Genomic DNA, 133855 nt, shown 5'->3' on the forward strand with positions numbered 1-133855 from the left:
CCCATGCCTGTCCTCATCCCCATCATCTCTATCCCATCCCTGTCCCCATTCTCAACCCCATTCCTCTCTTCTTCCCCAATTCTCCATCTCATCTCAGCCCAGCCCTCATCCCTGTCCTATCCCATCCCTATCTCCATCCCCATCCCATGTCAGCCCCAGCTCCACCTACACTCCCAGCCCCATCCCGCTCTCACCCCCACCCCTGGCGGCACAGCCCCACACTGCCCATTCCACCCCAAAGTCCTGACCCCATCCCACAGCCCCACCCACTGCCCCTTGGACAGAGGGGACCCCCCTGCCCTGGGCCCCCCCCGAGGGGCACTCCTGGGTGTCACAGCCCCAGCCAGCAGGGAGCCCCGCACCCCCCACTAGTGGCTCTGATTCCCGGTAGTATTTTTAGATCCAAACATTCGTGCCGGATTTTGGGTCCAAAATTAGAGGGAAAAGAGCTGGAACAAACCATGCTGGGATGATGCAGCTTTTTATTGTGAGGGGGGGCAAGGATTAAAAGAAACCCCTGGAACACAGAACAGGGTGTCCTCATGTCCTCGGGGTGCCCCTCACCCTGTTCCCTGCACCCTAACCTCCCCCTGGGCTGGGTGCCCCCCTCAATCAGACAGGGAATTTTGTCCTTGGATCGTCCTTATTTTCCCAGTTTTAATCCGGGAGTTAATCCCTGCCCAGATCCCACGGCCCAGCACCCCTGCCAACAGCCAGCCCCACCCTCACCCTGACACCCCCAGCCCAATGCTGGGCTTTGGGTGGCCTTGGGGGACCCTGGGTGTCCCAGGGGGCAGCGGGATTGGTCCCGGGTGCGTGTGGTACGTGACAGCATACGTGTGTGAGCACACACACACACAGACAGACACAGACAGACAGACACTGACACGTGTGTGAGCACACAGACAGGGACACAGACACACGCGTGTGAGCACACACAGACACACACACAGACACGTGTGTGAGCACGAGCACACACACAGGGACACAGACACGCGTGTGAGCACACACACACACAGACGTGTGAGCACACAGACACAGACACACAGATACACATGTGTGAACACACAGACAGGGACACAGACTGAGCACACAGACACGGACACACAGACACGTGTCAGCACACAGACAGACACACAGACACAGATGTGTGTGAGCACACACACACAGACATGTCAGCGCACACACAGACACAGACAGCACACAGACACACGTGTGAGCACACACACAGACACGTGTGAGCACACACACAGACACAGACACGTCAGCACAGACAGGCAGACGTGTGAGCACACACACACAGACGTGTCAGCACACAGACACACACACACACAGACACGTCAGCATACACACAGACACACAGACACACAGATGTGTGTGAGCATACACACACAGACACACAGATACACGTGTGAGCACACAGGGACACAGACATGGACACAGACGTGTCAGCACACAGACAGACACACACACACACAGACATGTCAGCAGACACACAGACAGACACACACACACAGGTGTGTAAGCACACACACACAGATGTCAGCGCACACAGACACAGACACGTGTCAGCACACAGACACACAGACACGTGTGAGCACACACAGACACAGACAGACACGTGTCAGCACACAGACAGACACACACACAGACAGACACAGACACAGATGTGTGTGAGCACACACACACAGACACGTCAGCACACAGACAGACATGTCAGCACACAGACACACACACAGAGACGTCAGCACACACACAGACACACACAGACAGATGTGTGTGAGCACACACACAGACATGTCAGCGCACACAGACTCAGACGTGTCAGCACACAGACAGACACACGTGTGAGCACACACACAGACACAGACAGACACGTGTCAGCACACAGACACACACACAGAGACACACAGACACAGATGTGTGTGAGCACACACACACACAGACGTGTCAGCGCACAGACACGTGTAAGCACACACACACAGACATGTGAGCACAGGCACAGACACGTGTCAGCACACAGACAGACACACAGACAGACACACAGACAGATGTGTGTGAGCACACACACACAGACACATGTCAGCACACAGACAGATGTGTCAGCACAGACACACACAGACACGTCAGCACACACACAGACACACATGCAGCCACACAGACGTCTGTGAGCACACACACACACACAGACTCAGACGTGTCAGCACACAGACAGACACACGTGTAAGCACACACACACAGACACGTGTGAGCACACACACAGACACAGACAGACACGTGTCAGCACACAGACACACACACACAGACACACAAAGATGTGTGTGAGCACACACACACACAGACGTGTGAGCACACACACAGACGTGTCAGCACACACACAGACACACATATACAGCCACACAGACGTGTGTGAGCACACACACACACACACACAGACACACGTGTGCACCACCCACATACATGTGTGTGCCCCCTCACACACGTGTGCACACACAGATGTATCCCCCAGACTTGTGTGACCCCCCCAGGTAGCCACACATGACACAAGGGTGTACCCAGGTGTGCAAACACACACCCACACCCCCACATGTGAACGTGCTTAACCTGTGTGTCCGGCAAGGGCTCTGCAGATGGGACAGGGACAGGGGTACTGGGGTGCCCGGGGCTGGGGTACTGGGACACAGGTACCCTGGGGTGCTGGAGTACTGGTACCCTGGGGTGTTGGGGTGCTAAGGTGTCTGGGTACTGGGGTTTCACAATATTGGGTACTGGGGTGCCAGGGTACTGAAGTATTTGGCTACTGAGGTATTGGGGTTCTGGGGTACAGGGGTGCTGGGGGATGAGCATCTCAGGGTATTGGGGTACTGGGGTGCCAGGGGCTGGGGGGCAGGGGTGTAGGAGGATGGCTAGCTTGGAGTATTGGGGTACTGGGGTGCCAGAATGTCGAGATACTGGGGGGCCAGAGTACTGGACGACTGGGGTGCCAGGATGGTGTGGTGGTGGGGTGACAGGACACTGAGGTACTGGGTACCACTGTCCTGAGGCACTGGATTGCTGGGGTGCCAGGGTGCTGGGATAGTGGGGTGCTTGCAGACTGGGGCACTGGGGTAGCAGGATGTTGGGGTGTCAGTAGTCTTGGGGTGCCAGGGTACTGCTATCCTGGAGGGCCAGTGTGCTGGGGTACTGGGGTGCCAAGGTATTGAGCACTGGGATGCCAGGATGTTGAGGTACTGGGGTCCCGAGGTGCTGGGATAGGGGGGTGCTTGGGGACTGGAGTGCTGGGGTGCCAGGATGCTGGGATAGTGGGGTGACAGGACACTGAGGTACTGGGGTTCCACTGCCCAGGGGCGCTGGGATGTTCAGTTGCTGGGGTGCCAGGGTGCTGAGGCACTGGGGTGCCAGGGCACTGGGATGCTGGGGTGCCAGGGTGACGGGGTGTGGGGCGCTGGGATGCCAGGGTGCTGAGGTGTTGAGGTACTGGTGGGCCAGTGTGCTGGGGTACTGGGGCTCCAAGGTATCGAGTACTGGGACGCCAGGATGTTGAGGTACTGGGGTCCCAAGGTGCTGGCATAGGGGGTGCCAAGATAATGGGCACTGGGATGCCAGGGGCTGCGACAGTGCAGTGCTCGGGGACTGGGGTGCTGTGGTGCCAGGGGTCTGGGGTACCAGAGCGGGGTGTCCTCAGGTATTTGCTGCCCACACGAGTTCCCAGGAAAAGGGGGTTCCGCGCGTTCCCCCATTCTATGGACCAGGACCCACTCCCGTGCTCTGGTTCCGACACAGGGGCCGGACCCCGGGCAGGATGGATCCCCGCGGATCCGCCCTGTTCCTGCTCACCGGGAGCCCGCGTGCCGCTATTCCCGGTGTTCCCGGTGCCCGGGGTCCCACCGGGAGCCGCCCGCGGGCCCCAGAATGCCAGGGCTGGTTCATCCGAGGTCGGGCGTTTCTAATCTGGTTTGGGTGGATTTATTTTTGGGAGCCCGTAGCCTGGCAATGGACACGTGACGCGCAGGGACACACGTCACCCACGGCTCACTTGTCAGCCCCCATCCCGGGAATGGGATCCTGGTGGCCGCGCATCCCACCCGGGCACCCTTGGGATGGGGGCCAGGGCACTGCAGGGGGAAAGTTCGCAGCCCGAGCAGGATTTGGGGGGGATGGAAAAGATGGGCCCCCCCTTCCTGCAAGGGAATGGCGATGTCCTGGGAAAACTGAGGCACGGGGCGTGGCGGGGAGGGGCACCGACCCCATCCCACTTGCTCCGTTGCTGAACTCGGACCAAGGGAGGGGGCGCTGGGGTGGGGGTAGGCAGAGCTGGTGGGGGGGGCTCTGCGGCCCCTCTGAGCGCCCCCCCCGGCACCCCCCGCACCCCCATCCCCACCCCCTGCCCCCCACCGTGAATCTGCACCCCATCGCCCCCTTCCCACCCCTGCCCCCCCGAGCTCACCTCCGCGCTGCACCCCCCGACCTCCCCCTTTCCCTCCCCCGAGGGGCTTCTCCCCCCGAGCCACGGCCCCGTCCCCTCCCCATCGCTTTTGGGAGCCAAATGGGGAAACTGAGGCACGAAGCAACACGCGGGGCAGCACCCGGGGGCGTCCCACCCTCCGTCCTCCACTGGGGGGGGGGGGGCAAAGCCAGGCTTCGGGAGGCAGCGACTGCCCGATTCCGGGGCCCGCAGCTCCGGGGCCCGAGGGGGCCGTTCCCGGGGTACCGAGGCGAGGCGGGCGGCGCTAGGACCCGGCAGCCGGGCGGTGCGGAGCAGCCCTCGCCGCAGTGGCTCCGGCCCCGAGCATCCCCCGCCACCCCGGGGACACCCCCCAGCCCCGACCCCTCCCCCAGCCGGACCGGGGACCCGCGCCCTCAGGCCGGCTCCATGCAGACCCCCAGGGTAGGTGCCGCGGCCGAGCAGCCCCGCGGGGGCGATGGCCTGGGGAGGTGGGGAGATACTGGGGAGGTGGGGGAGACTCCCCCGGGGATGGGAGGGGGGGGTCCCCAACCGGTGACATCGCTCCGGGGCGCTGGGCGAGGGAAGCGGGCAGTGAGGAGGGGAGGGGGGGACCCGCGGCTGCACCCCCATATTCCATCAGCATCCTTCCCTCGGGGTGCAGCGGGTGCAGGGGTGGGGACCCCCGCCCCGCTGGGGAACACCCGGGGGGGGGTCGGGGTAGCCCCCGCATCCCCCTCATATCCCCATGGAGGGGGTGTGAGCTCGGGGTGGGGGGGTCACACAAGGCCCTCGAAGCACAAGGGGTGAACCCAGGACTTGGGGGTGCTTGGCCCTCCCCGTTCCTCGTTCTCAGGACCCCCCCCCCCCCCGTGTGGTCCCCACACTCTGGGCAAAGGGCTCCACTGGGGTGGTTTGGGTTGAAACGTTGGAATTTGGGGGGTTTACCCCAGAATTGCACATTTTGGGGGGGAATGAGGCTTTTGGTTGGGAAAGGGCTCCGATGTAGGGGGTTGTGGAGACGGAGAGGGGGTGATGGGGACTGTGGTGGGGGGGGGTCACAGCTGAACCCTCCCTGGGATCTCAGGTGTCCCTCAGAGCTCTCTGTCCCCTCTGGCAGCTCTACCTACCCCCCAGGTGCCTGGGGGCTGTGGATGGGTGTCACACCTGAGCTGAGACCCACCCCGTGTCTCTCAAGGGTCAGCTGTGATCCCACCATGGCTCTCAGGGGTCCCCTCAGTGTCTCCCCCCTCTTCTGACAGCTCCACCTGCCCCAGGTACCTGTGGGATGCAGGTGGAGGTCCAGCTCAGCTCTCAGGGGTCCCCCCAGGGTTGTGCCCCCCATGACAATTCCACCTTCCCCCCAGCACTGCTGTGACCCCTGCCATGGCTCAGAAGTCACCTGTGAGCCCCCCCCAAGCTCTCAGGGTTCCCCCCAGGGTCTCTCCCCATGACAGCTCCACCTTCCCCCAGGTACTGGGGGTGCTGCAATTGGGGTTCCAGCTTGGCTCTCAGGGGTCCCTTCAGAGTCTCTCCCCCTTTCCTGACAGCTCCACCTCCCCCCAGATACCTGGGGGCTGCAACTGGGGGTCCAGCTTAGTGCTCAGGGGTCCTCCCGGGGTCCTGTCCCTCCCAGTGACAGCTCCACCTCCCCCAGGTACCCCCTCGCTGAGCAGCGGGGAGATGAGTGGGGCTGGGGGGCACCTTTGGGTACTCTGAGTGCCACCCCCACAGCGACCCATCCCTCCATCCCCACCCCCGGACCACCAAGGATGTGACCCTCTGGCGATGCCCGGCTGCGCCGTACTTGCCGCCAGGCCGGCGGCACAGGATGGAGCCCTTCCTGCCCTCCCCGTGGGGCTGGAATGGCTCTAGAGGGGGGTCCCGGCCCCCCAACAGCACGGCCGAGGCCAAGCCCAAGGACGTGGCCTCCAAATCTGTGGGGCTGTTCTTCATGGTGCTGCTGGACCTCACGGCCATTGTGGGCAACGCCGCCGTCATGACGGTCATCGCAAAGACGCCGGCGCTCCGCAAGTTCGTCTTCGTGTTCCACCTGTGCCTGGTGGATTTCCTGGCTGCCCTCACGCTGATGCCGCTGGAGATGCTGTCGGGCTCGGCGGTGTTCGAGAGCCCCGGGCTGGGCGAGGCCGTGTGCCGCGTGTACCTGTTCCTCAGTGTGTGCCTCACCTCCATGTGCATCCTCTCCATCTCCACCGTCAACGTGGAGCGCTACTACTACGTGGTGCACCCGCTGCGCTACGAGGTGCGGATGACCGCGGGGCTGGTGGCCGGAGTGCTGGCTGGTGTGTGGCTCAAGGCTGTGGCCACCTCGCTGGTGCCCGTGCTGGGCTGGTTGTCCCCCGACCGCCCACCAGCGCCTGGCGCTCACGGCTGCTCCTTGCAGTGGAGCCGGGGGCCGTCCTGCAAGGTCTTTGTGGTCTTCTTCGCCGCCTTCTACTTCGTCCTGCCCCTCCTCATCATCGTCGTGGTCTACTGCGGCATGTTCAAGGTGGCACGGGTGGCAGCCATGCACCACGGCCCGCCGCCCACCTGGATGGAGACGCCGCGCCGGCGCTCGGCATCACTCAGCAGCCGCTCCACCATGGTCACCACCTCAGGGGCTCCTCGGACCACCCCGCAGAGGATGTTTGGCGGGGGCAAGGCGGCCGCCGTGCTGCTGGCCGTGGGCGGCCAGTTCCTCTTCTGCTGGTTGCCCTACTTCTCCTTCCAGCTGTACACAGCGCTGAGCGCTCGGCCCTTAGCCGGGCCGGCGGCCGAGACTGTGGTCACCTGGCTGGGGTTCTGCTGCTTCACCTCCAACCCTTTCTTCTACGGCTGCCTCAACCGGCAGATCCGCGGGGAGCTTGGCCGGCTCCTCACCTGCTTCTTCAAGCAGCCCCCCGAGGAGGACCTGCGGCTGCCGAGCCGCGAGGGCTCCATCGAGGAGAACTTTCTACAGTTCCTCCAGAGCACCGGGCGCCCGCCAGAGCCCCCCAGCCCCGAGCGGGACCTGCCCCCCGTGGATTTCCGCATCCCGGGGCAGATCGAGGAGGAGGCGGCGGCGGAGGGGATGGAGTGGGGTGGTGGGAGCGGGGTGTTCGTGCCCGTGGCGGGCTCTGCCAAAGCGGGGCTGTAGCGTTTGGGGGGGTTGGGGTAAATGTGGCTGTGAGGGGAGAGATGGTCATAGTGACTTGTTGAGAGGGGGCTTCGTCACCGCCATGGAGGGTTGGGGGTCCCACAGTGCTTACTGGGCTGGGGGTGCCACACTGCCATGGAGGGTTGGGGGTCCCACAACGCTTGTTGGAGTGTGGGGGGTCCTCACTGCAGCCACAGGGAATTGGGGGGTCCCGCAGTGCCCACTGGGGTGATGGGGTGGGGGCTCCTCGCTGCAGCCGTGGAGAGGTGGGGGTCCCATGGCACTTGCTGGAGTGGGAGTGATTCTCACTGCTGGGGGGGGGGATTGGGGGTCCCACGGCTCTCGTTGAGATTTGGGGGGGTCTCTGTCACCACAGCGGGGGATTGGGGGTCCTACAACTCTTGCTGATGTGTGTGGGGTCCTTATTGCCGTGGGGGGTTGCAGGTCCCACGATGCTCACGGGGTGTGGGAGGGTCCTCATTGCTGCCATCACAGGTGACTGGGGAGGTCCCACGACCCTCGTTGGGTGGGTGCGGGGGGGGGGTCAGCACTGCCCCCACTGCGGGGTTCGGGGGTCCCGTGGCACCAGCGGGGTTGGGGGGCAGCAGTTGGGGGGCACAAGCCCAGTGATGGGCAAGGGATGAGTGGGGGGCTCGTGTTTGGGGGCTCCCCAGGAGAAGTGGCTCCGTGCCCACCACCCCTGTGTGGCCGCTCCACAGCCGGGGAGGGGCGGGGAGGGGAGGTTCCTGCGGAGGGGGTTCCCTCCATTCCCCCATTGCCCTGAGACCCCTCCTCAGTCCCGGAGACAGGCTCCCATTCCCCCGAGCCCGCCTGGCAGCCACGGGGCCGAGGCCCGGCCCTCTGGGGGTGCGGAGCCTGAGCCCCCATCATGAGGGCGGGCTGGGGAGGGCAGGCAGGGCCTGGGGGGTCTGCGGCCACCACGGACCCCAGCGAGGACTACAACTCCCATCATGCCCACCAAACCGAGCCGGAAGTCGATCATTTCCCATCATGTCTCGCTCTATCGAGGCGGAAGTAAAGCGCTTTTTTCCCCCCCCATCCTACTCCGCTCTAACGTGGCGGAAGGTGAGGTTTCCTCCCATCATGCCCCGCTCTACCGAGGCGGAAGCAGCGCCCTCCTCACGCTCTCAGCCCGCGGGACTTTATTTCCCGGCGTGCCCTGCGGCCCAGGACCGGAAATCCGGCGCCGCCTCAGGAGCCGCCCGGGCCGAGGCAGCTCCGGCCCCGATCCCGATCCCGATCCCGGTCCCGGTCCCAGTCCCGGCCCCACCGCCCCCGGCCGCCCGGCCGCCCCCGCCGCCGCCATGGGGTGCACGCTGAGCGCCGAGGATAAGGCGGCGGTGGAGAGGAGTAAAATGATCGACCGCAACCTGCGGGAAGACGGCGAGAAGGCGGCCAAGGAGGTGAAGCTGCTGCTGCTCGGTGAGGAGGGGCCGGGGGGGGAGAGGGGAACGGGGGTTTCCGGTCTCAGGAGGGACTTTGGGGGGGCCAAGGGGGCCTCCACCCTCAGGAAGGAGTTTGGGAATGGAGAAGTAGGGATCCTTAGGGGGGGCTGAGGAGGGTCCCAGGGGATCCCTGGGAGGGATGAGGAGGGTCCCGAGGGATCCCTGGGAGGGATGAGGAGGGTCCCGAGGATCCCTGGGAGGGCTGAGGAGGGTCCTGAGGGATCCCTGAGGGGGCTGAGGAGGGTCCCGAGGGATCCCTGAGGGGGCTGAGGAGGGTCCCGAGGGATCCCTGGGAGGGCTGAGGAGGGTCCCAGGGGATCCCTGGGAGGGCTGAGGAGGATCGTGAGGGATCCCTGGGAGGGCTGAGGAGGGTCCCAGGGGATCCCTGAGGGGGCTGAGGAGGGTCCCGAGGGATCCCTGAGGGGGCTGAGGAGGGTCCCGAGGGATCCCTGGGAGGGCTGAGGAGGGTCTCGAGGGGTCCCTGGGGGCTGAGTAGGATCCCTGGGAGGGTTGAGGTGGTTCCCGAGGGATCCGCGGGGGCTGAGAAGGGTCCTGAGGGACCCCTGGTCTCCCCTTCCGAGGGGGAGGGCATGGCTTATCCCATCCTTGTGGGAGGCTCGGGTGTTCTGAGCTGTCCTGGGATGCGGCTCTCGGGCTTTTCCCGATGGAATGTCTCCTCCGTGTCCCGATGGAATTTCCCCGTGCTCCCTCCTGGCTGCCCGGGGGGAGGGCGGTCCCTCCCCGGTGGGATTGGGCCAAGGCTGGGAGAGGCAGGTCTCATCCCGCGGGTCCGGCAGGGAAGGGAGGGAATGCTGAGGCTGGAATTAAGTTCCCAGTCCGTGCATTTGGGACCAGCGGAGGTGGGAGATCCTGGGGGGATTCAGTGCATGGGAACAGGAGGTGTCAATTCTCTGCCTCTTGGCTTTTTCTCAGGATCTGGGAAGAGCTGGATGGAGCATTTCCCTTTAGGAAGGGTGGCAGATTCCCTTTAGTGGAGTTTTGCTGGGTTTGATCTGTGTTCTGGAGTTCTTGGAAGTGATGATGGGAGCTCAGAGGAGGCACAGACTGCCCTCCCTGAAGGCTGGGGAAGCAGCTTGAGATGAGATACTGGGGAGAAATTGGATACTGGGGAGAAATCCCTCCCTGTGAGGCCCTGGCACAGGGTGCCCAGAGAAGCTGTGGCTGCCCCAACCCTGGCAGTGTCCAAGGCCAGGCTGGACAGGGCTTGGAGCAGCCTGGGATAGTGGAAGGTGTCCCTGTCCATGGCAGGGGATGGACTGGGATGAGTTTCCAACCCAAACCAGTCTGGGATTCTGGAATTCTGTTCAAATCCTCACATTTTATAAGCACCACTCGGGGCCGATGAACCATCTGCTCACGCTGGTCTCTCTTTTCAAGGTCTGGGTGTATATTTTTGATTATCCTGATTTTGCCATCTCGGAGGAGACAGATGGAGTCTGTGAGGATCCGAACAGCAGCTCTGAGTGGGTCCTGTTAGAGCAGGATGTGTTAAGGAACCACCCTGCTCCAGGAATCCTTTTTCTTTCTCATTTAGCCCTTTTTCATCGCTCCCTGCCAGAGCTGCTCCGAGCTTTGTACTTGGTGTGTCCATGGAAAAGCTCTTGGCTGTGTGTCAGGAGAGTCCTTTGTTCTCCAGGTGTTTGTTTTGGTGTTAATAAGCAACACTTGCACATTCCCTGGAATAATTCTTTCCTCGTGTTTCTGTATGACTTTTTTTTCCGAAGGCTTTGAGGATGAGATTGGTCTTATCAGCAAGCATGGAATGGGGGGAGTATCCCAAAAATTGTACAATAATCAGTTGGAATGTGTTAAAAACCAGGTGAGGCTTTAGAACTCAGAGCAGCAGCTGATTTTGGGTCACTCTTGTTTTTTGGGTGGCAGGAAAATTCCTGCAGTTCCTGGTGTGTCTTCAGGTGAGGAGCTTTTTAGGAGTAATTGGAATGTTCATCTGGACCGGCCTCTGGATCTACCTGATCCCAGGTCAGGTTTGCACCTGGTTGTCACTTGCAAATCTCTCTCAGATATTTTCTGGTTTTACAACTGAGTGTGGTGATTCCTGGGAATACCAGGGAATTCTGGAATCTCCCCACACACATCGTTGTTGATGTGCAGGTAAAGCAGAACAGGGAATTCCCAGGAGAAATTATCTGCAGTGGGAACATCCTTTCCATGAAGCCGATGGAAAAGTCCATGAGGATTTTTCCATTGTTTGAGGAAGGGTTTTTTATCCCACATAAAATTGTCTGGATCTGCAGGGTCTCGTGTCATTCCCTGGGTGGTTTCTGCCCCTCTCAGAGAGGATTGGTGAAAAAAGAACGGATTTCTCCTGAAGTTTGGAGTCCACCCACCCTTCCCAGCTCTGCTAAAAGAGTTGCCCCAGTTTGAGATCTGCAGAGTTGTGATGAGTGAGGAAAGGGCTGTGCCTGTGGAGAGGGAGCTGGATCCTTCCCAGCTGGGCTGTGAGGAGGCTGGGGAGGCACGGATGGACCCAGAATCTGGAGGGTTGGAAGAGGAGAGGGAGAAGAAGGCAAATACAGTGAAATTTGGGAGAGGAGAAGAAGTGAAATACAGCCCAAATCAGGAAATTTGGGAAAGGAATCAAATACACAGGAAAATCAGGAGGGATGTGGGAGAGGAGAGGAAGAGGAAGTAAAATACACCTGAAATCAGGAGGTTTAGGAGGAGAAGAGAGAGGAAAGTAAAGACACTGAAAATTGGGAGATTTGGGAAGAAAAGAGGAAGTAAAATACAGCCAAAATGAGAAGATTAGGGAGAGGAGAGCAAGAGTAAGGCAAATATACCCAAAATCAGGAGGTTTGGTAGAAGAGAGGAAAGCAAATACAGCTAAATTTGGGAGATTCAGGAAAAGAGGGAGAAAGGAGGTAAAATATACCTGAAATCAGGAGATTTGGGAAGAGAAGAGGAAAGCAAATACAGCCAGAATTGGAAGATCTTTGGAGAGGAGAGGAAAGGAAGTCAAATAGCCCAAAAATCAGGAGATCTGGGAGAGGAGAGGAAGACAAAAATCCCCAAATCAGGGTTTGGGTGTGTTTTCCTTTCTCTCCTCCATAACCTTTGTCTCCTCTTGAGTAGGGGAGGAAGGGGAGAGAATTCCAGTTGTGTTTCCTTCTCCTGGGAGCTTTGGCTTGATTTTTTCCAGCACTTGCCACCTGGGAGAGGGTTTGGATGCTGAAGGAAGTGGCCCCAGCACCTGGATAACTGCAGGATTGCTGGGGTAATGTTAATCCTGGAGCTGTTCCTGGCAGCTTCTCCACAGGGATTTCAAGTCCTTTCCTTTCACAACTCCAAAGTTTGTTGAGCAATTCCAAGTTTTGGGGATGTTTTATAAAACAAATGAAACCTGAGGATTGAATAATGACTGACCCTGGTTGTTACGACCCTGTGGGATGTAATTGTTCCATGGAGGAATGCCACTGGCAGCTCCACTGGCATTGGCACTGGCATGGGCAGAGTGCTGGCAACCATGGGTTCACACTCTGGAACAGCAGCCAAAGCTCCTGGGAGGCTGGGAACAAGCTGGGAATGGCCCAGGAGCCCTCACTCCCGTTTCTCTCCTCCCATTTGCCCCCAGGAAAAGGCTCCTCGGCAGGCACATCTGTGGTTCTGCTGATGGGGAAAGCTGGCAGATTTTTCCAGCTGGGATGAGCAGCCAGAGGAAGGAGGGTGCTGGAGCTCTTCCTGGTTGGGTTAGGAGCTAACCCAGACCCTTTGCTCCGCTTCCAGTGCCTTTCCAAGGTCTGGAATGTTGTTCTGGGCCGTGTCTCAGGGGTTTGTGTGACCCCAGGTGGTAAAGCTGGATTCCAGAGTTGTCCCATTCCCAAATCCCTGTGTAAAGGGCATTTTTGTGGCTCTGGCTCTGTGGATGCACCAACATTGGACTGGTTTTGCCCAAAACACCCAGCCTGGACAGCTTCCCTGGGTTTGGATACTGTGTAATTACATTGAAGTGGTGCTGCTAATTAATGCAAAAACAATTAAAAGCATAAATTTGTTTTAAAATAACCTTAATTTGCATAATTCACCCTCCTCCACTGCTCCAGGAGCCCTTGGCTTTTTCCTGACACTGATTTTTCCAAGCTTTTTTTCTTTCCAGAATTCCCCAAAGCGTCCTCAGCACTGTTTCAGTTGTGCTTTGGTTTAAGGCAGGAAAGTGTTTTCTGGGGATGCAAATCCAGGCTGAGCTGGTGCTGCAGTTAATGATATCGTTAATTGGAGTGGCTTTTCTCGGAGCACAGCAGCTGTGCTTTGGATCCCTATTCCAGAGGATCCATCTGGGGGTTAGACCTGGCTGCTCCTCAGCTCTGGAGCTGCTGAATGCCCTTGGAATGGTGATAGGAAGCTCTGGGATGGGGTGTTGGGTCTCCAGATGTTGTCCCAGCAGTGGCTGCTGCTCCAAGTGTCCTTCCTTGTGGGGTCTGATGGAGGAATCCTGCTGGGAAAGCTGCAGGGAGCTGTTGTTTCTCTGATCTTGGGTCTGCTGGAGGTTCCTGGTGGCTCGTGGCCATGGGAGGGTTCTCCTCACACGGTTCACAAGGACCTGACTCAAGCCAGATGGCACCAGGGAAGGTTTAGGTTATATATCAGGGAAAATTTCTTCATGGCAAAATTGTCCAGCCCTGGCACAGGCTGTCCAGGGCAGTGGTGGAATCTCCACCCCTGGAAATGTTTAAAAAACATGTGGATGTGGCACTTGGGGTGTGGATTAGGGGTGGACACAGCAGTGCTGAGATGTGGTTGGACTCGATCTCGGAGGGCTTTTCCAACCTTACCAATTCCATGATTATAATTAATTTGGTGGCAGGTCAGATCTCTTTGAAGACACAGCTCTTCTGTGGGCTTTGAGCTCTGAGGAGGTCTATCCACAGCTGCACTGGAGGCTGGAATTTCCCTGTCCTCAGGTGTTGGAGCTGCAGCTTCCACCCATGTTTTCCCACCTTTCCATTGGGTCTCTGTGCACCTTCCCCTTGATTTTCTGTTCTGCCCTTTTGCCATCAAAACCACATGCAGGGCAGGCAAAATGCTCCTTATCTCCAGAGTGCCTGAACTCAAGTTTTTCAGGAATCAGCCATGATTTATTTAATCTCCTGGAAAAGAGCTTTTGTTCCACCAAACGCCCTCTTTTCTGCACAATGCCATTTTCCAGCTGTGGGATGGGAATTCTTCTGTCCCCTGTGTTGTGTGGACATCACGTGCTCGTGTCAGGACACACGGGTGAGTGTCCGTGCCCAGCACTGGGATTTGGGGATGGACAATTTCCAGCAGACAGCTTGGTTGAGGAGTTGCCATTCCATCTATCCTCCAAGAGCCCTCTGGATATGGTTCAAGTTTCATTAAATTCTGAGGCAGAGCATTGAAATAACTTTTCTCGGAAGAGCAGAGGGAGCTGTAAAGAGGAATTTTTTAATTAGATCATGGATCTAATCTCCTGGAAGTTTGGAGTGAGCAGAGCTGTGCCCACTCCTCCTGGGATGCAGCAGGCACTTGTTCCCTGCAGAGGTGGGATTGAAAAATGGTCTTTTAATGACTTAAATGGGGTTTGGAGCTGAAATGAGGGACAGATGCCGATTATTTTTCTAGCACGCTCTTTGTGGTGATCCCTGTCCTGTCTCCTTTGTTCCTGGGGATCCGATGCCTGGCTCTTGTTTCATGTTTTCCCAGTTGGTGTTTGGTCACTTCAGCACCTCCTTTAACCTTCTCTGGTTACCGGGGTGGTACTGCCTGGGTCAGCTTTAGAAACAAACACTGGGAATGCTGGCACACAAGCTTGGCCTCCTGGAGCTCGGTGGTTTGGGGTCTCCATCCCCCGCAAGCTCCCCGTGTTTGGGGAATGAGCTTATCCCTCAGCAGGAGCTGCCAGGCAGGGAGAGCCCGGCTGCATGTTTGGAACAGCTCAGGATTGTTGTCCCTGCAGGAAATTCAGAGGATGTTTGGCTTTTAAAAACAGGCCCAGCACAAGATGACACTTGATAATCAGGGAAACTAAGGAGTATCTTTTCCAAGCCCAGCTCTTCCCACTGTTCCCTCTCCTTCCAAGTTATCTGTTGCTTTGTCATTTAACTCCCATTTAACAGGCCTTGCTTGGCTATTTCTCTGCTGTCACCACCCAGACTTGGATCCAAAGACATCAGACCTGGCCTTTTTACCCCGTATCTCCAAGCACATCCATTTATCATGAAAGCCTGGAATGGATTGAGTTGGAAGGGACCTTAAAGCTCATCTCATTCTGTGGGCAGGGACACCTTCCACTATCCCAGGGTGCTCCAAGCTCCGTCCAACCTGGCCTTGGACGCTTCCAGGGATCCAGGGGCAGCCACAGCTGCTCTGGGCACCCTGTGCCAGGGCCTCCCCGCCCTCACAGGGAGAATTCCTTCCCAATATCCCATCCATCCCTGCCCTCTGGCAGTGGAAAGCCATTCCCCCTTGTCCTGTCCCTCCAACCCTTGTCCCAAGTCCCTCTCCAGCTCTCCTGGAGCCCATTTAGGCTCTGGAAGGAGCTCTAAAGTCTCCATCCCTGGAAGTGTTCCAGGCCAGGTTGGATGGGGCTCGGAGCAACCTGGTCTCATGGAACGTGTCCCTGCCCATGGCAGGGGTGGGAAGGGAAGAGCTTTACAGGCCCTCCCAACCCAAACCATTCCATGGTTCTGTAATCCCCTAAGAGTGTGGATGAGGAGCTGTGGGGATCAGGGGGTGCCCAGGAGGCCGGGGATGGTGGTTTGATGTTCAGCCAAGAGCCACACCAGGCCTCTCCATGGGGGTCTCCAAGCACGCTGCTCAACAACAGCCATAATTCTTTCAAAACACTCCTGGGGGAGATCAAAGAGCTGGAAAAACAAATTCAAATCTGACGTCTGGGCTGGATCTGTGCTGATAGAATCCCAGGATGATTTGGGCTGGGAGGGATTTTAAAGCTTATCCTGTTCCATCCCCTGCCTTGGGCACAGGCACCTTCCACTAGACCAGGTTGCTCCAAGCCCCATCCAGCCTGGCCTGCAGCACTTGCAGGGAGGCAGCAGAGGGGGGTTTGCTGCTGGTTTGTGGCTGTTTCAGCAACTCCTTAAGGAATTTCTCAAAACTGTCAATGGTCACTCAGGTCTGGGTGTAGGGGACAGGTGCAGGTTCCTCTAGCCTGATGTTTCCCAGGAACGGTGCAGAATTCCTGGAGATATTTTAACCTTCCAAATGGTCATGGGATGTTTCTAAGCTTTGAAGTAATTGTTAAATGTTTAAAGCCTTTATTAAAAGTGGGTTGGGGTTCCAATACTTTCAAGGTAAAATGGAAAACCCCTTCTGGAGCCAGGCTGGGAGAGCTCGGAATGCTCAGCCTGGAGAAGAGAAGGCTCCAAGGAGATCTTAGAGCACCTTCCAGTGCTTAAAGGAGCTCCAGGAGAGCTGGAGAGGAACTTTGGACAAGGGCTGGAGTGTGAGGATGAGAGGGGATGGCTTCCCACTGCCTGAGGGCGGGGTTAGATGGGATATTGGGAAGATGGGAATCCTTCCCTGTGAGGGTGGGCAGGCCCTGGCACAGGGTGCCCAGAGCAGCTGTGGCTGCTCCTGGATCCCTGGGAGTGTCCAAGGCCAGGCTGGACGGGGCTTGGAACAAACTGGGATAGTGAAAGGTGTCTGTGCCTATGGCGGGGGGGGGGGGGTGGAATGGGATGGGATTTAAGGTCCTTTCCAACCCAAACCATTCCAGGATTCCTTCTATGATTCCAAATCTTCTATCGGGGCTGCTGCTCTCCTGTGCATCTTCCAGGTACCTTTTGGTGGTCAGCCATGTCAGCTTCAGCCCATGTGCTCCAGCAGGCCCAGCAGTGCTTGAAATTTCACTGAAGTGATCCCGGGGCTAGTGTTGCTTCTGTTTCCAGTGTGCCATTCCTTACCCAAGCCTCCATTTCTGTTTCCTCCAGAGGCAGTGACAGCCTCACGTGGTTTATCCTGTGCCACTGGCTCCTGTTCCCTCTGCAGTGAGGCTGAAGCCAGCCCATGTGCCGTGCTTTATTTGAATATATTGTTTTTCCCATCATTCTTATGGAATTAGAAGTGTCAGCCTAATCTCTCCTGGTTCCTGTTGGCTTTTGCAACAATAGCTGGATTTTTCAAGCCTGGTGGTACAACACTGCTGCTCCTTTCTCCAGTGTTTTTCCCTTTCTCCTGATTGCCAGTGCAGTTCTCTTGTTGCACGTGATTCTGTGGTATCCAAGAGTTTTCTAGATGTCCATTGAAATAAAAAACCTCGACAAGGGAATATGGGATCTGTGTTATCAGGGATGGCAGCTCTAGGAAGGTCAGGATGTTGGGATATGCATTCCACACAGTGAGATTGGGAGGAGGGAAGTGGCGAAGAGGATGAGGATTTGATAGTTCAGCTTTCCCCAACTGTGGCTGCACAGGTCCACGGGATGCCAGAGGTTGTTGGGGAGGTATTCCTCATGGAATGCAAATTGGGAATGCAGGAGAGTGTTGGTGGGTAAGGGGAGATGTCTGTGTTCCTTGTGGGGTGTGATGAGTGTTAAATAAAGGAAACATCTGTTTATCAGGGAGATACCCATCGGATTTAGGGTGATTTGAACAGCCCCTGCTCCACGCTTCCAGTGGCTCTAAAGCCATTGGATATTTTTGGACCTGGATTCCTCCCAACTTGGTCGTGCTGTTGTTTTGGCCCCTTTCAGCCTGTCTGAGGGGAGTTGCTTCCATTTGGGATTTGGGAGCTGTAACCACAGCCAGATGAGCCGGCATTGCTTCCAGCCTGCTCCTCCTGTGGAGGGTCCTGTCACATTCCCAGGTCTGTAACTCACCCCTGGAGCTTCACGTGAGCACCTGAGGTTATTCCCGAGCTGTTTAACAGGGGGTGTTGGAACTGCTGAGAAATACCCCTGGATTTGGGAGATCACCAAGGGTTGCAGCACCTCAGGAATGGGCTCGTGGCATTTCTGCCAAATCCCTGTGGAGTTTCTGAACTGTTCCTGGAGGTCCAAGCCACACACCCATGTCAGGCCCTTCAGTTTTATCTTCCTCACTTGTACTTTAATGGATTGTCTGGGTGCATCCCTGTTCTGTCCCTGGAAGAATTTGTTTCAGCAGTGACCTGGTTTCTCTTCAGAAACTTGCTTAATTGTGTGTGTGGAACTCCTTTCCTGAAGTACAGTTTAATGCAGTTTTGATACCACTTCAGGGAAAAAAACACTGAAAGTAGGATTTTTAGGACCTTCTGGAGCAGGAAACTGAATGCTTGAGTCTGGAAGGTGTAGGGAGTCTGACCTACCTCCTTGCAGAATTTTTAAAGCAGAAGTCTAGGGTTGTGTGGAATTCCTCCCTTGGAATTCCCAGTCCAAGCTGTGTTTTGTTGCTCCCTTCCCTGTAATCTCCAGCGTGTGGCCATGCCAAGTTGCTTGGCTTCCCATCTCCTGCTCCAGGAAATCCTCTGGATTCCTTGGGGGAAGTGGTTGGATGATAATTTCCCCCCTTTGTACCCTTTGCTTTCCCAGGCCCAGCGCTGATACAGCTGGAAAGCTGCTCCAATTCCCTCCTGCTCCGGAGGGAGAAGGGGTCTGGCTGTAGGAATTTGTACAGGGATTGCTATCCTTGGAGATGGAATTCCAGCACTTAGGTGCTGAGCTTTTCCCTAAGCACTTGGGGTGTTACTGGAATGGTTTGGGATTTTACTGGGATGGTTTGGGCTGTTATTGGAATGTCACTGGGGCGGTCTGGGGTGTTACTGGGATGCACTGGGTGGGGTGTGGGGGTTTTCAGGAGCTGGGATGCCTCCTGGCTTCATCTGGTTTCCAGAGGGAATAGGTGAACTCTCGTGGAAGGACGTGTTGAGGACACGGACGTTGTGGAATTCTTGTCCCGTGTGTCCATCGGGTGGGACAATGCCTGTAACAGATGAGCTGCTCTTTGTGTCCAGGGTGGGATAAAGAGGTTCCTTGCTGCTATTTTGGGAAGAGAGAAGTTAAGGCTTCTGAAGCAGTTTTTCCATGGGGTTATGCCATTCACGCTGAGGTCAGCCCTGCTTTCTTGTGGCAGGATGTGATCCCTGTCTGGCCATGCTAATGGGAGCAGAAGAGAAGGATTTGCTTTTCCTTTGACAGGCAGAAATGTCCCAGGAACACCCAGATTTCCGTGGGTTCAAATCCACTCTCACATCTCATGATCTTTGAGGTCTTCCTGGCTCCCCATCTAGTCCCTGCCTAAGATCCCAGAACCTGAAGCTTTGCCTGAGGAACCTGTAAGAGTTCCAGTGTAACTCTATCCGTTCTTGATGTGAATTTCTAGTGTGGAGCATCAGTTTGCTCTAGGTTGAAGCAGTGTTTCAGTAGCATTTGAGTTCCCATTTTTTATCACCCTATTGAAGGATTCAGCCACACTGGGTGTAAACACCTCTCATGGGGGTCCCCAGAGCTGAGAACAAAGGGTGCAGGATAAAAGCTGCTGAGTTGGTCCAATATGGATCTCTTCATGCAAACCCTTTCCAGTGGGTTGGAAAAAGGGGAGTCACAGCTTGTCCAGCATGAACATCTGCAAGTGTTTAGAGAAGCATCAAAGGGCAGAAGTGAGACCCAGAGATGTTGAAATTCGGTCCAGAAAGGATGAGTAAAATGGGGAGTTGGCTGGAGTGGAGTGAGAGGACCTTCCAGTCATCCCATTCCACCCCCCTGCCATGGGCAGGGACACCTTCCACTATCCCAGGGTGCTCCAAGCTCTGTCCAACCTGGCCTTGGACACTCCCAGGGATGGGGCAGCCACAGCTGCTCTGGGCACCCTGTGCCAGGGCCTGCCCACCCTCACAGGGAAGGATTCCCATCTTCCCAATATCCCATCTATCCCCGCCCTCTGGCAGTGGGAAGCCATTCCCTCCTGTCCTGTCCTTCCAGGTCCTTGTCCCCAGTCCCTCTCCAGCTCTCCTGGAGCTCCTTTAGGCACTGGAAGGTGCTCTTAGGTCTCCATCCCTGGAGCCTTCTCTTGTCCAGGCTGGATACCACCAGCTCTCCCAGCCTGCCTCCAGAACAGAGGGTCTCCAGAATCATGGAATCCCGGGACTGTTTGGGTGGGAAGGGACCTTAAAGCTCATCTCACCCCCTGCCGTGGGCACACCTTCTAAACCAGGTTGCTTCCAGGGATGGGGCAGCCACTGCATCTCTGGGAAACCTGTGCTAGGGTCTCACCACCCTCATGGAATTTCTTCCCAATTTTCTCATCTAATCCTCCTTTTGTCAGTGGGAAGCTGTTCCTCTGTGTCAGCCTAGACATGGGCAGTGTTAATCCCTTCTTTTCCTGGCATTGCCCATCTCCTGGGCCATCCCAGCAGGAGCTCCAGCCTTCAATTCCAGAGCTGGAGCTGGAGGGGAGATGTTTTTCAGTGAGTGTTAATGAGGTACCTTGTCTGGGTGGCTCTTGCCTGAGAGAGAGGACCTGGAACAACAGGAAAAACCTCTTTTGGAATAACAACTCACTGCTTGGCCATGGCTGGGGAGCCAGTTTGGGGTTGTGTGTTGGTGAGGAGACAGTTCAGAGGATGTGGGTTCCTACTTTCTCCCTCTGCTCATCCTTTTGTAGTAAGGTGAGAGTAACCTTGGAGAGGGGAATTGCTGCTCTACCCAGCAGTGTTTGGGGTTGAGGGTGGAAGGGAAGAGGTTAAAGGAATCTGGTTGGAATTAGTGTTGTATTGGCAGGGTCGGATCTGATGGGGTTGGAGACAGGTAGAACAGCTTGGCTGCAGTGGGAGATTATTTTGGGGTAATCTAAGGAGGAAACGACAGTGAATGTGATGCTGAGAAGGCAAAACCAGAGAGGTCATGTCAAAAGTCCCTTCTCAGTGTGAATTCGGGGCGGTTTGGGGACACGGGAGATTCGAAATCGTAGGGAATGTGGAGAGTGGCCGTGGGAAACAAAAATGAGGATTTGTGTCTTCCCAGGGTGGAAGTGCTGAGTCCACAGAGTGTTAATGTTTTCATACTTGACCACAAACACTGAGCTGCTCTGGGAGAGCTGGGAATGTTCAGTCTGGAGAAGGGAAGGATCCAGGGAGACCTGAGATCTAGAAGGGCTTCAGGAGAGCTGGAGAGGAACTTTGGACAAGGGCCTGAAGTGCCAGGATGAGGGGGAATGGCTTCCCACTGACAAAGAGCAGGCTTAGAGGGGATATTGGGAAGGAATCCTTCCCTATGAGGGTGGGCAGGCCCTGGAACAGGGTGCCTAGAGCAGCTGTGGCTGCCCCTGGATCCCTGGGAGTGTCCAAGGCCAGGTTGGATGGGGCTTGGAGCAACCTGGGATAGTGGAAGGTGTCCCTGCCCATGGCAAGGGGTGGAACAAGATGGGATTTAAGGTCCCTCCCAACCCAAACCAGTCTGGAATTCTACAGGTGTTTTATTGTATCTGCGCTCACCTGAGTCATCTGTCCAAATCCAAGCAGGTCCAGCATCATTCCTTGCCTGCAGCCAGCCCAGCTGTGTAGCTTGGGGAGTCTTGAGGCCGAGGAGCCCTGAGGCAGTGGCAGAGCCAGCTCCTTGGTGCTGAGCTCCTGCTGCCACATGAGGTGAAGTCCTGGAGTTCTGCTGACTTCAGGAGCACCAAGCCTGCCTTAGGCACGCTCCTGGCTGGGACAGGCATGTGGGCAGCTCTGCTTGGCTCCATCAACCAGGATAACTGAGGGTTTGGAATCCCAGGTGTCCACTGCCCTGAGCCATACAGGAGGGACTTGGTTTGGGAGTGCTCTGGGATCTGGGACAAAAAACTACGTAAAACAGGGAACTTGCTGGTTTTTTGCAGTTAGGGATAACTGACCCCCCCCCCCCCCAGGGATAACTGACCCTTCTTCAAGGGATAACTGACCTCCCCAGTATAACTGACCCCCCTCTAGGGATAAGTGACCCTTCTTTAAAGGGTAACTGACCTCTCCAGTATAACTGACCCCCCTCTAGGGATAAGTGACCCTTCTTTAAGGGATAACTGACCTTCCTAGTATAACTGACTCCCCTCTAGGGATAACTGCCCCCACCCCCAGGGATAACTGCCCCCCCAGCTCTGCAGAGGTTTGGAAGCCAGGTATTGCTGACATTCCTTGAAGGAAGGCTGTTGGGATGCAGACATACCTGCAGCTCTGAGATTTTACCTGGAAATCAGCCCGTGCCAGAGGGTCACTTCCCACCTGGTTGTTTAAGTCCTTTCCTGTCCAGCTCAGTAATGGTGAGAGCATCTGGGGATGCTGATGCACTTTGGCTGTCTTGGCCTGGAGTGAGGGATGGGAGCTGCTCTATTGGATAAATCCTCATCCCACTTCTTCAGACCTGTCTCCCTACTGGCTGCCTTTGTTGACCTCTGGAAATTGAGAAATTCCAGGGTTTTTTAGCAGATGAACTCATGGTGACTGTTGGCATCTGTAAATAAAATCCAGGAAGGATCTGCCAGGACAGTATGGTGGAACTCTGCTACCCACAGCAATGCACAAGGAATATCCTACTCCAGACCCCATCAACTTCTCTGTGGGAACTGGAAAAAGCACATCCTGCTTTTCCTTTCAGTTTCATTTGGTTAACTGGATGTTTTTTGTGCTTTTCAGGTGCTGGAGAGTCTGGGAAAAGCACCATCGTGAAGCAGATGAAGTAAGTGAGTGCAGGCTGGAACCTCTGTTTTTGTGTGAGATGGGATAAGAAATGTGTGGTGCCCTTCTGGTTTGGCTTGGGAATAATAACCTGGTGTTCTTCCAGGATTATCCATGAGGATGGCTACTCAGAGGAGGAATGCAAACAGTATAAAGTGGTTGTGTACAGCAACACCATCCAATCCATCATAGCCATCATCAGAGCCATGGGGAGGCTAAAGATAGACTTTGGAGAAGTTGCCAGAGCAGTGAGTATTCCATTTATTTCCTTTGTCTGAATTGTGTTAATGAATCCTGGAATTTCAGTCCGGGGCAGAATACATTTGTTACAAGATAAAGTATCAAAAAACCTGTCATAACTTTAGTGTATTGTCAGTACAAAGCATCAATATTTTACTGAGGTTTTGGGTAAGAACCCTTAGTAGTTTGAATGCTCAAAAAATTTTAAGAAGTCCTAAAATCTTTCTCTAAATTATTTGAATTTTTGGGAATTTTGAGTTTGAAATTTTGGGAGGTTTGAGGCCCTGCTTTTCCTCTCCCATCTAACTCTGCTCATTCCCTGGCCTGCTTCTTGCATTTGTGTCCAGCACTTTGAGCTGGAAGTCAGGAAGCCTTGATCCATGTGGTGGTGGGAAAGGCACAGAGTGGGAACTAGGGACTCCTGGAAATGTGCAGGAGAAAGGAATTGTGTCAGCACAGGGCTGCACTGTGGCTGTTCTGCCTCGTGCTGCAGTTGGTCGAGCCCCGGATAGTTCAAATTTATACTATTTATTTTGGATTTATGATTCCAAGTCCTGGCCAAAGGGCACATCTGCACTCACATGTTCACCCAGGCTGTCATCCAGCTGCTGCTCCAAATCCTCCTGGAGTTCTCTTCCACCTTTCCTGGTGCTTGTCGAAGCCAAGTTGGGATCTTGGAGCTGGAATGGGAAAGATGCTGACTCCAAGTCCTTTCTCAGTTTTCTGCCCATGCTGAGGTGGCTTCACAAGAGCTGAATGCCGTGAATTTTTGCCATCCTGAAGGGCAAAATCCTTGCCATGCTTTCCCAGGAAAATGCCAAGGATAGCCAAATGCATCAAACCATGGAGTGACCTACAGAGATCCAGAGCTGGGGTCCCTCTGCATTTTGGCTGTTAACACCTCAATAAAGTGGATTTGGGATCAGCACCCTGAGCTTGGCACATGCCCAAGGGGGTTTGGGGCTCAGGGGAGAGGAGCTGGTGTTAGCAGGAGAATCCTGGGATAGTGGAAGGTCTCTCACAGCTCCCAGAAGGACCTGACAGGTCTGATCAGGGTAGGAATAAAAGCAGAGGGGGCTTTAGGGCAGTGTGGGGTTCCCTGTCCTAATCCACTGGATAACTTGGACAAGAGCCAGGTCCTGCACTGGCTTCTGAAGGGGATTTTTCATGCTCAGATCCCGATCAGTCCATCCCATGTCCTGATGAGATGTTTTATTAAGGAGTCAGTCTCCCTCACTTCCGACAGCTCTAGCAGCAAAAGGCAAATCCTCAAAGCTTTGATCCCATCATCTCTCAGAACTCACTTTCTTTCCCTTTTCCCTGTGCTGTGCCACGCCAACAGAGGTTTTCCAGGTAAAACCTCCAGTTCAGTTCATTGGTCTGGAGGAGCACATCAGCCTTCCCACCTTTTCTCTGGAACATTGCACCAAATCACTGAAACCCCATGGTTTTGACGGGAATGGTGCCTTCGGAGCTGTGATCCCCATGGAAATGCTGTGGCCATCTCTGATCACCCCACAGCCTGGAGCTTCTTCCCCAAAACTTCCCTTTCTGGCTGCAGGAGGTCAACAACTCCATGACTTTTGGGAGAAAACTGGATGGACTGGACGGTGATTAATTAGAACGGTGATTAATTAGATCCCAAGATGTTGAACCTTGCTGTTGGTGCCATGAAGGGGAAGGTCTCAGTGGATGGACATCCCAAGTGATGTGTTCTCTGTCCTGCAGGACGATGCCCGGCAGCTGTTCGTGCTGGCAGGGAGCGCGGAGGAGGGAATGATGACGGCTGAGCTGGCTGGAGTCATCAAACGGCTCTGGAGAGACCCTGGAGTGCAGGCCTGCTTCAGCAGATCCAGGGAATACCAGCTGAACGATTCTGCATCCTAGTAAGGAACCATTAGCAGCTCCTGGGCTCTTCCCAGCTCCCAGCATGGTGCAGAAGGGGCCGGTGTGGCTGGAGCAGGGTGGGACTGGGTGGGAAGGTCCTGTCTGCGCTGGGCTGGGCTCACAGGGGGATGTGGTGCTGTTTGTTTTCCCTCTATGGAGCGTTGGGGAAAACCCCACATTCCTTGTTTTGTGCCTTGGTGAATTTAATCCTGGATGGTTTGGGTTGGGAGGAACCTTAGAGGTCTCGTTCCACCCCTGCCATGGGTCTGGACACCTCCTACTAGCCCAGGGTGCTCCAAGCCCTGTCCAACCTGGCCTTGGGCACTCCCAGGGATCCAGGGGCAGCCACAGCTGTTCTGGGCACCCTGTGCCAGGGCCTCCCCACCCTCACAGGGAGGGATTTAGTCTAATTTTGAAAAATGTGATTTTTGACAAATGTGCTGGTTTCATGGAAGAAACTTGGCATCTTGTGTGAAGGTGGACATGAGCCCAGGTGTGCCCAGGGGGGCAAGAGGCCAAAGGCACCTGGCTTGGATCAGGAACAGCGTCCAGCAGGACCATCCAGTGCCCGTCCCCTGCACTGGGCACTGCTGAGGCCCCACCTCCAATCTTGGGGTCAGTTTTGGATTTCTCATGACAAGAAGGACACTGAGGGGCTGGAGCGTGTCCAGGGAAGGGAACGGAGCTGGAGAAGGGTCTGGAGCCCCAGGAGTGGCTGAGGGAGCTGAGAAAGGGGCTCAGCCTGGAGCAAAGGAGGCTCAGGGGGGACCTTGTGGCTCTGCACAAGTCCCTGACAGGAGGGGGCAGCCGGGGGGGTCGGGCTCTGCTGCCAGGGAACAGGGACAGGAGGAGAGGGAACGGCCTCAGGCTGGGCCAGGGGAGGCTCAGGGTGGACAGCAGCAGGAATTTCTGCATGGAAAGGGTGCTCAGGCCTTGGCAGGGGCTGCCCAGTGAGGTTTGGAGTGCCCATCCCTGGAGATGTTCATGGAACAACTGGACGTGGCACTCAGTGCTCTGTTCTGGTCTGGTGACAAGGTCAGTGGTTGGACTTGATGATCCTGGAGGTCTTTTCCAAGCTCAGTGTTTCTGGGATTCTGTGGAAGGGGCAGGTTCTCGGCTGTGTCACCTCCATTGTCCCTGCACAGGGGAGCAACACTCCTAAAACTTAAACTGCCACTTTCCTGACATTCAGCAATTTCCAAAATGGGATCTCCTCACCTGGCAGGTCAATATTCCCAGTTTTCTCCTTACAGCTTTCCCTTTCCTCCTGTCCCTGTGCCTGGCACCTCACAGGCAATGCTGCCTCTAAACTGTTCTGATTCTAAAATCTTCTTGTCCTGGTCCTAAAATCAACACAGCTGTAGAACACCTGGAAGGTTCCAAGTAGATAAACAGGCTGCTAATGGAATTTTTGATGAAATGCCTGATCTTTTTCCAAGGGCAGGTTAGTGCAGGAAAGGGAAACTGTTTCTTTAATGAGTAAAACAGTTGTTGGGTTTTTCCCCTCTTTTTTTCTTTTTAAACTCACATTCTTGGTCTCTCTACAACAAATATTTGACACCCTGAAAGGTGATTTTGGGGTTCAGCATTTCTGGCTGAAAACTCATCTCAGTTTAAGCTTTAAACCTTGGAAAAATGAGTTGGGAAGAGCATTGTGGAGAAGCTTTAGCTGTGCCACAGCTCACTGCCTGCAGGGTTTTGCTGTTCAGAGCATATTTGAGCTTGAAAATAAGGCAGAATCCTTCTAAATTTGCAGCACCTTGGCAGGGGTTTGCATCAAGGGAAGGGCTGACAGGAGACTTCTTGGATTTGTGCATGCCTTTGCAGCAGGAAAGGAGGAAGGCCAGGTTCCAAGGGAGGAAAGAGATTGATGAGGAGGGGGAAAGGAAGGAATGATTTAATGGAAAGATGTGAAGAAGAGGAGGAAAGATGAAGGACTTGGGCAGAGAGCAGGAATGGAGCTGAAGGAGGAACCTTGGTGTGCGTCTGGATGGCTTTGGAAGAGGAGGACGATGAAGGCAGCTGGAGAAAAGGAGCAGATGGGGAAAAGAGGGTGTTATCCTGCTTTTGTAGGTACCTGCTTGACCCAACTGCCTTCCAGAGGTGGGATTTTGGAGGGTTCTTCCCGTTTCTGGATATTTGCCACCCACCCATGTCCAGGTGCAGCTGTGGCTGCTGCCAGGAGCTGGCACGGCCTGGGATGGGGACATTGCACCCGGGATGAGCCACCCAGGCATTTCCTGAGAAGTGCCCCAGAAAATTCAGCTTCCTGTCCCAAAACCACAGGAAGTTGCACCAAACCAATGTTGTTGTGCATCTGTAGCTTGGCAACTTTGTGGTTGGGAAATGCTGCCAGTGGGTTCATTTCTTCACAACAAGCTCACGCTGGTAAAGGGCTGGATCTTCCACCGGACTTGCAGAATTCCCCGGATTTTCCTTCCCCTCAGCACATGGCTCCTGACCTGCCTTATCTCTTGTGTTCCCCAATTAATTTCCTTGTCCATGCTTAGAATCATGGAATGTCCTGAGCTGGAAGGGACCCACAAGGATCATCAAGTCCAACTCCTGGCCTTGCACAGGACATCCCAAAATCCCACCCTGTGTTTGGGGGGGATTTTGTCCCATGGATGAGAGCATTGTCCAAATGCTCCTTGAGCTCTGGCAGCCTTGAGGCCTTGACCATTGCCTGGGGAGCTGTTCCAGTGCCTGACCACCAGGGATGGATATCCTGCATCCCTTTTTGTGGTGGGATGATGTAGGCTTTGTCCCACTTCTCTTGGGAATTTCACTTCCCTGTTCCTTTCATTATCTCCTGCAAACAGCACTGAAACCTCAGGGTGAGCAGCCATTAAATCCATGTCCCATTTGCTGGTTTTCCAGCTGAAATCCAGTTTTGTGCTGTGCTTCCAGACCAGTTCTGGCTCCCCATCAGATTCTGGAGCTGAGACACATGGAATGGAGGAAGAGAGGAACAGACAAGTAACTGCTTGTGAAAATCAGGTGGCACCAAGAGCAGGGGTGCTGTGGCAGAGAGCTGAGCATTTCAGCAGGGAATTGTTCCAAAAATTCCCCTTCCTGCTGTTTCCTGCATCACTGGGCACTTTCCCTTGTGCAGGCAGAGATCCTGCCTGTCGGAGCACTGCCCTGGCAGGCTGGAGGTGGTGTGGGAGGAGAGGGGGTGGAGGATAACACTAATCCAAACAATCTCTTCTGGAATCGTAGTGTTTTCCATGTTTTCTTCCTTTTTCTTTTCTTAAAAAGAACACTTGAGTAGCTCCTGGTCCAAGCTGTTGATGTGGAAATGCTCAGTGCCTTTCCCAGCACAGTCTGCTAAAGCCCCCTGGAGCCACCCTGGGTTTTTTGGAATATTGCAAACATTTCTTTTTTTAACTCTCATTTTTGCAACTTCCCATTTGTCTTTCCCTCTGACGTGAGCAGTGGCTCCTTGGCTCCCAGCTCCTGCCTCCAGCCAGGGCCGTGGAGAAGCATTTGGGACCTCTGTGCACAGCTGGGAAAGAGAACTTAAATCCAATCTCATTCCACTGGGCAAGGACACCTTCCACTGTCCCAGGCTGCTCCAAGCCTCGTCCAGCCTGGCCTTGGACACTTCCAGGGATCCAGGGGCAGCCACAGCTGCTCTGGGCACCCTGTGCCAGGGCCTGCCCACCCTCCCAGGGAAGGATTCCTTCCCAATATCCCATCTAACCCTGCCCTCAGGCAGTGGGAACCCATTCCCTGTGTCTTGTCCCTTCAAGTCCTGGTCCCAAGTCCTTCCAGCTCTCCTGGGGCCCCTTTAGGCACTGGAAGGTGCTGTAAGGTCTCCATCCCTGGAGCCTTCTCTTCTCCAGGCTGAGCATTCCCACCTCTCTCAGCCTGGCTCCAGAATCATGGAATCCCAGGATTAAGGGACCTTAAAACCCATCCCATTCCACCCCCTGCCATGGCAGGGACACACCTTCCACTATCCCAGGTTGTTCCAAGCCCTGTCCAGCCTGGCATTGGCCACTTCTGGGGATGTGGCAGTCACAGCTTCTCGGGGCATTCCATTCCAAGGCTTCACCACACTCACAGGGAGGAATTCCTTCCCCATATCCCATCTAAACCCCTGTTCAGGGTGCAGCAGGGTGAATGTGAAGGATATTTCTATTTCACACATCTCCAGATTTTCAAGATACTTGGAAATGTCACCAAGCACATAATGCTTTAAAGTGTTTTCGTTCCTAGTTTTGATACTTTTCCCAGAATTCAGGCAGATCCCAGCCTGTAGGTAATTATCTGCAGTCTCACGGGCAATTAGCACAGTTCCTGATCAGCCTTCATCTACTCCTGCAGGTCTCCTCGTGTTCCCAAATGCCACTTCTGGCCTGAATTCCCTGACATGATGCTGGATAAAACCTAGATTATTTCTAAGTGGGTTTTTTTCCTCCCTTCCTCTTCCCCCCCCTCCTCTTTTTTTTCCCCTCCTTCTCTTTTTCCCCCTCCTCTTTTATCCCTCCCCTCCTCTTCCATCCCCTTTTTTCCTCTCCCCTTTTTTCCTCCCCTCTTTCCCCCCCTTCCTCTTTTTCCCCTCCTCTTCTCCCTCCTGCCTCCCTTAAGGACTTTCAGAGCTATTTGTGCCTTTGAAATCCTTCCTCCTGGCACCAAAATGAGTGCATTATAAGGGAAATCACCATTCCAAGGTTGCTGTGAGCAGGACGATGAGGGGAGGAGCTCTGTTATCTTCCTTGTCCATATCCCAGCATCCCTGTCCTGCCATCAGTGCTTCCTAGAGCTGTCTGGGTGTGGGATGAGACAGGACTGGAGCTGGCACCTTTCCTGATCAGACTGGAATTCTCAATACAGCGTGATCAGAGAGCTGGGAATGTACAGCCTGGAGAAGAGAAGGCTCCAGGGAGATGTTAGAGCTCCTTCAAGTACCTAAAGCTGGAGGGTGGCTTCAGCCAAGGGCCTGGAGTGACTCAACAAGGGGGGATGGCTTCCCACTGCCCGAGGACAGGGATAGATGGGATATTGAGGAGAAATCCCTCCCTGTGAGGGTGGGCAGGCCCTGGCACAGGGTGCCCAGAGCAGCTGTGGCTGCCCCTGGATCCCTGGGAGTGCCCAAGGGCAGGTTGGACGGGGCTTGGAGCAGCCTGGGATAGTGGGAGGTGTCCCTGCCCATGGCAGGGGTGGAAAGAGATGAGCTTTAAGGTCTCTTCCCACCCAAACCATCCTGGAATTCTGGGATTTGATGATCTCTGCACACACAGGTTGTCCCAGGAATGCTTGGAGAGTCAGCAGGACACATGAGTGCCACTGTAGGTTTGATCAGCACTTTTTTGTACTCAGGGCCTCATTTTAAGCATGAAAAAATAAGGAAAACAAACCCAAATTGGCTTTTTGGAAGCTTGTGGTGGTGAAGGATGAGGAATAGCTGGCTCTGTAAACACAGGGATGCAAGGGGGGAAGGAGAGATACAGCCTCAGCATATGGAGGTGAAGGAGGTGGTGGGAAGGGATTGGAAGTGTGTGGGATGAGGAGAGGCACAGCAAGATCTGTGTTTGCTCTCAGAGCTGTTTGTGAGGGGTGTCTCTGACTGGGAGCAGTCTGACTGTGGCAGCCGGGGCCAGGAGTCACTGGGAACAAGGAAATTCAGAGTGTGCTTTTCCAGCTTTTTGGAGTGTCTTTTTCAAGTTCCACTTAATCTGAAATACAAGTGGCACTAGCTGGGCTCTGCAGCCTGGATTTTTGGGAGGGCACAGCTGCTTCCTCTACCCACACTTGGCAGGGCTTCCAGGGTTTCCCAGAAATCCCCTTTGCTGGGTTTTCCAACTGCTTATCTTTCCACGGGATTTGCCCTTTAGATCTCCCTGGAATTAGTCTGGCAAAATTTATTGTTTCAGGCAGCACCACTGAATCTGATACACCTTATTCCCTGATTGAGTTTGTTTGGTGGGAGTTTGCCAGCTCCATTCCCTCCTCCCTGGCTGCTCCAAAAGCCTTAATTAGGAATTACACCCTTTTCAGTGCCCAAACTTCCAACTGACTGTTGGGAGCAGGTGCTTTATAGCTTCATCTTGGGCTTGGCAGTGCTGGGATAAGTTGGACTCTATCTTAAAGGTCTTTTCCAACCTAAATGATTCCATGATTTATCACATCGGTGGTGTGACCTGTACCAAAGCCAGGCTTTGAGGAGCTGCTGGGTCAGTTCTTAGCATTCCCACTGGCTTTTGATCCATTCCATCTCAGCTCAACTTAAGCTGGTAGGAGAGAGAGGAGAAAAAAATCTGTGTGTGTGACTTCCTCAGCAAAAAATATTCCTTGGTAGAAGCTGTGGAAGGTAAATACCTTCCAATTCGTATTTTACTAAACCGAGACTAAAGCCAGGCTCAACCCTGGTCACAGAGCAGCTCACAAACCTGCCGTCCCTTTGGAGCTGAGAGAGGGATGAGAGGACTGGCTCTTCCTGGACTAAATCCACTCTCAGATCCCAGCTCTGTGGGAAAAGCCCCGTGGCACCGGGCAGGTCCTGGCAGATCATTGGGATCTGGGGTTTAGAAACAGGGCAGGGCTCTGCAAATCCTGGCAGTCCTGGCTGGGGGATGTGCTGGAGCTGGTGGAGGAGGGATGTGTTGCTGGGGTTCCTAGCACAGCTTCCAGGCACATGGGAAGAAGCGATTCCTGGCTGACAATGGATCTGTGATAATAATGTGTGTTTTGGGAGGGTTTATTACACCCATCAGAGCCCTCGTGCCCCTGAATCCTCCCAGTGACACAGGGCTGTGCTGATTAAAACCTGCTCTGGAGAAAGAGTAAGGCCTGTGCCATCCCAGCAGAGCTGTAGGATCCCTGTCATCTTTGTGAAAGCACGAGGCTGAGCCTGGAGGGAAGATGAGCTCAGAGGTGTTGCTGGCTGGAGTGGGATTTCTGATCCTGCTGGGAATCATCTATGCCTCGTGCCGGTGTGCCTGAGAGCTGAACTCCAAGAGGAATGTGCTGGGGCTGGAATTAGTTGGGGTCTTGATGGGAAAATTGCTGCAAGGATGTGGCTTCCTTCGGGGCTGTATCCTCAGAGAGTGTTGTGTCAGCTTGTTGGGGAAGGAGGTGACTGGATCTGCCTGGTTTGGGATGGTTTTTAAGGCTTCATCCCTCCCTCCCGGCTCCTTTGACGCATCCCTGCCTTTAACAGCAAACCCTTGGATTTATTGCCTTGTGCTTTGAAGCGAGAGACCTTGACTGTGGATTGCCCTGGGAAATCCAGCCCTGGCACGGCTCTGCATTCCCTCCCTGCCCTCCCCAGCCAGCTCAGCTCCACCAGCACCACCTCCAAGGTCATCCAGGGAGGGGTTAAAATCCCCAAACCCCCAAAACATCCCTCAGGACAGCCCCGGGGGGTTGTTTGCTTCGATGGCTGTGCTGTGTGAGGGAGATAAATAAATTCTGTGCTTTGTTCTGCAGTTTATAAAAGATTCATGGTGAGGCAGCTGACTAAAAAAAGCCTCTTGTGTTGTCTCTTCTGGTTTAGTTACCTAAATGACTTGGATAGAATATCCCAGCCGACCTACATTCCGACTCAGCAGGATGTGCTGCGGACCAGAGTGAAAACTACAGGAATCGTGGAGACTCACTTCACCTTCAAGGACCTGTATTTCAAGTGAGTGAAGGGCTCTGCCCGTGGCCCACGCTGGGGGCACATCCCACACTTGCTCCTGGTTTAACTGTCCTCCTTCCCTCCGTTATCCCTCTCCGCTGGCGTCGCTCACTGGAGAGACCCGTTTGACTTTGATTTGCCTTCTGTTCTTTTCAGCTGCTTTTATGTTGGAATCGCAGACACAGGTACTGACTGCTCGTTTCCAGGATCCAATCCCAAAAATAATACTAAAAGGACACTGACTGGAGTTTGAGTTTGAGTTTAACCCTTTCCTCGGAGCAGAGGAACCGAGGCGTGCCTGCAGCCAGGCTGTGGCTCCGGGATGCATGGTGTGCTCCATGTGTTCCTCTTGGAATTGCCAGCCTGTGCCTGGCACTGCAGGGGCTGGGACTTTCCTGTCCCCTCTGCTGATCCAGTCCCTGCCAGGCTGTGGATCCAGCCTGCTCCTGGCAGTGTCCCTTTACATGTCACTAACGAGCTTCCTCTAACCTCAGAGCGGCTCCCACTGCCTCCATATGCTGAGGCTGCATCCCTCCTTCCTCACCTTGGATCCCTGTAGCTCCCCTTCCTGCTGCTTAGGAATTCCTTGCTTCAGATCCCACCGTGTGCTCCTGACAAACAGCTGGAGCCCCAGGGCATGGAGGGTGGGTGTAGGACAGTGCAGTGCCTGTGGCTCAGCCCCATTCCCTCTGTCTGTGCCAAGGGTTTGGAGCCTTTCCTGCTCATGTTCCTGAAAAGCGTTTGTTGGCTTCTTTATAAATCGGCTGTGAAACACTCTGATGGAGTTGCAACAAAATCCAAGGGTTTTAACAGGATCCCAGACTGGTTTGGATTGGAAAGGATCTTAAATCCCATTCAGTCCCACCCCCCTGCCATGGGCAGGGACACCTTCCACTGTCCCACATTGCTCCAAGCCCCATCCAACCTGGCCTTGGATGCTTCCAGGGATCCAGGGCAGCCACAGCTGCTCTGGGCACCCTGTGCCAAGGTCTCCCCACCCTCACAGGGGAGAATTCCTTCCCAATATCCCATCCATCCCTGCCCTCGGGCAGTGGGACGCCATTCCCTGTGTCTTGTCCCTCCAGGCCCTTGTCCAAAGTTCCTCTCCAGCTCTCCTGGAGCCCCTTTAGGCACTGGACTCTGAGGTTTCTCTGGAGCCTTCTCCTTCCCAGCTCTCTCAGCCTGGCTCCAGAGCAGAGGGGCTCCAGTCCTTGGAGCATCTCCGTGGTCTCCTCTGGAGAAGGAAACTTTTGCACAGTTTTTGGGAGAACAGCATTTTGGCTTCTGAACTGTGCAATTTAAGAACATTTTTAACAAAACTGCCAAAATACTCAGCATCATCGATTTATTTATGCAGCTTCTGGTCCATCCAAGGAATAACTTGTCTTCTCGTGGTGATGGATCAGGATTAGCATCTCCAGGGTGTTCCTTTAATCATCTCCACCCTCCTTCCTGATCCTGCCTGGAGCCATCGATCATGTGCAGGACCAGGTGCTGTCCTGGAGGGATTTGCTCCACAAAGGGAAGCATTAATCCTTGGGAAACCCTGGTGCTGCCAGCTCTGCCTTGATATTCCATCTCAGACATTAATAATGGGATGGGGAAGCTGCAGTGACTGGAATTGGGATGAGTTGTCAGGGATGCTCTTCCTTCATGGATCTCTCTGTGCTAACAGCAAATGATTCCAGCCATGTAAATATCCTGGATCCTCACAGAGATTTCCATCTTTCCTTCTAGATCAGAGGGTTAAATAGGAGATGGGAGTTAGTTCAGTATCATTAAATTCCCCCTTGGACAGCTCCTTGTCTGCTCTGGGAACAAATCAATATCTATGACTTAATAACTCAGATATTAACTTGATTTAATTAAATCCCAATCCTGGGCTCTCATCAAAATATTTGGATGAGCAGGGGGCTGGAACTACCTGTGACACAAATTCCTATTTAATTAGAAATTAATTTAATTTTTACAGAAATTCCGTAAGCAGCTGCACAGCCTTTAACCTCCAGTACCTCCGAATATTTTTTAATACACGAAATTTTTTCTTAACCCCATTAATTTCTTCCTGGGTCCCAGCAGGAGCTTGCAGGTGTAGCATGTTCCTGATAATCCATTTCCCTGGAAGCGCTGTGAGAAGGTGTTTGGAGTCCAGTCAAGCAAATGGGCTGTTGCTAAGGAAATAGGAGAGAGAACAAAATCAGCAGAGCTCTGGATGGTGGCTTCCAGATCTTCCTGCTGAAAACCAGAGTCGTGGAATGGTTTGGCTTGGAAGGGATGTTAAATCTCATCCAGGGACACCTGGAACCAGACAGGCAGGGACACCTTCCACTAGCCCAGGTTGCTGCAAGCTCTATCCACCCTGGCTTGAAAGAAAATAGAGAATTCTGATTTAAAATCCCCTCTCCCAAGATGGGAATTTTAAAACCCCCTCTCCCGAGGGAAGCTCCTGAAACCCTGCGTGTTCCCAACCTGCTGCTCAGCCTTCCCCATCCTTGGGAACGCCACGGGGGCCAGGCAGGAGGGGTGTGCACAGCTCCTGAGCCGCTTCTCCCACCTCTGCCAGGATGTTCGACGTGGGAGGGCAGCGCTCAGAGCGGAAGAAGTGGATCCACTGCTTCGAGGGAGTGACAGCCATCATTTTCTGCGTGGCCCTGAGTGACTACGACCTCGTGCTGGCTGAGGACGAGGAGATGGTGCGTGATGTGGGGTTTATGGCTGCATGGAAGGGAGCTGGGAGCATCCTAGCTCCATCCTGCACCAGGCTGGAATGTTCCTGGCATATTCCTCCTGTTAAATTGTCTGAGAGCTGCAAGGACGAGCACTCCTTGGATCAGCCGGTGGAATCTTGCCCCACAAAGTGATAAACACAACCCATCAATGAGGTTTTCCACCGTCCTGGTTGCTGGGAGGTGCCTGGAGTTGTTCTCATGGCTTGTTCCCTGTGTGTGAGTCACTCCAGGAAGGAACAGGAGGAGGTGACCTGTCCCCCTGTGCTCCTCCTCGGGCAATGGCAGTGAGGATGTGGCGGTGACACCCCAATTTTGAGTCTGGGCTTGGCAGCAGATCCTCTGTCCCCCATCCCACCCTTCCCTAACGTCTCTCCCGTTGGATTTCCTTTTCCAGAACCGGATGCATGAGAGTATGAAACTCTTTGACAGCATTTGTAACAACAAATGGTTCACAGACACCTCCATCATCCTCTTCCTGAACAAGAAAGACCTGTTTGAGGAGAAGATTAAGAAGAGCCCACTAACGATCTGCTACCCAGAGTACACAGGTAGGCCGGGAATGAGTGAGTCAGAGCCTTACACAACCCAGAATCAGTTACAAACTTTTCCCCCAGTTCCTTGCCTGTGTCTCCTGGACAGTGTCTCTGGCCTGTTCAGTGGGCTGGTAGCTTGTTTTCTTGGAAGAGCTGTGCTTGGAAACAACCTTTGTCCTTCCCTGGAATATGAACTCCAAAGTGTTGCACTCCAGCAAATCGAGGTCACTCCTCCTTTTCCACACTTTACTAGGACAATAATTCCATTTAAATTCAGTTTTGGAGGATGTGGAACTTAACTACGTCCTGCTCTGGTTCCTGTCCACCATGGAGTGTCCATGTTTGGTGTGGATTCTTCTGGAGCCCATGGGAAGGCTTTACCTGGGCACTGCTCGAGGCATTTACATGTTTAAAAAACCCTTCCAATCTCTTCAAACCTGTTGATTTCTTTGATTCCCAGAGAAGATGTGGATTCCCTGTCCTTGCAAGTGCTCCAGGCCAGGCTGGACAAGGCTTGGAGCAACCTGATGTAGTGCAGGGTGTCCCTATTCATGGCAGGGGGTGGAATGAGATGGGCTTGAAGGTCCCTTCCAGCCCATGATTCCCATGATTTGTCACTTTCGTGGAGCGTGGCTGTCCCAGCACACAGCAATCCCTGGACCCCATGTCTCAGGTCACTGCCCAGGAGCTGGGAATAGATCTCAGGTCTCCTAGAAGGAGTTAATGGTGGATTTGGATTTGTAGCTGGATAAGGCAGATGGTTGCAAGCAGCTTAAGACGGACTTAAAAGCTCCGGTGAACTGGTGGGCAAAGCCAGGGATCTTTTCCTTTCCAGGCTCCAACACGTACGAGGAGGCAGCCGCCTACATCCAGTGCCAGTTCGAGGATCTGAACCGGAGGAAGGACACCAAGGAGATCTACACCCACTTCACCTGCGCCACCGACACCAAGAACGTCCAGTTCGTCTTCGACGCCGTCACCGACGTCATCATCAAAAACAACCTCAAGGAGTGTGGGCTCTACTGAGAGGTAAATCCAGCTCCGGGTGTCCCGCTGGGAACGGCTCTCTCTGCTCCCTTCTACATTCCTGGTTTCCTTCCCAGTGTTTCTGCCTGGTGAGCCCCAGCCTCCTGCTGCCTCGTGGGGACAGCGACGAGCATGACCCAGGAGCAGGGAACACGTGGAATCCTGGAATTCTTTAGCACAATCTTCTGTCTTAGGGACCTTCTGTTGCTGTGGGATGTGGAATTAGGGCACAGTGAAGCCACGTAGTGGGAGTAGATCCTCCTGGCATCGTTGGACGGCGTGATCTCCGGGGTGTGTGGTGGATTCCAGCTGGATTCCAGACCTTGGATATGTAGCTTTCTCTCTTCCTTTGGTTAACAAGCCACCACTAGTCTGTTTTTAAGGTTATTTTTTTTTTCCATCGAGAAAACTATAACTTTACTAAACTTTATTTCTTTATTTGCAAACCTTGTTTTAAAAATAATAATAATTAAAAAAAGCAACAAAAAAAAAATCACTTAACTATGCACATGTGAGCAGATCCTGCAGAAAATATTCCTCTTAGCAGGAATTCCTTGTTTTTAACACTTGCTATGGCCAGGATTTAATATTTCTGCAGCTACTAAGGGATCCTTAGAGCTTCGGCTTTTTTTCCATGTGTGATTTGTTACCATCCTGCTCCCCCCAGGCTTTGGGAAAGGCTCCTTGCAGCAGAAGGAGGGTTTAGGTTCTGTTTGAGGGTTTGAGCCCAGTTTTATGCCAGTATTGGAAGGGATTTGTGCTCAGCATAATCCTGGCTCGGTGGGAAGAGGAGCTGAGCCCTCGCTGGGGGGAAAACTGCTGCTCCCAAGCTCCCAAACCACTGATTCCTGTGCATTTTTTGGGATGAAAACGGTGGATTATTCTGTGCTGCCTTTCCCGTGGCTCTCCCTGCCCAGCCCTGTCCTGAGCATGCCTTTACTTTGTCTGTGTGGTGCCAAATCCCTGTTTCCCTATAGTGCCATCCCTAACCAGTCCTACATTCCTTTGCTGATCCATGATTGCATCCAGACTCTTCCCAGTTTGTCATGTGTACAGTTGGATCTGTTAGACTTGTTGGCAGTATTAAAATGGTGAGTAAAGATTGTAGCCTTTTCTCCACTTTATTCTTCCTTTTTCCAGGAGCGTTCCCAGCTTTTGTGCTTTGCTGGAGAAGGAAAGGAGGAGCTTTGATGGGAATTGGGAATTACCTGGACAGGGAGGTTCCTTGTGCTTTATCACCCACCACTGTTGGTGTTGTGCTGCTCCCAAAGACTTGGGTCGTGCTGGCACAATTGGAACATGCCAGGAATCCCATTGCCCATGGGGTTATTGGCAGATGGATAATTACTGTTTATTTGTAGCCCAAACCTCACTGGCTGCTGTGAACCTGATGGGAATTCTGCTCTGGGTGCTTCTGCAGGATGGAGGTGGGACTGTTCTGAGAACACTTGGTTAGAAATCCAGGATGAATTCCCCAGGGAGGCTTGTGGGTGCTGGCAAGTAGAGCCCTGAGGGAGATTCCCTGTTCTAGAATCTTTTCCAAGCTCTCTGGTGCTGTGTCTGGTTAACAATTCCCTTCCAGCCAGTTATGGGATAACTCATCTTTTCAACTCATCCAGGAGCTTCATCTCATCCAGGCGCTCTGGCCAGGAAGATTTTTGGGATGGTGACCCCCATCCCACCCCCCAGGAGCCCAGCAGTGGCCATGGGGTGTTCCAGGTGAGATCCAGAGATCCATACACCCCCAGAATTGCTGCAAAGCAGGTGAAATATCCCTTGATCCAAGCTCTGGGACGCAGGGATGGAGCGAAGTGGAAGTGGGAGAAAGGAAGAACATCCATGTCATGCGTATTCTTTTATTGTGTTTTCCTACAGTTAAATGAAGCTGGATGGGAGATCTGTGCAGGAAACAGGGAGAGGATGGATACAGGGCTCATCTATGGATTATTTACAAACAGACAGAGCAAATGCAGCTCTAAGTAGCAGAACAAAAATCTTTCAAGTAACCATTTCCTCTTTATCCAGCCCATTCCCGGGCTGGAGTTGGGATTCCCTTCCCCAGCCCCTCCTGCCTGAGAAATTCCCTCCATGTAGGGCCCAAAACAACCCCAGAAACCCCTGATTTCTCCTGCCCAAGGGTTGAGGTTTGTTCCCAAGAAAGACTGAAGTTGGTTCCCAGGAGCGACTTGGAGGTAACTCAGCCTCCACTTTCCCCAGAAATTCCAGCCTGGATTAATCCAGCTTCGATCCAAGGGCAGGAATGGGCTGCAGAGGGATGGGCAAGGGGACAACATCTATCCTACCTCCCAAACTCCCTCATTATTCCTATTCCTGGCTGTGCTCTATGGTGTCAAACCTCCTGTAAAACACCGAGAACAGGGGTTCTTCCTTGGAAAAAAAAAGAGGAAATGGCCATGAAAGGGAGCAGGAAGTTGAGCTTCAGCCCCTTCCTCGTTTGGGTTTGGAAGGAGGCGGATTTGGGCAGGTCATAGAAAAAGTGGGAGTGAGTGACGTGTGGCGGGGGTTGGTTCTTCCTTTGGCTCTGCTCAGCAGAACGGTGAGACAGGAATGTTTTCTTCTTCTGGGAGGGAGGGAGAGAGAACAGGGAGTTAAACACACCCAGGGAAAGGCTTAGAGGAGCAATTTTATGGAAGCAAGGGGAAAAATCAGGTGGGGTTCAGGGACTTGTGTCACCTCATCCCTGTGCCTTCCTCCATGGGGATGAGGATGGAGCATCCTGCTCCCCCCCTTTCCAGGTGTCACCTTCTGGTGCCTCCTGACTGCAGGGAAACTGCTTGAGGATTTTTTTTTTTAAGCCTTTTCCTGCTTTTCTGTTAATATTCAAGGATAAGGGAAGCACCAGAGGTTCCCTGAAAAGCAAAGTGTCAGAGCCAGTGGCTGGGAGCTGTTTGGAAAGGGGGGAGAGACGATGGAACTCCTGCTGCTGCTCAGACTAGTGCAAGAATTAGGATGATAAACCCTAATTAGGGTGATAAACCCTAATTAAAGTTTTAAGATGAGCTAAAAGGCTGAGAGCAGCAGAGTGTGCCTTGGGATATTCCCATCCACTGAGCCTGGGCAGGTGGAATTGCAACAGGAGAGAAATAAAATGATTCCCTTTAGCTCAGGTGGAGGATTGGGGCTGGAATCTGTTGTTTTCATCACTCCATGTGCAAGGATGGGAATTGTCCATCTGAGCCCACCCCACTGTGGGATGAGACTGAATCCCATGGGAGCTCAGCACAGGAATGTGACCCCATCCCTGGGCTAATGGCACCCCAGACTCCCCCCTCCTCACTGCTCCAGGTCCATCCTCCCCTCCCCTACTCCTAGGATTTCCAGGATTTAATGGCAAAATCAGGTGGACCTACATCCCACCACCCCACAAAGCAGGATGGAGCCAGCTCTGATCATCCTCATCCCCCTCCCAGCCCTTTTTTTGGGATGGAGCCAGCTCTGTTCATCATCATCCTCATCCCCAGCTCTTTTTTGGGGGATGGAGCTGACTCTGCCCATCCTTATCTCCAGCCCCTTCCCCAGCCTTTTTATCAGGGAGGATGGAGCTGGCTCTGCTCTTCTTCATTCCCTTCTCCCTTTCCCAGCCCTTTTTTTTTGGGATGGAGCTGGTTCTGATCATTCCCTTCCTTTTCCTTCTTCCCTATCCCTTTTTTGGGGATGGAGCCAACTCTGCTCTTCCTCATCCCCGTCCTCCTTTCCCACCCCTTTATGAGAGTGATCCAGGTCTGATCACTTTCATATCACTCCTCTTCCCCAGCCCTTTATGGGATGGAGCCAACTCTGCTCTTCCTTTTCCCCTTGCCCAGCTTTTTCTGGGATGGAGCTGGCTCTGCTCTTCCTCATCTCCCTCTCCTTCCCCAGTCTTTTCTGGGATGGAGCCAATTCTGATCATTCTCATCCCAGTCCCCTTCCCCAGCCCTTTATGGGCTGGATCCAGCTCTGATCATCTTTATCCTCCTCCCATTTTTTGTGGGATGGCCCTTTTTGTGATGGAGCTGATACCGATCATCCTCCTCTTCATCCCCTTTCCATTTCCCAGTCCTTTTTCTAGGATGGAGCCAGCTCTGCTCTCCCTCATCCCCTTCCCCAGCCCTTTTTGGGATGGAGCCAGCTCTGACCACCCTCCTCCCCTCTCCTGTCTCTATTTTCTGGCTCCAGCCTCCCTCCCGTACCTGCTGGTGCTCAGAAGAGGCCGCAGTCCTTGAGGTTCTCTTTGATGATCACGTCTGTGACGGCGTCGAAGACGAACTTGACGTTCTGCGTGTCTGTGGCACAGGTCATGTGGCTGTAGATCTCCTTCACGTCCTTCCGCATGTTGAGATCCAGGAATTGGGTCTTGATGTAATTCCCTGCGTCCTCGAACGTGTTGGGACCTGTGGAGGGAGGGAATGCTGCTGAGCTGCTCCCAAGGGGGAGTGTTGGAGGAAGAGAAGGGTTGAGAGCTGACCATGCATAGCACAGAGCTCCTTTTTACCCCATTTCTGTTCTTCCAAACACCTTCCCGAGGCCACATCTGTCCTCTCCTCAGCTCCAGCCTCCAAGGATTTGACTCGCCACCCCAGAGCAGGATGGAGCTGGTTCATCCTCATGCCCTGCCCTTCCCCAGCCTTTTTTTGGGATGGAGCTGACTCTGGTCCTCCTCGTCCTCATCCCTTTCCCCTTTCCGTTTTTTGGGATAAAACCAGCTCTGATCCTCCTCATCCTCATCCCATTCCCCAGCCTTTTTTTAGGATGGAGCCAATTTTCATCATCCTCATCTCCCCCAGCCCCATCACAACATATCCCAAAACCGAGTTGCCACGTCTGTGCTGGGACCACACAACTCCGCAGCCCCTGGTTTGGGGGGGTCTCGAGGAGGAGGGGTAAGGCTGGGAAGCTCTGGGCTCACCATCATACTCCGGGAAGCAGATGCTGAGGTGGACTTTCTTGATCTTTTCCTCAAAAAGGTCCTTCTTGTTGAGGAAGAGGATGATGGAGGTGGCAGCAAAGAACTTGTGGTTGCATATACTGTTGAAAAGGTGCAGGGATTCATGCATCCGGTTCTGCAGGGAAGCAGATTGTCATGGACTGACACCCCCTTTGGGCCGCTGCAGCCCACCCCCAGCCCCCCATTCCCTAGAAAAGAGCTTTTCCCTGGTTGCTGCAGCAGCAGCAGCAGGTCCTGCTGCCTGCCCAGTCCCTCCTGCCCACCCAAAATCATAAATCCAGGTGATGCTCAGGGTAGGGAGTGGCTCCGGTGCCTCCTGGGGTTGTCAGAAATGAAGGATTGTGGTGATTTCACTGGGAAAATTATCCATGGAAACCTCGCAGCCTGCAAGGAAGATACTCAGTGAGCAGCACCATTGCAGTCATCAGGAGCATGCTCTTGTTGGACCACAGCTTCTGGCCATTATCCACAGTTTTGGAAAGGAGCTGGGAAAAGGAAAAGCTCCAGTTTCAGAGCAGATGTTGAGTTCTTTGTTTGCTGCTGGGTCATCCTGAGGGAATGAGGATCCATCCAGGCAGAGCCAAGTCCAGTGGGAGGTTTTTCTTTATATAAGGGGGATTCCTCCATCTGTGGGCAGCAGGTGCGTTCTCCAGGGATTGTTTTCCCTCATCCAGCTTCCCCTCACAGCAGCTTTTCTGTATGCAGAGCACCAGCTCTGCCCAAATCCTGCCCTGTCCTGCAGTGGGTGAGCATTCCAGCCTCTCCCAAGGGCTTCCATGGGAAGGGTGCTCTCCTTCTGCACGTGGTTGAGGAACGGCTGCGAGCTCCTGCCTGGCCATGGCAGGGCCCAGGGATAGCGGATCCTGACCCTGACCCAGCTTCAGGAGAAGGTATTTGGATCCCAAGGAGCAGCCATGGGACCATGGGAGGAGATGCCCGGGAAGAAGCCGCTCCTGCTGTCCTCATCTTCACCCCTTATCTCTTATTTCTTCAAAGAAAAACCCATTAGGGGGCTTCTGTGTTCTTTCTCTCCACATCTGTGCCCTCCAAGCTGCTTTCCCAGGGCTCTGCTGGTGCATCCCTCACTGGACACTCTTTGGTTCATGTCCTTGTGCCTCCACACTGGGAGGGTGGGAGCTGCCCTCCTTACCCCCTCTGCTCACCTCAGAGGGCACAGCAAGGCACGAGGTGCCTCAGGACCAGGTTTTCCTTCATCCCAGCCTGTTCCTGGCTCTTCCTGCCCTTCCCTTTGGCTTTGCTCCAGCTAACTGGCTGTGTGGCCATTCTCTGGTGGCTCTCAGGATGTGCTCAGTAGCACTTAGGGGTTTCCTCGTGGGCAGACCCATGGATTCGTGGCCCAGAGGAAGCGCAAACACCTTTACTGGGCACAGCTGGGTGGGAACCAGCTCCATCCTGCATCTCCCACACCTTTCCTGGATCACCCAGAGCATCTGATAGTGCAGAGTGTTGTTCCTCCCTCCCCATAGCCCCCTCGGAGCTCCCTGTTCCTCTCCCCGTTGGCTCCCAGTGCCTCCAGGACCCCGACCCACCACTTCGTCGTCCTCCACCAGCACCATGTCATAGGCGCTCAGGGCCCCGCAGAAGATGATGCAGGTCACTCCCTCGAAGCAGTGGATCCACTTCTTCCGCTCTGAGCGCTGCCCTCCCACGTCGAACATCCTGGGGAGGGGACAAGGATGAGGGGGACACACACACACACCTGGTCCTGACACCCCCCATGTGACGGTCCCAGTGCCACATCCTCGGGGGGGCAGGAATCACCACCCGTGGGAGAGTGTTGGTGGTCCCTTGAGTGTCAGGGTCACCCCAAAATCCCTCCCTGCCATCAGGGCTGGGGGGATCATGGAGGAGTGGTCATGGAGGTGCAGGAGGCTCCCACCCACCTGAAATTCAGGTCTTTGACAGAGAACTTGGTCTCAATGATCCCCGTGGTCTTCACTCGGGATCGCAACACATCCTGCTCGTTGGGGAGGTAGTTGGGGGCTGTGATCCTGTCCAGCTGGTTCAGGTAACTGGGGGGACAGGAAGGGGCGTGACCTGCTGCCAAGGGGCTGCCCCATGTCTCCCCCTTCCCCCAGATTTTTGGGGATGGTTGTGGGGCTGAGCTCTGCCAAACACTGGGACTCCAGGGCAGTGACATCCCTGGGGGAGCTAGGGGACACCAAGGGTGGTGGGGCTGCAGGCCAGTGGCGCTTTTGGAATGGGGGATGGCACTGGTGGGGTGGACAATGACACCAGTGGGATGGAGGATGGCACTTTTGGGATACAGAATGGCACCAGCTGGATGAAGGATGACACTGGTGGGATGGATGATGGTGCTGGTGTGATGAGGATGTAGGACAGCACTGATGGAATGGAGGACAGCAGCAGTGGGATGGAGAATGGCACTGGTAGGATGGAGAAGAGTACTGGTGGGATTGGGGAATGGTACTGGTGGGATGGGGGATGATATTGGTGGGATGGACAATGACACTGGTGGGATGAAGAATGGCAGGCTCAGGGTATTCCCAGGAGCAGATTTTGCCAGGCTGGGTTGGAACCAGCCATGAGCTGCTGGGAGGTCCCCAGGCTGGTCCCTGTTGTGCCCGCTGTGTCCCCACTCACTACGCGGCTGAGTCGTTGAGCTGATACTCGGCGGCGCGCTCGAAACACGCCTGAATCCCCCCGTCCTTCCACAGCTTCTTGATGCAGGAGACCAGCTCAGGGGGCATCGTGCCCTCCTCAATGGAGTCAGCCAGGTTGAAGAGCAGCCGGCCTTCATCCTGCCAGAGGGACCTTCATCACCAACCCTCCCGTGGCCACTGTCCCCCCAAAGCGCCCTTGGGACTGGGGGGACAACATGGGGCCGCTATGGACCCCGGTTCCAGGGGCAGCCCTGCCCCCACGTCATGGGGTTTGGGGGAACAGGGACACCACCCCAACTGACCGCGCAGGAGGACTCGGCGTAGTCGATGCCCAGCGTGGACATGGCGCGGACGATGGCCAGGATGGACTGGAGGATGTTCCCGTAGATGACGGCCTTGAACTCCATGCACTCCTCCTCCGTGTAACCATCCTGGTGGATGATCCTGGCAGGCACAGCGGCCTCAGCCCCAAACCAGGACCTCCCCTCTGGGGTGGGAATCACCACCCCACACTGGGAATCACAGGTGCCACCACCAGGTGACATGGAGGGGGTGACCGGGGGTCCAGCCACCCCATGTCCAAGAGCTGGTGGCCTCCCCCTCCCCAGGCTGGCTCAGGCCATACTCACTTCATCTGCTTCACGATGGTGCTCTTCCCTGACTCTCCAGCCCCTGGAAAAGGGTGGGAGGGACATCTTAGTGCCCATCAGGGCCTGATGCCACAGTGATGGGCACCCCATGGGGACCAAAGCCACTGTCCCCCACCCGTCCCCTGCCTAGACACCCAGCCTGGCCTCTTCCCACCACCGTCATCCCCACACTCCTGTCACACATTGCACCCTGTGTGGAACCACAGCTTGGGGACCCCCAGGGTGGTGGGAACCTCCTGGGTGCAGGTCGCCCAGGTCCCACACCTCCCGCTCACCGTGGGCAGTGCTGGCGATGCCTTTGGGGCTGTAAGCGGCTTAGGGCAGCACAGGAAGCTGCTTAGAATTAGGGTGTTAATCGCCTTGACCCCAGCCCCCCCACCTGGATAAGGCCCCATTGCTGGCCCCTGCCCTGTGGAGTCACCCCCCTGCCCCACAGGGTCACCCCCCTGCCCTGTGGGGTGCGGAGGGACCCCCAAAGAGCCATCCCCTCCTGCCTGGCACCCAGCAGCAGGTTTTGGGGTGCTGGTGGCAGGAGCTCCCCAGGCTCTCACTGACCCCCCTGAGATGTGGTGCATCCCTGGTGGGACCCACTGTCTTGGTCCCTTCTCCCACCCCCCCACCATCCCCTTCGTGCCTGCCATCCCTAAGAGCCGATGCCACCTCCAGCCCTTCCCAGGGATGACCCTGGAGATGTCTGGGTGGGGGGACAACCTCTCCAGGCTGATGGCAGCTTGTCCGAGGGGTACCAGGGACAGGGCAGGAGGAGCCCAGGGGGACATGGGCTCCCTGTCCCCGTCCCCATCCCCACATCCCCTCAGCCTCAATGAGGTGGAAACACAGGGACATCTCCTGGGGACATCCCCTCCAGCCTTACCAAGCAGCAGCAACTTGACCGTCTTGGCCTCCTTATCTGCATCCTCCTGGAGCTTCTTCTCCAGCTCCTTGGACCTCTTGGCCATCTCCTTGTCCTCGGCACTGGCCCCGCTCCCCATGGCTTCCTTCTCCTCCTCCAATAACTCCACAAGCTCCTCTAGGTCCCCAGGCTTTTCCAGCTCTTCAGGGAGATAACAGGCACACCTCGGGGACGAGGTGGGCACCGAGAATTAACCAGAAATTCCAAAAAAGACAAGCCAGGTACCCCACACCCTGATGTTGGGGTGCCCCAAGCCGGCAGCACTCCTCAGTGGGTCCTTGCTGCTGGCTGCCCCCCGCTCTCTCCCTTAATTCCCCATGGATAACCTGATTTTTTTTGACCGTGGGATTTGGGGACTTTTTATCTTGCCATGTGACCCAGGAAATCCAATTAGCCCAAGATGGCAAAGATTAGGGCTCAGGGAGAAAAAAAAGACGGAGCATCTCAGGGAGGTGGGCAGGGGGCTTTACATAAGGGGCGGCATCAGCGTGACACCCTCTGCCTGTGGGGATTCATCCCCTGGGGTGACTTGGGAAGTGGGGATCACTTTGGGGCTCCCTCATGTCTGTGGGACTGTGATCCCACTTTTGGGGGGCATCGAGGATGGGATCAGCCCCTGGCTGTGTATGTCCCCCGCCCCTGGGTGCTCTGGAGTGGTGGCAGGGGACTGGGTGGTGACAGAGGGACAGCATGGTGGCAGGGGGGTGATGGCAGGGGGACGGTGGCACTGGGGGATTCCTCCTGCAGGGAAAAGGGAGCTAATTACCCCCGGGGGTGGCGAACGAGGCCCCCTAATCCTGCCTCGCTGGGTGCCGCCCTCCCGCTGCCTAAGCTCTTTAATGGGATCGTGGCTCAGCCCTCCTTCTCCTCCTCCTCCTCCTCCCCCTCCTCCCGGGCTCAGCACCCCCCTCCCAGCCCATCCCCCAGTCCAGCAGGCCCCCCCAAACCCCGGGACACGGGTGGGTGCCTCCCCCTTTCTCCTACGAGGCTGGTTTCAGGTGGGCACCGCAGGGGGAGCCCCCCGCCTCGGGGTGGGCTTTGGGACCCCCGAAAGTCCTGCAGGTCCCCGATGTTTGGGTTTAAGGTGCCCATAATCCCTGCACTTCACAGGGCCACTGGGGGCTCCATGTCCCCGCACCGGTGTCCCCACGTCCCACCGGGCGCAAATTCCCTGCCAGCGCCGTTGCTTGGGGACACTCTGTTCCCGCTGTCCCCGCGGACACAAAGCCCCTTCTGAGCCTCTAATGAACTCGGCGCTAATGAGGGGGGTCCAATTAAAATACCAGACACCAACCCCCCCCCCCCTCCCCACCGTGTGCGGACAGTGCTGGGCAGGGGACACGACTCAGGCTGGGGGTCCCCACTGTCCCCCTTGGCTGTTGTGCCCTCCCAGCCTGGCACAGCGGTGGCCCCGGTGGGTGGTGTCACATCGCTGTCCCTTCACCTCCTCGACAAGGGGTGGGGGGCACAGAGGGGGGTGGGTGACATTCCCTCCGCTCTGACAGAGGCTAAAAATACCCCCCCGCGCCGGTGGCAGCTTAGGGGACACTCGGGGCGCTCGGAGGGGACACAGCCCGACAGCCTGCCAGAGCCACCCCGGCACCGGGAGCCCCGGCCCAGGTAGGGACGCGCGGAGACCGAGGCAAGGGCAAAGGTGGCACCCCCGGCACCCCCACAGCCGGGCTCTGCTTCTGGGGTGGCCCCCACTTTGGCTGGGGGGTGAGTTGGGGGATTTGGAGGGGCAGGGGCTCCCTGGGGACATTCCTAGGGGGGCTCAGGGCAACCCCCCCAGCAAGGTCTGAGCCGGGGGAGCGCTGGTGACAGTGTGAGTCCTTCTTTTGGGGTGCGGTACCATATCTGGGGGGGCAAGGGGAGGGGGATCATCGTGGAGGAAGCGATGCCCCGTTTTGGGGGGTATTCGCTGATTTTGGAGGTACGTACTGTCTTTGGGGGTCAATGTTAAACGGGGGGTGACGGTCTGTGCTGGGGGTGCCCATCCTGGGGGTGCCCATCCTGCGGGTGCCTGCTGGGGGGCACACGGATTCCCACTGGGATGGGGGCAGTCTCTGCATGGGGAAGAGTGACACCCTGTCTTTTTGGGGAGCAATGCCTGTCGGATGGGGGAGCAATGACTCTATTGGGGGGGCATAATGCCCACCTCGGAGGGGGTTACCCTATTTCGGAAGCGTCGCTGTCACTTTGGGGGGGTCCAACCCCATCTCTCGCGGGAGTACGATGCGTACTTGGGGGGGGGAGGTTAGGGCTGAACCCGGGGGGTAACGACTGCCCCCGAGGAGGGGCTGAGGGCTGTCCCGGGGGGGGGTCCTCACTGTCTGTGGGGGGCACGGGTGTTCCCACAGAGGGACAGAGCTGCCTGGGGGTTGTCACGGCTGTCCTGGGGAGCACAGGGCTGTCCGGGCCGGGGGGGTGTCCCGGCTGACCCCACACGGGTACAGGGCGGTCCTCCGGGGGGTGTCGCGTTTGTCCGGGGGGGTACAGGGCTGTCCCCACGGGGGTACACGACAGTCCCCTGGGGGGAGTCAGGGCTGTCTCGGAGCGGTCACGGCTGTCCGGGGGGGGGTAAAAGGGCTGTCCGTGAGGGGGTCACGTCTGTCCCGGGGGTGTCTCAGCCCCGCATCCCCGGTAGCTCACAGCCCCATGCCGGGTCCTGCCCCCCCCACCCTCCAGCGCCGCAGCCGCCTCCTTCCTCCTCCTCCTCCTCCTCGCCACATCCTCCGCCCGCCCCATCCTCTTCCTCGTCCCGGTTTCCGGCCGGGCCCCGCCGGGGACTTTGGTCCATTCTCGGGTTCCTGCATCAATCATCAACCAGGGGAGGGAGCGGCCGCTGCGGCCCCGCCGCCGTAAGAGTCCCCCGGGCCCCCCCACCGCCCCCCGCCCCCATCACCATCATCACCACCATCATCATCAACCCCTCCGCCCCTCCCCGACCCCCCCGGAGCCGCCATGTCCTCTGCCCCCCCGGCCAAGTGTCCCTTCAAGAAGCGGGGTAGCCTGCAGACCCCCAGCCCCGCAGGTGAGACCTCCCCCCCCAAATACCCCCCATCCTCCCGGCAGCCCACGGGGACACCCAGGTCGCGCCCAGCGCGGGGGGGGGACACGATGCTGCGAGTAGGGGGGGATCAGTTTGGGGGGAGGGAAGTGCCGGGTTGCTGCTTGGAGGGTTTTTGGTGGGGTGGGAGCCCACGGCCGTGTCCCGGCACCGGGAGGGTGGCAGCGGGCCTGGGGGGGTCCTGTGTGTGTCCCCTCCCGGCAGCGCCTCGGTGGCGCAGTGAGAGCGGAGGAAGAGGAGGAGGAGGAGGAAGGAGGGGGAGCGCAGGGGGATGCGGGGGGGCGGACCCCGCAGGGGAAGCGGGGCCGGTTTGGGGGGGGGGGGGCGGGGGGCACCGCGGGGGTGGTCTCGGGTGGCATGTGGGGGGGCTGCTGGCACGGGGTGGACGGGGTGGCACTTTGGGGTTCGCAGTGGTTGGCACCACTGATGGGGGTCTCAGGGTGTCACCGGGGCTGTTCCCAGACGTCACTGTTCCGGGTCAGTGGCACGGGGTGGTTGTGGCACGGAGTGGGTGAGGTGGCACTTAGGGGCTGTCACCTGGCTGGCAGTGCTGCGGGGTGTGGTCTCGGGGTGTCAGCGGGGCCCTCGTGTGCCCCGGGTGGGTGGCACAGGGTGATGATGGTGACACGGGGTGGGCAAGGTGGCACTTTGGGGTTGGCACCTGGCTGGCACTGTTGAGAGAGGGTCTCAGGGTGTCAGTGGGGCTCTTCCCACACACACGTGGGTGGCACATGCGTGTTCTGGGGGGTGGCACATGGTGGTGGTGAAACAGGGTGATAGTGGTGACACAGGGTGATGGTGGCACTTTGGGGTGATGGTGGTGACATGGGTGGGTGATGTGGCACTTTGGGGTTGTCACCTGGCTGGTACTTCTGGGGGCTCTCAGGGTGTCACTGGGGCTGCTCCTGACTCTGGGGGACCCACATGTGTCCTGGGTGGGTGGCACAGGGTGATGGTGGGGACACGGTGTGATGATGGTGGCACAGGGTGATGGTGGCACAGGGTGAGGTGGCACCTTGGGGTTGTCATCTGTCTGGCACCCGTGTTGGCGGCGGGTCCCGGAGTGCCACCAGGGCTGCCACCTGTCACACACGTGGGTGGTACAGGACATGTCCCAGGGGCACAGGGCACGTCCCAGGGGCACAGGGCACCCAGGGTGTCACCGTGCCCCAGGTGAGGCACTACCAGCACATCCCGATGACACCAGTGCCATCCCTGCCCTGGGTGACAGCAACCCAGCACCCCCATTCCCACTGGGGTGATGCAGGGAGCACATGGGGAGGAGGCTCCTCAGGAGACCTGGATCTTCCCCCCAGGCTGTGCTGGGTGGGGGGGCTCTTACTGGTGCCCCCAGTTTAACCAGTAGGACCTGATTTCCAGTGCCCCCCCAGCCAGGTCTGTGGTGGGTTCGGGGCTGCAGAGGGGGGTGTTGGCATCGGGGGGGTGGCTCTGGGCATCCCCCAGCCCGGTGGCCCCAGTGCCGATGGGAGCAGGGGGTGCTCTGGGGGGGTGGGACAGTGGGGGGTGTTTGGAGGGGGGGGTGTTTCCTCCCCTCCCCCCCAGTCTGAGGATGTGCCCCCTGTGGTGGAAGGGATGGGATGGGGGGCAGGGAAGCAGCATTGGTAGGGGGATGGACCCCAGTGTTGTTCCCCCCATGCCATGGGGGTCCTGCCCCCCAGCCCTGAGCCCCTCATTCACCGTTGGCTTCTGACACCCCCCCAATGGAGCCAGCAGCCTTCCCAGTGCCCCAGGGGGATTTGGGGGTGTCCCTCTTGCCCTTGAGCTGCCTCAGTTTCCCCATCACTCCCATTGGGAAGAGCATCCCAGTTCCATGGTGGGGAGGGGGAGCTGTGGAGGGGCTGATTAACCCCTTCCTGCCCGGGCAGGGGTCCAGACGCCCCCAGCTGATGTTGTTCCACTCCCTGCAGAGCTGCGGGGGGGGCCAGGGGCCCGACCCCTGCAGTCGGCCTGGTCCCTGCCCGGGACCCCCCATTGCCTGAAGCATTTCCCAGTGGATCTGCGCACTTCCATGGATGGCAAATACAAGGAGATTGCTGAGGTGGGTCCCGGGCACCGAGTTCACCAGGTCTGGGAGGGTGAGTGTATGTTAGGGGTGGGGGGTCTCCCTTCCATCCTTCCCACTCCTATCCTCCCCAAATCCTCCTTCCTTCCCACTTTTTGAGTGTGGGAATCCCTGTGAGCCTTTCTTTCCCAGCCCAGTGGGTTGAGGCCAGGCACAGCTCATGGCAGGGCTGCTCCGGGCACAGCTCATGGCACAGCTGAGGCCGGGCACAGCTCATGGCAGGGCTGCTCCGGGCACAGCTCATGGCACAGCTGAGGCCGGGCACAGCTCATGGCAGGGCTGAGGCTGGGCACAGCTCATGGCAGAGGTGTTCCAGGCAGGAGCTCTTCTGGCACTGGCAGGGCTGAAACTGGCCCCAGCTCATGGCACAGCTGAGGCCGGGCACAGCTCATGGCAGGGCTTCTCTGGGCACAGCTCATGGCAGGGCTGAGGCTGGGCACAGCTCATGGCACAGCTGAGGCCGGGCACAGCTCATGGCAGGGCTGCTCCGGGCACAGCTCATGGCAGGGCTGAGGCCGGGCACAGCTCATGGCAGGGCTGCTCTGGGCACAGCTCATGGCAGGGCTGAGGCCGGGCACAGCTCATGGCAGGGCTGCTCTGGGCAGGAGCTGTTTTGCCGCTCGCTGGCCGAGAACGAGATGCGGACGGCTCCGTACGAATTCCCGGAGGAGAGCCCCATCGAGCAGCTGGAGGAACGGCGCCAGCGCCTCGAGCGCCAGATCAGCCAGGACGTCAAGTAAGCCTGGGGGGTTCCCCCAAATCCCCCCAAATCGCTGGAAGGGAGCCCTGCATGGGGCCAGGCCACCTCCCCGCCCCAAGAGGCTGTCGGTCCTCTGTGCCAGCTCTGTGTCCCCTCTCCCGTGGGTGTCGCACTTGGTGTCCCCTTTGCAGTGAGTTTTTTGGCTGGTTTCTGTCTGGTTTCTGTTGTTTCGGCATTAACGGGGTGTTTTCTCTCCCCGGCCCCCCCATTTCTCTCCCCCTCGTCCCCCCCTGGCTGTCCCCCCCCCCTCCACCGCCGCCTCCTTGTCCCCAGACTTGAGCCCGACATTTTGCTCAGAGCCAAACAGGACTTCCTGAAAATTGACAGTGCTGCGGACTTACAGTGAGTGTCCGGCTCGGTGTCACCGGCCGGGGCCACGGGGGGGATCGGGGACCCACCTGGCCCCGCTCTGACCCAGCACATCCAAGCATGGAGCCAAGAGGTCCCTCCCAGCCACTCTTGCTGCCACTGAAGGAGTCAATGCACCTGGGGAGGGGGGTTGGGGTGGGCTGGGGGTCCCAGCTCTGCTGTTGCCACAGGACCCCTGTCCTGGCCCTGTCTTCCCCCGGATGGGGGGTCTGATGCTGTGTGTCCCTCTCCCTCCTGTCTCCGCTTGGGAGTTGTCTCTGTCATGAGTTTTTTTTGTGCTTTGTGCCCCCCACCCCCTGACTTTTCATTGTGCTCGTGTGGGGCTGGGGGATGTGTTTTGGGAAGGGGGACAATGCCACCACCAAAGAGGACACAAGTGGCACAGCTGCCACAACCTGGTGGTGGCATCCCTGGGGACAGCGTCACCCTCCTGCCACCCCAGGACCGGACACAGTCCCTGGGGTGGGGCTCTTGCTGCTGTTGAGGGACACGAGGATGGGGACAGACCTGTCATTGTCCCACTGGCCACGTCTGTCCCCACAGGCTCTTCAAGGAGCAGAACGACAGCCTGGTGGACCATGTCCCCAAGGAGCGGGAGGCGCTGCTGGAGCGGGAATTCCAGCGGGTCACCATCTCCGGGGAGGAGAAATGTGGGGTGAGCCTCTCCCTGACCCCCCCCAGAACCCAGGCAATGGTCTCCAGGCTGCCAACCCCAGCTTGGGGGTGGTTTTTGTTTGGTTTCTCCTCTCCAGGTGCCCTTCACTGACCTGCTGGATGCGGCCAAGAGCGTGGTGAAGGCGCTGTTCGTGCGGGAGAAGTACATGGGGCTGTCGCTCCAGAGCTTCTGCAAGACCACGGCCCGGTACCTGCAGGAGCTCTCCGAGAAGCCCCTGGAGACCCGTGGCTACGAGGAGGTGCCTGAGACCCCCGTGGCTGCCGGTGAGCACGGTGTGGGGGGGTCTCTGTGCTGGGCTGGGGTGCTGGAGGAGCTTTTGGGGTGATGTTGGTGTCTCCTGGCTGCAGATGCCCCCGTGCACCCCCCATTTGCCGAGCAGCACCCCTATGAGACGTGGGACCCCCAGAACATGCCGGCGGACCTGGGCTTCGGGCTGAAGATGGTGGACGGTGTTGTGCATGTCTACACCAAGCAGGACATCACCGACAAGTGAGTTTTGTGAGGGGGAGGGTCCTACTCACTGGGGTGATGAGATTTTTGGGGGGCTGTGTGACCCCCATGTGTGTCCCCCCCCACAGGAGCACGGAGCTGGACCTGCCGTACCCCGACCTGCAGGAGTTTATTGCCGACATGAATTTCCTCATGGCTTTGATCATCAACGGGCCCATGTAAGGGGGAGGGTCCCACCCTGGGGGGGATCCCATGGCAAGGGTGTGACAGAACCCTGGGGACAGCCCCGAGGACATGGCAGTGGCTCTGGCACACGGTGCTGGTGCAGCTCCCACGTCCACCCTCGCCCGTGTCCAAGAGTCCACATTCCCATATCCATGTGGGCACCAGCCTTTCGGGGCTGGATGTTCTCCCTCCTCACCCCCAAACTGAGCCCCTCTTCCCCGTTTTGGGCAGTAAATCCTTCTGCTACCGCCGGCTGCAGTACCTGAGCAACAAGTTCCAGATGCACGTGCTGCTCAATGAGATGAAGGAGCTGGCAGCCCAGAAGAAGGTGCCTCACCGCGACTTCTACAACATCCGCAAGGTACCTGCGGATCCTGAGCTAGTCCCGGATCCTGGGGGGGTTCCTGGCTTCGCTGGGGAGCTCTTGGAGGGTCTCAGGGCTGAGCATCACCTCACTGGTGCAGGTGGACACCCACATCCATGCCTCGTCCTGCATGAACCAGAAGCATCTCTTGCGCTTCATCAAGCGGGCAATGAAGAAGCACCTGGATGAAATCGTCCACGTGGAGAAGGGGAAGGAGCAGACGCTCAAGGAGGTGTTTGAGACGATGAACCTCACAGCCTACGACCTGAGCGTGGACACGCTGGATGTCCATGCGGTACGGGAGGCACCCAAACCCTGGGGATGAGTGGACCCCCAGCCCATCCTTGGTTGGGCTGCGGGATCTTCTCCAGGGGGTTTTCCCAGGGCACGGGGGGTTGCAGGGGGCTGGGGATGGGGGTGTGGTGGGTGATGAGGAGTCTCAAGTCACACCTGTCCCACGTTCAGGACCGCAACACCTTCCACCGCTTCGACAAGTTCAACGCCAAGTACAACCCCATCGGGGAGTCCATCCTGCGGGAGATCTTCATCAAGACGGACAACCGTGTCTCAGGGAAGTACTTCGCCCACATCATCAAGGTGGGTCACCTCCCCTCCTCGTGGTGGCGGTGTGACCCTCGTCCCCTTCCCGGTGGTCGAGCAGTGACAGCTGTCACTTGTCCCTTCCCATCAGGAGGTGATGGCAGACCTGGAGGAGAGCAAGTACCAGAACGCGGAGCTGCGGCTCTCGATCTACGGCCGCTCCCGGGACGAGTGGGACAAGCTGGCCCGCTGGGCCGTCAGCCACCGCGTCCACTCCAACAACGTCCGCTGGCTCGTGCAGGTGCCCCGGCTCTTGTGAGTAAAGAGGGGACAGGAACCCTCAGCTGGGCTGGGGAGACCCAGGACATCCCACTGCTGCCTGGGGTGGGGAGGAGAGGGGGGAAAGCCGGCTCTGAGTGGGGTCCATTCCCCACAGTGACGTCTACCGGACGAAGAAGCAGTTGGCCAACTTCCAGGAGATGCTGGAGAACATCTTCCTGCCGCTCTACGAGGCCACCATCCACCCTGCCCAGCACCCAGAGCTGCACCTCTTCCTGGAGCATGTGAGTGCTGCGTCCTGCTCCTGGGGACACCCAACCTGAGCCCAGCTGGAGCGAGGGGTGATGTCCCACCTGGGGGCTGTCTCTGCTGCAGGTGGACGGCTTCGACAGCGTGGATGATGAATCCAAACCGGAGCATCACATCTTCAACCTGGATAGCCCTTTGCCGGGCAACTGGGTGGAGGAGGACAACCCGCCCTACTCCTACTACCTGTACTACATGTATGCCAACATGACAGTGCTCAACCACCTGCGGCGGTAAGGACAGCCCTGGCCCAGAACCTGCGCCCCTCAGGGGGTTCTGGGGAGGTCAGAGGGCGATGGTGACAGTCAAACCCCCGTTGCAGGAAGAGGGGCTTCCACACCTTCGTCCTGCGCCCACACTGCGGCGAGGCCGGTCCCATCCACCACCTCGTGTCAGGGTTCATGGTCTCGGAGAACATCTCCCACGGGTTGTTGCTGCGCAAGGTGGGTGGGGAGGAGGTGCCTGGAGGGGCATCCACCACACCTGGAGGGGTGTGGTGGGACCCCCCTCACCCCTCTGTGCCCCCCAGGCCCCTGTGCTGCAGTACCTGTACTACCTGGCGCAGATTGGCATTGCCATGTCCCCACTGAGCAACAACAGCCTCTTCCTGAGCTACCACCGCAACCCCCTGCCCGAGTACCTCTCGCGGGGGCTCATGGTGTCCCTCTCCACTGATGATCCCCTCCAGTTCCACTTCACCAAGGTGAGCATTTGGGGGGGGCACCAGCCAGTGACACCCCAAGAACAGCTGTGGGGTGGATGCGGGCTGGGTGACGGGATGGGGTCGGTGGTGGGGTGGGATTGGTGGTGCAGCGTGGCTGGTGGTGAGATGGGACCAGTGGCAGCACCGATGGACTCTGGAGGGTGCTGATGATGGTGTGGAGGGGCTGGGAGGAGGTGGGGACCCCTGTCCTGCCTGAGGGGTCTCTGTGGGGGAGCTGAGGGGTGTCGGTCCCCCCTCAGGAGCCGCTGATGGAGGAGTACAGCATCGCCACCCAGGTGTGGAAGCTCAGCTCCTGCGACATGTGTGAGCTGGCCCGGAACAGCGTCCTCATGAGCGGCTTCTCCCACAAGGTGAGGCCCATTCCCTCATTCCCAATCCTGCAGTTTGCCCATTCCTAATTCCATGTACCCCCATTTCCCAGTTCCTATTCCCAATTCCCCCATTTGCCCATTCCCTCATTCCCAATCCTGCAGTTTGCAGTTGCATTCCTAATTCCCATTTGCCCATTCCTATTCCCAATTCCGCCATTCCCCAATTCCCCCATTCCTCCATTTGCCCAAACCCCTTCCCAATTCCCATTCACCTCCATTCCCCCATTCCCATCCCCAACGCCCACATTTTCCCACTCCCATCCCCAATTCCCCCATTCCCAATTCCCATTCACCCCCATTTGCCCATTCCTATTCCCAGTTCCCATTTGCCGATTCCCAATTCCCATTCACCCCCATTTGCCCATTCCCATTCCCAGTTCTCTCGTTCCCATTTTCCCATTCCCATTCCCAGTTCCCATTTGCCCATTCCCAGTTCCCTCGTTCCCATTTGCCCATTCCCATTCCCAGTTCCCATTTGCCCATTCCCAGTTCCCTCATTCCCATTTGCCCATTCCCATTCCCAGTTCCCATTTGCCCATTCCCATTCCCAGTTCCCATTTGCCCATTCCCATTCCCATTTGCCCAGTCCCAGTTCCCTCATTCCCATTTGCCCATTCCCAATTCCCATTCACCCCCATTTGCCCACTCCCATCCCCAATTCCCCCATTCCCAATTCCCATTCACCCCCATTTGCCCATTCCCAGTTCCCATTTGCCCAGTCCCAGTCCCAGTTCCCTCGTTCCCATTTGCCCATTCCCCGTTCCCCCTCCGTGGGTCCTGGCAGCACTCAGGAGCGCCGGGCACCCACGAGGCCCTGTCCCAATGCCCACAGGTGAAGAGCTACTGGCTGGGTCCCAACTACCTGAAGGAGGGTCCGGAGGGGAACGACATCCGCCGGACCAACGTTCCCGACATCCGCGTGAGCTACCGCTTCGAGACGCTGTGCCAGGAGCTGACGCTCATCACGCAGGCGGTGCAGAGCGCCGAGCTGGAGCCCATCCAGGAGGAGGACGTGCTCACCATCTCCCTCGGCACCCACTGACCTCCCAGATCCCCCCCGAGCCCCCCCGGGGCTCCGCTGCCGTTCCCCCACCCGCTACCTCCTGCCCTAGGAAGGGGCCGCTCCTGCTGCTGCGCTGGTGCCACCGGTGCCGCTGCAGGGGACGGAGTTTGTTGAGTCCTCCCTGTTTCATCTTGGTTTGGTCATTTTATGGGTGGTTTTTTGGGTCTTTTTTCTGTTGTTTTTAACTGGTGTCTCCTTGCTGGGCCCTGCTGGGCTTGATGGCACCAGGAGGTGACGTGGGGGAGGGCACGGCCAGGGGGGTCCTGGATTTACCTCTCAGGTTGGGGACGCAGTGACATGTCGGGGGTCCTGGGTGCTGGTGGGGTGACAGTGTGGGAGGCCCAGCCCAGCCCCCCCTGGGTCCTGATGCTCTTTAACCCCAGCTGCTCTCAGCCTGCTCTTCTGCCCCACGGGGACAACCCAAGGAACCCAGAGCTGAGGTCTGTGGTGTCGGTGGGGACACGGTGGCCCAGAGGACAGGGGGGATGGTGCTTGGTGGGGGATGCTCCATCCTCATCACCACAGGGAAGAAGGCAAGGTGTGGGATGGGGAATGTTTCATCCTTACCACCGCAGGGATGAAGGGAAAGGGGACCAGGTGACGTGTGTCCCTGTCCCCAACACTCCCAGGAGATGTTTGTTTGTGGCCCAGATCGGGCTGGACCAGGCTTCTCCCATTCCAGTGGGGCATTACCCCCTCTATCCCTGCAGCCCCCATCCCAGTCCTGCTCGCCTGCATCCGGAGCCGGCATTCCCAGGAAAACCTTATGGCGACTATAAAAACAACAAAGTTTTAAAAAACCCTTAACCGAGCATGAAAAATAAAAGTATTTAAGTAAAACACTGGAACTGAAGTGTGGGGAGGGAGGGAGCACGGCCCCAGAGGGAAACTGAGGCACAGAGGGGGGTTGTGTGTCCGTTCATGGCTTGGGTTTGGGGTCCCCAAGGTGATGTGGGAGGGTCAGGGGATGGATCCCGAGCGGTGGTGGCAGCGCCAGCGCTGGCGGGACGCCCTTGGCACCCTGCCTGCACCCGCTGACGCCAGAGGGAGGGGAGGGGAGGGTCCTGTCCCAGTCCGTCCCAGTCTGTCTCAGTCCGTCCCAGTCCGTGCTCCCGCCGAGCCTCAGCCGGGTGTCACCATGGTGGTCACACTGGGGTACTGGGACATCCGTGGGGTGAGTGGGGTCGAGGGGTGACAGTGCCTCTCTGGGGACGGGGGGGGGGGCACGGGTGTGGGCGTGCTGGAGGTCCCAGGGCGATGTGGGGGTGCTGGAGGTCCCAGGGTGTGGGGGAGAGGTCCGGGGGGGCTTTGGGGTGTCAAAAGCGGGTGCTGTCCCCCCAGCTGGCCCACGCTATCCGCCTGCTGCTGGAGTACACCGAGACCCCCTACCAGGAGCGCCAGTACCGCCCTGGCCCAGGTGAGCGGGGGCAAGCGGGGCGTGACCCCCCCCAGGTCCCTCCACCCCCTCCCCCCGGCACCCTCGATCCTGCTGTGTCAGGAACCAGCGGGGGGAACGCCTCCATTTCGCCCCTGTCCCTCTCCCGCCCCCCCCACCCCTCCAGCCAGCTCGGGGGGGGTCACCTTTGTCCCCCCCATTCTCCTCCCCCCCCCAAATAAAAGGACCTTGACCCCCTCTCAGGGACAAAGTCCTCCCTTATCTGCCCAGGGTGCCCCGGGGGGGTCACCGGCTGCCCCGGGGCAGAGCGGGGACTCCCCTCAATGCCCGCACCCCCCATTGCTGTCGGTACCCCGAGTGGGGCAGAGGGTCTGGGGGAGCCCTCCCCTCCAATCTCTGTGCCCCCCCAGCCCCTGACTATGACCCGAGCGACTGGACCAACGAGAAGGAGAAACTGGGGCTCGACTTCCCCAATGTAGGTGATGGGCGGGGGGTGTGGGGTGGGGGGTGTGGGGGTCACCGGGGCTGACCCGCCCCCCCCGACACCCCCAGCTCCCGTATCTCATCGACGGCCCCACCAAGCTGACGCAGAGCAACGCGATCCTGCGCTACATCGCCCGCAAGCACAACATGTGTGAGTGCGGGGGGGTCCCAGCACCCGGGGGTGGGGTCCCTGGGGTTTTTGGGGCGGGGGGGTTGACACCTCCCCACCCCGCAGGTGGTGAGACGGAGGAGGAGAAGCAGCGCGTGGACCTGCTGGAAAACCAGCTCATGGATTTGAGGATGAACTTTGCCCGGCTCTGCTACAACCCCGATTTTGTGAGTGCCCCTTGGGGGTTATGGGGGGCCGGATCCCCCCCCCCAGACCCCGGCGCTGTCCCCCCGCACGGGAGTGTGCGTTGGGGCACATGCCGGTCAGGGGGTGATGGTGATGGTTTGGGGAGGCTGGGGGGAGCAGCCCCCCCGAACTGTGTCCCCCCGTGCCGTGCAGGAGAAGCTGAAGCCGGCGTACCTGGAGCAGCTGCCCAAGAAGCTGCAGGAGCTGTCGCGGTTCCTGGGCTCCCGGCCCTGGTTTGCAGGGCAGAAGGTGGGTGGGGGATGCTGGGGAGGGTTGGGGAGTCCCTGTGGGGGCTGACCCCCCCTGCCCCTCCACTAGCTCACCTTCGTGGACTTCCTGGCGTACGACGTGCTGGACCAGCACCGTATGTTCGTGCCCGAGTGTCCGGAGCTGAAGGGAAACCTGGCCCAGTTCCTGCAGCGCTTCGAGGTGAGCAGGGACACGGGACACCCCGAGAGCACCATCCCCATCCCTGACACCCCGGTGTCCCCATCCCCGGCCCCTCCACGCTGTGCCCATTGCCATTCCTGACACCTCAGTGCCTGTGTCCTTCTCCTATCCCAAGCCTCATCCTCAAATCCCCGGTGTTTGTCTCCATCCCCATTCCTGTCATCCCTGTGACCCCATCCCTGACCCACTGGTGTCCCAGTCCCTGTCCCTAACACCCCGGTGTCCCCATCACTGACATCCCAATGTCCCCATCCCATCCCTGACACACCAATGTCCCTGTCCCAATTCCTGACACCCCAGGGTCCATCTCTGTCCCAATCCCTGACCCCGTGGTGGTCCCATCCCTGACCCCAATACCCTGGTGTCCCTGTCCCCATCCCAGACACTCCCAGGGCCCCATCCCTGACCCCGCGGTGTCCCCATTCATGTCCCCACGTGTCCCTGTTCCCCCAGGCCCTGGACAAGGTCTCTGCCTACATGCGCTCAGGGCGCTTCATGAAAACCCCGATTTTCTGGCGCACGGCGAAGTGGTGCAACACCAAGGAGTGAGGGGGTGACCCCCCCTGCCCCCCAACTCCCCCCCAGACCTCCCCAATAAATCATGGGGGCCTCCCCCTTGTCCAGCCACTGTGTGGGGTGCACTGAACTGCCAAGGGACTGTGGTGGGAGCTGTGGGAACCCCTCATTTGTGGGGTGACCCTGGGGAGAATGTGGGGCCCTCCTGGATCCCGAGATGGGGGAGGCCATTCCCCGCTGCATCCCCAGGATAAGGGGGACCCCCCCCATGGAGACTGTGGGGATCAAGGTGGGGTCCCTATCGTCCCCAGGATAATGAGACCCCCCTGCAGCTTAGGGGATTGAAAGGGGGGACCCTGATGAAGCTTGAGGAGGGGTCACAGAGGGACCCATGACCCCCAGGATAAGGGGCTTCCCGTGGAGTTTGGGGGGAGTCACAGGGCTCCCAGGAAAAGGGGGAACCCATGGAATTTAAGGGACGGCAGGGCCCCAGAATGAGGGGGCCCCATGGAGTTTGTGGGGTTGCAGTGCCCCCAGGATGACGTGGTCCCATGGGGATGGGTGGGGTGTGTCGCAGAACCCCCAGGATAAGGGGGACCCCACGGAATTTAGGGTGTCGCAGAGCCACGGGGATGGGGAGGGTCAGAGAGCCCCCTGTTCAAGGGCACTCCACGGAACTTGGGGTGGCCGCAGACACCCCAGGATAAGGGGAACCCCATGGAGTTTGGGGTGGTCACAGAGCCCTCAAGACAAGGGCGTTCCCATGGGGCTGCGAGGGTCGGAGAACTCCCGGGATACGGGGAACGCCGTGGAGTTTGGGGGGTCGCAGGGCCCTGCGGGGGCGGTGGGGGGCTTGAGGCATCCCCGGGATAAGGGGGTTCCATGGGAACGTGAGGGGGGGGTCACAGAGCCGCCTACTAAGGGGGACCCTATGGAGCTCGGGGGGGGTCGCAGACCCTCGAGATACGGGGGACCCCCGTGGAGCTGCCGTCTCTCCGAGCCCCGCCCCGTTAAGCCCTGGTCCCATTAAACCCCGGTTCCGTTAAGCCCCGCCCCGCTATGCCCTTGTCCCGCTAAGCCCCGCCCCCTAAGCCCCGCCCTCTAAGCCCCGCCCCCTAAGCCCTGGTCCCGCTAAGCCCCGCCCCGCTAAGCCCCGCCCCGTTAAGCCCTTGTCTCGCTAAACCCGCCCCGCTAAGCCCCGCCCCTCTAAGCCCCGGTCCCGCTAAGCCCCGCCCCGCTAAGCCCCGCCCCTCTAAGCCCCGGTCCCGCTAAGCCCCGCCCCGCTAAGCCCCGCCCCGCTAAGCCCCGCCCCGGGCAGGGCGTGGCCGGAGTCACGCGGGGGGCGGGGCGGCGGCGGCGCGGCCATGGCGGTGTTGGGGTACTGGGACATCCGCGGCGTGAGTGGGGGGAGAGCGACCCCCGTGGGGCACCCGTGGGCGGGGGAGGGGCTGCGGGGACAGCAGCGTCCCCTGAGGGGGTTGGGGGGGCCCCCCTGCGCTTTTTGGGGGGGACTGAAGGGGTCTTTGGGGTTTCCCCCGGTCCTTGGGGGGGCTGCGGGGGGTCTTCGGGAGTCCCTTTGGTGTTTTGGGGGGCTGCGGGGGGTCTTCGGGGGTCCCTTTGGTGTTTTGGGGGGGTTTCGGGGGGTCTTCGGGAGTCCCTTTGGTGTTTTGGGGGGCTGCGGGGGGTCTTCGGGGGTCCCTTTGGTGTTTTGGGGGGCTGCGGGGGGTCTTCGGGAGTCCCTTTGGTGTTTTGGGGGGGTTTCGGGGGGTCTTCGGGAGTCCCTTTGGTGTTTTGGGGGGCTGCGGGGGGTCTTCGGGAGTCCCTTTGGTGTTTTGGGGGGGTTTCGGGGGGTCTTCGGGAGTCCCTTTGGTGTTTTGGGGGGCTGCGGGGGGTCTTCGGGGGTCCCTTTGGTGTTTTGGGGGGGTTTCGGGGGGTCTTCGGGAGTCCCTTTGGTGTTTTGGGGGGGTTGCGGGGGGTCTTCGGGAGTCCCTTTGGTGTTTTGGGGGGGTTTCGGGGGGTCTTCGGGAGTCCCTTTGGTGTTCTGGGGGGCTGCGGGGGGGTCTTCGGGAGTCCCTTTGGTGTTCTGGGGGGCTGCGGGGGGTCTTCGGGGGTCCCTTTGGTGTTTTGGGGGGGTTTCGGGGGGTCTTCGGGAGTCCCTTTGGTGTTCTGGGGGGCTGCGGGGGGTCTTCGGGGGTCCCTTTGGTGTTTTGGGGGGGTTTCGGGGGGTCTTCGGGAGTCCCTTTGGTGTTTTGGGGGGCTGCGGGGGGTCTTCGGGGGTCCCTTTGGTGTTTTGGGGGGGTTTCGGGGGGTCTTCGGGAGTCCCTTTGGTGTTTTGGGGGGCTGCGGGGGGTCTTCGGGAGTCCCTTTGGTGTTTTGGGGGGCTGCGGGGGGTCTTCGGGAGTCCCTTTGGTGTTTTGGGGGGGTTTCGGGGGGTCTTCGGGAGTCCCTTTGGTGTTCTGGGGGGCTGCGGGGGGTCTTCGGGGGTCCCTTTGGTGTTTTGGGGGGGTTTCGGGGGGTCTTTGGGAGTCCCTTTGGTGTTTTGGGGGGGTTTCGGGGGGTCTTCGGGAGTCCCTTTGGTGTTCTGGGGGGCTGCGGGGGGTCTTCGGGGGTCCCTTTGGTGTTTTGGGGGGGTTTCGGGGGGTCTTCGGGAGTCCCTTTGGTGTTTTGGGGGGCTGCGGGGGGTCTTCGGGAGTCCCTTTGGTGTTTTGGGGGGCTGCGGGGGGTCTTCGGGAGTCCCTTTGGTGTTCTGGGGGGCTGCGGGGGGTCTTCGGGGGTCCCTTTGGTGTTTTGGGGGGGTTTCGGGGGGTCTTTGGGAGTCCCTTTGGTGTTTTGGGGGGGTTTCGGGGGGTCTTCGGGAGTCCCTTTGGTGTTCTGGGGGGCTGCGGGGGGTCTTCGGGGGTCCCTTTGGTGTTTTGGGGGGGTTTCGGGGGGTCTTTGGGAGTCCCTTTGGTGTTTTGGGGGGCTGCGGGGGGTCTTCGGGAGTCCCTTTGGTGTTTTGGGGGGGTCTTTGTGAGTCCCTTTGGTGTTTTGGGGAGTCTTCGGGAGTCCCTTTGGTGTTTTGGGGGGTTTCGGGGGATCTTCAGAAGTCCCTTTGGTGTTTTGGGGGGGTTTTGGGGGGTCTTCGGGGGTCCCTTTGGTGTTTTGGGGGGGTTTTGGGGGGTCTTCGGGAGTCCCTTTGGTGTTTTGGGGGCTGCGGGGGCGTCTTCGGGGGTTTTGTGGGGTCCCTTCTGCGTTTTTTGCGTGATGTGGGGACCCTTCTGGTTCTGGGGGTGGGGGCTGTGGTGGTCTCCCAGCGCTTTGGTGGGGGCTGCAGGGGTCTGTGGGGTTCCCTTTTGTCTTGGGGGGACTGTGGGGGTCCCTCTGAACTTTCAGGGGGCAGCGAGGGTTCGTCTGGGGTCCCACCGATCTTGTGGAGGTCCATTTGGGCTTGTGGGACGGCTGTGGGGCATTTTCAGGGGTCCCCCCTGTCTTCTGGGGGGTCTTCGGGCGTCTCCTGTGTCTTTTGGGCCGTGTTGTGGGAGTCCCTCTGCTCTTGGGGGAGGCGGCTGTGGTGGACCATTAGTCTTGGGGGGGACTGGAGGGGGTCACTCTTGAGGGTCTGTGGGGTCCCTCTGGTCTTTTGGGAGGTCTAGGGGTGTCTTCCTGATCTTGGGAGGAACTGCAGGAGCCCCTCTGATCTCTTGGGGGTCTGCGGGGACCCTCAGGTCTTTTGGGGAAGCTGTTGGAGCTCTTCTGGATCTTTTGGGGGTAGCCTGGGGTGTCCTGTGGGGGTCCTGCTGCTCTTGGGGGTGGGAGGATGTTGCTTTTGAGGGTAGCCAGTGTGTTGTGGGGTTGCGGTTTGGCCTTCCCTGTGCCTCAGTTTCCCCGTGGCACGTGCGGGGGATGTTTTTGGGGGTCTCACTGGTCCCACTCCCCAGCTTGCCCACGCCATCCGCCTGCTCCTGGAGTACACGGAGACGCCCTACGAGGACAAGCTCTACAGCTGTGGGGAGGGTAAGGGGGGGGGTCAGGGGGTCCCCACACCACCCCCAGCTTCTCTGGCTTTCGGGGTGGGGGGGGGACACACGACATCACCCAACTCCCCCTTCCCTTCCAGCTCCCGACTACGATAAGAGCCAATGGATCAACGAGAAGGAGAAGCTGGGGCTTGACTTCCCCAATGTAGGTGGTCTGGAGCTGGGGGGGGGGGGTTACAATTGGGGGTGTCCTGATGTCCCAGTGTCCCCATGCCCCGCTGTCCCCTTCAGCTGCCCTACTTCATCGACGGCCCCACCAAGCTGACGCAGAGCAACGCGATCCTGCGCTACATCGCCCGCAAGCACAACATGTGTGAGTGCAGGGGGGGCTTGGCTGGAGTGGGGCTGGAGCTGGGCTTGGAATTAGATTGGGGTTCGGTTGGGTCGGGGTTGGGTTAAAGTTGGGGTTGGAATTGGGTTGGGCGTTGGAATTGGAGCAGGCTTGGTGTTGGATTGGGGTTGGGGTTACAGAAGGGTTGGAACTGAACTGGGATTCAGTTGGGGTTGGGTTGGGGTTGGAGTAGGGGTGGAGTTGGATTGGGGTACAGGCTGGAGTAGGGTTGAGCATGGGGTTGGAGCTGGAGTTAAATGGACCCACAGCCAGCAACAGGGCTGGGTCAGGGTGGGTTTGGGGCAGCAGGGCTGGGTCAGGGTGGGTTTGGGGCAGCAGGGCTGGGTTAGGGTGGGTTTGGGGCAGCAGGGCTGGGTCAGGGTGGGTTTGGGGCAGCAGGGCTGGGTCAGGGTGGGTTTGGGGCAGCAAGGCTGGGTCAGGGCGGGTTTGGGGCAGCAGGGCTGGGTCAGGGCGGGTTTGGGGCAGCAGGGCTGGGTCAGGGTGGGTTTGGGGCAGCAAGGCTGGGTCAGGGCGGGTTTGGGGCAGCAGGGCTGGGTCAGGGCGGGTTTGGGGCAGCAGGGCTGGGTCAGGGCGGGTTTGGGGCAGCAGGGCTGGGTCAGGGCGGGTTTGGGGCAGCAAGGCTGGGTCAGGGCGGGTTTGGGGCAGCAGGGCTGGGTCAGGGCGGGTTTGGGGCAGCAGAGCTGAGCTGGGTCAGGGTGGGTTTGGGGCAGCAGGGCTGGGTCAGGGCGGGTTTGGGGCAGCAGGGCTGGGTCAGGGTGGGTTTGGGCCCCCAGTGCTGACATCGCCCGTGCAGGTGGTGAGACAGAGGAGGAGATCCTGCGCGTGGACATGCTGGAGAACCAGATCATGGACTTCCGCATGAGCCTGGTCATGGTCTGCTACAATCCTGACTTTGTGAGTGTCCTGCAGGCTGGGGGACCCCACACCAGCACTGGGGACCCCATATGGGGAGGGTGCTCCCTGGGGTGGCCAGCTGGGGCTGCCCATCCTCGCCCCTTTCCTCCCTCAGGAGAAGCTCAAGCCGGGCTACCTGGAACAGCTCCCGGGGAAGCTGAAGCTCTTCTCCAACTTCCTGGGGGACAGAAAGTGGTTTGCGGGGGAGAAGGTACTGCCAGGACCCCCGAGGGGGATGAGGGGGCTGGGGAGGGGGTTTGTCCTCACTGTGTCCCCCCCCAATGTCCCCAGCTGACCTTCGTAGACTTCCTCATGTTCGACGTGCTGGAGCAGAACCGCATCTTTGAGCCCAAGTGCCTGGAGCCCTTCAAGAACCTCAAGGACTTCATGGACCGCTTTGGGGTGAGCAAGGGCACCCCGAGGTCACCCCTGGGTGGGGGCTGGCGCGGTGGGGGGGTCCCTGACGCTCCCTGTGTGTCCCCAGGCTCTGGAGAAGGTGGCTGCCTACATGAAGTCCAGCCGTTTCCAGAAGATGCCCATCAATAACAAGATGGCCAAGTGGGGCAACAAAAAGTTGTAGGAGCTCAGCCTGGAGCAAGGAGGGCGGGGGGATCCTAACCCAGCCCCCCAGCATCCCCCATCCTTTTTGGGGGGGACAGCACCACTGGCAAGAAGCCCCCCAAGATAATAAATAAAGTGCTTTAGATGTGGCACCCTGAGCCCCCCACAAGCCTTGTGGTGTTGGGCAGGGGGGCACTGAGGCAGCCCCCACCCATGGTTGGGGGTTGGTGGGTGTGGGGTGAGTGGGGGTCCCAGCTCCCCGCGTGGCAGGTTTGGTTTGGGGGGCACGAGCTCAGCCCTCGTTGCCCTGGAAAAGGAGCTCTGTGCCTCCCTTCTTCCCACCCCCTCTCCTCATTAGCACATTCCTAATGAGCTCTAATGAGGCAGCCCTGACAAAGGCTGGGGGGAGGGAGAGTTGGTGCCCTGCCACCCACCCAGGGTGCTGAGTGGGGTGGGCTGGGGACAGCCCTGTCCCCTGGGGCCCCTCGCTGCCATCAACTCACAAAGCTGGGGACCAGGATTGTGCCTTGGGTGCTGCAGGGGGTGAAATGCTGTGTCCCCCTCCCTGCCCTGTCCCTATTCCCCTATTCCCCTATTCCCCTATTCCCCTATTCCCCTATTCCCCTATTCCCCTATTCCCCTATTCCCCTATTCCCCTATTCCCCTACCCTATCCCTCTCCTTGTCCCCCCGGGCTCCCCCCAGACTCTGCACACCCCACTGCTGTCACTTTTATTTTCCACATCAATCGCTTTACATTTTGGGGGTGCAAGCTCATCTCAAAGCCCCTGACCCCGCTGAGGGGGGTGCCTGCCCCCCTACTTCCTTTGGGCGGGGGAATTCCCAGAAGCCTCATGTCACTGGTGGCTTTGGGGGAGACGTTCTCTAATTTCAAGGAGTGGTTCTCTGTTTTGGGAGGGCCAGGCGGGATGTGGGGGGTGGGTTCCCCCGCAAGTCCAGCCGTTCCCAGGGTGCTCCATCCTGGGAGGCGTGGGGCGGGGACGTGCTGGGGCCAGCGCGGCCGCGGTGCCTCAGTGCCTGGGGCCGATCTGCAGAGAAGGGGGTGGGAGAAGTGTGTGTGGGGGGGGGGAGGAGGAGCTCTGGGCTGGGGAGGGGCTCCGGGGACGGGTCACCCGCAGGAGCAGTCCGGGAGTGAGGAGGGGGGCGCGGGGGGTGGAGGTCCCTCACCCCCAAGGCCAGCCCCGGGGATGGGGAGGGAGTGTGGGGCCGAGGGTCCGAAAGTCCCGAGATGGGGGTGGGGGTACGGAGGTGGGGGTCTCTCACCCCCAGGGATGTCCTGATGGGGGACAGCTTGAAGAGGACCCTCCGCCACTCCTCGGGACAGACACCTCGCAGGTCCTCCGGGCTCATCTGCAGCAGCTCGTGCCCCCGCAGCACCCCCAAAGTCCGCACCGTGCTGCGGGGGGGGGGGGGGGGGGGGGGGGGGAGGGGGAGGGACGGGGTAAGCCGGGCTTGCCCCCACCTCCAATTGGACCCACGCGGGTTTTGGGTGGGGAGGGGGGCTCAAGGGACCGCCTACATTCGCGAGAAGCCCTTGTCCATCAGCCAGGCTGTCACCTCCGCCGGCGAGGAGTTGGGATGCAGGGTGGGGGGGACTGTCCTGGAGCGGGGGACAAAGGGAGGGGACATCGGGGTAGCCCCCGGCCACCCCCTCGTGCTTGGAGGGGCGCGGGGGAGGGAGGGCAGAGAGAACACCCACCTGCCTGGCGCTGTGCCCCCCGTTGTGCCCCGGCTCCGGGAGGGGGCTCCAGGATGTTGCCAGGGACGTGCCCCCTGTCCCCCCACTCGTCCTGCACCAGCCACCACTTCCTCTGCTGGTCCAGGACCTAAGGGAGGTGGCAAGCGGGACAGGGTGGAGGGCCAGGACCCCAAGGTCCCAACTTCATCCTCCCTACGAGCAGCCATGGAGGGGACCCCCCCGATTCTACCTGCAGCGTGTCCCCCTTCCTGACGCTCAGCTCCTGCGAATTCCTGGCCTGGAAATCGTACAGGGCTCGGACGAGCCCCTGGGCAGAGAGGGGGGGTCTGGAAGCGGTGAGGAGGGGGTGATCAATACCCAGCCGGGAGCCAGATCTTGCCCCAACCCTCTGCATCCACAGGGAAAGGGGGGACGCTTACACTTGGCTGGGATTGTCCCTCCAGCCGGTGCCTGGTGACTGTGCGGGGGACAGGGACAGGGAAGGGCGTCGCAAGCGAGTTGGGGAAACTGAGGCAGGCGGTGGGGCGTCCTGGAGGGCCCCGTGGCGTTCCTGCTCCAGCGCGGGGGGCAGCCACCCGTCCGAAAAAAACCGGGACGTACGCGGGCACCCGGGCGCTGTTGGGGTACTCGGCCCTACAACCATCGGGGGAAGGACGCCGGGGTGGGTTTTGTGACCCCCCCCCTCAAATCCAGACCCCCCCTTTCTCGGTGTCGGAGGCCTGGACCCCACCTGGACTTGTTCCAGGCAGTGCCGAGGCTTTTCCAGACGCCGTAGTCGTCATCGCTCAGGGTCTCCTCAAGGAGTTCCAGTGCCTCCGGCAGCAGCAGCGGAGCCTCCACCGCCTGGGCCAGCCCGGGGCTGGGGCAGTGGCCAAGGACCTGCAGGGGACGGGATGGAGCAGCACCCCCAGACGCACCCCCCAGGATGGGGGGAGTGTTGGGGGGGTCCCCACCTGTCTCACAGATTTTGCGGGGTGGGACCCGCTTTTGGGGGGCACTCACGAAGGACAGAGATGAGAAAACGAGGCGCAGCAGCTCGGAGGGGTCGAGGTCCTTCACGTAGCGGTGGGTCCGTCCCTGAGTGTGGGGGAAGGATGTCCCTGCGGAGCCCCCCCCCCATCCCCACACGGCCCCCCCATCGCTGCAGAGCCCCCCAATCCACCCACAGCTCCCACCCCTACATGGCCCCTCGTCCCCATATGGCCCCTCCATCCCCACACGGCTTCTCCAACCCCACAGAGCCCCTCAGTTCACCCCCAGCTCCCTCATCCCATGCAGCCCCTCCACCCTCACACAGTCCCCTATCCCTACACGGCTTCCCCATCCCCATGGGCCCCCCCCATCCCCACAGAGCCCCTTTCCCCACACAGTTCCCCTGCTGCCCACAACCCCATCCCCTCACAGCTTCCCACCCCCACACAGCCTCCCCATTCCCACTGAGCCCACATCCCCCCCACCCCACATCCAGCCCAGCGGGACCTACCACGAGGTTGAGGGCGTATTTCACCTTCTGGAAGAAATCCGTGTAGTCCTCCTTTGGGGGCAGCGCTGGAGGGGCAGAGCCGGGGGCTGGCACCGGGCTGCCCACGCCAGAACCCCAAGCAGCCCCCCAAGGACCCTCCCCTCCCCTCCCCTCCCCCTCCCCCTCCCCTCCCCTCCCCTCCCCTCCCCTCCCCTCCCCTCCCCTCCCCTCCCCTCCCACCTGGCTGCTTCTTCTGCTTCTTCTTCTTCTTCTTGCTGGCCGAGCCCAGGGTCATCCTCAGCTGGCCCATGAAGAGCTCCAGCTCCCCCAGGACGTGGTTGAGAACCTCCTGTGGGTGCGGGGGGGACGGTGGGTGGGAGCTGGGTGGGAGCTGGGGTGTCCCCACCCGTGGGGGGTGGGGGTGGGTCGGGACTTACAACATCTCGGTCCACCTCGGACATAACCTGGGGGGGGAGTTTGGTCCGCAGCATCTGCGGGGGCTCCGGCGCACCTGGTGACACCACGGGGTCCCCAGCATCGCCCCCTGCTCCTGGGGAAACTGAGGCACGGTGCAGCCCCTCCCTCCCTGTCTCCCTCCCCCCCGCGAGACTCACGGTAGTCCGAGGAGCGCAGCCCATGCTGGGGGGGTCTCCCACGCTGGGGGGGCAGGTGGGGGTCGGGCTCGAGGGGCTCTGCCCAGCGCTCCGGGGCCGCGTACAGAGGGGCCGGGCTCGGCGGCCGGTCCGGGCTGCTCCGGGGCGAGGGCGGTGGGGAGGGGGGAGATGAGGGTGAGCTGAGCCTGGGGAGGGGGTACGGGGTGGGGAGACGGGTTTGCGTGTGGGGTAGGAGTGGGGCTGATTGCAGGGATGGGGGGTGGGAGAGGGGGTGTAAGCCCAGTGATGGGGAATGGGGTGGGGAACACACTGTGCCCACGGGGATGAGGGGAGACCGAGCTCATGGATGGGGGTGCGAGGGATCCGTGCCCCTGGGGATGAGGAAGAGGGGGTGGGAAGGGGGGGAACTGAGCCTGTGGATGGGGTGGGGGGGGGTCTGGGCCCGTGGGGATGGGGTAGGAGGGAGGCTGAGCCTGTGGATGGGGTGAGGGGGTTGTATTCACGGGGATGGGGTAGGATGGGGGGACCGAGCCAGGAGCTGGGGTACTGGGGCAAAAGGGCCCCCCTCCCCCTCAGGAAGGGGTCTGCACCCGCAGGAAGGGGCTCTTTGGGGGACATTGGGGCAGGGGCACCCCACTGCCAGACCCACCACAACTCTGGGGGGGCGAGGCTTGGGGGCCCAGTCCAGCTGTCGGCAGGGAGGGGCTGCAGAGCCGCGTCCCCCCCATACCTGTGCCCGTCGTGATCCCTCTGCTCCTCCTTCCTCTGCCTCAGCACCTTCTCCAGGCTGCTCCTCAGCGTCTCTGCCTGACACGGACCCCCTGCCATCAGCGCCCCATTCCGGGGGGGGGCTGCCCCCCATTCTTCCCTCCCTCAGGGCTCACCCCCAGCCGCTCGCACTGGAAGAGCAGGACGCTGGTCCCCGGCGGGTTCCTCTCCTGGACGCTGATGGCCAGCACCGTGTTGTCCAGCCCGGTGGAGCATCCCTGCACACTTCCCAGCGGGAAAGTGTCCAGCTCCTCCTGGAAGGGGGAAAACGGGGTGCTCAGCCCCCCCACACGAATGGCTAGGAAAGGGTTAAAGGGGTGCAAGTGTGATTGTGGGGATCGGGCATGTGGGGTGTAAGATTTAATGGGGGTGGTGGGGTGTTGGGGAAGATGAAACAGGAAAGCCTTATAAATATGATTGCCTGACAAAAGATTTTGGGAATATGAAAACTGTAAGTGACATTGAAATGAAAGCCACCTTTGAGATATAAAGTCTTAGTTACTTAACAACTGGAAAACAATGGTGTGGCTGGCTGAAGGTAATCCCCTCTTGATTAGACAATACCCTCTGCTTGCAGACAGGTCCAAGGGTCAGAGCAGACCCTACTAGCTCAGCAGAAGGGGTCCAAGGAGTAGTTTTTAGAAGTTAAAATGTAACACTCTATGGTAATGTAATAACTCTTATAGGCTGTATGTAAATGCTATAGGATTTGTACCTTGTATTAGAGTGGCTAGTGAGAATTAGAATATTCAGTACAGAAGAGGATTTATTGTATTGTAACAAGGATCTCTCTCTCGTGCTCTTAACTCTTACTTAACTGCTCTTAGCTCTTCTCTTTTACTTACGCTCTTTGCTCTCTTAGCCCTCTTGCTTTTACTCTCTTAGCTCTCTTGCTCTTAACTCTTTTAACTCTCTTAGCTCTTGCTCTTAGCTCTCTTGCTCTCACTCTCTCTCTCTCTCCTACACCTTGGGCCTGCTTGGAGCTGCAGCTGGCAGCTCTAAGCAGTGCCCCTGTACCCACGCCCTTTGCAATAAACTGCGTGCTCCAAGATCTGCTTATAGAGATCTCTCGTCTCCGTCCGTACCGTCCGAGCCCCCCCGATGAGTTCCTACAGTGGGGGGTCATAGGAGGGGGATGGCAGAGTTTGGGGGGCTGAGTCTGAGGGCGGGGCAGGGTTGGGGGTGCCAGACTGGGGGGTTGCCCACACTAGGGGTGCCAGGGCTATAGGAGCTGCCAGGGTTGGGGGGCAGTGGGGTTATAGGAGGTGCCCTGTGTGGGGGGAACTGGGATTTGGGGATACCTGGGCCGGGGGGGACCAGTATTTGGGGGCTCCCTTAGCCACGGGGTCCCAGGATTCAGGGGGTACCCTGGGAAGGGGGTACCAGGCTTTGGGGATGCCCTGACCAGGGGGTACCGAGATTCAAGGGGTGCCCTGGCTGAGGAGTGCTGGGCTTTGGGGTGCCTTGCTTGGGGGATACCAGGATTCAGGGAGTACCCTGGCCGCAGGAGTACCAGGCTTTGTGGGGTCACACAGCTGAAAGGTTCCATGGCCAGAGGGGTTTGGGGGTGCCCTGGCCGGGGGGTACCTTGCTCTCCACATCTCTCAGCACCAACTCCTGGTCCTTGACTTCCAGGATGACATCCTGCCCCCAGATCCGCCCCTGCTCCTCCAGGCCCTTCAGGCGCCTCAGACAATCCTCGGTGCTGCGGAGGTCCCGCTCCAGGCGCATCGTGAGCAGGTGCTGGGGGGGGACAGGGGCGGTGGCACAGGGGCCCCCTGGCAATGCCGGGGGGCGCGGGGCAGTTTGAGGGGGCTTCTACCTCAACGTGGTGCTGGAAATCGCTCTGGAGCTTCAGCACGGTCTGCCCGTAGTCCTTGCGCTGGTCTGCGGGGACACGCAGGGTGAGGTGACAGGGACAAGCTGGGGACGGTAGCGGGGGGATCAGAGGGGTTTTTGGGGTGCTGCCCTCACTCACTGTAGATGCTTTTCCCGGTGAGGCGGACGAAGCTGTTGGAATGTCTCAGCGGGGACCTGTCGTCGTATTCACCCCTGGGTGGACAGAGGGACCTTTACACCCCCTGCACCCCCGTCCCGCCCAGCCCTCGGGGTCCCCAAGGTGGGACCCGCCCACCCCGCTGGCCACTCACCGTGACGGGGCATTGCTCCAGCGGCCGAAGGGGTCTCCCATCCTGCCGGGGAGCAGCAAGCGCGTCTCGATCCTGCTGGGGGATCCTGGGCATGGTCCTTGTGCCACCCCCGATGCGCCCCCCAACCACCTGAGGGACACGCCACCCCTCCCCCCACCCCGGCGGTGCCGTCGCCCCGGTGGCCACCAGGACCCTCCTGACCGTCCATCGCCAGTCGCCCCGCTCCATCCCAGCCCCAGCGGCCGAAGCCAACCCCCATGTCCCGAGATGGGGTCTCTGTCCCGGGGTGTCCCCGCTCACCTCGATCGCTGGCCTCGCCGCTCGGGCTGTGTCCGCGGAGGGTGACACGGGCAGGGGACGGGGCTTGTTGTCGGCACCGCACCCACCTGCTCTTTGCCCTGTCATTAAGGCGGGGGAGGGACGGAGGGGACACAACAACCTGGCACCGCCACCACCTCTCCAATCACCCTGGGCCCCCCGCCCCGCGGCAGGGCGTGCTGGCCCCGGGGCACCCAGCGGCGAACGCAGCCCGGGGTGCCCCCGCCCCAAGGTCCCCCGCCCCCGGGCTGGGTGTCGGTGACGTCCCGCCTGGCAGCACCCAACCCTGTCACCCGCAGGACTCTGTGCCCTTGCCCGCGGGGTAATCCCGGGCTCACCCCAAAACTGTCACTGCCACGAAAATCCTCCCAGGGTGGTTTGTGCCGAGGAAGGGGCTGGGTCCGGGGTTTGGGTGAAGGGTGGATGCAGGGAGTCATCATCCCCAGAGCCGTGCGGTGGGGTCAGCTTGGCTGGGAGGACACTGGCTGGCCGGGGGTCGTGTCTGTGGGGTCGGAGTGACCAGCGGAACCCCCTCTGCCAGCACAGAGTTGTGCGGTTTGGGCTCATTTTAAGCCTTTTGGCTTCCTCAGTGCAACTTGGGGGGTGATGGATCAGCTGGGCCGTGTCCCCTGCGTCCCTGAGGGTCCCATCTGTGCCCCCCAGTCCCTCAGGCTGTCACATCCCCCCGACCTCCTCTCTCCTTTTTTTATTCCCGGGTTTGTGGACCAAACTGACCCCACCCAGGGAGGGCCCCTGGCGTCCTGTGCCCCCCAGGTATTACGCGGAGCAGGCGACCCGCTTTGGGAGCGTTCCGGGAGCTCGGCAGACACGCACGGGCAGAACCGGGGGGAGCAGGTTTTGGGGAGCTGGGAATTCCCCCCAAAAGGGAGCGGGGAGCGGGTGCCGGCGTTGGGGGTCGTGCCTCAGTTTCCCCATTCGGGGAGGGGCAAGGTGCAGTCCCCACCTCGGCCACGAGGGGGAAGCACGTCCCCGCGTCGCCCCCGTCCCCCGATGTGACACCCCCCAGATGTGTGTCCCGCCAGATGTGTGACCCCCATGTGTGGAGCCCCAGATGTGTGAGCCCCCCCAGATGTGCAGCCACATCCCCAGATGAGGAGCCCCAGATGTGTGACACTGATGTGTAGCTCCCCCAGATGTGTGACCCCCCGAGGTGTGCAACCCCCCCCCCAGATGTGCGACGCCCCCAGATGTGGAGCCCCAGATGTGCAGGGTCCCAGCTCCTCCTGACCCCAGCGGAGTCCCTGGCGCTGGGGACATTTGGGTGACACTTCTCGGGGCAGGTTGGCACCAGGGGCCGCCTCTGGTCCCCGTGGGGGATTTCGGGTTACATCCCCCCAAAATCCCAGGCCCCCCCCACCCCCATACACGGCTGCGAAACCCCCTCGGCAGCAGCCAGGGCACGGCAGGACCGCGGCCCGTCCTTTCCCACCCCCGGCAGGGACAGAGTGCTCGCCCCGCCCCGTCCCAGCTCCTCCCAGTCACCCCACTGGGTAAGCTGGGAATGGCACGAGCTGCAGATACACTGTAAGCCCCCCTTTTTATTGTTTTTCTCCTCAATTCCCAACCAGAGGCAACACTCCCCTGCACACCCCCAACCCGGCTGTGCCCCCCTCGCCCTTCCCCAGGCTCGGGAAGTCCCCAGGGGACACCAATCCTCTCGGGAAGAGCCAGGAAAGGGCATGAAGGCTTCTGGAGGCGCAGAAATCTTTCCCCATGTCAGGCTTTGAAACCTCCAGCATCAAAATGTGCAAAACCTCCAGCATCAAAATGTGCAAAATCTGTGAAGTGGCCCCAAAACGCAGCTGCTTTGGGGAGGGAAATGGCCTCATCCTGCACCCCCTGTTCTGCTCCTGGGGAGGGCACTCCACACCCACCAAGGGGACAGTTCTGGGGATGACATCCTGTCCCCACTGGGGACACCTGATCAGGCTCTACCCCATAGACAACACGGGGTTGAGGCATTTTGGGGGGTCACCAGGCAGAGGGGACCACAGAGCCACCAGAGTCTGGAATTCCCGGTGACACATCACTCCCGGCCAGGTGCCATGAGGCTGCGAGGCCGGGAAGCAGCTGTGGCTCCAGGGGCTGGGTGCCAGCCAGGGACAAACCACCAGCCAGCCTGGATCCGTCCTCACGTCACCGGGCCGGGCTGCGGTGTACCCGGATCTGTCACCTAATTGCTGGGGACCAACGTCTCTTCGTCATTTTGGGGATTGCTGGGGACGTTTAACCCCTCAGGGGCTGGGAAACTGCTGGATCGGCCTCCCTGGGCCAGAGCAGCGGCATGGCAGGACACAGGTGTCACACACGGCATAACATGGGTGTCACACATGGCAGGACACAGGTGTCACACACGGCATAACATGGGTGTCACACACAGCACGACACGGGTGTCACACATGGCACAACACGGGTGTCACACATGGCACAACACGGATGTCACACATGGCACGACACAAGGCACAACCCCAGGGCTGTACCTTCAGGGGTGCCCAAATCCCCAAGTCCTGCCCTCCACGGGGTGTGTTGGTGGTGACAGTGACAAGCCAATGTCCCAGCTGGCACAGCTGCCAGGCTCAGACGTTGTTTTGGGGTGACACAGGAAAGGACAGAGGGATGCTTGGTGACACCTCGCTGTCATTCTGCTTGGTCTGTCCCTGGTCCATGGTCACCCTGGCATGGTCACCGTGGAACAATCCCCTGATGGTCCCTGTCACCCTGCTGGTCCCCAACACCCTCCTGGTCCCTGTCACCATGTTGGGTCATTGTCACCCTACTGGCTCCTGTCACCCTGTTGCTCCTCATTTCTGTACTGGGTCCCCATCAAGCTTTTGGGTTGTCATCACCTGACCAGTCCCCATCACCCTGCTGGTCCCATGTCGCACTACTGGTCCCCATCAGCCTGCCAGCCCCCATCGTCCTGCTGGTCCCTGTCACCCTGCTGGGTCCCCAACACTCTGCTGGTCCCATGTCACCCTGATGGTCCCTTTGTGGTGGGTGTCACTGGGTGTTGCATCTCCTCCTCCATTCCTGAAGGTCCCGTTTCAGCGCTGCCACCAAACCCCTCACTTCCCTGGGAATATCCTTGGAGTCACCCCAAGAGAATCCCTTGGGGTCTCAGCCCTGAGCCTGGTGGCCACGGGGCATCCTGGCCCACATCGCTCTGGCTTATCCTGGTTTTCCCAGCGTGCTGCTGATCCCATTTCTTCAGAGGAATGGGACAAAATCCGTGTCCCCAACCCCCCGGTGACATCCTCGGAGGCTGATTTTTTTCCCCTCTCCCATTTCCAAAGGGTGATGGAGGTGGTGAGTGGGTGACACCTGGGGGACTCTGGCATTGACGTGCCCATGTCTGGCTCAGCCAGGGGTGTCCATGGCTGGTGGCTCCTGGCTGGAACCCTGTGACCTTCACACCATCAGTTCTTTGCTTTGAGGAGGTTGAAATGGAATTTTTTTCTATTTTAGTGACGGAGCTGCACGTGCTGCAGAGCATTGGGGACCCTTCACTTGGGTGATCTTGAGCCATGATCCCAGGCCAGGGACAGGCCAGCAGCCCTGTGGCCACAAAAAGAACTGGTTTCCCTCCACAGCCACAAACCTGCAACAACCATCGTATTTTTAGGGTGAAGAAGGAAAAACCAACGTGCTCATGGCCACTCCTGTGTGTGGGACCCATCCTGTTTGCTTCCCACAATCCCGACAACACAGCTCGGGGATTTCCGAGGGTAGTGGGGGCTGAAAGGATGGTGGCAGCACACAGATTTAATTAGAGGTGATGAGGGCATGCAAATGAGCAGGTTAAAGCCTGCTCGGGGGTGGCCAAGCTCCTGAGAATCCCCAGAGGATTTGGAGGTGTTTCCCACATTTCCCACGCTCTGGGTGCCGGGGGAAGGCTGGATGTTGGGGTAAGCACTGTCTGGGAGTCGTGGCTGGGTGGGAGGGCACGGAGGGAGGACAGGGAGGTCACACCTCCACGGTTGTCCCATGCTCCTCTCCAGCTTGGGGAATGGGTCCTTGATGCTCTGGGAAGCCTGAACCCCTCAGGGATCCAAGTGAGCCCAGGGAAGGCTGGAAATGGCTTATTCTCCTCCAGTTTTGGCATTTGGGATGAATTCCCTCGTGGAAGAGCTGGCGTCTGCTTTACCCCTCCATCCTGCTTCCCACCCCTTCCCTCCTCCTCATCGCTTCCATGTGCAGGGATGAACCTAATCCAAAAGATTCCTGACATGCTCTGCCAGAGCAGAACCTCTCTGGTAGTGGAATCTGGCCCTTGGAATGTTCCTCCACCCTTAAATCCCCAAAATTTAAGGATGAGCAGAGCTCAGCCCCAAGTCCCCCATCCTAGGATCTGAGCAACCCAATGGGGTCTGGAATGGCAGCAAAAGGTGCTCAGCAAAGCCCAGGAATCCCAACTCTTCCCTGGAAGAAAGCGAGGAGAGTTTCCTGACTGGATGGGGCACCTGGAGCTGGTCAGAGACCCAAACCCATCACAACCCAGGGATGCACCCGGGGACATTGAGCTTGGGGTCATGATGGGGACGAGAATGGGATTAAGGGTGCAGCTGGTGGTTTTTCCAGGGAAAACATTTCCACCGCATCTCTCCGGGGAGGAGGGTGAAGGCAGGCGGTGGCTCAGCCACATGACACTGAGCTGGTCGGGCTGTGGAGGCTGCAGCCAGGAGGGCGATGCCGGGGTGGGGTGGAAGGGGTGGGAATTCCCGTGGGAATGTGCTGCTGAGCCAACATTCCTGGAGACACCCACTCGTGGGTGATGGGATTGGGTCGGGAGCCCCCGCGGGGTCCCTGGGGAGGGGCATGGGTGCGGAACGTGACACCCAGCACGGGTCAGGGGTGTTGTGCTCGATGGAGAAGCTCTGGAGGAAGTTGTGAAAGGGGGAGCAGATGCCGTCAGTGGGGTGTGGGGTGTGGGGTGGGGAGAGCCCACGGCAGGAGCTTCCCAGGGAGCCGGGCTGGAGGTTCCTCCTCCCATTTCATCGCAATTGCCTGTGGGTCCTTCCTCCCACAGAGCTCCCAAGAGGGTGTTTGGAGCTGTTTGGAGCAGGGTTAGGAGCACTTTGATGTGTTTTAAGCAAAATTCCAACTGCTGCCGTCAGGTGCCATCTCCCACACTTGCCCATGGACACCTCATGGAAGTCACAGGACAGGAGTCTGGGTGTCCCAGGCCCCCCAGCATTGCTTCCAACATGGTCCAGGCTTACTGGGACACAAACAGCTGGTTTTTCCCCCCAAAAGCAACTGTTTCCTGCCAGAAAACACAATTCCTTTGATAAATATTAGGAATGGAAAGTGTTTGACCTTCCCTGTTGTTTGGCTCCTGTGGGAAGCTGAGCAGGAGGAGGAACTCATCCCGTTCCACCCAGTGCAGCTTCTGATGGACACCAGGAGGGTTTTGTCCCCTTGGATGATGTGAATATCCAGGACCATTTTCTGCCCAGCAACGGGTTGATCAGGTCCTAAAATTGGTCCAAAATGTGAATTTTCGAAGAAGAGTATCCAACCTCTGGAGTCATGGACACTCACTCTGGCTTTGTCCCTGGTTTGCCAGCCCCTGGCAGCATCTCCAGCCTGAATCCAGCCCAAATCCTGCGACTTTTCATCCTGGTGTGGGAGATGCTGGATGTCTGTGCCACCCACAGATGTAGTAAAGGCAAAGGAAGAGCAAACCCAGGTGATCCACAGATGGTTTGAGAAATAACTCATCCCTGGAAGTGCCCATTCCCTGGTCAGGAGGAGCCAGAGGAATCTGCGTCCCTGGGGGGATTTGTCACTTAGGCATCCCCCAGTCCTTGGCTCAGTCTCAAAGTGGCTTTTAAGGGACAGGGAAGAAGGAAGGCCGAGGTCCATGGAGCTGGGATGTGGCTGATGCCTCCTGAGAGACCCCTCTCAGAGAGACCCCAGGCCTTAAAAAGGGAATTTCTGGATCTAGATGCTGAAATTGAGGAAGAGAAGAGAAGAGAAGAGAAGAGAAGAGAAGAGAAGAGAAGAGAAGAGAAGAGAAGAGAAGAGAAGAGAAGAGAAGAGAAGAGAAGAGAAGAGAAGAGAAGAGAAGAGAAGAGAAGAGAAGAGAAGAGAAGAGAAGAGAAGAGAAGAGAAGAGAAGAGAAGAGAAGAGAAGGAGAAAAGAAAAGAAAAGAAAAGAAAAGAAAAGAAAAGAAAAGAAAAGAAAAGAAAAGAAAAGAAAAGAAAAGAAAAAAGAAAAGAAAAGAAAAGAAAAGAAAAGAAAAGAAAAGAAAAGAAAAAAGGAAAAGAAAAGAAATACATGAAACGAAAAAAGAAATAAATAAGATAAATTGAAAGAAATAAAATAAAATAAATAAACATAAGTAAATTAATTTAATAGTTAAAATAAAATAAAATAAAATAAATGAAATGAAATGAAATGAAATGAAATGAAATAAAATAAAATAAAATAAAATAAAATAAAATAAAATAAAATAAAGTAAAATAAAATAAAATACCACCTGTTTCTACCTTCTAGGGTGGTGGAACTACAAGGAGCCAGGTCCATGGGGCAGAGGGAGAGGACATCCCTGCTCCATGGCATCCCAGACCCCATCCCCTATGGATGCCGCACACGGCCCCGTCCCTGCTGTCACCCTTAGAGCTGCTTTGTTTTGTTATTTTGCTGATTTTTTCCCCCCTCTTTTGTTTTTAATTCTCCAGCAGCATCCCATTGCTCCAGGGAGGACCGGGATCCACCCGGCTCCGGCATTGGAAAATCGCAGCTCCCGGAGTGCGCAGGACCCAGCAGCACCCACGGGGAGCACGCACCGAGGGAAAAGGCTTCGGGATTTGGTGGATTTGAGCCGGAGCCCGGCTGGCCGGAGGGGCGAGGGCTCTGCCCCGGGAAGAGCCGGCTCAATTCCAGACTGAGTAAGCGGCTGCTCCTGCCAAAATCCAGCGCCGACGGCCGTGGTGGGAATTTTGGGGCTGCAAAGAGCGTCACCGGAGGTGCCGCACGGCCCCCGAGCCGTCACCCGCCCGGGCCGGGAGGTGTTTGAATGAATCCCTTAATTAGGAAGCTGGAAGAGGCGCTGCCCAGATGTTGGCTCGGGATCCAGCGGTGGAGGCGGCCCCGGGGTCACTCAGCAGAGCCCCTCCGGGACGGTGGGATTTGCGGTGGCGGTGAGGATGAGGAGCAGCGCCGGGCAGTGTGTCTGGCCAAGCCATGCTGGCTGTTCCCAAATCCCTGCCGGGACCACCCGCCCGGGGCGTTTCTGGGGCACGGAAGGGTCCGGTGGCATTGCACTGAGCGGGAATGCTGAGCGGGCGCCCCGGGATGGGCACGGAGGGGTTAAATCTCTCCGGATCCCGGGAAGAGCCGGCTCCTTTCCAGCCCGAATAAACCCAGCACCCTGCCAAAATCCTGCTCCAGGATCCGAACTCCTGGATTATCAACCGTAATCCAGGCAGGGTATTCCTCTGGAGGAGCGACACTCCGTGCCTGATGCACGGCCTGCAGGGAATGCATCCCATTGAGCCCTAAAACCCCTCAGGAGCTGTCCTGAGGGACACCACCCGGCTCTCGGGGTTCCTGCTCTGGCTCCAGCCTCTGCAGCTCCATCCAGCATCTATTTGTTTACAATCGGGGTGGGAGTTTTGCTTTTGCTTCCCTTTATTTTTAAACTTATTTATCTTTATTTTGGATTTCTGACTCATCCCCATCCGTTGCCGGGAGGAAACCAGAATCAAGAAAGCCTCAGATATCGTTTGTATCAGCTGAATAAAATCCTCCCCCAGAGAGGAAAGTCCAGCAGCAGCTCCAGGACCCAGAGCTGCTTCTCCTTCCCCTGATTCCCACAGAGGAGGAAAACTCAATTTTTCCTCTTTTTCTCCAAACCACAGCTGGTTTCAGGCTCTGCAAGCACAGAGCCAGGCCTGGAGCTCACAGAATGGGGGGGCAGAGAGGTGCTGGGTGCCCCCACCCCCTGCATGCCCTGCCTGCCTTTGGGGTACCCAGCCCCCGTTCCCATGGGATGCTCCGTGGGGATGCAGCACTCATGGGGCTGCCAAAACAGGGCGGGTGCCAAGGAAGGGATGGGTGTCCTGGGAGGTGCCGCACGATCAGGCTGCCCTATTAGTAAGGGTGCCCAGAGATGGGGGTGCCTCCTTGGTGAGGGTGCCCTGGAGAGGAGGGTACCCCATTAATAAGGGTGCCTTGAAGACCAGGGGACCCCAGAAGTGAAGGTCCCCAATTAACGGTGCTGTCCCATTGATGAGGGTGCCCTGGTAACGAGGGTGTCATGGAGGTGGGATGACCCTAGAGACAAGGGTGCCCCTTTAATGGGGGTGCCTTGAAGGTGAGGCCACCCCAAAGATGAGGTGCCTTACTGGTGTGGATGCCCCATTAATGAGGAAGCCCTGAGATTGGGGTGTCCCATTAATGAGGGTGCCCCATTAACGAAGGTGCTTTGAGATCGCAGTACCCAGTGCTGCTCCTCCCTGGGGTGGTTCCAGGGGTCTCCACTCGTGGTGGGGGCAGGAGGCCAGAATGTCCCGAGACCCCTGGCAGGTCCCACATCCCTCCTTCAGCCAAACATTCCCGTCCCAGCTGGAATGTGTGAAGATCGGGAGAAAACAACCCAAAAGCAGCATCCTGGGGCTGTGAGGGTGGGCAGTGACTCTGGCACGTGAAGCATCCCCCTGGTCACCTCCAAATCCAGCCCCTTCCAGGGGAGGGCCAAATTCATCCCCCTGGATCTGCTTTTCCCTTTCCAAGGGAGAAGTGCTTTGGAGATGCCCGGCTGCATCCTGCCCGGCCACCCTGGGATCCCAGGGAGCTGAGAGCATCCAGCTGCCAAAGTGTCAGTCCTGATTCCAGGGAGGACAAAGTGGCCCCCCTGGCTCAGCAGAAAGGTTTTGGAGGCATGAAGGGAGGCTGTTGGGTTCTTATCCCAATCCTAATCCTAATCCCAATCCTAATCCATCTCTCTATTGCAATGAGCTCGTGTCCTGCTCGTTCCCTGCACATGGAGGACCCATCAGCTCATTTTCACACTCCTGGGTATGGATTAAATTTATTCTTTTTTGAATCTGTATCCTGGGGGTGATCCTGCTGCCGATGGCTCCTGCTTTCCTGGGATTTGCCTTGTTTTTCCTCACGCCAAAGCGAAGGTGCTGCTTTGGGATCAGGTACCCTGCAGTGACACAGAGGGGCTGCCAGGGAAGGACTGACGTGAAGCCAAACCACCCTGGGATGTCCCAGCCAGGAGAGCTGGCACTGGGCACAAGGAACTGGTAGCTCTGAGTGGTTTGGGATTTTCCCAGGAAGTGGATCCCAGCTCATATCCTGCTTTTCCACAGTGTTTCCAGCTGCCTGGCATAACCAAGGGGTCCCCGCTCCAAATCCCATCCTGGTCTCTGCTGGAGCCAGGTGGAAGTTTTGCAGCCTGGGGCTGGAGGTGGGATCCAGCCCTAGAGTTGGAGCTCGCTGCATCCCTGGGGTGGGCTCCATTCCAGGCCTGTGCCCTTCTTAATATTTTCATTATTTTCAATTCACATTTCCCTTCCTGCATCCTGCTGGCTCCAGCCCTGGGGAGGGATGGGGATCCAGCCAACGGCTCTGACCCCTGGGGACATCACCCAGGGCTGGGAGAGGGAGGATGTGACCCATGTGGAAACCACAGATGGTTTCGATGTCTTTATGAGCCTGGGCACAACTTCCTCAGCCCGGGTTTCCCACCAAGGGCTCAAGTTCTCCACAGGCACCCAGGACGTGCAATGGGCGGGGGGTGCAGCACCCATGGGTGACAAACCCTGCCATGACAGGGGTGTCTGTGCTTCTGGGACAAGGCAGAGGGGGATTTGGGGAGGTGGATTGCAGCTCTTTGTGCCCATCCCTGCATCCTGGGATGTGTGTGGGCTGGGAGGCTGGGCTGTCACCCCGGGAGTGATGCTCTCGTGGAAAGGGTGAGTGGTGCTGGCCATGGGTCACACTCTCACCCCCAGGAAAAGCTTGGGCAAAAGTTATTCTTGAAAAAACGTAGTTTCCTCTTTTCCTTCCTCGTCGCAGGCACGTGGTGGTGAGGTCATGGAGCACTGGGCTCGCCGCAGGACATGCCTCCGGCTCGGCGTAATCCCGTCCCCAGGGCCACAGCCGGTTCTGGCCAGTGCAGGGGGAGAAGTTTCGGGGCCCCCACTGCCCCTCCAGCCCCACTTTCCTCCCAGTTAAACCACCACATCCTGAGCCAGCCCTCGGGCTGCTGCCCTCGCTCCTGCCGGCTTTCCCAGTGCGGTTCCAGTGTCCCAGAGGCGAGTGCGGCTTCACTGGAAAATCAGCCCCAGATGTGGCGGAGCAGCTGCTGCTGGAGCGCCATGAGCAGGGATGGGCAGGGCTTGGGGACACGGGGACAGCAGGAGGGACCTGTTGGGTGGCCGGGGCCTGAGAGTCAGTAGTTCCTGGGGGTTTTGTCCCACCTGTCAGGTGACAGTGTCCTCTCTGCAGCCGGGTGCTCCCCAGGAAGGGGTGATAGGGACACCCAGGGGCTCCCCGGTCCTTGGGGAGAGGCTGTGGAGCAGCCTCAGAGAACATGGGGCAATTCCCGCTGCCGAGTCCCATGCTGGGGCTGCTTCTGGGAAGCAGGATCCCTTGCTGACAGGAGCCAGGTCCCCATTGCTGTGCCACCACCCTCCATCAGGAGCAGAGCTGTCCCCGGGGAGTGGCACAGCCCAGCCAGGGGGACATCAGGAGTTTTAACAGCCCACGATTGCTTGGGGACTTCTCAGGATATGGCGGCCGAGGTCCCTGGCTGAGCGTGGGGCTGCTGGCCCTGCCTGGGGCTCCAGGGCGGGAACCACACGCTAATCAAAAGAGGATGGAAAACTTGTGGTTCCTTGGAAATGCTGCACAGCTACGAGCAGCCCACAGCAGCTTCCAGATGCGGCAGCAGCAGCCATGGGATGAAATTCTGATGGATTATTCTTAATTCCGAGCGCTGAAGCGGGGGTGGCGGCGGCAGACTGACTCTGCAGCACTGCTGGGCGGGGCAGCGCTGTGGAGCCCCTTCCCCGTGGTTTGGGATGCCATGGCTCTGCCTCACGCTCTCCTCATTGAGATGAGACTCGTCTGGCTCATCTCAGGCCCTAAATTTGACCCTTTCCAAGATCCCTGGTTCATTACATTCCTATGGGTGTGAGGAATTGTGCTGGGAGCTGCTGACTCTCCAGGGCTTGGATGCACTCCAGGGATGCACCCTGGCCCCAGTCCTGCATCCCAGCCAAAATCCTGCATCCTCCCCCCCAAGCACATGGAAGATGCCCCATACTCAGGGTCCAGGTGAGGGGTCCCCTGAGCATCGCCCACTCTCTGGGGCCACAAGAGCCCAGGCAGGTTTTTATCACCTTTTTGTTCTCTCCAGCCTCTCTGGGCACAATTTCCACCCCCCTGTTGGGACGGTGTGTTGCTCTGAGGATTCTGAGGGGCCTGAGGAGCCGTTTTGCCGGCGATCCCGGGGGCTGCCGGGCGGGATGATGGGCGGAGGCGCAGCAGCACACGCCAAGATGCATCAGCCTGTGTTTTTCTGGTGGTGGCTGAAGGTTGTTTGTGCTGTCCCGGGGATGATCCAATGCTCTTGGCGTAGGTGCACGAGTGGCCTCCGGGCACATGCACGGGATGGGCCAGGAACAGGGCAATCCTGGTTATCCCGAAACATCTCCTGCTCTAAACATGACTGCAGCCCCCCAAAACTGCTGGGGGACCCTATTTCTGACCAGTTCTGCATGAGCAAAACTTCTCAGCAATCCTCAGACCACCTCCTTGCACCCACAGCACCAGTGCTGCCCAGAGCTGTGTGGGGCTCTTGGTGCCTGGATGAGCAGGGAAGCAGCTCACCTGCTGGAAGGACTGTTAGTTTCCTTGGAGAAAGCAGCAAGTACATCAACATTTGAGTCTCCAATCCCATAGGAGCAGCTGGAGGCATTTCACCCCATCCCTGCGAGCTGCTCAGCTCTGTTCTGGCACGGGATGGAATTGTGATGAGTGGGGGGAAGAGGATGGGGAATGTCCCCTGGGAGTGAAGATGAGGCCGCTGAGATGGAGACGGGAGCTCCTCTTCCAGCTGTGAGGGAGATGGGAAAGGCCGGATTTAGCATCGGCGCTGGCCGGGAGCGTGGGAGCGGTGGGAGCGGGATGTGGTTGGTGGATTTTCACCCGGAGGTGCCGGCACGGTTGTGTCCGTGCTCCATCCTGATGTGTCCCTTCTCATGATGGCAAGACCTGGGCTGCCTTGGAGCAGGGGGTTGGAGCTGATGTTTGTCTCCCATTTATTTGGCTTTCCAGAGCCGAAAAGATGCTTTTGGTAAACCTGAGTGGATTCCAGACCCTTGCCAAGTGCAGCGTTTCGCTGGAGAAGTGCAAGGCCCCCAAACTCCTCTTCACCCCCTTATCACCACCCCTCCCCCACCAGCCTTTGCAAATTCAAAATCTCCTATTTTCAGCCCAAAATGAACCACTCAGCCCCAGCCAGGGCTGCCAGCATAGCTGAGGGGGCAGGGTGTGTTTCCTGTGGCACTGGCAGCTCCATCTCTTCAAAAACCAGCCTGAACGTCATCCCTGTGCTGGGAAAGGGATGGATCCAGGCATGGAGCCACCTGTGGCTCCCCTACGAGTTCCATTCCTCCAAAAACCAACCTTAACTTCATCCCCCCCCCATGGGAAAGGGATCAATCCAGGTGCAGAGCCACAACCAGCTTCCTCGGAACACCCATCCCTCTAAAAACCTGCCTGAACTTCATCCCTGCCATAGGAAAGGGCTGGATTCAGGTGAGCCACCGACACCTCCCACAGCCAAGGCTTATCAGGGATAACGCTGACATGCCAGCGCATCCCATCTCCAGGTAAGGCTCCAGCTCTCCTAAGGCCATCCCAGAGCTGTTGGCAGGAGGGAGGAGGCAGCTTCACGGTGCTAAAACCACTGCTGCTAATGAAAAACAGGCTCCGAGCAGCCAAACAGCTGATCCATGGCCTGGAGCTGAGCAATGCCTCGAATTCCTGGCAGGAGCTGCTTCCTTTTGGGAGGCGAGGGCTCCTTCCCCAGCAGCAAGGCACTGCTGTCCCCTCCTGTCCCCATTAGGCCCCAGCTGCCCCTCGGGGATCAGGGAACGAAATGATGGAGGTTACACACCGCTGGGGGTCTGTCCAGTCCTCTGTCTGTCTGCCCAGTCCTCTGTCTGTCTGCCCATCTTCGTCCCCCTCCATCTGCAGTGAGGAATATGACGGGCATAAGCCCCACCGTGCCCTTTGAGAACACTCCTTGTCCCCCAGGTGTCCTTTGGCTGACAAGGATGTCCCTTAGGGCCGGGGATCCTCCAGATTTCAAGGATGGGCACAAGCAGGGAAAGGAGCTCAGCAGCTCCCGGGGCTGAGTCCTGCTGTCGGGTGTGGAGCAAGATAAGGCCGTGACTCAGCCTCAGCCCTCATCCCTGCTTCCCCTCCTTCCCAGCAAAGCCCCGCTGGCACCTGGGGACCGCGGGGTGCAGCCGGGGCTGGGCCCCACGTCTGGGTGTCCGTGGCGGAGATCGCGGCCAGTGGCTGATGTAAACAGCTCCGCTGCCGATAAACAACCGGCCCCGGCGGGAGCACAAACAGCTCCTCTGTTCTGGCTCTGGACTCTCCCTGCGACGCCTCGGCAGCAGCTCCATGGCCCGGGCTCGGTGGCTCCAAACACCCACTCCAGCCCCATATTGGTGGGTGGTACAGGGCTGTCACCCCATTAGCCTGCAGCCCGACATGTGTGGGGATCACATTCCCAATTTGGGGCAGCGAGAGTGGGATTTAGTCCCTTGGACCTGTGCTGAGGCCAGGGACAGTGCTGCCTCTGTCCATCACATGGTCCAAGGGCTGTGGCATCCCAGTAAGGGTTTGGCACATTTGGATGTCACCTTGTTCCAGGCCGTGGTGACAGACAGGAACCCCCCGGGTGGGTGCTGCCGGTTCCCACAGCACGGCGCTGAGGCCTGGCTGCCCTGGAGCATTCCCAAGCTGTTCCCAAGCTGCCCCCACTTGTGCCCACCTGCTCCCAGAGCAGCCCCTGGACCCTCCCCCATGAGTCAGGACCCTCTTGGCTCCAGCTGGGCTGAGCTGGGGGTGCCAGGGCTGCATCCACACTGCACTGTGCCGTGAGCTCCAGGTGGTGCCAAGCAGGGAATGGGGAACACTGGGCTCTTGTTCAGGGTGTACTGGGGATGCTGCAGAGTCCCCTGGAGCACATGGACATGCCACAGGGTGGGCAACATGCTGTTGCCACCCTGAAACCGCTGCTGGTGGCACCTCCTGCCCCACCGCCCACGCCTCCCCCAGACTCTGTGGGTGCCCGTGGGCAGCTGCCTGGGAAGGCTTTTGGCTCTGGCTCTGGCTGCATTCCTCGGTGGAGGGAGGAGTGGAGCTGGAGCCTGACATGACTCAGCCGCAGCCACGAGGGCTGGGGACATGCCGGTGACCCATGTGGGGCTATCACCCGTCTGTGGTCCCCCCTCACCACCTGGCACCACCCCTGGCATGGGCACCCCTTCCCAATCGCAGGGCTGGGCTTTATCTGTGCCCAAGGACCCCCGAGCACGTGCCAGGGGGTGGTGGGAGGTCTCCCGAGAGCCTCTGTGGTTGAGGACAGCTGGACCCCGGGTTATGATAACTCTGGGAAGGGACTTTCTCCGCAGGCGCCGGACACAGCCTGACCCTGCGGTTCCCTCGCTCCCGGCCTGGCCGAATTCCCTGTGCCTGGATCTGGCCAGTGCTCTGCTCCCGTGGGTGCTGACCCCGTGGCGAGGGGGCTGCTGCCGGGGGAGCCCTGTGATGGTCCCCTTGATCGGGGCTGGGTGGGATGTCCCAGAGCGTCCCAGCGTGGGGCAGGCAGCAGGAGAGGCATGGAGGGGAGGAAGAGGGGGGTTTGCTGTGGGATGAAGGCTCCAGCCTCATCAGGACATCCTGAGTCCCCCCCGTCCCCCCCCCCCCCCCACTGGCAGCGGGCTGGGGGGAAGTGCCTTCCAACCCACATTCCTCCACTCCTGAAGGAACCGGCTCGGGACCTTCCCACGGGGATTTCCAGCCTGGGCACACATCGCTCTGGCTCGGATCATGCTGGGGGGGTCCTGGCTCAGCTGCAGCACCCAGGAGACTGTGGGAGAGCATCCTGGCCCTACGGTGAATCACCGGGAAGGAACTGATTAAGACCTTGCAACACTTTCCTGCTGGAAATAACTTTCTCCAGAGAGGCAGCCCCAGGCTGGTCTCAGGATGCAGCTGGGGGGATTGGATATGCTACAGGTTTTATCCCTGCTTTGGGACTTGCTGGCTGGAAAAAACCTCCCAAAATGAGGGATTGGTTGTGATGTGCTCCCACTCCCACGGGGGATGGGAAGCGAGGGAATTGCTGTAGCAGGAGAATTGAGGTCCGGGGATGCTCTAACCTGGTGGAGATGTGGCTGCATGGGGATGGTGCCGGTGTCTGCTCCAGGCCCTTTGGATCTGGGAACATCCTGCACTGCCTTGCCTGCAGCCCTGCATCCCTCTGGCTGGGACCAGCAGAGATGGGGATCCCCAGGATGCCCCATGGACTCATCCCACATTTCCCCCTTGGCTGACAGTGGCTGTGGGGGGCGAGGGGGGGCTCCTGCACAGCACCAGCGTGGTGACAGTGCCATTGGTCCCAGTTTGCAACTGGGGGAGGGACAACCACCCTAAATTTTGCCTCCCCCAATTTTTCCAGCTGTGGTGTGGGCACAGAGATGCTGCCACCTCTGCCACCCACCACCAGCCCCACTTCTGCCCCGTGACTCAGGGATTCCGGCAGGTTTGGGAAGGGAGGAGGGGCAAAAGCCACTTCCCTGCCAAAAAAAAAGAGGCGGATGCTGCTCTCGCCCTCTGTCATGCATGAGGCGGATTAATATTAACCCATCCCTCCATCCTGCTGTCCCTCTCTCCTGCTGTCCCCCTGTCCCGCTGCCCCATAGCTTGTCCCATGACCCAGGATATGACACTTTTCCGGTCCCTTTAAAGCAGAGGGGAATGAGTGTGCGGGAGATGAGCAGCCCATGGTCTCAGCTGGTGTGAAAGGGCCTCACGTGCTGCCACGGGGTCCCCGTGAGTCACCCCCAGTGCTGGCGTCACCCGCCGTGTCCCTTGGTGCCCACCCTGGCGTCCTCCCACCGTGGGGGCTGCGGGGCTCCCAGAATAGCTCGTGGTGAAAAATGTGGATAATCTCTCAGTGTTTTGGGGAGAAAGGGGTTATTTTGGGAGGATGGCTGGTTTCTAACCCAGTGCCCTCCCTCCCAAGCCTGTCACCCTCAGCACCCTCAGATGTTTATCTGCTGCTGTTGCTAAGGGACACTGTGGGTGACAAGACCTGGGGCACCCATGTGCTGGTGCAAATCTGATACTATCTCAGGGCTGTCACTGCTGTCCCAACTCCAGCTGGCTCCCAGCTCTCCCCCAACTCCTCCACCAGGTCACTGATCCCAGCTTTCTGTTACTGGGATCACCTCTCAGCTCCAAGAAAACCCATCAGGCTGCAGCTTCTGCAACCCCAGCAGTGTTTCCGGCCCTGGGGAGCAGATCCCACTGGTCCCTCGCAGCTCGGATGTGGTGGCTGTCACCCAGACATGGCCCCACTGTCACCATCCCCTGTTGCAGCCGCATCCCACTGTGTTTGTGGGGCAGTTTACTTTCTGTTTCCTGTCAGAGTGCCGAGTGCTTGGCACTTCCATGGAATCACCTCGTGGCCACTAATCACTTCCAGTCGCCTGGAACACAAACAGCCAGCGAAGAGGAAAATCCCAAAGCCAAGAATGGGGCTTGTTGCGTGGCTCTGCTGGCCCTGCATCCGGCCCCTCACAGATCCGTGCACTCACAGATCCCTCCTGCACACCTGTGCAAACGGATCTGCTTGTGCACATGTGGATCCATCCGTGCACACATGGACCCATCCATGCACACGTGGATCCCTCCGTGCACACATGGACCCATCCATGCACACAGATGTGTCTGTGCTCATGTGGATCCATCCCTGCACACGGATTTGTCCATGTCCATGCGGATCTATCACGCACATGTGTGCAAACATCTGTCCATGCACATCCATACAAATGCATCTGCTTGTACACATGTGGATCCATCCGTGCACAGGGACCTGTGCATGCACACCCTTCTGAGGCATCCATCCCTGCGTGTTCTGGTGGGTGTCCATCCCTGGCATGTGCACATATGTGTGTGTGTGTGTGTGCACATGTGCCCAGGGATGGGCAAGCACACACACACACATGCAAGGCCCAGAGCTCTGTGTGCGTACAGGGACATGTTCTGAGGGGTGCCCACACACATCCAGGGGGGTTGTGTGTGTACGTTCCCAAGGGTACAAGTGCCCAGGGGTGACCGCACACGTACACAGGTGTGTGCGCGCAGGTACACATCCCAAGGGGGGTACACATCCCACACGTGCACACCTCTGTGTGTACGTGTGCCCTGAAGTGAGCGTGCACCTACACGTGTGCCAGGCTCAGGGCTGTGTGTGCACATGGATATCGTGCCCGGCGTGGCCGTGAACATCCCGGGCTGGCGGCTGTCCCTGGCGTGCGCACACGCGTGCAGATCTGTGTGTGCGCCCAGGTGTGAGCACACACGCGTGTGCGGGTGCCGAGGGGGGTTCACGCACACAGCGCCTCGGCCCGAGCGGTGCCGATCCGATCCGAATGGCCCGAGCCGTGCCGAGCTGATCCGATCCGATTCTACTAAGCCGAGCCAATCCGAGTGTAACCGAGCGGCTCCAGCCCGACCCGAACGGCACCGATTCGACCGCAGCGGTGGCGAGTCGAACCGACTGAACGATCCGAGCGGTTCTGATCGAACCCGAGCGGTTCCAGCCCGACCCGGGCGGTTCCGATCGGACCCGAGCGGTGCCTATGGGACCCACCGGTGCCTCCCGGTGCCGCCCGGTGCCCGCCCGGTGCCGGCCCGGCCCGGGCCCCGCGGGGCCTGGCCGCCAGCCAGCGCTTTCTCATAAACCACATGCTGCCGCGGCGCTATAAAGGGGAGCGCGGCCGCGGCGGCGGCTCAGCCCGGCCTCGCTCGGCCCCGCCGCTGCTGCCGTCTCGCCCGCTACGCCCGGCCCTGGCCCCACGGCAGCCCCCATGCCCCGCCTCGGAGCCAAGGTACGGCGGCCCCTCCCGCTACCCACGGCCGCGGAGACCCCCCTCAACCCGGCGCCCGCTGCCACCTGTGCGGGATCCCCTCGGGAGCGGCAGCTCCGGTCGTCCCCGTGCCCTCGTGGTGGGTCCCCTCCTCGGGGGGTCCCGGCTCCCGGCGGGGGATGCTCCAGCCCCGCCTCGGTTGGCGGTTCCACCCCGCACCCGCGGGGTGAAGCCGCGGCTCCAGCCCCGGTTCCCGGCTCCAAACCCCGTCACGATTCCCGGCGTGGGGAGGCCCCGGCTTCAGCCCCGGCTTCAGCCCCGGCTTCAGCGCCGGCCGGTCCCCGGCCCGAGCCCCGTCCCCGGCGGGGGGATGCTGCAGCCCCGGCTCCATTCCCGGACCTGCGCGATGAGGCTCCAACCCCCTCTCGGTCCTCGGTTCCAGCCCCGGACCCGCGGGGTGAAGCCCCGTCCCCCTCCCGGTCCCCGGCTCCAGCCCCGTTTCCGGCTCCAGTCTCGGCTCCAGCCCCGTCCCCGGCCCGTTCCCGGCGGGGTGAGGCTCCGTTCAGCCGTGGCCACATCTCGGCGGTGGCCCAGGCGGCATCTTGGAGTTTCACAAGAGGGGAGGATTCCTGGACATCATCCAAGGGAAATTCCCCCCCACCCATCACCCAGGCACCCTCTCCCTGCCGGTGCCCCGGGAGACGGGGGAGCACACCCACCCGAGGGTCCCCTCCACCCCCACCCCGGGAGTCTTGGCTCTGAGATGAACAAGCCCCGTTGCTCATCGGAGTCCCGCCACGGATCGGGGCCTCCCCGCTTCTTTGCAGGGGGATTGGGAGGGAAATTTGGGACGAAGCCAGAGCTGCTGCATGGAAAGAGCCCGGCGGGTGCAGCTGGGGGGGTCTGGAGGGTGGGAAGAGGATTTTTGGGGATGGGTGGGTCAGTGTGTCAGATGGGCTCTGGAGAGCCAGGGCGGAGGAGGAGATTTGCAGGAGAGACGGAGAAATGGTGTGGGAGAGGGGAGAGGGGCTGGATCAGGAATGTGAAGGTGGCCAAGAGCCACATCCAGGCTTGTGTCACCGGGCCTTGGGAAATTCCCTGCTGACCTGGTGCTCCTAAAAATAGCAGGATGGGGATAGGCACGGGGTTGGAGGACCACAGTGGGATTATCCTGCTGGACCGTGGCCAAGCCCCGGCCACCACAGAGGTGGTCACGCTGGGGGGTGGTGGAGAAGGGCAGGGGGGCTTGGTGTGTGTGTGGGTTATCCCTGCTTCAAGCTTCTCCTGTGTCGTGCTCAGGTGTGCCTGCTCCGCTGTTCCCTGCTGTCATCCCTCCTCCTCCTCCTCCTCTGCATCCATGAGACGGAACAGAACAGCTACTGCCAGCAGATCATCACAGAGAGGCACCTGGCCGAGCTGGAGGAGCTGGTGAGTGCCCCCTCGGGGCTGTGCCGTGGGATGGGGGCTCGTTTGGGGTCAGACGGGCACAAACCAGCTCTTATTTAGTGCTGAAATAAGGAAACCAGGTGATTTTCAGCTCCCCTGAGGAAGTGATGGTACCCGGGAGCTGAGCATCCATGGGCACGAGGGACCAGTGGGCACCGGAGGGTGACAGATGTTGTGCTTTTATCAAGGGTGGCCATGGAAAAGTGACGACAGGAGGGACGAGAGAAGACAGAAGCAGGAGCGAGGCCGGGAAGGGGACAGGAGTGAGGCTGGATGGGCGCAGGGGCGCTGGGGAAGCAGCGGAGGGGCCGGCGCTGCGGGCTGTGGTGTTTTCTGGGCGGTTGCGCAGGGGTTAAGCAGAGGAATCCGGCTGCATTCCTGAGTCCAGCTGCTTGCCTGGAAGCTGGGCTGGCAACGGGGCTGTGGGTGGGTGGCAGGCAGTGAGGGGGGCCCGGCCAGGCGATGGAGACGACCGGGCTGGGTGATGGGGCCGTCATCCCATGTGGCCCGTGGGCAACTCTGGGTGCTGGCAGCCGCCCCGGAGCACAGCCACCATCGGATACAGCTGCCGGAGCCGTATCTCTCTCTCTGTGGCCCTTGGCTCACCTCCGAGCGGGGAATCACGCGGATATTCAGGGGAGAAGCGGGAATCGGGGGCACGCAGGGATTTGCAGGGTTGTCGCAGATTAAATTCTGCCTGCAGCAAGAGGGGTGTGCGGGTGAGAGACGGGAACGGCGCCTCCGAGTCCCCGAGAGCTGCGCTCCGAGCTCTGTGTAACCGCCGTGTCCGGGCTCGCTTCACCTCTTCCTCTTTAACCACCGAGCTGCGGGGCCAGGAGCCGCTCTGTGCGAGCTCGGCTTCCTCTGCCCGAGCCCTCTCTGCACACCACATCCCTGGAGCCTCGGCTCTGCCGCCCAGGGATTAAAACTGGGTCCGTGGTTGTGGGAGAAGGGAGATGGAGCAGGTTTGAATGGAAGATGTGGTTTTCCTGCTGGGGACTGTAGCCCTCTCCTCGCTGATGGAGGAGCTGGACTTCGCTCCAGCGCCTGCAGGATAATGGAGCAATTGTTTCCGGGACGGCATCCCAGGCTAGGAGGAGAATTGCCGGCCGGCAATTCTGCCAGCCCTCGGCCTCCCAGCCTGGGATGCCAGCCCGGAGGGGGAGCATTTGGTTAGGGTGGGTTTTTACTCCCGCTGGAAAGGGTCGCGGCATGGGGGGCCGGCAGCCCTGCGTGTGGGACCCCGGCATTGTGTGATCCCGGGGAATGTGTGACCCTGGTGTCACGGCCACCTCCTGCACGGCAGGATGCTCTTTTGCAGCCTGGCTTTAGAGGAGAGAGCGGTGCGGGGGAGACCCGAGGAGAATTAAGCAGGGCTGGGCTCTGCTGTGGTGCTGGCAGGAAGAGGAGGAGGAGGAAGAGAGGCGGGGTGGGAGCAGGCAGGGAAAGACAGGAGAAGGTCTGTGATTCAGGGAGTACAACATCCTGATGGGAGCAGGAATCCTGAGCTCACTCCTGCCACTGCGTTGACCCTAGGGATGTGCCTGTGTGAGGAGGAGGAGTATGGGATGGGATGAAGCAGGAATGGGAGCAAAGTCCCTCAAGCCCTGTGGATTTGGGGGTCTCAGGGACCCCTTTGTGCCCAGAGCATGGCATATCTGAGGCTGCTGTCCCTGGGGATGTGGGGTGACATCCTGCTTTGTCCTTCCAGGCTGACACTCAGATGCAGCACCCGGGCAGGGTCTCCTTCAAGTTCATTGACAAGATGCAGTTGGTGAGTGAGTGGTTTCTTGCTGGGGACAGTAGGGGACAGGGAGCAGGGCTGGCTGGTGCATGGTGGGAGGTTCCCACATCCCCAGTCTCCTCTCTCGTCTCCCTTTGCAGGAGACAAGCATCCTGCTTGGCCAGGTGGCTTCCAAGTCCCAGTTTGGGCATCCTGTGGGATTGTAGAAAGGCATTTTGTGCCTCCGTGCTTCAGTTTCCCCCAGGCAGAGTGAGATGCCCATCCAGTAACCACTGTTGCTTTTTGGTGGGTCTGTGTCCTTGCAGAACGACTCCATCTGCTATGTGAAAGCTGCCTTTCCCCTGATGGGCAAGATCCTGGAGCGAACAGAGTTCAAGGAGAACTCATCCAATGCCAGGAAGATGCAGATGGTGCGCAGGATGTACAACCACATCAGTGAGAATGTGGACCCCTGCATCAGGGAGGAGGATGATGAGGAGAGAACGGTAAAATGTCCCCAGCCTCATGGGGGTCTGGGCCTGGGTCTGCATCCTGGGTGAAATGGGATGTCCAGAGCATCCTGGGGTGAAATGGGATGTCCAGAGCATCCCAGGATGGGTGTGTGGGCAGGACCATGAAGTAGAGCAGAGGTGGGGTGTGCATGGACGCAGGGAGCCACGAGGAGCCACCAGATCCTGCCTTGGGAGCACTGGGGTATCTGTGGCAGTGACACCGAGTCAGTCATGGAACCGATGCTGAGCCTGGCGCTTCCTCCAGCTCTCACAGATGTGCTTCAAGGAGTTCACCACCTCCCCCTATGAGATGCTGGTGCTGGTGAAGGATTTCTTCCAGGACATCAAGCGTCTGCTGCAGAACCAGGAGACTTTTGAGAAGGATTGCAGCCGAGTCTACCGCAGGACTTGCCTGGGACCCGGGAAGGCAGGATCCTCACCAGGTGAGGTGCCAAGGCTTGGCCTCTGCCCAGTAAACCTGTGCCAGTCTGGGGGACTTGGGCTCACCTGCATGGAGCAGCTTAAGAGCCGTGTGTCCGTGGGTGCGGCACGTGTCCACCTTGGTCCCTTTCCCTGTGTCAGCGAGCTCTGCATCAGTGTCAGGGGAGAAGGGGCTGGCTGCCATTTGAAGGTGGGATTTGGGCTAAATCCTACTGGAAGCAAGGCAAGGGAGAGATGCTGAGGGGGACTGAGGAGACATCAGGCTCGGCTCTGTCTCAAAGCCCCGGTGCCGGGTGGAGCATAACGTGGAGAAATGGAGGGACAGCTGTGCCACCAACGCGCTGCATGACCTTGGCTGTGTCACTTCAGCTGCCTCGTGCCTCAGTTTCCCCTGGCCAAGCCTTCAGGGAGAGTGTTGCTGCTGGGGTGGAAGAGCCCCGTGTTGCCACCCGCTCTTCCACGAGCGCCCGTGCTGTGTTTGCATGGAGGAGACGTCTCGCTGTCATCCTCGTGTCGGAGCTGTGCCATGTCCTTGTGCCATGGGGGATGTTAAACGTGGCTGTCTGGCTCCTTCAAGTTGTGAATAACCCATTGCCATCGCCTCAGGGCACCCGGTGACTCGGGTTTGCTTTGTCCCACCCGCTGCTTGTCACCCTCGTGCTGCCCTGCCTGCTCCTGCCTGTTCCCTGCCTCTCCCTCGCTCTCCCAGTTTTTGAGGGGCTGTTTGACCCGCTTGCCCGGGGCTGCGGGGAGGGACGGGGACAGTGCCCCTGACCTCAGATCTGCTGGCTGTGCCCCTCTTAGAGGCTGGTGACCCCACGGCTGTCTCTTCTCTCTCCTTCTTTCAGGTGTGGGGACAGATCCTGACTGCAATTGCCTGTCCCCTGCCCTCCCTTCTGCCACCCAGCCCTCCCTCTCTGCTGCCACTGGCAGGGACATGGCACCCGCTAGCACCCAGGTCCCTTCCAGCCTCCTCCATACCGCCCTTGCTGACTTAGAGGCCCCATCTCAGCCCCCCAGTAGCACGGACGGGGGCTCAGGGACCGAGGAGGTCCTGGGTGCTGGGGTAGGTGACACAGCGCCGCCGTTGGCCCCCGGGATGAAGCAGACAGCTCCAGCCAGCAGTGCCGAAGCCCTCCAGGATCCGGCCGGGATGCTGAGCCTGGCACTGGGTGACATCCCCGTCCTCCGTGGGGACGGAGAGCTGGTAGAGTGGGGCACCGGCCACTTGCCGCAGGATCCAGGCCAGCAGTGGGGAGGCTCCATCCTCCCGGATCAGCCCGGCGGGCTCAGGACCACCACTCCGACAGCATCGCCCAGCGCTGGCTCGACGGGCGGCGGAGCCAGGATCCGTCCCGCTGCGGCGTCCGAGCCCGTCACACAGCTCCGCTTCTCCAGGATGGCCCCAGAGCTGCGAGCCCCGGGCGGCCACAGGGACAGGGCGAGGGCATGGGGCTGGGGGCTGAGCCGGCTGCGGGGCCCTGAGGATGGCGGCGGGGCCGGGCCCAGCTTTGACTCTGGCTTTGTTCTGGGCGCAGAGCAGCGCAGGAAGGAGCCGCCTGCCAGGGAGGGCCGCCAGGAGCCCCTCATCTACATTACGGTGGCCAGTGTGGTGGCCGTCCTGCTGGCCACGGGAGGGCTGCTCTTCTACAAGTATAAATCCAGGGTAAGACCCCTGCCTCGTCTCCTCCCTGGGCACCAAGATCCTCTCCTGCCTCAGTTTCCCCACTTGTCTCTTGGCCAGTGCGGGTTGAGCCCCATTTTCCCCATGATTTTGAGACTGGAGGACAATTGGTGGTGCTGAGTGTGGTAGGAGGATGTTATTTGGGACATTTCCACCCCTCCCCACCCCACTACAGCCCCCTCCCCTTCCCCAGGGCTCATCTCCCCGTTTCCCTCCCTCCACACAGGTCCTGGAGCGGCCGCTGGAAGATGGAGACTGTGACCCCGAGGAGCCGGAGAGGAGGTGGGTGTGATAGCATCCTGCGTGGGGGGGCTTTGGGGACCCCCACCCTGGGTGACCCGGCTCTAAACCCCCCGTCTTTCTGTCGCAGGGCGCTGCAGGGAGCAAGGGAATGCTCAGAGCTGGAGACTCAGGATCTCTGAGGTGATCAGGGGCTGGGTGGGACCTCACAGGGCTCCGGTCCAAGCTGTGAGGACAATATTGTGTCCCTGGATTGTCCTCATCAGTGCTGACCTTGGCCACGGTCAGGGAAATTCTGGGTGGGAAGACACGGACAGGAGCAGGTCTGCGCCCCAGCGCTGCCAGCATGTGGTTTCGCAGCTCGTTAATCCATTACTGGCCCTTTCTTAATATACATAATGTTTTTACATGTGGTTTTTGTGTGTTTCTCCCCACGCTGCCCTCCCTGGCAGAGCCTCGGCTCCTGCTCATCTCTCTCCTCCTTTTCCCAGGGCCCCAGGCAGGATGTGAAGCTGCTCGGGGGACGGATCCGGACGGAAGGAGGGTTGGCACGCGCCAGCCTTGCCGCGGTCCCATCGTGATGCTGACACTCCCTCTTCCCTTGCCCCATGCCGGCGGCCAGAGATGGCAAAAAACTCCCTGGCAGGGACAAAAGGATGGGGGGAATGTGCCCTGAGTGGGACCCCCGGGCACCGGGAAGTGAAGGGCTGGAAGGTGTTGGAACCATAACCGCAGGCCTTTGCCGGCAGCGGTGGCTGGTGGGACACTGCGGTGCTGAGCAGGACGGTGGAGATGCTGCTGGATGTGGGATGATGGATCCCACTTGGACACGGCCGGCGCTGGATGAAGATGGAGGGGACCAGCTCCCCAAATCCTCTGGCTCTTCTCCCATCCCAGCAGACTGGGTTTGGAGCAGCATCCATCGCCCCCTTCACCCTGCCTTTCCTGAGGCTTCAACTGGAGCATCCTGAATCCCAGGGCGGCCAGTCCTGAAACACCCAGCCCTGACTTGCAACTCAAACCCTCACACTGTGAATATTTAAAGCCCTCCCATGCCCATGTCCCTACGTGGGGCTGGGTTTGGGGTGACCCTTGGCACCGTCCCAGTCCCCCCCCCATCCTCCTATTGTTAGGGCTTATTTTTAATTTTTGATAGAGCGGATGGAAGTCTTTATCCTGCACAAGTGTTCTGGGGGGGCCGTGTGCCCCTCGCCGGGTCATCGCCGCGAGCTGGCCTCGCTGGGATTCCATTTCTTTGGTGACTGCGCTTTGGAGAAGGGAATGGGGCTGGGAATGACGGGATCCAGGCGGGTGTAAGAGCTGGAGCTGCCCCAGCTGGGCACCCAGGGGCTTCTTGGCTCAGCCCCGCTCCTGGGCTTTGGGAAGAGCCTGGTTTGAGATGCACCAGCCCTGGAGATACCCCAAAATGCAACGGCTCCCTCCAGCCCCGGATGAAGCGTGGGCCACGCTGCTCTGGGAGTTTCAAGTATTATTTTTATATGAAGGATGAAAATATGGACAAACCCAACTGTTTTTAAAGAAAGCATCGCTATTAATTTGGGGTTTATATATATATATGTATATATATATATATATATAATGTGTATTTATGACTGGCAGAAGGAGGGGGTTCCCAGGCGAGGGACTGGTGTAAATCAGGGTGAAAATCCCTGATGCAGCAGGAAGCCTGGGGCCAAACTCCTGGTGGTGTAAGTCACCCGTTTACACTGTGGAGGAGCTGCTCCTGGGGGAGAAAACTTGCCTTTACCAACGTTGGATTTATTTTGCCTTTTTTTGTTGTTGTTGTTTGGTTGAGGTTTTCTGTTGGTTTTGGGGTGGGTTTTTTTGGTGTGGTTTTTTTTTTATACAATGAAATGCTGAAATATTTTATACAAAGGCATTTAAAAGTCTATTTAAAGAAAATAATGGAAAACAACTTGTATATTTAATATTATGAATAAACAGAGAGGTGTAGCTTGGTGTAAGTCTGGGGGGCAAGGGGGGACTGGAGCTTGTGACTCTCCTGTCTCAGCCCTGGCATCCCTGAGGGGGTGACTGGGGGCTGACCCCTGGTAGTCTTACCCTGATCTGCTTCCCTGTGGATGCACGTGGGAGTTCATGGCCACTGGGATGAGGGCAAAGGGATGCATCCGGGCCTTCCTGCCCCCAGCTCCCTCCGGCATTGCTGGGAGCTCCTGGCACCAGCTCTGAGGCTGGGCCCCCCCAAATCTGTGTCAATGGTTGGGAAGCAGCTGTTTAAAGCAAACACACTTGAGGCAAAGTTTCCTGGAGCACTTTGCTTAGAGAGACAGCACTGGAAGAGGCATTTCCTTCCTCCCCACCGCTCCCCCGGCTCCCCTTCCTTCTTTCCAGGAGCAGGGGAGCCCCACATCCTGCTCCCCCTGCACGGATCCAGCATCTCCAGGGGGATACCAGGGGCCTTCCACAGCCCATGGGGTGTGCAGGGTGAGCACCCCCATCTGAGGGGGTGGGAAGGGCACGATGGGGTCCCGGGAGCGTTTTGCGAGTGCCAGGGCTGAGCTGCTGCTTTGTTTGCTGACAAACAGGATTCCTCGAGGGGAGCTGACTCAGCCCAGCCCTTCCTCTCCCCAGCAGCAGCCGGGGGTTTCCCAGGTCCACATCCCCTTCCCAGGGAAGTGGGACCTATATATATCCTGCTGGATCCGCGCCACAGTCATTATGGTCAGATTTGGGGGGTATTTGAGGCCAGAGGCTGCTCTTAGGGGTGGGCACCATGCCCGGGTATGGGGGTGCTGGGGGCAGCGAGTCCTTGCCCTGCTCCAGGATGCTCCAGGATGCTCCAGGCAGCTCCGCAGCTGCACAGGAGACGGTGACTGGAGCTGAACGACGGCAGCTTGAAGCTGTGGCAGAGCTTGTGGGGCAGAGGTGGGAGCATCCCAGGCTGCTGGGGGGGGGTGTGAGGAGCACCAGTACCCACCCCCTCTCTGTATTTACACCCCACAATCCCTCATCCCCAACTTCTTCTGGCTGCTCTATGTGCTGTAAAAGCACCTGGAAAATGCAGGGAAAAAGCCAAGCTCTGTCTCCCTGCCCTCGTGCTCGGGCCAGGGGGATCCCTCCGCTCCTCATGTTCCCAGCTGGTGGCCTTTTCCCCACCCTGTGACCGGCCTGTGTGGGAGCAGGGATGCGATGCCCTGTCCTGGGCAGCCTCCACCCAGCCCCCTGAAATTTGTGAGGGGGGCAAAACCAGATCTCAGCCCCCCACTCAGGAATCCCCCAGCTGGGTAGGACACGGAGCTATATCCCTGTCCTTCAGCACTTGTAGGGGAGGGTAGAAAAACAACCCACACCCTGGGACTGAGTGGGGCACGGAGGGTGGTGGCACCCTGGGGGTCCCTCCTGGGGTCCCAAATGAGTGTTTGTACTGCAAAAAGCTGCTTTGATGGGATGAGAAAAGGGGATTTGGGGGAAAAGATGGATGGTGGGAGGGGAAATCATCAGCAAGAGGCTCCTGGGACCTGAAGCATGGGCTGGCCTGCAGTGGCACCCTTGCATGGGTGGTCCTGGGGGTCCCCACATCCCTGGTGCTTGTGACATTGGCAGGGCTGGGACCTCTCAGGCTCATCCTGTTGCCCCCAAACCTCCCAAGCACTCGGAGACCCCCCCAGATGCCCTGAGGCCCCCCTCAAGAGCCCCCAGAGGCCTCTGCCCACCCTGGGAACCCTCCCCAGTGCAGCCGCGGGCACCGCAGAGCTGCTGACAGGGCAGAAGCCACGGAAAGGCCCCGAGGCTGCGGTTCCTGGGGCACGGCGGGTCCAGGACAGGGTTTTGGCCGAGGAACTGCTGCAGGATTTAGGTGGCCAGAGGCCGTTTTGTGGCCAGACAATGTGATTTTGGTTAAAAAACCGTTATCTGCACTTTTCCCTGGGGTTTTAACCCACACGCCGATGTTTTCCCGGCTTGTATTTTAAGGGAACACCCCCGGGAAATTAAAGGCGGAACAAGGCTCAGACCCCTCCCAGCTGCCTGTGGGGCGTTTGGGGATGGGGTCGGGGTGCCCCAGAACAGAGCCCTGCCTTTCTGCCTGTCCTGGAATGGTCCCTAGAGCCCCTGAGGGCACTCTGTCGAGCCGGGGACCGCGGTCCGGGGTGCAGGATGGGGCCCTTCAGTGCCCTGGCCCTGGGGACAGGTTGTTCGTGACCCTCCCTGGAATGCAGGAGCCAGCAGCCACCCCACTGCAGGAGGGTGAGGAGGAAGAGTGCGGGAGGAAGCCCTGGCCAGGCTCAGCCCCCCCAAAACGTGCTCAGCACCCCCACCCTGGGCTGGGGATGTGGGCGGGTGATTCCGGGGACCTGGTGGCTCCGCTCAGCTCGTTAATGGGTAATGAGGGCCGGCGGTCACTGCCCTGAGCCTGGGCTGGCGCTGAGCCGGGGCTGCGGTTCCAGCAGGGCTGAGCCTGCCCAGCGCCCTGGGGAGCTGGCACCGTGTGGGGTCAGACACCCCCGGAGCTGGACACCCTCACACACCTGGGAGCGGACACATCGCAGGGCTGGACACCCAGCCGGGGCTCTACCCCCACCCATCTGTGGCTGGACACCCATACAGAGCTGGACACCCACACAGGGCTGTACCCCCACCCACACAGGGCTGGACACCCAGCCGGGGCTCTACCCCCACCCATCTGTGGCTGGACACCCACACAGGGCTGGACACCCATCGGGGGCTGTACCCCCACCCACACAGGGCTGGACACCCAGCCGGGGCTCTACCCCCACCCACACAGGGCTGGACACCCACCCGGGGCTGTACCCCCACCCATCTGTGGCTGGACACCCAGCCGGGGCTGTACCCCCACCCACACAGGGCTGGACACCCAGCCGGGGCTCTACCCCCACCCATCTGTGTCTGGACACCCACCCGGGGCTGTACCCCCACCCATCTGTGGCTGGACACCCATCGGGGGCTGTACCCCCACCCATCTGTGGCTGGACACCCGCCCGGGCTCGGGCACTCACCTGGGTTTGGGCTCCCACCCCTGGTGGGGTATGGAGGGCTGGCCCTGCCCACCGTGGGGTTGCCCCCATCCTGTCCCTGCTGCCTCATTTGATTTTCTCCGTGATTCCTCCATTTCCTTGATGTTTTATTTTTTCACTGGTTTACTTTTACCCGTGTTTTATTTTAACTATTTTCTTGATTAATCGTGTTTTTTCTCCTGCTTTACTTCTTCCCCCTGAACAAACGCAATTTTTTTTTTACCCAGAAAACGCTCGTTTTTAGTTCCAGCTTTTATTTCCCAATTAATGAATCAATTTATTTAATTTATATAATTCCTTTAGTTTCTATATTTATAGAGAAAAAATACATAAAAGTATGTAATTTATTTATTAAATTTATATAATTTATTTAACAAAAAATTTTGTGCACGCTATTTATATATAAACGTATAAAATTAATTTATATAACTTTCATATTTTTATAACGCTTGCAAATGTAAATCTATATAACTAATCTCTTAATTTACGCATTTAAATAAAATTAATATTTAGTGCGTATTGTCGCTATTTAATGCATAAAATCAATCTCTACCATTATTTTATTTAGTCTACGCAATTAATTGGTTTTAATATTTAGATATGATGCGTATATAAAAATTATATAATTAATTAATTTTATTTATTTATTATTTTATTTTTATTTTTATTAATAATTAATTAATTAATTAATTAGTTCAATTAATTTTGTTATTAATTAATGAATTATTATTTTAGTTAATTGGGATTCGGCCCGCGGTTAGGTTCCTGGCCACGCCCATTCCTGACCACGCCCAACATGCTGACCACGCCCCATTTTGGCCACGCCCACTCGATGGCCACGCCCCTCGCTCGCGCCCCCCACCTCCCTCGCCCGCCAGGGGGCGCCGTGCCCCTCGCGCGCTCCTCCCGGCGGCGCCGCGGCGCGGCCTCAGCTGCCCGGCGGGTGCGCGGTGACGTCACGGCGCTGTGACGTCACGAGGCCCCGCCCCTAGCGCGGCGGCCGCAGACCCGCCGCAGCCAGCGCGCCGGCGGTGCCGTAGCGAGCGTGAGGGACCGGCGGGGCCGAACCGGGCCTGGCCGTGCTAAACCCGCCCGGAGTGCTTCCCCCCTGCCCGCCCCGCCGTACCCTGTCCCGTTTCGTCCCGCCGGCGGCCGCGGCCCGCCCCGCATTCTCCGCCGCATCAGGATGTCGGTGCCGGAGCCCGCCGGCGGCGAGGAGAAGCAGGCCAAGGAGGTGGAGGACGCCGAGAAATATTCCTTCATGGCTACCGTCACCAAGGCTCCCAAGAAGGTAGCGGGGCCGGCGGGGGCCGGCTCGGTGCGGAGGCTCAGATCCCGGTGGCGGGGGAGCAGCCTCCGGTTGTGGCGGGGGAGGACCCGCGGTTAGGGGCGAAAGCAGCCCCCGGTTCGGGGGAGCAGCCCCCGCCTGCGGGGTAGGAGCTCTCTTCTGCAGGAGCACAGCCGCCGGCCGGGGCGGAGGGAGAAGGCTCCCGGTTGTGGGGCGAGCAGCCCCTGGTTCAGGGCGAGCAGCCCCCGGTTGCGGGCTCAGAGTCTCCGGTCTGGGGGCGGAGTGGCCCCTGGTTGGGCGGACCAGCCCCGGTTGGCGTGGGGGATGCAGCCTCCGGTTCGGCTTCCCGGCTGGGGGGAGAATCCCTCGGTTGTGAAGTGGGGGGGGGGGGGGGGGGGACCGTGATCCAGCTCTGGGAAGAGCAGCCCCACAGGTGGAGGTTTGTGCTGGGAGAACTGGAACTGATCCAGTTTGGCCGTAACTGGGAAGCGGGAGCTGTTCCCATTCAGTACCTCGCCGTTGGTACCCGCGAGGGGGTTGGTCCGGGCTGAGGGTGGCAGGTATGAGCCAGGGGGCTGCTGGCCCAGTTTGGGGTGGGAGGGAAGGGCTTGGGTATTGGGGAGAGAGGGGTCTGTACTGGGGTACAACCTGGCTCGCGTGGGATGAAGGGAGGACCGGTACCGACAGGGCAGGTTCGGGAGGCTGGGATCAGGCTGGGTCCAGCTCTGGGGGCCAGAGCAGGGACCTCGGCTGTGGCATAGGAGTGCAGGGGGACAGGGTGACCCCGGGAAGGGGACTGGCACGGGTCTTGTGGGGTGACAGTCCCACTTGTGTGGGACTGTGGAGTGACAGTGCTGTGTGTTGGGGACAAAGCAGGGGGGACCTGTTATATGGGAAGAGCCAGGAGCAGCACAGTAGCTGTGGGTCACTCAGAAGCGTGGCTGAGAGATTTCAGAGTGTTGAGTTTTTTTGGGACAGGTTGTTCTGTTGGAGGTGTGGGTGGGAGCACATTTGGGCTCAGGAAGAGGCTGCCGAGTCACTTCAGTACCGCTCCATCCTTGGGGCCTCACAGGAGCTCTGAGATCTCCCGGTGCTGCTCCCACAACCCTGTGGGGTGCTCAGATGGCACCGAGGGTGGGCGAGCACTGGTCTTGCCACTGTAGGACTGCCACTTGTGCAGGACCCCAGTGACCTGGGGAGCTGGCCCTGTGCTCCGGGCTGAAGTTTCAGTCCTGTCAGGGAGGCAGATCCATGTTCCAAGCACCGCACAGATCTGTGCAGCTGAACATTGTGTTCCCCTCGGGGCTGCAGCCGCCTAGAAGCCGTGGATGCCAAGGCAGAGCAGTCACAGAGAATGGGAACATCCTCATTCTCTGGGGGAATCTCCCCTGCCTGCTCTGGCCACGGGTGGGATTGGGGAGCGTCTGACCCTTGGGGAAGGTCAGTTGGATTTGAGGCATCTTCTCTCTCAGGGAGCAGGGATTGGAGACCAGGTCCTGTTTATCTGGGCTGTGGACATAGCCTGGAGGAAGGAGCAGAGGAATGTGGGGCTGGGATCGGCCTCTTCCAGCAGTGGCTCAGCACAGCTCCAACTCGGGGATTGTTTTTACCTTTTCATAACCATCGTCTCTGTCAGGGCGAACAGCACGAGGCTGCTCCAAGGGGACAGCAGGCTGTGAATCCTGGAGCATCCCCTGGAACCAAAATCTGTATGTGGTAAAAAGGAATTGATGGAGCATCCTCAGAGGCAAGTTTGCCAGTGTCTCAGGGGGATGAGATGTTGTATCCCCAGAATTTTCTGCTGCAGACATAGCTGGTTGTGCAGCATGAGGAGCCTTGGTTGGACTCAGTGCCTGCTGCAGCTTTTCCTGGCTGGGTGAGGATATTGAAGGTGCCCAGAGCGACACACGACATTTGAGGCTGATAACATCAGCTGATAACATCAGAGATGGGGAGAGCGCTGAGCTGAGCTCGGAGAACAAATCGCTCCGGGCTCCTGTTTTCCTTGCCTGGCTAGTTCCTGCAAATAGTGCTGGGGAATGGCAGAGGCCTTGGCAAGAGGATGAAAGACCGAGGAAGGGAGAATTGCCATCCTGAGATAAGGATGCTTCAGAACAGGATTGCAATTAAACCATTAAAACTCCCTTCTCATTCCCTGCAAGTCGAAGTGACTTTTGTGCTGGCTGCCCTGGAGCTCCTGGCACGGTCAGAGGCCAGGGAAAGGGTGGAGAGAGATGATTTACCAGCATGGAGGTGGGGAAGATTGTGCTGTGCTGCTTAGGTAGGTCCCTCCGGGGTTTTTGGGCTCCTTGAACTTTGCCGATGCAGTTTGGGTGAGGCGTTTGGAGAGGGAGAGGGTGGGAATGTGGCCAAGCTCAGTGCAGGCTCCATCTCTCTCTGTGAATGGCTTTTCAGAGGAGCCTTAACTTGTGCTGGAGCTTGGGGAAAGTGCCAGTGTGAGCCCACCAGTATCAGCTCAGGACCTGCAGGAGATCTTGGATACAGCTGGAAGCACGTTGGCCCCATGGATGCTGCGGAGAAATTGGTGTCTCCTTGTTGAGGGCACCTGGAGCTGGGAGCCAGCCCCGGCCATTGCTGTTCCCTCTTGTCAGGGACTTGTTTAAAGTGAAAAAACAGCAGGAGGTAAGAGATTAAGAGATTAAATACGATCAACTCCAGGTTGAAGTAGGAGCTGACTCAGTGGAGGTGAAAGGAGGAATGGGGTGGTTTTCCCCCAGGAGCTGGGATTTCCTGTATCTGCTGGAGCTCTGTTTTCACTGCAGCTCGTGGGAATTTGGCTGTCAACAGAATAACCCCAGTTTGGTCTGAGCGAGGTGGTTCTTTGGCCAGGAGGGGTTTGCAGGCAGAGGTGAGCGATGCCGAGTTTTCCACCTTCTCCAGCCGCTGCTGTGGTGTTGCTGGGGAAGGCTGGGAATGCTGAGGCTTGTGGCTTACCCAGGTTAAGTGAACATGGATGTGGAGATGATGATGGGAGAGCTCAAGGGCAGGCTGTGCTCTTCGAGATCCTTGTGTGCCATCACTGCTGCGTCTGGGCATCTGCTCTCCTGCCTCCCTGGAGACTGCAGGTGCCCTTGGCAGCAGTTGCTTTCCCAATCCACGTCAGCCGGTCGGCGGAGCCTTAAACTCCCAGCCGAGCCGAGCTGTGGGTGCCCTGGAGTGGGAAGGACACCGCAAGTGCCACTGTGCTTGAGACAGGGCAGAGGGCTTGGCACGTGCTGTCCCTGTCTGTCACCTCACCCCTCTGTGTCCTTGTCCCGCTGGCATCAGTGTCTGTTGGGCTCCTCCACACCTGGCTGCTGGCAGACAGATGGATGCTGCAGACAGATCTTTCTCCTGCAGCATTCCTGGGCTCTGAGATGGGCTGAAGCCTCCGGTTTCGTTCTGGGGAGGTGAGTTGGGGGGCAGCTGCGTGCCCCACGGAGCCGGTGCTGGGTGCGTTTGGGTGGTGCTGTGCCCCTGCGGCTGCCGGCTCCGGCGGGATCCCGCGCAGGCTGTGGCGGGGAATGCTAATGCACAGCGCTGCAGCTTTGCGGTGGCAGCAGCCGGGTGCTGCCTGGTGTGGGGGTGGCAGAGATGGAGCAGGGAAAAGCTGGGGAGAGGGGGATGGAGCCTGTGGGGAGCTGCCAGCCCCTGGGGAGGGCTGGGTGTCCTCTCCAGAGCATCATTCCTGCTGTTGCTGTCTGCAGTGGCCCGCGGATCACTGACCTTGCTGCAGCTGGCTGCATCCCTGCCCCGCACAGCCCATTCCCAAAGAGCTGTTCCTGTCCCACTCTGCTCTGTCCTGACTCATCCCAGGTCCCTGCAGCTCTGCCAGGCTGGGTGATAATAAACTACCTTCCCCTTCAGGCTGTCAGGGGCACGAGACTGCCCTTGTTTGTCCTGACAGAGCTCCTGTAGCCGTTCGTTTTTCCTGTCCCTTTAATTTTAATTCCTTAGAGTGGCTGCTCATAAATCCTCTGTGCCTTTGTCAGCGTGTCTGGGGCCATGGCTACCACCTCCTGCCCCGCTGTTCTGCAGGCACCATGCACCTGGCTCTCCTCATTCCTTTGCCCAGATCTTCATTTCTTTGGCTTCCTTGCTCTGTCACGACAGTTTTTCCTTCTTATAATGAGGTGCCTGTGCTGGGATGAGTTGAACAGCTCATTGTCCTCTGTATGAATGTCCTGAGATGAGCCTGGCCTTCTCTGGGGTGCAGGAAAACCCTAATAAGTGGGGAAAAAAAGCACAGGGGTTTTTGGAATGGAGATGAATTACCAGGGCTTGGGGCAGCCAGGTCACTCCTGGTGCTGCGTTAAATGATAGAATCCTAATTTTTTTCTAAGTTGCTCTTGGGACCTTCCCGTTGTTTTGGTGTTTTGGAGGGTCTCCCTGATGTCCAGAGGGGAGGCTCGTCCTGGTGCCCCAGCACTGCAGCAAGGCCAGAAGACATTTGATTGAATTGTTGAACCAGAGAATGGGGAGAAAGGTTTTGGGGGTCTGATGGGCACAAACCGTCTTCAAAATGATGTGCTAGAGCCTGTGGCTTTTGCTTCCCCCTTTTCCTCCTGCATCCTGAAGGAGGCTGGGTTTCCACTCTTATGTCAGTCCTTTGGAGCTGGGAGAAGAGTTGGATATTCATTCTTCCCAGTCTTCACAAGCACCTCTTGCCATCTTTTGATGGTGTGGGGATGGAGACCACCCATCCTGGGAGCCCCCTGCACACGTGAGCAGCCAGGTCTGGAGTGTGGGAAGGGGCAGAGCGCAGTGTTTTCTTTTGACCTTCCCCAAAATGCCAGGTTATCTTCTGCTGGGGACCGGCCTACCACAATACTTTTTTTGGGAACAGTTTTCTTCGTGTTTTCCAGCCTGTGCAAATGTTGGAGTGAGTTCCTGTGCTCCCTGCTGGATGTTGAGGCCAGGGTATTTTGCTCTGGAAATCAGGTTTTCAAGGTCAGGTTGGAGTTGATCCTTTGCAGGTGAGGATCCTGTCTATGTTGCTCTTCTGAGGAGTTGGTGAGTGCCTCATCCCAGATTTTGGAGCAGGAAAGGTGTGGAACTTCAGCACTCAGCCTGAGGGATTTGCTTGCGCCTGGCTGTGTTTTTATCACCAGGAGTTTTCCTGCAGGTGAGGGTTGCATTTGCAGAGGGCTCCTTGTGTTTCCTGCTGAGCCCTTTGATCAGAGCTGCTTATCTGGGGCCTCTGGCTCACCTTCACTCAGCACACGGTGGTGGCATTCCAGGTGACTGTCCTGGGACCTGCTGGTGGCCCCGAGGGCCCATGGTGCAAAGGACTTTGTGCCAGAACTTCTCCCAGAGTGAGACTCGTGGTGAAACTGTGGGTTGGATCCATAAGGGGCTGGGAGAAGGGTCAGGGAGTCCCACCAAGGAGGACACCTCAGCAGGATGTGTGAAGCCCCTTCTCAGGGAACTGGATAATTCCTCAGCAGTGCCGGAATCCACTGCACCATCCCCCTCTGCCCACATCATCCCTGCAGGATTCCCTGGCGTGGTTAACTCTTGAGAATGGGTGCTCTGGGACATCTTGGTTGATGGCCCAGAGGTCCAAAGAGAAAGCTGCCATAGTTTGGGAATCATTTGGTTGGAAGGGACCTTAAAGCTGACCCAGTGCCACCCCTGCCATGGACAGGGACACCTTCACTATCCCAGGTTGCTCCAAGCCCTGTCCAACCTGGCCTTGGACACTGCCAGGGATGGGGCAGCCACAGCTGCTCTGGGCACCCGGTGCCAGGGCCTCCCCACCCTCCCAGGGAAGAATTTGGGCTGTTTTTTTCGCAGCTGATCTCTCCCCATGGGTTCTGTGCCTCTGAGAAAGCGGGATGCGGAAGCTGAGGCTTGTCCTGCCTTTGAGAAGCTGCCCCCATTGCCCTGTTGAGTTGGGCTGCTTGAACTGTGAATTTTAATTACACTTTGGGATCAATACGGTGGCCTTGGTAACGAGCTTATTGCTGCTGCAGAATCTGTTTACTTCAGGTTGGTGACAGCCAAAGGACTGAGGTGGCCGAGGACATGATGTTCCAGCTCCTTGAACAGGCTCCATTGTAATTCGGGTGAGGCTCCCGTGGCCCTTGGAGCTGGGTGCAGCTTCCCCTTGGCTGCCCCCACAGACCTGGAGCTGGCTGGCAGCACCCGTTCCTGCCTGGCTGAGGAGCTGCCTGGATTCAGGAGCCAGGATTTGGGTGGGGGCTGCTGGAGCCTGGTTTATCTATGTGGTGTGGGTGGAGGGAATCACTCCTTCTGGCCTTTTGGAGTGAGAAGAAGTGGGCAGCCTGGAAAAGGAGGGTCCTTGGGGCTTTGCCTTCCTGAAATTCATGTTTTGGTGTCCTCCTTCCAGATGAGGGTGAGGTTCAGCCTGTGTCTGCTGTTTTCTGCCTCTCCTCCTTTCGCCTCCCAACAGGGAGCCCCAGATTTCACACATTCCTGCACCGTGGGGAGAGTTTTGCATCCAACCTGGCATGTTTTGGAGCGAGAACATCTGGCTGATCCCTGTTGACCTTGGAGCCGTCAGCATCTTGCAGGCAGCACAGTGTCTCCTACATTAACTAACCCCTTCTCCAAATATTCTGTGAACTTGCCATCTCCACAAGGAAATCACTTATATCCCTCCTGCCTCCTTTAAAAGAAAGGGGCTTCATGGAATCACCCTGTTTGCAGGAGAAGGTTGGCTTTGCTCTGACACGAGTCAGTATCCAGGAGGGTGATGTTTGTCCATCCTGGTGGTGATTCCTCAGACTCCTGAGCAGGGAAAAGCCCATGCTGAAGCTGGAGGTTTCTCCTGCTTTGCCTCTCAGCAGATGCATCAAAATCCAAGTAATTTCCAGTGCTGAAAATAGTCTGTTGGTAAATGAGGAATGGGCAGCTGTAGTGGAAATACCACTGTGAGATGCCTTTGGGAGTCAGGGTGGGGGGAGGATGGATTTCCAGTTTTCCAGAGCAGGCAGCTCCTGTTTCCATGCTGATCCTGCAGGGTGTTTTCCCTTAAAGCTGTGACAGAGGGATGGAGGATCAGCTAAAGGTAGCTGAAGTAGCTGGAGCCGCTCCTGAGTGGGATTTGCTGTTTTGGTTTCTTGAAAGACCAGTAGAAGTCTTGGAATGCTGAGATTCTCCAAGGCAGTTTGGGGGGAGAAGAGGAGGCAGGTGGGGCACCCAGAGTGCCAAGTGGAGTGATTCCTCCCCCAAAACACAGGGGCTGCTTTAGGATTACGGAGCAGAAGTTTGGGCTTCTCAATTTGGTGTTTTTTTTGTGGCAAACCCTCCCTTCAGACCATGAGGTGTTGCTGAATGAGCCATTTGACCGTGCTTCCAAGTGTTCCCTTGGTCTCATACAACAGTGCTTGGAGAGGCATTTTCTAATTAGTTTAAAAATTGATGCTAATTAAAGCTGATTCCCTCTCAGCTCTGACACACAAACACATTTCCATGAGCTTCCAGCTCTGCCAGCTGGCCCGTTGGAGGCCATCAGTCCTCAGATTGCCCCATAAGCTGCTGGAAGTGATTTAACCCACGGTCATGGAATAGTGGAATGCTTTGGGTTGGAAGGGTCCTTAAAGCTCACCCAGTTCCATCCTCTGCCACGACTCCCAAGCCCCACCCAGCCTGGCCTTGGACACTTCCAGGGATCCAGGGGCAGCCACAGCTGCTCTGGGCATCCTGTGCCAGGGCCTGCCCACCCTCCCAGGGAAGGATTCCTTCCCAATAACCCATCTATCCCTGCCCTCGGGCAGTGGGAAGTTGTTCCCCCTTGTCCTTGCAAGGACATGACCTTGTCTTGTCGCTGCAGTTCTTCCAGTGTCGTAACTCCAATTAATACTAATTATCCTGCTGCCCAAACACGTGCTGTGCCATGGGCTGGGTGGGCACTGGGGATGAATCCAGAGGTGAGAAATCCAGGATGTCTTTAGACCAGTTGCTGTTTGCCCATTTAGGGGGTTTATGGGGTTAACCTGCGAGACATGACTGGAGTTCACTGCCCTTAGGGATCCCAGACATTGGACTTTTGCTGTTCCTGCCAGGAAGGAGATATCCCTCTGTGTTTCAGGAGATATCCTGCTCCATTAAAGCCAGGCCCAAGCCTTTCCCTCTATTCCTGCAGTCCAAGGACTAGATGCATCCTTATCTGCTGATGGGGAGCTTTCCCTCTGCTCCTGCTGGAGCTCACCTTTGACCTCCAGGTGTTTATGAGGCAGGATTTATCCCCAGTTACTATTTAACACTCAAAATCACATTTCTTTTGTTGAATCCCTCCTTCTGTTTATTTTTCCTTTAACTGGCCTTTGCAGTGATTCCCATCATGGCTGAAATCTTGTGGTGATTCCCAGCCTATTAACCTTTGGAATGGGTCTGTTTCTTTCCTGGTGTTTTTTTTTTCTCTGCCGAGTTTTGGGATTCACATGGAAGTCCTTAATTCTCCTCTTGGACTCACAGAAACTTGGTTTGTTTTTCTTTTCCTCAATGCTTTACCCAACCATCCTTTCCCTGGCAGTGGAGGATGGAGGTTGGGACAGGGCTTGGCTGGTTTGCTTTGCCAGCACCTCAGTGCCCTTTTATTTATTTGCTGGAAGGAGTGTAAAGGTTTCCAGGTGGAGATTTGGCTGGGATTCCTGCTCAGGGAGTTGGCAGGGAGAATGCTAGGCAGGTCAGTGCCTCTAGGGAGAACAGCCTGCCCTGTGAACCCTCTGGGAGTGAGAGATACAGATCCAGGAGCACCAAATTCCACATGGCTGTGCTTCCGTTCACAGAGCAGCACCCTCGGGAAGCTCTGCCAGTTGTGATGTCTGAATGGAGCACTTGGGGTTTCTTCTAAAAGTTGGGGGAACCACCAGGAGAAAGTTCTCCTCTTGCAAAGGCCACACCTGGAGCAGAAGCAGGTCCTTTTTCCTGAGGGTTGTTCCACTTCCAGCTCCCACAGAGCCCTTGGTGCTCAGGCTGCGGAGGATCAGGAGATGCTTGCTGAGCAGCTCTCCTGCTCTTCCAGCATCCCTGTGGAATGGTGGGGTGAAGCAGTGAGCACTGCTAGGGAGAATCCCCCACCTTCACCTGGCCATGGGCTCTGCCTGGGAATTCGTTTGCTGCTGAGATGATTTGAACTGGGAGTCTGGTGGCTCTTCCATGGGCCTGGCCATAGCCTCATGTGAATTTGTGCAGCCCTTTGCTGTCCAGGTTTGTGCTGGCATGTGTGACCAGAGCTTGGAGGTGGGAAAATGGGATGGTTTGAGTCACAGAGGCAAATTTGCCTCCAAACTCTCCCCTCCCCAGTGGTTTGGGGATGAGGATGGTGAGTCCTCTGGGTGGGAGTCTTGCTGGTCCTGATCCCCCATCCCTCTTCTCCGAGTACCTCGTTTTTCCTTTCCTTCCATCCTTAAAGAATCCAGAAATACCCTTCCAGTCTGGATAACCTCACAAGAGAAGAGCCCTAAAACCATCCCTGTCTGCCTTGCTGATTCCCACACCAAAAATCCGTGTCCTGTCGGATGGTGGAGCAGGAGCTGTGTCCCCCTGTGTGTCCCCTGTTTCCAGCCTCATGTCTAGACACTGTCCTGTGGGAACAGGGGCTGGCTCTTCCAGCCTGGAAGCAGAGCAGAGGGGGCCTGAGGACAGGGCAGCCAAGTCCTCTAAACAAACCCAGCGCCCTGGCATGGCCGCAGTGGGAATGGGGCCAGCTCCAGGGGCCAGCACAGGGACACACACTGGGAGCATTGGGAACCTGCAGCTGGCGGGTTTGGGATGGCCTCAGTCCCTTGTTGAGGGAGGCAAACATGTGAAACGTGGCAGTGGCTCTTTTCTCCTGGTCAGGAAGCTCGGGGTCTGCTCTGGGATCTGGGTGGCTGTGAAAACAGCATGGAAGAGTTCCGTCCCTTCCCTGAGGAGGTGGCTCAAGCAAAGCTGTTCTCTCTTCTTTTTGACCTGGAATGAATACTGGTTATCTGACCTTTTTCCCCTCTGCTGATGAGGCTGAAGAGCCCCATTCCCTGGGATGCCTCTGCCCTCCCTGGATGCTGTGGTGAGTCGCTTCTGCAAATAAGTGGATTAAAGCAACTTGTCCTTCAGAAACACCCGAGCCAGCTCGTCCTCGGGAAAAACCAGCAGCTCTCCGGGAGGGAACGGTCCTTCTGCGGGTAAGGAATCCTTGGAGACTGAAACCTGAAGGTGCCCATCTCCAGGTGGGCAAAACCCAGCCCTGCTCTGAGCTGCTCCTCCCATCTCATGTGGGAGCGGGGCTGGTGAGGAGGAGGGATGCTCGTTTGAGCTGTGAAACATTCCTAGTCTGGCTGAATTTCCAGGAATGACAAAGAAATGATGAACTTAAAAGACAGGTCACGTCAGGGCTGCCTTGGCAGTGTGGGCATCTGGCAGTGCCCTCTCAGCCTCTGCCAGGGAGTTTTTGTTTGGGAGAACATATTAAATAAGGGGAACTGACTGCTCTGAATAGTCCTCATCCCTGCTGCTGGTTTTCTGCAGCCAAAGGAAAGGTCCCAGCACTCTGGATCCTTCCAGGCTTTCTCCTGGGAGGGCAGAAGTGGGTTGCAGAGACTCTTCTGCTTTATAGGTGGTTGTGTGGCTGTAGGAAGATGCTCTGCTCCCATTTTGCTGTTTCTCCCTGGGCAACTGTGCTGTGTCCTCACATCCACGGGTGTCAGACTTGGAAGTCTGGAGGGTTTTAGGTGGTTCATTGCTTCCTGCTTATTTTGGGTGATGTGCGGAGCCTGCTCCTGTCCCCCCACCACTTATCCAGGACAGAAGTGGCTGGGAGGGCACTTCTCCCGTGGCTGTGTATGTGCTGATACTCACGTTGTCCCTAATAAAAAATTAAAATAATAATAATGAAAAAAGGATTTCTGAGGCAAACCTGGGGGTGCCAGGAAGAGAGCCTGAAGCTGCTTCCCAGCCTGTGTCCTTTCCCCTGTGGAGCCTGTGCATTGATGAGCTGCGTCAGCTGTGAGTTGGTGGATGCTTTCCAAATTCTCTTTTCCTTCCACAACCTGCTCCTGCTCTCCCCCAAGGCTGCATGGGATGCAGTCAGGGATGTGTAGCACAACAAAGGAGCTTAAGTGTCCTCTCTGGAGCTGTTCTGGGAATGGAAGAAGTGTTAAAATGCAAAGTGGGATTGTCATGTGTGAGAGGGACGTGCTGGGCTCACCTGTGCCTGGGGTAAATCCAGCTGCATTTACAAATCCCTCTCCCTGGAGCCAGGGAGTGGAATTTTCTTACTCTGTCAGCTCCAAAAACTGCTCTTCTGCCTGACCACTGGGAAAGTCCTTGGGATCAGCCACGGAGGATGGCACACCCTGCAGTCACGAGCTGCCAGTTTGGTGAGATGGTACCAATCCAGACCTGCAATCTGTTTGCCCTCCCTGTGTCGTAATAATCAAACAAATGAGGCTGTGTGTGCTGGGGACACTTGTGCTGCTGGGTTTGGCACTGCCCCACCAGTGTTCTCACTGGGTTTATCCTTATAACCTGGAGAGAAGCTTGTTCAAGCTGGTCTTTCAGCTGCCTGCTGGTTTGGGGTGCTCTGGGCAGTGTGGCCAAATAGGGAGGGTAAGGACAGTGCTCCCTCAGCTCCAGGGTAAGGACAGTGCTCCCTCAGCTCCAGCTGCAGCCCTGGAAAGAGTGGTTTGAGCTAAAAATGAGTGGCTGTTGTTGGGAAATGGCAGCTCTGCCTGGGAATGGGCACAGTGGCAGTGGATTTCCCAAAGGGAGAAAATGTCCTCCTGGCTTGGCTGGTGTGACTGGGAGCAGGCAGTGTGCAGCGATGCTCTGGAAGAACTTGGCAAGAGATGGTGGATCCTGCTGTTTTCCTGCAGAACATATCCCAAAATCCCTGCTATTCCAAGTGAGGAGTTCCTCAGTTGGCCCCTTCGGTCTCCAGCCCCATCTCCTCCTTTTCCAGGGCAGTGATGCTGAAAACCCCTGGCTTCATTCCTGTGCAGAGAAATGGGTGCTGTCTTGTTTTCCCTCCTTGACCATGAATTTCTGGGATGAAAAAATATTTTCCTTGCTCTTAAACCCTTGTCCTCCACCCGGTTGGAAAAGCTGCTTCCAGCAGGATGAAGTTTGGGATGCGATTCGTGGCTGTGCTCTTTGGAGCTGGACAGCCTCAATCCCGCTCAGCCACAGAGCGCTGACCCGCAGCCCCCGGCTGGGAATGCCGTTCATTCCAATTCCCATGACAGGCAGAGGGATTAGGAGATTTTCTCTGTCTCCTTAATGCAGCTCGAGCGCCCGGCACGTGGAGGGCACTGGTCACGCACCTCTGCTCCAGTGCCTGTCCGACCTCCCTCCGCTCCCTCCTCGCGCTGCCGGACACAGCGGTAATTTCCTGGGCTCAGGGGGGTTGGATGTTCGGATGGTTTGTTGCATTTGGGAGCTGTTCATGGTGTTTGATGATAATTTTAGCCAGGGCAGATTTTGCTAAGCTGGGGAGTTCAGATGAGCCCTGGTAAAGCCATGGCAGGGATTACTGGGGGTAATTCAGCACTTGGTTTGTTTAGCATTTGCTTTTTCTCTACCCTTGGATTCAACCCCCTCATTCCCATGTTTCTAAAACTGCTGTTTCTCTTGCAGAGTGGGGTTGTGCCTCAGAGTTGGCTCAGCACTCACAGCTGGAGCCCTGAAGGGGAGATGCATTGTGGTGTGGGATGTTGTGGGACTGGGGAGAGCAGTATCCCTCTGTCCCATCTTCTCTTTTCCACTGCATTCCAAACGAGCTTTGTTCCATGAGACCATCCAGGCAGCACATTTCCCTGAAGGGAATTGCACTGTCCCAGAGCTCACACATCCTGGATGCTGCAAGCCAGGACAGATCTGAATCCTGGGCTGGAGCACTGTGCCTTATGTTTTTTCCCTCCTGGGTCACCTCTTCCCTGGAAACTTTACCCTGAGATAGAGAAAATTCCTCAGCTACCACTTTATGCTGTTTTAATGCCAGCAGCTGTTTTATGGGGCATGGTTTTTATACCCTCTGGTTTGATGAGCTGCCAGAGGAAGATCTTGGTATAAAGGCATGGAAATCTTGTGTCCTAAAATTGCTGATACTTTTTCCTCCTTGGAAGTGCCCATGAGCCACTGGCACAGAAGTGCCACAAGCCTATCCTAGGCTGTCTGGGGAAGATTGATCCAAGCAATAGACCTTGAACAAATTCCAGCACCATCATTCCTTGTTGGGAAACCTGCCAGCTCCAGCCATACACCCTGAGCACGATGTTGGTGCCTGCCTGGAAGAGCTTCTGCTCCTCTTATCCCTGGAACCTTCTTTCCTGTGGGGATGGGGGTTGTGGTGCCCTCTGGATCCTCCTGTTCTCCCACAGGGATGGAGGTTGCAATGCCCTTCAGGTCCTCCCTCTGATTTCCCATGGGGATGGGGGTTGTGGTCTCCTCTGCATCCTCCCCCTGCTGTCCTGTGGGGATAGGGTTGTGATGCCCTCCTGATCCTGCCCTCTGCATCTTCCCTCTGCTCTCCTATGGGGATGGAGGTTGTGGTGCCTTCCGAATCCTCCCTCTGCACCAAATGACCTCAAACAATTGCAAAACCAAACCTGCTGTCTCTGTTTATCACTCCCATTCCTTCCACTAATACAAATGGAAGTAGTTTGCATCAGAATCCAACTGGAGTCTGCTGGGAAGTCTGGTTGGAAGCAGGTACTGGACTGTAATGTGTCCAGGATGGAGGAGCTGGCTGGAAACCTTGCAGCAGGAGCACCCACAGGAATGCCTGGGATGCTTGGCTGGGTGTGGTGATGGATCTGATTTGCCGCCAGTCAGTTCCTGGAAGGGAGGCTGGAGTCCCACATCATTCCACCTGCTCTCCCTTGGAGTGAGCCATGGGTTTTGTGTCCCCTTTGTCCCTTCCCACGTGGAATACCCTGCTGCTTTTGGCCCATCTGCTGGGATTCTGCAGAACTATGGCTGCTTTTTCCAGCCCAAAAAGCTGTACTGGTGCTGCAGCTGCCCCAGCTCCAGCCTGTGCAGATTCCTCCTTTCTGGAATGGATCATTTCAACTAAATAGTTTCATTCTTCTCCTCTCTGAAGCCTCTTTCCTGCATCAAAGCTTTCAGGGAGCTTTTGGGATGGCTGTGGCACAGAAAACCCCTCCTTGAGGCCACTCTGGGCTCTCTCTTTCCATCATCTTGATTTCTTCAGGACTCCTCTTGAGGTCTCCTGGGTCTCAGGGATGCTTTGTTAATCCCACTCCCTGCCATGACGTCTCATCCCTGTTAAATGGCAAAATTAAATCCTGCAGCGACGCGATCTGAGGGAAGCGGCCGTGCTGGGCTTCTTTGTCAGGGTCTCCTGCATGGCAGTGGGGAGGGGGCTGCAGGCTGGATTTGCTGCTGCTTTCCCTAATTCCCTTTCATCTCCATCGCCTTTCTCTGGCAGGAGCAGCAATAGGGCCCTTTACTGGCTGCTCACTCGGGGCGAGCGCAGCAGCTGAGCAGTTTTGGGTTATTTTTCCTCTCTTTTTGGCTCAACGCAGCTACATTTGATGAACTGGTGGAAGGTGCTGGAGCCTTGAGTTGCCTCTGGCTGAGAGAGGTGGCTGTTTTGGGGGTTCTCTTCCAATGGAAACATCTTGTCCTGCAGAGGAGGCTGAAAGCCAATGCAATGTCAACTTCTTTTTGTTGAAATGTTCTCTCTTGCTGAGGTTTTTTTCCTGTGCTTTTAGTGTCAGTTTTGGAAGGATGTGCGTTGTTTTTAACCTGCGGGATGCTCTGCCCCTGGGGAAGAGCCTGGAAGCACCAGGGATCTGTAGGGACCACCCCAGCTTTCTTGCTGGTGCATTTTTGGGCAGAAATCTGCTGGGATTGGTTGGGGCAGGGACTGTGGGAGCAGGGGCTCTGCCTCCATGTGGGATGTGGGTTGTACAAGGAGTGTGATTCCTGAAGGAGCCTCAGGGAGCTGGGAACGGGTTAAAGGGGATGTTTCAGGGTGCTCTTTTTATCTTCAGGTGTTGTGTCAAATCTGCTTTAACCTTGTGGTGACAGTTGTTCAGGCAGAGGAAGGGGTTTAATTTTTGGCATCAGTAGCCTCGTATTTGGTGACGTTAATTTTCGTGGACTGAAGGGATCTGCGGGTCCCTGCAGCTTTGGGAAGGTGTCATGCCCTAAGGATCACCTCCTGATTTAGCATTTCTTTCCTTTGCTCCCAGCAAATCCAATTTGCAGATGACATGCAGGAGTTCACCAAATTCCCGACCAAGACGGGCCGTCGGTCCCTGTCCCGCTCCATCTCCCAGTCTTCCACCGACAGCTACAGCTCTGGTAGGTGCCAGGTCCTTGTCCTTGGGTGTTCCTGTCCCAAACCCAGCATCAGTGCTGCAGTGAATGTGCTGCTCACACCCTGTGGCAGGGTTTGTGCTGCTGTTTGTACTTGGACGCTGAGGGAACGATTGCAGGCGTCCCTGAAGCTCAGGCATTGATTGCCAGTTGATAATCCTGTTACCTCTGGGTTGTTTTAGAGAAAAAGAGTGCAAAATTCCTTCAGGGCGTCGGCTTTCATTAGGAGACTGGTAGTTTGAGCCATGAGTGAAAGGTGGGAAGGGAACCAGAGCGGAAACCTGAAGGGGTAGGAGATTCCTGGATTCATAAGGCCTGGCATAACACTCAGTCCTCTTTTGGTTTAGCTGCCTCGTACACGGACAGCTCTGATGACGAGGTGTCCCCCCGAGAGAAACAACAAACCAACTCCAAAGGCAGCAGCAATTTCTGTGTGAAGAACATCAAACAGGCAGAGTTTGGGCGCCGGGAGATCGAGATCGCTGAGCAAGGTACAAAGTGGAGTGTGGGGTTTCTGGGGCTTGGGACAGGTTCTGGAGACCAGCAGCTGAGCAGTGGCAATTCCCACTCCTGCTGCAGCCTTGGATATCCTGGTTTTCCCCCAAATCAGGCAAGAGTGAGATGTGCCAGCAAATGTTGATGCTGTGTGCCATCCCTTTTCTAGCAGGAGCAGAGCTCTTGCAGGGTTTAAGGTTTTGTTGGTTTTGGATGGACAAGGATTTTGCAACACCTTCAGAGAGATGAAAGCTGAAAATCCCAACCCCTTCCCCTGGGGCTTGTGGGAAGCTGAGTTACCATTTCCAATGGGGTGATTGGGTAACTCTCCTTTCCTTTTAGAAGGGGAGGATAATCCAGGCAAATTTAGAGCAGCTCTTCCGAGACGTGGCAGCTCTGTTTTCAAGTTCAGGTGCTTCACCTGCTGCCACAGGGCTGGTGACTGTCCTTAGGTGCCTTCCCTGGGCAGTGCCAGTCCCAGACTCCTCCTTACCTCTCTCCTTGTCCCTTGGTCAAGTGACAAATGGCACTGGTGTTTTGGTCCCGCTTTGCACAGACCTGCCAGGCCAGGGATGAGGAGTTTTCTCCCTGCCTGTGTAACAGCTACAGCACAAATTTTTTGGGGCTGGAGGTATCCTGGGAGACCCCAAAAGGCAGAGAGGGGACCCTCTGGCCTGAACCAGCATTAAAACCTCTCTTCCTTTTGCAGATATGTCTGCTCTGATTTCGCTCAGGAAACGAGCCCAGGGGGAGAAGCCTTTGGCTGGAGCTAAAATCGTGGGCTGCACCCACATCACAGCACAGACTGCGGTGAGTGGCTGCTTATTTGGGGGCTCTGGGGTGGAACATCAGCTTTTCCATGGGGAAGAACTCGATCTCTTCAGAATGGGAGAAGGCCCGTTCGGTAGTCCGGAAGTGTTTCGGAAAGGTTGTGCTGGTGGCATTTCCGCAGGGCAACCTTTGGTTCCTCTATGCCCATCACTGCTACCCCAGGCCTGCCCTCATGCCAGGGGCATCCCGGGGCATCCCTGACCCCTGGGGCATCCCTGCTGTCCTGCAGGTGCTGATCGAGACGCTGTGTGCCCTGGGAGCGCAGTGCCGCTGGTCTGCCTGCAACATCTACTCCACCCAGAACGAAGTGGCCGCGGCCTTGGCAGAGGCTGGTGAGTGCTGCCAGAGCCCTCGCAGCCCCTCCTGCCTCCCTGGCCTCATCCCAGGGGAAATCTTCTAGGGAGCTTTGTCTTTTCCTTGTATATATTTCATTTAATATGTATCTATGTTTTATTCTATAGTTATACTTTACAGCTAGAAATATTTTATAGTTAGTGTATTTTATAATTAAAATGATATCGTATCTTTTAGAAAGAAAATGATAATGTATTTTATGTTTATAGGGATGTATAAATATATGTACATTTACATAAAATATACAATATAAATGTAGGAATACATGTATAGATATTTATATAATGCTTATAGATGTGTTTTATATAAAATATAAATAAAATAGATATAAAATGTAAAAAAATAAATAGAAATAAATATAAGATCATAAAAACATTAAATGTATTTTAATTTTATGTTTAACCATATTTTAATTCTATTTTATTTATTTTTATACTATTAATTATTAATAGTATTGTTTTCTTATTATTTATCTTTTATTATTTCTTTGGTTTTTTATTATATATTTGTATCTTTTTGTTTTTCTTTTATTTTCTATTTCTGTTTTAGGGAATTAATATTTTTGGGGAATATCTTCTAGGGAGGGATGGACAGGTCTGATCCTGATGTGGGCTGAGATGTGATCTCTGCATGGCCCCTTGGCTCTCGTGTCCGTGTGGTTCTGGAGTTGGCCAAGCAGGAGAGAGCTCTGCCAAGCCCAGCAAACTCCAAGGATGCTCCTGTTCTTTCAGGTGTTGCTGTGTTTGCCTGGAAAGGGGAGTCAGAGGATGATTTCTGGTGGTGCATTGACCGCTGTGTTAACGTTGATGGCTGGCAGGCCAACATGGTGAGGAGCCTTCTCCAGCCCTTCCTCTTCCTCCACCAAGTGCCCATGGGGTTCCTCACCCTTCCACCTTGGGGCTGTTCCTGGGAGCCTGCTGGTCTTGCAAGGGCCTCGTTGAAGGGAGGCTTCTGGAGAATGGCAGCTAGAGATGAGCTGGGAGCAGCCATGGGACTGTCAGGAGCTGCAGAGATGATGTCCTGAGCTGACACATCCCAATGGCAAGGGAAGAGCTCCTGGTGGAGCTCTCAGGAGCCAGCAAATGGGACCTCTTTCCCCCTCCAGGAGCTGCTCCAAGCTGCTCCTCTCCCAGCACAGCTGCTGTCTGCCCTCTCTCCCAAAGCTGAGATCATAGTGAGGACCTTTCCCTTGCCAAAGCTGATGTGCCCCCTTGGTGCATGGTCTGTGGTCACCAGTGGTGTGTCTGTGGGCCATGACACCTCCCACAGCCTCTCCTCTCCCATTTGCTTTCAGGGCATGAATGCTGTGGCGTCCTGAGCTCAGCCTAGTTAGTTAGTGCTGCCTGTGGTCACCTTTCCAGGCTGCAGAGCAATAGCAGAGGCAGGAAATCCTGTTAGGATCCAGCAGCTCCATGCAGGGGTAAGGAATCTCAGTGTTTTGGAGGAGACCCCGAGTTGCAGGCATCAGGGGAAACCCAGGAGTCCTGGTCCCCAGGCCTCTGCCTGAACAGCCCTGCAGCAGTGCCTGAAGATGCTTCTCCAAATCATTTTCCCCATCCTGTCCTCAGCCAGTGCATTTGCCAGTGGGAGGCCTGACTGCTCCCTGTTCTGCCTTGCCTGTTCTTTAGATCCTGGATGATGGTGGGGACCTGACCCATTGGGTGTATAAGAAATACCCCAGCGTGTTCAAGAAGATCCGAGGGATCGTGGAGGAGAGTGTGACCGGCGTGCACAGGTGGGAGCTTTGGGAAGGCAGAGCCAGAGATCTCAGGGAGTCGCTGCTGTCTGCTCTGACCTGCCTCTGCCCTCTCCCAGGCTGTACCAGCTCTCCAAGGCTGGGAAGCTCTGTGTCCCAGCCATGAACGTGAATGACTCCGTCACCAAGCAGAAGTTTGATAACCTGTATTGCTGCCGGGAATCCATCCTGGATGGGTGAGTCCAAGCCTTTTCCCCACTGGCACTTCCACACGGGTGGGTTTGGCTCTGGCTGCTCTTAAGCAGAGATCAGGCTCTGGTGCTTTCACCTGGTTTTGGGCTTGACTGATCCCAACGCAGGTCTCTCTCTCTCCCCCAGCCTGAAGAGGACCACGGATGTGATGTTTGGAGGGAAGCAAGTGGTGGTTTGTGGTTATGGGGAGGTGAGTTCCATGAGCTGTGCTGCCCTCCCTCAGGCTCAGCATCCTGCACTTCCCTGTGCAAAGGCCACTTGCCCTTTACTGTAAGGAGTAGATCCAACCTGGTGAGCGATAACCAGGGAAGTCTTGCTGGAATCTGCTGGGAGGGTGGAGATCAAGGATCAGATTTCCCAGGTTGTTGCAGATTAACTGGGCTGCACAGCCGGCAGTTGCTGGGACACACTGGCCTGAATTATAACTACCCACGGGTACTCCCATCTGCTGTCCCTGGCCCAGGTTCAGCATCCAGCCTGGCTGTCACTGAGCAGGGCAGGCGGCTTCTCCCTGAGAATAATACTCTGGCAGAGGGGAATTGTACCATGAACTTGTAACTGATTCTACCCTGGAAGAGCTAGAGCTGGGAGCTGCCACCTTCCCTCCATCTGTGCACATCCCTATGGGTGTTTATCTTCCAGCACTGTGCAGGGCCTGGCAGGAGCTGCAAAGGCTCTTCCCAGCAGGAACTTGCTCCCTAATTTATTTAGGCACCAGTGGAGCCCAGCTTTGCTCGACCAAGAGACTGTGCTGGCTCTTGCCGAGGGCTCTGGGCTGGTGCCTGGTTCTCCAGCCAGGAGTTGGGCTGGGTGTTGTTGTCTCCAGAGCCTGTCCTGAGCTTTACTGGACTTCTTCAAAACAGGAGTGTCACAGAATCATAGAATCCCAGACTTCCAACCCATATTTGGGTTAGAAGGGAACTTAAAGCTCATCCAGTTCCACCCCCTGCCATGCACAGGGACACTTTCCACTAGACCAGGTTACTCCAAGCCCCCTCCAACCTTGAATACTTCGAGGGATGGAGGAGCCACAGCTTTTCTGAGAATTCCATTCTAGGGCCTCCCCACCCTCACAGGGAAGAATTCCTTCCCAATATCCCATCTACCCCTGCCCTCTGGCAGTGGGAAGCCATTCCCCCTTGTCCTGTCCCTCCATCCCTTGTCCAAAGTCCCTCTTCAGCTCTCCTGGAGCCCCTTTAGGCACTGTGAGGGGCTCTAAGGTTTCTCTGTAGCCTGCTCTCCTCCAGGCTGACCCCCCTTAGCTCTCCCAGCCTGTTCACCCTGAATGGTTTCCCCTTCAGACGTGAGTTGGAGTCCCAGTTTGCCCTGCCTGCCTGTGTTCAGTAGACCCGAGGCTGGAGCTGGGTGATAAGCAAGGGTCTCTCTGGAGATGTTTTTGGTCTGGCACCTTGCTGGTCAGAAAATGGGGCTGAGCAGAGTCAGTGCAGCCCAGGCAGGTGTTGGTGTGGGTTGGTGTTTAATTTTGCTTTAATTTTCCACTGAGGAGAGGGAGCGAGTCCGAGATGCTGCTGCAGGAGCCTTGTGCTCCCTGTGCTGATGTGGCAGCATGGGATGGAGGATCTGCCCCCTGAGGAGTTCAGGATGGCTCTGAAATCCTTTAGCTTAAAGGCAAGGGGGCACTGTGTACTCCTGTAGGCTGTCTTTAACTCCTGCATGGAGAAAGGTTCCTGCAGTGCTGGGGCTGCACAAGCTGTGAGAGCACTGGGTTGGGAAATCTCCTGGCCTTGGACGCTTCCAGGGATGGGGCAGCCACAGCTTCTGTGGGCAGCCTGGGCCAGGCCTCCCCACCCTCACAGGGGAGAATTCCTTCCCAATATCCCATCTATATAGGATATTGCCTTCTGGCAGTGGGAAACTGGTGGTCTTGCAGGGGGAGCTGGGCTTGTGGCAGTTGTGCCACTCACCAGGTACATCCTGGGCTGCTCCTGGCATTGGCAGGTGGCTGGGATGAGGATCCTTCAGCCCGGGATGGGCTTGGGCTGTGTAGGGAAGGGGCTGTAGCACTGGTGTGTCTGTGTCCCGCCTCACTGTGATCCTTTTGCCTTGGCAGGTGGGGAAGGGATGCTGTGCTGCCCTGAAAGCCCTGGGAGCCATCGTCTACGTCACAGAGATCGACCCCATCTGCGCTCTCCAAGCCTGGTAAGGTGTTCCCATCTGCTTGGGAGTATCTGTCTGCTCTTCCAAACCCTACCCGAGGCTGGAGTGGAGCCAGGGGGATCTGTGGCTCATTTTGGAGAACATGCACCTCGTTGGGGTGTGATGGGGAAGGGCTGGGGCAGCTTTCAGGGATGGGGTACCGGGCAGAGGATGTTCACTGGCTGATTTGGGGAGGCTGCTCAAGCCTCTGTGCCACACATTCCTGGCTCCTCTGACATTTCCAAGAGTGGGTTGGACACCCCAACTGTTGCACAGCCCTCCCTCATGGCACTGGTGTTCCTGGAGGGGTACTGCCAGAGCAGTTCAGAGCTGCTGAGATCCTACATGGCCTGGGGCAGAGAAGGAACAAGCTTCTCCTCCTCATCATGGTCCCTATTCCCCTTTTTTGCCAGCATGGATGGATTTCGGGTGGTGAAGCTGAGCGAAGTAATCCGTCAGGTGGATGTCGTCATCACCTGCACAGGTAGGGGTGACAAGGCTGGAGCAGGCTGAGGAGCATCATTCCCTAGTGGGGTCTCGAAGGAGCTGGGAATGGAGAGGACACTCCACTGCTGTGTGATCCTAACATTCCACAATAGCTGGGCTCTGCCAGCAGCTTTCCCCCTGATTCGCTGTTTGACCACAGTCCTGGCCCAGAGCAGAGAGACATCTCGGCCACATGTTCTCAGCATGTTTTGGGATCTCCTAGAGCCTGCTTAATTCATGGGAGCAAAGATCAAAGATTTGGGCGCTGAATTGGGCTCCCCAGGGAGTGGTCATGGTCCCAGTCTTGCCAGAGCTCAAGGAGTGTTTGGACAACGCTCTCAGGCACAGGGTGGGATTGTTGGGAGTGTCCTGTGCAGGGCCAGGAGTTGGACTTGATGACCCTTGTGGATCCCTTCCAGCTCAGGATATTCCACGACAGCACTTGTCCCCCACGTTCCCTGCTGTCACAGCCGGAAGGGCTCATGTCCCAGTGGAAGTTCATCTGATGTTACCCCAAGCCGAGCTTCTGACTCAAGTTCAGGGACGGGGAAACCAGAGGGTTTGTGTTCCCACTGCTGTGGGATCAGCTGTGCCCTCTGTGCCTGCAGGGAACAAGAACGTGGTGACCAGGGAGCACTTGGATCGGATGAAGAACAGCTGCATCGTGTGCAACATGGGCCACTCCAACACCGAGATCGACGTGGTGAGTGCCGGCGCCTCCGGCCGTGCCCACCTGCCGGCTCCTGCCATGACTGCAGCCTCTTCCTCCTCCTCTTCCAGACCAGCCTCCGGACGCCGGAGCTGACCTGGGAGCGGGTCCGCTCCCAAGTGGATCACGTCATCTGGCCGGATGGGAAGCGCGTGGTGCTGCTGGCTGAGGTGTGTTCAGAGCTGGGCCATGATGCTTTGGGTCTCCATCAGGAAGTCACGGATTTAGCCAGGTGGAAAAGTGCTGGGAGGAGCTTCAGGGCTCAAAAAAGGGTTTTTTGATTTATTTTATTTATTTTTTATTTCCTTTTCTTGAGGGTGGGTGTGTCATATCCCACATGCAGCCACAGAGGTGTCATCTGGCTCTGTTCTTCATCCCACTCGGCCAAACCCCATCTGCGCAGGGTTTCCCAGGTGTTGGGTGGCTCCTCTTCCCACGGGAGCTGTTATGGCAGGAGGAGGGACTGGCTTTTCTAGGGACCACAACATTCCCCTGCCTTGAAGCGAAGGGTTAAGGTGGAAACTGGAGCAGAGTTGAAATGCTCTGGTTCCCTGTGCCCCTGTTCCCTGGTCCCCTGTGCAGGGAGTGGGGGGGGGAGGTGAATCCCATCTGGAAACTCAATTTGGTTTGGATTTGGGAGCACGTCCAGCTCCGTGCTGACTCCTCCTGCTTCCTCCCAGGGCCGTCTGCTCAACCTGAGCTGCTCCACGGTTCCCACCTTCGTTCTCTCCATCACGGCTACCACGCAGGTCCGTACATGGGTGGGGCTCTGCACGAGCCTCAGGGTGGGGATGGTTTGGAAGGAGCTGGGAACACGCTGGGATTGGTCCTTGGGATGGCACCACTGCCAGAAATACCATTTTGTCTGGGCTGGAGTTATTGCTGGCGTGGACCCAGTGTTTTGGGTACAGCAAGTTTTGGGAGAGCTTTTCAATGAGTGGTTTAATGGCACAGATCCTGCTGGGCTGGAAGGCAGGTTTAAACCCCCCTGAGCACAGGTTTAAGCCCCTCCAAGCACAGGTTTAAGCCCCCTCAGGACAGGTTTGAGCCCCGCCTACCATGAGTTTAATCTTCCCCAGCACAGGTTTAAGCCCCTCTAGCACAGATTTAAGCTCCCGCAGCCTGGGTTTAAGCCCACCCAGCACAGGTTTGAGCTTACCTCAAAGCAAGGCTTTGTTGAGGCTGGGAACACCAAGGGAACTGGTGGCACTGGGAACACCGAGGGGATTGATGGGACTGGGAACACGGAAGGGACTGGTGGCACTGGGAACACCGAGGGGATTGATGGGACTGGGAACACGGAAGGGACTGGTGGCACTGGCGCTCGTGGGGAAGGACAGCCAGGCTGGCAGTGGGGAATTCCCTTGTCCTCACTCTGGTCAGTCCAAATGGACAGGGACCAGGCCTCTCTTTTGGACTTGGTTCCCAGCAGTGGAAGCCAGCACTTGGGGGATGCAGTTTCATCTCTCCTGAAGGAATGAGCCTGGGTTTTGGATGCTGCCAGTTTCTGAGGAGCAGCCCCTCCTTTCCCACGTGCTGCAGCAGCTGTGTGGTTTGAGGAGAAGAGCTGCTAACCCTAAACTTGGGGTTTTTCCCTGGGGTGTTGAGCCCAGATGCTGCAAACAAGCTGGGTGGCATCTGATCCCTGCTCTCTGATCCCTGCTGTGGGGTTATGGAGACCCAGAGAGGGATGTACCTGTGGGGGGAGCCTTTCCCTCAAGGCGTGTTGGAAATGGTTGCGCTGTCCCTCCGGCTCCCAGATCCTTCTCTGCCTTTGGGAGCTTTGTGCTGCCCAGGTTGGTGGCTGTTCCTGGCTGTTCCCAGCTTATCCCTGTGCTCTCCACAGGCTCTGGCTCTGATTGAGCTCTACAACGCTCCCGAGGGCCGGTACAAGCAGGACGTTTACCTGCTGCCGAAGAAGATGGGTGAGTGAAGGAACTGACTTTTCCCTGGGGAATCTGTGTGCCAGCAGTGTCAGGAGAACTCAAGCCTGGGCTGGGAAACACTTCCAGAGGGACAGTGAGTTCAGGGAAGGCACCAGAGGCAGTGACCTTAAAATACATGTTGTTATTTGATGTATGTTCCTTAGTGTTCTGCAGCGTGGGAGGCATCGCACATCCTGCAGCCTCCCTTCTCTGGGATTTTCCATGCCCTCCTTATGCCTTTAGGGGCACATCCAGCCCAGGCCTGGGCTCAGCTCTGCTTTGGGTGATGGTGAATCTGGGGTGCTGCCCAGCCAGGCCTTGCAGTCATCACCTGCCCATGTTGTGGTGGGGAATGTGGACCCCCTGATCCCGTTTTCCCTCTTCCCATTTCCAGACGAGTACGTGGCCAGTTTGCACCTGCCGTCGTTCGACGCCCACCTGACGGAGCTGACGGACGATCAGGCCAAATACCTGGGACTCAACAAAAATGGGCCTTTCAAACCCAACTACTACAGGTGAGAGCTGCTGGGGCAGGAGCTCCCAGCTCCTCATGGGTTTGGAGCTCTGCCTCCAGCTCCAGGGTCTCCAACAGCAGAGGGGTGTGGAGCTGCTGGAGCGTGTCCAAAGGAGGCCACGGAGGTGCTTTGAGGGCTGGAGCTCCTCTGGGAGAGCTGGGAGGTTCCCAAGAGAGCTTAGAGCCCCTTCCAGTGTCTAAAGGGGCTCCAGGAGAGCTGGAGAGGGACTTGGGACAAGGGCTGGAGGGACAGGACAAGGGTCAGTGGCTTCCCACTGCCAGAGGGCAGGGATGGATGGGATATTGGGAAGGAATTCTTGGCTGTGAGGGTGGGGAGGCCCTGGCACAGGGTGCCCAGAGCAGCTGTGGCTGCCCCTGGATCCCTGGAGGTGTCCAAGGCCAGGTTGGATGGGGCTTGGAGCAGCCTGGGACAGTGGAAGGTGTCCCTGCCCATGGAATGAGATGGGCTTTGAAGTCCCTGCCAGCCCAAACCAGCCTGGAATCCCATGCCTGGGAGACCCCCTTGCCCTGGCACAGCAGCACCTCCCACATCCCTCACTGTCCCTTCCTTCTCTCCTAGATACTGACGGGACCATTTCCATGAAGGACCAGACCACACAAGGCAACATTTGAGAGATTATTTTTAAAAATCATTTTTATTTTGGTTTACCTTTTTTTTTTTTTTTTTTTTTTTTTTCCCTTGACCACCACCAGAACCTGTTTTTACATTTTATCTGTGATTTTAAGGTCAGGTTTTCTTTTCTCCCCCTTCTCCATGATCACATCCCTGTCTGATCTTGCCAGACAACCTGGGATTTATTTGCTTCTTGCTTTCATGTGGCTGAAGCCGCTGATTCCCAGCCCTGGCTCCAGGAGGGGCTTTCCCTTTCCTGCTGTTCCAAGGGCACTTCATTCCTGCAGCAATGGTTTTTTTTTGGGCTTTTATTTTGTATTTTTTCCCACCTTTCCAGCCCACGTCGGTCTCAGCCGGGCTCCCTGCGGATCCGGAGATGCTCTTCTACCTTATCTTCTATTTCTTTGTGTGGATTATCTGCAACTTCTAAATTGCCTTAAAGAGCCCAGTTTTAGCTGCTAGATCCCTGCTCCGGGTGCTTCCTGGGAGCAGAGTGGCCTGCAGGACACCTGGCAAAGGGGGGTGACTGTGCCCAAGCTCAGCCCAGGTCCCTGCTCTGAGGTGGCCCAGGTTTGGTGGCCGCTGGCCTGGGTTTGCTGGCCACCTGGGTCCAGGGGAGTTCAGTGTTTCAGGGTGCTAATCTGAATCCGGATGGGGGTCGCTTTCCCAGCATTATCCTCATCTCTCCTAGGTTTTTTGTTTGTTCTGTTTTTTTTTTTTTTTAGCCAAACTGCACCTTAATTGAGTTTTAAACATTTTTTTTTTTTCCATTTGTTTATTTGTCTTTTTCTTCCTCTTTTCCTTTTTTGATCCTTACAGAGATGTTTTAGAGGGCGGGGATGTTTTCAGATGTTTTAAAGAGGAAGCACTGGGGACGTGGCTGCCTTCCCATCTCCCCCTGGGAAGCGCCGGGTGGTGTTGAGGGTGGCTGGGGGGGGTTTTGGGGGTGTTTCACTATTTTTTTTTTTGAGCTGGATGCAAAGATGAGCCTTCCCCATACCCCAGCCTGGCCCCTCTGCTCCCTGCTGCTGTTTTCCTCACCCTCTCCCCGTGTGCCCCAGCTGCTCCCATCACCTCCTCCATGCCCTCCCTGCTGGTGTTTCCCTTTCCCAGCTTGTGCTGGGGTGTGGGAAGCTCCTTCCAACCCACTGAGGTTCTTCTTGGCTATTTTTATCCTCCCCAAATCTCCTCTTCCTTTCCCTACCCAAGGGAGGGAAGGAGCTGCTGGCACCTCCCGGATCATGGAGCTGCTCCTTCCCTCTCACCTGGACGGGTCCTTCCCAGGGAATTTGCAGATCTGGGGGTGCAGAGCTCCTTGGGGGGCCAGGAGATGAGAGAGATGCTGGTGGCTGAGATCATCCCAGTCTCATCCCCTCCTCCGTGTCCTCTGACTGTTCCTCTTTCCCACCCTGCCTGCTCTCCTCCGGGACGGTCGCCCCATAGATTTTGGGGATCACTTGCCTCGCTCCCCCACAGACCCTGGGGATCACCTGGGTCCCCCTCCACCATCCCCCAGACCTCACCGGGGACGGCTTAGCGAGCTGGGATGGGCGTTGGTGGGAAGGACCGGGAGCATCCTCCCTTCCCTGTGAGCCCCCCACGCCCGGGGGTCCTGGCCCCCCCCCCATTCCCACCCATCCCGGGTGGAATCTCAGTGCGAGGGCTCCGTGTCTGGATAAGCCATGGTGGGGGAGCCTGGGGGTGATGGCGGCGGCAGCGTCGGGCCGGGAGCGAGAGGTTTATTTTGTATATGAATGATTTTTAATGAATGCAATATTAATCCTTGCAGATGAGCAATAAATCATTAAAGTCTAATTAAACTATTAGGAAAAATGAAGTACTTTTGGTTGTGGGTGGTTTATTTGGTGCTTTGGGGGACCTTGAGTTGTTTCCAAGCCCAAGGGCAGGGCTGGAATCTCCCTTTGGCCACCTTGGGATGGGGATTGGGTCCCGCCAGAATTCTCTGAGCGTTGCCAGAACTCTGAATTTTGGGGTCTCACCCTCTTTTTAGCCAAACGGGGCACCTTAACTTGGGGTTTAAACCCTGTCAGGTTCCTCTGTCGGGGTCTGACTCCCCTCTGAGCCCCACCAGGTCCTCCCCTCCTTGGGGTCTGAGCCCCCCAGCCCCGTCACTGGGGCGTTCCTTTGTTCCAGGCCCTTCCATTTGGGATCTGCCTGTTCCTGCCACTCCCAACATGGCGGCGCCCAGCACCCGGGCCCCGCCCTGGGGCGAGGGCGGAAGTGCCACACCTGGCATGGCCGCGCCCAGAGCCGCGCCGCACCCAAGATGGCCTCTCGGGGGCGGAGCCCGCCGCCCGGCCGTGTGTCGCGCCGTCCGTGGCCGCCGGGGGCGGGCAGCGCCGGCCGTGACGCGGCCGCCGCGGCGGAGCGGCGGAACCGGCGGGCGGAGCTGCATCGCACCCACCGGAGACACCGGAGCTCCTTTAGGTGCCACTCCCAACATGGCGGCGGCGCTGCCCCGGCTCTCCCTGCCGCTCCCGCGAGAGGAGGGGGTGAGTCCTCGCGAGAGCTCGGCGCGGCGGAGCGGCCGACATGGAGCCGAGTGGCGGCCCCGGGCCGGGCCCTGTCCCGGTCCCGGGGAACAACAAAGGCCGCGGTGGGGCGGCCGCGCCAGGGAGGGGCCGCGACTTGGCCCGGCCGCCGCGCAAGGACTCCGAGGTCAGCGCCGCCGCCGCCGCCGGGAGCGGGGTGGCCTTCCCGGGCGGGGCGGGCCGCGCCGGGCCTCGTCCAGGGCCTGCCCACGGCTGCCGGTGCCCAGGGGCGGTGCCGGTGTCCGGTCGGTGCCGGTGCCCGTGGGTCCCGGTGGGTGCCAGTGCCCGGGGGTGCCGGTGTCCAGGGGTGCCAGTGTCCGGCTCTTCAGCCCTGCTTGGGCACCGGTTCCCTGGGACCAGCCCGGGACCAGCCGGTCCCCTGGCCCCGGTGCTCCAGTACTGGTCCCAGGGCCGCTCCCTCGGTACCGGTTCCCTGGCGCAGTGGCCCCGGGCTGTGGAGCCGAGAGGCCTCTCCCTGCCCTGCCCCTCCCTGGTCTCGGTCGGTGCCGGTTTCCCGTTCATCCATCCCTTCCCCACGTCCGGGCCGGTGTGACCGGGCTGGGGCGAGAGGATGGCTCGGTCCGCCGGTCGCAAACGGGGGTGACAGGGGTGGCCCGGGGGTCTCACAGCCCGTCCGGGGGTTTTCTCGGTGTTAGCGGTCGGTACCAGCCCGGGGTGGGGTGTCGGGTCCCGCTGCCGTGCTCGGACCAGGGATGGATCCAGCCAGAGGTGACCAACACCCGAAGGACACCCCGCGGCCCTGGGGTCCCTCTGAGCCTTGGGGGTCAGGAGGGTTGTGTGGAGCTGAGGGATCCCGGGGCTTTTCCTGAGTGTTTAATTCCTGGGATGGCCCCAGAGCTGTTCGCTCCCAGGGGTTCCTCAGAAAGGTCGCTGGAATGCCAGGGGAGGGATGTGAGGGGGAATCTTGGAGAGCCTGAGGTGCTGGTGGGACTCCCAGCAGAGCAGAGCCAACACAAGCCAGGGGCTTGGGGCTACCCCTCCCTCAGATCCCTGGAATTTGGGATTGTTCTGATGTGGGTCTGCCCCTCCTGTCAGGAGTGGGAGTCCCCCAATTTGGGAGGATTCTGCTGTGGATTTGCACCTCGTTCCAGGGTGGGTGCCCCAGAATTTGTGTGGGTTTGGTTCTGGGTTTGCCCCTTCTTCAGGAATGTGTGCCCCAAAATTTGGGAGAGTTCTGCTGTGGACCTGCCCCTTGATCAGGAGTGGGAGCTCCAGAATTCAGGAGAGTTCTGCTGTGGATCTGCCCCTCACTCGGGAGTGGGAGTCCCATAATTCAGGAAGATTCTGCTCTGGGTCTGCCCCTTATTCAGGAGTGGGTGTCCCGAAATTTGGGATGGTTCTGGTATGGGTCTACCCCTCACTCAGGAGTGGGTGCCCCGAAATTTGGGAGACTTCTGTATGTCTGCCCCTCACTCAGGAGTGGGTGCCCCCAAGTTTGTGAGGATTCTGTTCTAGATCCTCCTCGTGCTCAGGAGTGGGAGCCTCATAATTCAAGAGAGTTCTGGTGTGGATTCACCCCATACTCAGGATCCCAGAATTTGTGAGGGTCCTGCTGTGCGTCTGCCCCACTCAGGGCTGGGTGCCCTGACATGCTGTGGGTCAGTGTTCATGACTTCCCCAAAAGGAGCTGATATTTTGTGCTCTAAAGGTTCTGGATGTTTTTGCAGCCTCTCCAAAGCTGTTTGGAGTTGTTTCATCCCCCCTAATCCCATCTGCTGGGGTGGCACAGGGGGATAGCCCAGATTTTCCCAGTTTTGTGCAAAATGGGTGAGCTCTGAGAGCTCCTTGGTGTCACAGAAGCCTCTCCCTGTCTCCTGCCGTGTTTGTTGTGCTTTGGGGGCTCCCCCCGTGCTTTGGGGGTGCTGCAGTGGCTCCATGCGGCACGGCCGATGGAGACGCAGGAGGTGGGCTGGAGTTGCCTCGGTAACGTTTGTGCTGCTGCAGGAATGTTTTTGGTCCCTAAACCAGGAAAACCAACCCTGGATTTGCAGGAGGATGAGGTGAATTGTGAGTGGTTTCAGGGATTTTGGTTTTCCTGAAATCTGCTGTAATGGAACTGATTTTTTTCCCTGTGTTTTCAGGGCTATTCGGAGTCGCCAGACCTGGAGTTTGAATATGCAGACACGGATAAATGGACAGCAGAGCTGTCGGGTAAGGAATTCTTCTGTGATGGATCAATTAATCAACTGTGATTTCCTCTCCTGGTAGAAT

The 133855-nt window shown here is 57.9% G+C and overlaps 10 protein-coding genes across 19 annotated transcripts in view; 8 read left to right on the top strand and 2 right to left on the bottom strand.

Annotated features, from left to right (window-relative positions):
• The first annotated feature begins 6275 nt into the window (after window positions 1-6275).
• On the top strand, window positions 6276-7580 carry GPR61 (G protein-coupled receptor 61). The gene has a single exon (XM_068996038.1). The coding sequence runs from the start codon at window positions 6276-6278 to the stop codon at window positions 7578-7580; it is 1305 nt and encodes a 434-aa protein (XP_068852139.1).
• Window positions 7581-8793: 1213 nt separating this feature from the next.
• Window positions 8794-37840, top strand: GNAI3 (G protein subunit alpha i3). 3 transcript variants are annotated; one of them, XM_068996032.1, is made up of 9 exons: window positions 8794-9023; window positions 22647-22689; window positions 22795-22936; window positions 24657-24814; window positions 32320-32448; window positions 35009-35138; window positions 35569-35722; window positions 36543-36736; window positions 36928-37840. In XM_068996032.1, exons 1-8 carry the CDS (start codon window positions 8906-8908, stop codon window positions 36731-36733), a joined length of 1065 nt encoding a protein of 354 aa, XP_068852133.1. In that variant the 5' UTR covers window positions 8794-8905; the 3' UTR covers window positions 36734-36736; window positions 36928-37840. The 3 variants fall into 3 exon arrangements, with proteins under 3 accessions (XP_068852133.1, XP_068852131.1, XP_068852132.1); XM_068996031.1 differs by having other exon boundaries at window positions 8795-9023; window positions 36811-37840; XM_068996030.1 differs by having other exon boundaries at window positions 36543-37840.
• A 3083-nt stretch (window positions 37841-40923) lies between these two features.
• Window positions 40924-45986, bottom strand: GNAT2 (G protein subunit alpha transducin 2). The gene is made up of 8 exons (XM_068996033.1): window positions 45848-45986; window positions 44953-44995; window positions 44626-44767; window positions 44304-44461; window positions 43583-43711; window positions 43229-43358; window positions 41640-41793; window positions 40924-41124 (listed from the first exon to the last, which is right to left on the bottom strand). The coding sequence occupies exons 1-8, from the start codon at window positions 45963-45965 to the stop codon at window positions 40934-40936; spliced, it is 1065 nt and encodes a 354-aa protein (XP_068852134.1). The 5' UTR covers window positions 45966-45986; the 3' UTR covers window positions 40924-40933.
• Window positions 45987-48722: 2736 nt separating this feature from the next.
• On the top strand, window positions 48723-58006 carry AMPD2 (adenosine monophosphate deaminase 2). 3 transcript variants are annotated; one of them, XM_068996037.1, is made up of 18 exons: window positions 48723-48747; window positions 50885-51015; window positions 51645-51775; window positions 52073-52141; window positions 52712-52823; window positions 52921-53107; window positions 53192-53333; window positions 53423-53512; window positions 53751-53880; window positions 53984-54178; window positions 54349-54480; window positions 54575-54738; window positions 54860-54986; window positions 55078-55241; window positions 55331-55451; window positions 55538-55711; window positions 55972-56082; window positions 56936-58006. In XM_068996037.1, exons 2-18 carry the CDS (start codon window positions 50986-50988, stop codon window positions 57143-57145), a joined length of 2289 nt encoding a protein of 762 aa, XP_068852138.1. In that variant the 5' UTR covers window positions 48723-48747; window positions 50885-50985; the 3' UTR covers window positions 57146-58006. The 3 variants fall into 3 exon arrangements, with proteins under 3 accessions (XP_068852138.1, XP_068852135.1, XP_068852136.1); XM_068996034.1 differs by lacking the exon at window positions 48723-48747 and adding an exon at window positions 48810-48920; XM_068996035.1 differs by lacking the exons at window positions 48723-48747; window positions 52073-52141 and adding an exon at window positions 48810-48920.
• A 225-nt stretch (window positions 58007-58231) lies between these two features.
• On the top strand, window positions 58232-60473 carry LOC138098988 (glutathione S-transferase 2). The gene is made up of 8 exons (XM_068995947.1): window positions 58232-58340; window positions 58508-58583; window positions 58973-59037; window positions 59115-59196; window positions 59281-59381; window positions 59554-59649; window positions 59719-59829; window positions 60304-60473. The coding sequence occupies exons 1-8, from the start codon at window positions 58305-58307 to the stop codon at window positions 60397-60399; spliced, it is 663 nt and encodes a 220-aa protein (XP_068852048.1). The 5' UTR covers window positions 58232-58304; the 3' UTR covers window positions 60400-60473.
• Window positions 60474-61657: 1184 nt separating this feature from the next.
• Window positions 61658-66341, top strand: LOC138098817 (glutathione S-transferase Mu 1-like). Its single transcript, XM_068995656.1, has 8 exons — window positions 61658-61763; window positions 64284-64359; window positions 64463-64527; window positions 64614-64695; window positions 65528-65628; window positions 65744-65839; window positions 65920-66030; window positions 66113-66341. The coding sequence occupies exons 1-8, from the start codon at window positions 61731-61733 to the stop codon at window positions 66206-66208; spliced, it is 660 nt and encodes a 219-aa protein (XP_068851757.1). The 5' UTR covers window positions 61658-61730; the 3' UTR covers window positions 66209-66341.
• A 562-nt stretch (window positions 66342-66903) lies between these two features.
• EPS8L3 (EPS8 signaling adaptor L3) lies at window positions 66904-73273 on the bottom strand. The gene is given in 22 exon segments (XM_068995755.1): window positions 66904-67237; window positions 67473-67605; window positions 67729-67804; window positions 67909-68035; window positions 68138-68234; window positions 68328-68383; window positions 68386-68439; window positions 68441-68494; window positions 68496-68541; window positions 68639-68787; window positions 68911-68985; window positions 69392-69456; window positions 69611-69719; window positions 69808-69881; window positions 69985-70118; window positions 70715-70791; window positions 70869-71006; window positions 72340-72495; window positions 72575-72639; window positions 72731-72804; window positions 72903-72974; window positions 73203-73273. Coding segments are annotated over 21 exon segments (1818 nt in total). The 5' UTR covers window positions 72944-72974; window positions 73203-73273; the 3' UTR covers window positions 66904-67219.
• An 18044-nt stretch (window positions 73274-91317) lies between these two features.
• CSF1 (colony stimulating factor 1) lies at window positions 91318-99387 on the top strand. 2 transcript variants are annotated; one of them, XM_068995940.1, is made up of 9 exons: window positions 91318-91399; window positions 92678-92806; window positions 94536-94598; window positions 94874-95053; window positions 95325-95502; window positions 96349-97166; window positions 97411-97466; window positions 97555-97607; window positions 97916-99387. In XM_068995940.1, exons 1-8 carry the CDS (start codon window positions 91379-91381, stop codon window positions 97604-97606), a joined length of 1497 nt encoding a protein of 498 aa, XP_068852041.1. In that variant the 5' UTR covers window positions 91318-91378; the 3' UTR covers window position 97607; window positions 97916-99387. The 2 variants fall into 2 exon arrangements, with proteins under 2 accessions (XP_068852041.1, XP_068852042.1); XM_068995941.1 differs by having other exon boundaries at window positions 97039-97166.
• A 4034-nt stretch (window positions 99388-103421) lies between these two features.
• On the top strand, window positions 103422-130908 carry AHCYL1 (adenosylhomocysteinase like 1). 4 transcript variants are annotated; one of them, XM_068995547.1, is made up of 17 exons: window positions 103422-103730; window positions 118892-119003; window positions 119366-119509; window positions 120223-120323; window positions 120574-120676; window positions 121430-121524; window positions 122327-122433; window positions 122514-122630; window positions 122773-122836; window positions 124718-124806; window positions 125217-125287; window positions 125898-125992; window positions 126070-126168; window positions 126679-126747; window positions 127845-127923; window positions 128318-128438; window positions 129018-130908. In XM_068995547.1, exons 1-17 carry the CDS (start codon window positions 103626-103628, stop codon window positions 129022-129024), a joined length of 1578 nt encoding a protein of 525 aa, XP_068851648.1. In that variant the 5' UTR covers window positions 103422-103625; the 3' UTR covers window positions 129025-130908. The 4 variants fall into 4 exon arrangements, with proteins under 4 accessions (XP_068851648.1, XP_068851649.1, XP_068851650.1 ...); XM_068995549.1 differs by lacking the exon at window positions 103422-103730 and adding an exon at window positions 109504-113745; XM_068995550.1 differs by lacking the exon at window positions 103422-103730 and adding an exon at window positions 113752-113860.
• Window positions 130909-131495: 587 nt separating this feature from the next.
• Window positions 131496-133855, top strand: part of STRIP1 (striatin interacting protein 1) — a 15140-nt gene continuing 12780 nt past the window's right edge. The window contains exons 1-2 of one of the 2 annotated variants that reach the window (XM_068995780.1): window positions 131496-131584; window positions 133726-133795. In XM_068995780.1, the coding sequence (XP_068851881.1) occupies window positions 131534-131584; window positions 133726-133795 (121 nt within the window). In that variant the 5' untranslated portion in view covers window positions 131496-131533. The other variant, XM_068995779.1, reaches the window with a different exon arrangement.

This window comes from Aphelocoma coerulescens, chromosome 26 (genome assembly GCF_041296385.1).
Source record: "Aphelocoma coerulescens isolate FSJ_1873_10779 chromosome 26, UR_Acoe_1.0, whole genome shotgun sequence".
Lineage (NCBI taxonomy): Eukaryota > Metazoa > Chordata > Aves > Passeriformes > Corvidae > Aphelocoma > Aphelocoma coerulescens.

What these genes read in the sequence shown, in the direction of transcription:
- LOC138098988 (XM_068995947.1), top strand. Translation starts at nt 58,305, where the DNA reads ATGGTGGTCACACTGGGGTACTGGGACATCCGTGGG. An exon ending in TCTGCTACAACCCCGATTTT is followed by an intron (nt 59,382 to 59,553) that starts GTGAGTGCCCCT and finishes CGTGCCGTGCAG; the next exon opens with GAGAAGCTGAAGCCGGCGTA. An exon ending in AGTTCCTGCAGCGCTTCGAG is followed by an intron (nt 59,830 to 60,303) that starts GTGAGCAGGGAC and finishes CTGTTCCCCCAG; the next exon opens with GCCCTGGACAAGGTCTCTGC.
- GNAI3 (XM_068996030.1), top strand. Translation starts at nt 8,906, where the DNA reads ATGGGGTGCACGCTGAGCGCCGAGGATAAGGCGGCGGTGGAGAGGAGT. An exon ending in ACCATCGTGAAGCAGATGAA is followed by an intron (nt 22,690 to 22,794) that starts GTAAGTGAGTGC and finishes GTGTTCTTCCAG; the next exon opens with GATTATCCATGAGGATGGCT. An exon ending in TGGCTGAGGACGAGGAGATG is followed by an intron (nt 35,139 to 35,568) that starts GTGCGTGATGTG and finishes TTCCTTTTCCAG; the next exon opens with AACCGGATGCATGAGAGTAT.
- GPR61 (XM_068996038.1), top strand. Translation starts at nt 6,276, where the DNA reads ATGGAGCCCTTCCTGCCCTCCCCGTGGGGCTGGAATGGCTCTAGAGGG.
- AHCYL1 (XM_068995547.1), top strand. Translation starts at nt 103,626, where the DNA reads ATGTCGGTGCCGGAGCCCGCCGGCGGCGAGGAGAAGCAGGCCAAGGAG. An exon ending in AGTGTGACCGGCGTGCACAG is followed by an intron (nt 122,434 to 122,513) that starts GTGGGAGCTTTG and finishes GCCCTCTCCCAG; the next exon opens with GCTGTACCAGCTCTCCAAGG. An exon ending in CGGGAATCCATCCTGGATGG is followed by an intron (nt 122,631 to 122,772) that starts GTGAGTCCAAGC and finishes TCTCTCCCCCAG; the next exon opens with CCTGAAGAGGACCACGGATG.
- GNAT2 (XM_068996033.1), bottom strand. Translation starts at nt 45,965, where the DNA reads ATGGGGAGCGGGGCCAGTGCCGAGGACAAGGAGATGGCCAAGAGGTCC. An exon ending in ACCATCGTGAAGCAGATGAA is followed by an intron (nt 44,768 to 44,952) that starts GTGAGTATGGCC and finishes TGTGCCTGCCAG; the next exon opens with GATCATCCACCAGGATGGTT. An exon ending in TGGTGGAGGACGACGAAGTG is followed by an intron (nt 41,794 to 43,228) that starts GTGGGTCGGGGT and finishes GCTTCCCTGCAG; the next exon opens with AACCGGATGCATGAATCCCT.
- LOC138098817 (XM_068995656.1), top strand. Translation starts at nt 61,731, where the DNA reads ATGGCGGTGTTGGGGTACTGGGACATCCGCGGC. An exon ending in GGTACTGGGACATCCGCGGC is followed by an intron (nt 61,764 to 64,283) that starts GTGAGTGGGGGG and finishes CCCACTCCCCAG; the next exon opens with CTTGCCCACGCCATCCGCCT. An exon ending in TGGGGCTTGACTTCCCCAAT is followed by an intron (nt 64,528 to 64,613) that starts GTAGGTGGTCTG and finishes TGTCCCCTTCAG; the next exon opens with CTGCCCTACTTCATCGACGG.
- CSF1 (XM_068995940.1), top strand. Translation starts at nt 91,379, where the DNA reads ATGCCCCGCCTCGGAGCCAAG. An exon ending in GAAGGCAGGATCCTCACCAG is followed by an intron (nt 95,503 to 96,348) that starts GTGAGGTGCCAA and finishes TCCTTCTTTCAG; the next exon opens with GTGTGGGGACAGATCCTGAC. An exon ending in TCTACAAGTATAAATCCAGG is followed by an intron (nt 97,167 to 97,410) that starts GTAAGACCCCTG and finishes CCCTCCACACAG; the next exon opens with GTCCTGGAGCGGCCGCTGGA.
- AMPD2 (XM_068996034.1), top strand. Translation starts at nt 48,851, where the DNA reads ATGTCCTCTGCCCCCCCGGCCAAGTGTCCCTTCAAGAAGCGGGGTAGC. An exon ending in GACAGTGCTGCGGACTTACA is followed by an intron (nt 52,142 to 52,711) that starts GTGAGTGTCCGG and finishes CTGTCCCCACAG; the next exon opens with GCTCTTCAAGGAGCAGAACG. An exon ending in AAGCAGGACATCACCGACAA is followed by an intron (nt 53,334 to 53,422) that starts GTGAGTTTTGTG and finishes CCCCCCCCACAG; the next exon opens with GAGCACGGAGCTGGACCTGC.